This window comes from Xyrauchen texanus, chromosome 31 (genome assembly GCF_025860055.1).
Source record: "Xyrauchen texanus isolate HMW12.3.18 chromosome 31, RBS_HiC_50CHRs, whole genome shotgun sequence".
In the NCBI taxonomy this organism is placed as follows: domain Eukaryota; kingdom Metazoa; phylum Chordata; class Actinopteri; order Cypriniformes; family Catostomidae; genus Xyrauchen; species Xyrauchen texanus.
The window spans coordinates 8,644,454-8,788,632 of record NC_068306.1 but is presented as its reverse complement, the minus strand read 5'-3'; the positions used below and the strand labels follow the sequence as shown (position 1 = coordinate 8,788,632).

Sequence of the window (144,179 nt, the reverse complement as noted above, 5' to 3'; positions counted from 1 at the left end):
ATGTATGTTACATCATTTTAATTGCATTGAATTTATATTAGGGCGGCACGGTGGTGCAGCGGTTAGCACTGTTGCCTCACAGCAAGAAGGTTGTGGGTTCAAACCCTGGTTGCCCCGGCCTTTCTGTGTGGAGTTTGCATGTTCTCCCCGTGTCTGCGTGGGTTCTCTCTGGGTACTCCGGCTTCCTCCCACCATCCAAAAGACATGCAGGCTAGGTTAATTGGTGTCTCCAAAAAAAAAAAATTGCCCTAGGTGTGGAGGTGAGTGTGAGTGTATGTGTGGCCCTGTGATGGACTGGCGACCTGTCCAGGGTGTCCCCCGCCTTTCACCCACTGTTAGCTGGGATAGGCTCCTGCGACCCTGTACACAGGATAAGTGGTTGACGATGGATGGATGGATGGATGAATTTATATTATATTTATTTTATTTTATTTATACACACACACACACACACACACACTTCTGGTAAAAGTGTAGCTATGAGTTATCAAGTTATTTTACAGGAAGTTTAGCAATAAATGGGGAAAAAGTAGGATTTTAGACCTGTTCCATAACCAAGGGAGCTGCCTATAGCTTTCCACAGCCTACGTAGGCAGTTGCCTTTTAAGGCTGCATTCTAGCAGTCATGGAACATCAAAGTGACTGATTTGCGACACTCTATAGGCAGCAACTCACAATTGACATTAGCATGTTGCTAATGCTAATGCTAATGTAGAAATTTCACAGTTGATATTAGCATGTTGCTAAGCTATGGACAAGTAGCACTAGCATACATAAATATTAGGTAATATATGTACTGATAATTAGATTTAGGCCTTAATAAGGCTTTCAGAACAACCTTTGTGTTGTGAGTGCAACTATGTTGCCCTTAAATGGGTGTAATTTGAACGGTATTTTACTGTAATATGTACAGCAAGATACTGTAAAATGTGTATACAGTACATTACTGTAAATAGCAAAGGATTATGGGAAAATATATGGTCATTACTGTAATTTTACAGTAATTCTTCTGTACTGTAAATCCATTTACAGTAGTGAACCTGCCCACAAAAAACTGAACAATGGCAAGAGAGGTTTCTTTTCAAATATTTTTCCCATACTGTTTGGTGAAAGTGAGATAAAGGATAACTGGGAATGAAATTTTACAACGGTGATTCATCGAAAAGGTTAGTATATTGTTTGTATTATTATATTTAATTTTATAAAACAGAGACATTTTCAAATGTATTGATTTGTAATGTTAACAGCATACTAACGTGCGTCACCTGAATAAAGAAAGTTTTATTAACAGTAACTTTTTGTCTTTTGGCGCCCGTTTTTTTGTCTGTTGGCCAGGAGTTGTCGGAGATTGCCGTCATAATGGTGATATTATCAACTGGTGAATATGTTAATATCAATTAAATTAGCTGAAGAAACTCTTAGTTAAACAGAGAAATGCAACATTTGTGTGTTCCTCTGCCGCTTTAACGTTAGATAACCAGGAGGAGTGTTTAACTCAACGTAAATAGCTAATGTGAAATACTAAAGAGTGTGAGGCAACACCGATGTTCAAGCAGAGTTTATTGTTATTATTTTATGAGACAGTGTTTTCAAGTGCATCTTTTTTTTCTTCAAGGTTGAAGTCTGGATCGTGTTCGAGTCCCAGATTGGAGGTGTCTTTTGTCTTTTCTGGTGTTTCCGTCGTAATGGTAAGTTAAGCAGACAAACAAAAGATAAAGAAACTGGCGCTTAAACCAATGTATTTGACTTTAATATTAAAATGTTGCCATTATATCAGCAGCCTCTCATAACATTGTTTCGTGGTTGATATTTATCAAGCAACTAGTTAGTGGTTACTGTAAATATGACCGCGCGATTTGTGTGTAAACAATGTAATTTATCTGTGTAAACGCTTTCCTGGTTTTATCAAAATATGAACCTGACTAATTCTAGATTTGTCAACTTGACCTTGCAGTTTTCATCTATGATTACCACAATGACGTACTTCAGAGAGAGGGAGGATTCACTCTTTCTTCTGGCTGATGTAAGTATTAATGCTAATGAATTTCTTCCTACTTTTGGTTAATTGCTGCACTTAGGTCACTGCAACTCCAGCAGATGTAAAGAGAAGCTTCACTGTTCCCAGCATCCCAAGGTGATTGCACTTGGTAAGGCTATGAAAACAATTTAGTTAATTGATACTATGGCTGAGATTATGATCAGATGGTGGGTCTGTACAACACCAGCTTTAAGATCTTACGCATAGGCTGAACATAGGCTGTAACAATACTAAAAAGCTGCTGTGATGGTGTTTGTTACAGGAGATTCTGTTCTCCAAGCAAAAACATGGATGCTAACTATGGAGGGCAGAGTCATCATCCAGCCGCAGGAGCTAACAGATTGTTCATCAGCATTAGCTGTCCTGTTTGGCTGCTACTATGTATTCAATGTGCAGTACCAGGAAGAAGCGGCCAGTACTATGGAGTTTATTCAGAGGTTTGTACATCATTAAATCATTCAAAAGTAGTATAACACCAATTGTTAAATGACAGCGTGACTACAAATTGTGCATAATTTATATTCCTAATTTGGGTTGGGGTCCATCCGCTTTGATATATATTTTATTGATCAAATATAATATAAATCCTGTGTAAGCATATTGAGAGCAATGAAAAACTGTGGTCAAATTCCTTGTATGTGTACAAATACTTGGCCATTAACGTTGATTCTGATTCTCATTTTGATATTAACCGTCAATGTAGTAGATGAGGGATGTGAAGTGTATTGGTGGGAAAATGGACAGTGATTTTGTTGTAATGCCAACCTGTCTAGGCTGAAAAAGGGCAGCTCAGTGGTAAGAATTGTTGCCTTGAAGTAAGAACATCCTGGGTATGCATTTCTTTGAGTTTCCTCCCATTGCTTTACTTTTTCCCACATGTATGTTAGGCTAATTAGTGAGTCTATAAATCTTTTTATATATTTTTTTTAATTGATTTTTTTTTTTTCCAAATGAGGGTTGCAGCATAAGTATATTTTGTTGTAATGGTGATTTGAACGATTCAGTGATTTGAATGTCATGGATCATCAACTAATTATGCACTTTACCTGTAGGTATTCAGTACATATTGCATTTATTGGCCCCAAAGTGCATACATTACGGAGTTATGACAGTTGGAGAAACACTGGTTTGATAAATAATGTATTTTTTCTTGTGCTTGGAGGTTCATTCTGAGAATCAACCCTGATGGCACCAAATAGCAATCAATCAAAGTCACACGTCAGCCAAAAATCTGGATAGAGGATGCAAAGAAAACGCATCAGTCTGAATCTCCCTGTGGCATCTCTCATCAGAGAGATTGTTGACTTTTATTGGCAAAATTACAAAAAAGTAACAACAAACTGATTTTTTTATTGCATTTTATTTTGGCTTGTATCACTTTGAAAATGTGTAAGTTTTAGCTATGTTAGATTACAGATACATAGGAACTTGTTTTACTAAGTAAATGTTCAACGAAGACAATAAATGTAAAATTATGTGCATGAGTAATTGTGATTTTTTTGGTGGGGGGGGTTGCTACAATTAGATTTTCCTACAGGTGGAAAAAATGAATACAAAAAAAATACAAATTAAATCTTAACTATTACATTTCAATTCAATTAAGTAGAAAAGAAAATACAGTACATGTGCTGTAAATGAAAATACAGTACATATGCTGTAAATGAAAATACAGTACATATACTGTAAATGAAAATATGGTACATATGCTGTAAATGAAAATACAGTACATATGCTGTAAATGACAATACTGTAAATGAAAATACAGTACATATACTGTAAATGAAAATACAGTACATATGCTGTAAATGAAAATACGGTACATATACTGTAAATGAAAATACAGTACATATGCTGTAAATGACAATACGGTACATATACTGTAAATGAAAATACAGTACATATGCTGTAAATGAAAATACAGTACATATGCTGTAAATGACAATACGGTACATATACTGTAAATGAAAATACAGTACATATACTGTAAATGAAAATACGTTACATATACTGTAAATGAAAATACAGTACATATGCTGTAAATGACAATACGGTACATATACTGTAAATGAAAATACAGTACATATACTGTAAATGAAAATACAGTACATATGCTGTAAATGAAAATACGGTACATTTACAGCATATGTACTGTAAATGAAAATACAGTACATATGCTGTAAATGAAAATACGGTACATATACTGTAAATGAAAATACAGTAATATTACTGTAAATGTCAATACAATAATCATCCAGCTGCCAGTAAGTTACAGTAAAAATTACAGCAAACTTTTTACAGCGTAGGCAACTCAGTAGGTTTGGAACAAGAGCTAATATGTATGTGTAGGAAATGTTTTGTGTTGGAAATGGGGGATTATAGGGCTACTCCCTTTCAATGAATCCACTCAGACAATGGTCTGTTCTCTCTTTCTTTCTGTTTAGCTTTAAAGGGAGATTTAATGGAGGCTAGTTTACTAGCCATTGAGCCCCTTTGAGAAAATCATTTCATTTGTGCTTAAATTTGTTATGTTTTTCTTGAAATAATAAGGAGAGATTCTACTTTTTTTCTTCTGGTTTTGTTTCACCCACACTGTGATGATGCGTTGCACCTTATTTAGCAGCATAAATCTAGCATTACAATTTGTAATTATTTATTGTAAATTTATAACATTATTATTTGTGATATATTACCCTGGCATTTATATTAAAAAAATAAAATAAAATTAAAATGAAGAAAACACTAGTCCACACTGCTGCAATGGGGTTTCAAATAGAGCTGCAGAGGCAGTGACAGAAAATTTGGCATCTTTCTCTCTTTCAATACAGTTTGTAAGAGGGCCCAAATGTTTCAGTGTGTACATGTGTGCATGCATGTATGTGAGTGTGTAACGAAAGGAGAAAGGCACATTAAAATCTGTTACTCCATTAAATATTGAAATATTACACAGTCATAAACACTGGCATCTTCTCTCCTCACTCTCTGTCTCTCTTGGAAACACAGTGCCATGTTAGATGAGGATTTCTGCATGTGAGAGATGAAATCGACCACTCACATACTGCTGCAAAACATATAATCGCTAACAGACACTAGTTGCAGTGTCATCTGTGAAGTAATCTGGCCTGTTTTGTGTGTTCATGTGTGTATCAGATGCAGGTTCTCTTGGCGTACAGCATTTCGATGAGCAGGTTGTTGGACGGCACCTCTCCACTCAGGTGTTTGTAGCACAGGTAGTCTTCAGCTTGCACACTCAAAACTCTGAGCTCGGGAAGGCGCAACAGAATGTGGTTGAACCTGTCCTGGAATTGTGGATACACACACAGTGTGTATTCCAACAATGCTTCATTCACCTGCTTATACACACTCTCAATGTGAGGTTGGTTCTCCAACAGTTTTACATCTGCAAAGAGAGAGAGAGAAAATGGATGGTAGACATCTCACAAAACATTTGCACAACTTTAGCATGTGGTATTTCAGCGCAAACCCCTGTGTCTAAAGGCTGCGGTGTACTGACGCGTTCACCACATGCGCACTATGACTGTTTGATGATACTAGTAGCTACAGTCAATGGCAGGAGGATATTGAAGTCCTTTTTTTACTCTAAATCTCCACTTTAACTTTAACTTTCAGATGTGAAAGTGAAACTAAACAGGCACCACATGAGACTTTCAGTTGTAAAAGTGAAAGTGGAGATTTAGTATAAAAAAAAAGACAAAACACGTAGGCATTTTTGCACTTTTCAGTCGCACACAATAAGGCCACTTTTCAGCAGTACACAAAAGGTTTGCTTTTTAGCTTCACTACACATAAACTCTGTTGGCTTTTCAGCTCAACACACAAACAGCTTCATGCATCTCTCTCTCTCTCTCTCTCTCTCTGTCTGCCGCTTATCTTCCCGGCCTCGCTCTGCCCAGACGCCACTCGGCTCCGCCCTGCTCCCCTCAACTATAACTTTAAAATGCAAAATGACATTATGGTAAATGGTCTGCACTTACAGTATATAGCGCCTTTTTAACCTTAACGGTATTCAAAGCGCTTTACACTGTGACTCATTCACCCATTCACACACACATTCATACTCCAATGGCGGCAGAGCTGGTATGTAAGGTGCTAGCCTGCCATTGGGAGCAACTTGGGGTTCAGTGTCTTGCCCAAGGACACTTCGGCATGTGGAGTCATGTGGGCCGGGATTCGAACCACCAACCCTGCGATTAGTGTTATATAGTGTCTTATTCCTGTTATGTAATTAACATTTATTTATTAACATTAATTGTACTAGTTTAAGAGACTACTGAAAAACACATATCCACCGACCACTTATCCGAATAGCCTATTAGAGGAACGCATCCCTCCATGCCGAATCTCAAAAATATGCTGAACCCAAAGAGCAACTAAATGCTCCCAGAAGGCACATAACTGAACAATATCTCGCATTTGATTAATCACAAGTACCTGAGTGTGGCCGCGCAACTAGTTGCATTATAGAAGTAACATAATCGTGACACTGACAACACGTCCACAGCTACCCGCTAAGCTCGAGCACCCGAGATTTGACAATAAGAAAGCAGACATCAGATTCATTGTATATGTCCTTTGTTGCGACACTTGCAAATTAAAATTTGTCATCGCATTTATAATTTTTTATTGCAAGAGCAAGCAAAACTGTCACACCATGCAGCCCAAGATTTTGTGACATTACCAGATTTGTGTAATTCCTTTAGTGAATCAGGTGCAAAAACAATGCAGAGAATGCGTGTAAATAAACCACATATCAGTGGGTGCAATTTATTCTTTCCAAGTTTCCCCTAGAGTCTTATTAAAGACCGCTTGAGTGGAAAATGGATTCTCAAGCACTTCTGAATGTACACATACACACCCACAGAACTGCTGATGCCCTCAGGCACTCTTATTATGAAAAGAAGCTTTTGTTGGCAGCCGCAAGCTCTAAATTGCTTTTACTTAAGGGAATGCAAACAATAAAAGAACATTTTCTCCTTAAGCTGAGAAAGAGAGGGGACACAGCAGCATGGACCAATATAGGGTCAATCTATTAAACTTCTATTGAGGCAGAGTGTTGCTACAGATGGCGTGTGTGTGGGAACGGAGTCCAGCTCCCAGCCTTTGTATACAGGACTGATTCAGAAGGCTTTCATTTTAATTAAGCCCATTACCTAGTTACAACAAAACACAGTGACACTCAGAGCAAAGCAGTGACAAATAACCAATACAACTGCATCATCGTTAGCACGGCTCGAAATCAATGCAATATTAATCTTTTGAGAAGTTAATTAGCCTCGGTCAAATCCCAGCGAGGGAAATATATAGGTACGTTCAATAAGACAGGGTGACTGGCGCCACCACAAAAGCAATGAAAATATATTTTATATTAAACTATTAAAATATCATCAAAAGTGTTGAAGGGAGAGAGACAGAGAGAGAGAGACAGACAGACAGAGGCACATGGACATTTCCACCTCTTCCTCGAAGTCGTTTGGCCTCTGGAATAATGAACTAAAACTTCAAAGAACGTATTAACAGAAACATTATAATTGCAGAGATGGCGAGTAAGGTTGTCATTTCATCCAAAAAAATCATGTGCAATAATGCAGCTAAGGGGTTTGAAATCTGATTATCCACTACAAAAAGAAGTGTAAGCATTACACTTGAAATATGAACAAGCTTTTCAAGATACACTCCAAGGTTATTTTAGTAAACTAAAACGAAAACTATTGATTAAAACATATTTTCATAAACTGAAATATTTTTTTTTCTATCAAAAATAAATGATCGTTTTCATAATGAACGAGCTCTTATCACATGGCGGAAAAATCTGACCCGTGTTTGAGATGTTTATCTTAAAGAAGCAATATATAAAATTGACATCAAGAGTTTATAATGGGTACTGCAGTCCAAACTCAAAATATTGGAGAGAGTTGTGTCTCCCGCCCCCTCCTCCCCAGACTCAAAGCTCACGCGGGTTGCCAGGTTGAGGACACGCAACAGGAATGAGCAAACTGACAGTGGCAAGCGACGAGCCTTACACTGTAAAGCTGCGCTCACACTGCCAGCTACTTTGTCGCTACATGTCGCCAGTGGCTGGCGGTTAGGTCGCTAGTGGTGTGTATGGAGTCTAAACAGCACTGTTTCTCTACAGTTAATATTATTATTAAAATATTAGGATCACGTGAGCTCTACCATCTTCTCTCGTATTGGCAGTTGCTCCAGAATGTCGCTCTTCATTTGTGTAAAGTTAAACATTTCTCAACTTTGTCACGTTACTGGACACGCCCACATCCGGTCGCCAACGGTTGCCATCGCTTGTGTTGCCGGAAGTCGCCAGCTCTCATTGAAAATGAATGGTATGAGGTTGTTTTGTCGCTGCGTGTCGCTGGCAGTGTGAACGCAGCTTAAGTTGATCAGCTAATGTATATGTTTGTAATGTTTTTATTGTTTGCAATTTTGAAACTAGCTCAAGTGGATCTTTTATAACTCTTGTCAATGTTAGCTAGATGTATCGCTGTGTTTGCCCACTAACATGTTTCAAATCTGGCAACCCGGGTTGTCAAAATACTATTGGGAAATGGGCAGTGGGTGGGATCACACAGGCCAAAACACAAACAGAAATTCCATCCCGGAACGGACAATTCAAATAGAATATACTGGCTGTAGCATTGTTGTCGCTGTCATAACGTGGCGGCCCATTTCAGCTTATCGTGGCACAGTTTCACGGCCGGCCCACAAGGACAATTCCCGAACGTCCCATTGGCCAGTCCGCACCTGATTCCATTCATAGAATGAAGCAGAAAGCATAATATTTCTAGAATATGCAGTATTTGCACCCTTTTTTTTTTGTTTTGTTTTTTGGTATTTTGGATCATTACTGCGGCCTCTGGTTTCCTGGTTGAATGGATAATATACTATATTCAGTCCCACCAGGATTTCTATCACAATTGTGTCACAAAATGACTGAATTTTCTTCAAATTGTTTTTTTTGCTGCATTTTTGCAAGCTCACAAATGATCATTATACACATCTGTAATTCTGTTAATTACATTATAAATGCAATTACATGTAATTATTTTAGTGCACAATAACTTAAAATGCTGTTAGCAGCAAAAAGAAGAAGAAAAGAAATACAGAATTACACACACACACACACACACACACATACAAACACACACACTTATATATACATACACGTATGATTATACATTTAGATGAATACTGTGGATACTGGAAGTTAAATATTCTGCCTCAGACAATGCAAGAAATCTTAAGGATAAAATAGACATGCAATATACTTGCTAATTACAAACACAAATGAGGAGACAATAATAATGCATATTGCAACTATTATATTGTCTGATTTATGGCCATACAAAGAAATACAATTAGAGTTCATATATTTGAGAATGTATGTACAAATATAAATTCCACAAGTGTTTCATATATATTACATATATATATATATATATATATATATATATATATATATAAATGCAATTTTTGTTATATTTTTATATTTTATATATTTATATATTTTTGTAAATAAAGTTGTATACATGTATACATGTGATCAGTAAAAAACATTTATGAACATTTATTTTCAACAAAATGTTCAGCATAAATTGACATTTTTAGATTTGTAGCCTACTGTATTAAGCACTTCAAATTCTAATCAAATTTTTCTACACACCTAATGGGGATTTTAACTAGTGAATGTTAGGGATTCTAAGTATAAACCCATTTTTTGTGTCTCATCCGCAGCACTCAGGGCGAAGATTGGTGGAATTTGCAAAATCCAAGAAGGGCTGTATAGTTAATGGACGAGCATGGATTTCAAGATTATACGAGACACATATCATATCGTATGCAGTAAATGTAAGCATAGGCTACACTGGCGGCCAAAATTTTGATTGATTTTGCTGTTTCGGAGTGGAATTGGTACTTTAAAATGTCAACAAAGTGGCATTCAACTGATCACAAAGTATAGTCGGGACATTACTGATGTAAAAAACAGCACCATAACTATTTGAAAAGAGTCAATTTTGATCAAATCTAGACAGGCCCCATTTCCAGCAGCATCACTCCCACACCTTATCCTTGAGTAATCATGCTAAATTGCTAATTTGGTACAAGAAAATCACTTGCTATTATGTCAAACACAGCTGAAAGATATTTGGTTCATTAAATGAAGCTTAACGTTGTCTTTGTGTTTGAGTTGCCTCAGTATGCAATAGACTGGTATGTCTCAAGGTCAATATTAGGTCAAAAATGGCAAAAAGGAAACAGCTTTCTCTAGAAACTCATCATTCAATCATTGTTTTGAGGAATGAAGTCTATACAATGCTCGAAAATGCCCAAAAACTGAAGATTTCATACAAAAGGTGTAACTACAGAAAGACAAAGGACAACTGGCTCTAACAAGGACAGAAAGAGACGTAGAAGGCCAGATGTACAACTAAACAAGAGGATACATGTCATCCGCTGACAGCTTCATTGAATTCTACCCGCTCAACACCAGTTTCATGTACAACAGTAAAGAGAAGACTCAGGAGGTCTTATGGGAAGAATTGCAAATAAATAGCCACTTTTGAAACAGAAAAACAAAAAGAAAAGTTTAGAGTGGGGAAAGAAACAGACATTGGGCAACAGATAATTGGAAAAGAGTGTTACGGATCTGAACCCCATTGAGCTTTTGTGGGATCAGTTAGACTGTAAGGCGCGTGAGAAGTGCCCGACAAGACAGTCACATCTATGACAAGTGCTACAGGAAGTGTGGGGTGAAAGGTCACCGGAGTATCTGGACAAACTGACAGCTGGAATGTCAAGAATCTGCATAATTTCTCACTTAAAATAATCTTGATTTTAGTAGTCCACTCGAATAATGTGAATATCTTAAGCAGGACTGTGTATATGTGTGCTTGTGCTTTCTAACCAGGATTAAAGAGGATGAGGTGTTTGAGACAGGCGGTTTCTCTGCGGTCAAGCTGAAGCTCTTGTAAATGGTTCACCAGCTCCTGACTCCTCTGTATCATCCCACTCAGTCTGAACCCTGCCTGGGCCAGTAGGGATGCAAGCTCAACCTGATACATACACATACTTCATATGAAATGTATTAATTAAGAGCAGTATATGTGCATATACTGTGTGTGCGTGTGTACCTCTTGTCCAGTAATGAGAAGCACACTGTCCTCTTTGCCATGTTGCAACTGTCTGGCGATATAGTCCAGCACAAGGAGTTCACTCCAACAGTTATGCACCAACTTCATCTGATCTCCTACCTATTTGGCAGAGAGAGCGAGAGAGAGAGAGAGATTTTTTTTATTACAATATTTACATATCAAAACCAATAACACAAAATGATCAAACAATAACCATTTTAAAACACAATAAAATCAACTTACCCAAAAGGGGAAACAAAAATCTTTGTAAAGGGATCAATGGAAAGGAGGAGGCGAGAACCGGCTTGACGATATATTTTAGTGAGAAACTTAAAACAAGGACACACACACATGACGGACATGTCCGTAAACGATCTCTCTCTCCCGTACGATCCTCTGCAGTCGCCCTTGATCCCTCTCGGGGGGCTTGATTAGCTAATACGGGACCGGGTGTATAGGATCACGACCCGGCCCCGCCCTCCGCCCTGCCACACTCTTCTTCAACAATTTCACAAATGATCCCATTTAAGCACCAAATTGCCTCAAAAGATAAAATTTTATGCATTAATCTATAATAATGATAATCAATCAAAATTCTAGATTTTACTAATTTTACAAAAACAGCATCGGTATAGCAAACGACATCTCACAAGATAAGTCCATTCGTGAGCCAAAGACTGATGTTCTTGTAGTAACCAAAACAGGGAAGATACATTGCTTTCCCTGCTTGTTTTAAATAAAGACCAGACTTTAAACAAGTTGCGATAAAAGACTGGGGAATCACATTTTATTATTTGAGGATCCAACCAGAATAAAGCTTTATCCAGTCGTAATCCTTCAATACTTCGAAGAATTGCACTGGCAGAACCCATCCAACTTAACTCTTCAGAGCACCTTAAAAGTCTTTGTACATATTGCAGATGAAACGCAGCCGTTCTGCTCTGCAAGTGTATCAAACCAAGTCCCCCTTCAGCTTTAGACAGGTACAAAACACTTTTTGGTATGCAATGCAGTTTGTACCAGAAAAAGTCAATTCAAATCGACTGGATCATCATTAATACTTCAACTGGGGGATCTATGCAGACTAATTGGTGCCAAAATGCAGAGGGTACCAGATTATTAATAATCCAGATGCGTCCTTTATAAGACATTTTAGGAAGTAAAAACCTCCACTTATCCAGTTGCCCTTTACTTTTTCAATAGTACCTTCAAAATAATTTTTCACAACATTTTCATCTCCTAAAAAAACTCCAGAATATTTGAATCCATCTATGGTCCATTTTAACCCATCAGCAAGCCTTGGTTCCGTTTTTAACCATTTTCCAACTAATATGGATTCACTTTTTTCCAGTTCACCTTTGCAGAAGACAGAATTTTTAAATCATCTAAAATCTTCAACATCACACTGACATTAGAATCACTGCTTAAAACAATAACATCTTCAGTGTAAGCTGATTTTTTATAAGTATTATTACAATTTGGCATACACAGTCCACACACATTAGCTTTTGGCTAAGGTATACAACATGCCTGACAGTGCACGGCCTTATCTTACACCCCTATACACCCTAAACAGAGAACGTAAGTCACCATTAATCTTTAATATACTCTCAACACCACAATACATACCATTTTACCATAGAAATAAAATCAGAATTAAATCCAAAGGCTTCTAAAACATTCCATAAATAAATATGTTCTCTTGATCAATTGATATCAATCCAAAATCTAAATCAAAATGTTTTCCATAGTCTAAAATGTCTCAAATAAATGAGACATTATCAAAAATTCTTCTTCCTAGCACACAATATGACTGATCTGGATGAACAATAGATTCAGTAATTTTTTTTAAGGCTTTAGAAATGATTTTATAGTCACTGCATAACAAACTTACTGGCCTCCAATTTTAAACATCATTTAGATCTCCTTTTTTTGGTAATAATAATTGCTCTACAGCAGCTTTGTGGCAGTTGTCCATTTACCAAGTTAGGAGTGTGTGGCAGGGCGCAGGGCGGAGGGCGGGGCCGGGTCGTGATCATACACACCCGGTCCCGTATTAGGCTAATCAAGCCTCTGAGGTTTTAAGGCCGAATGCAGAGTATCGTCTGGGAGAGAGAGATCGTTACTGGACATGTCCGTTGCATGTGTGTGTGTTTGTGTCTTCTTTTAAGTTTATCATTAAACCTATTATTTATATTGAAAAGCCGGTTCTCGCCTCCTCCTTTCCATTGATCCCTTTACAGAGTGGTAGTGGTGTAGTGGTCTAAGCACATAACTGGTAATCTGGTAATCAGAAGAATGCTGGTTCAAGCCCCGCAGCCACCACCATTGTGTCCTTGAGCAAGGCACTTAACTCCAGGTTGCTCCAGGGGGATTGTCCCTGTAATAAGGGCTCTGTAAGTTGCTTTGGATAAAAGCGTCTGCCAAATGCATAAATGTAAAATTCTCTTTAAAAACTGCTACCAATTCTGGACCAAAAAGATTGATAAAATTCTACCATAATGCCTGGTGCTTTTCCACTCTCCATTATTTTAAGAGCATCTTCTAGCTCTCTTAAACTCAGGGTTTTACTTATTTATTCGTTAACATCTTTGGTTACTTGTGGTACATTTTCAAAAACCCAAAATGTTCATCTTTTGCCTCTGAAATTGTATTTCTATACAGGTCTTTGTAGAATTGTATGGCTCTTTTTCTGATTTCTAAAGGATTTGACAACAAGACTACAGTTTCAAACTTCAAAGCATGAATACATTTTTCTGTCCATTCTTCTTTTCTAGGTTAAAAAAGGATTTTGAAGGAGCAACCAATAAATCAGCACTTTGAAACAGGGATCTAACCTTGTGTTGTGAAACCTAATATATCAGCTAATCGATTATTTTTCTTTTTAATGTTTTCTAAAAGTGACATCTTTTATGGAGTCGGCAAGCCCTTGTAACCTCATTAAATCTTCTGCCAACACACTCAATGACTCGTTTATGTCTCTTGTAGCATTGCGAGTATATTGCTGATAAAACTGTTTGATTTGTACTTTCATAAAATCCCACCACTGCTGCAATGTCAAGAAAGAAGATTTCATAGCTTTGGAATTATTCCAGAACTCTTAAAAATGTCTTTAAAAAAGAATCACACAATAATTTATTATTAAAATACCAATAGGCACTTTTTGATTTTATATGATTTTTTGCCACAACACATTTTATCAAACTATGATCAGAGAAACTAACTGGGATTATTGAGCATTCCTTAAACATACTTAGTTGATGCTTAAAACAATAAAATATGTCAAGCCTTGCAATATTCCAAAATACTCTTTATTTTGCAGCTAATTCTGCACAATTGTAAACTTGAATAAACGTGAATCACTAAAATATCTGGAATTATTCTTTAAAAAAAATATCCCCAGAAAAATGTCTGTGGACCGGTGATTGTCTTACCTTTTTCGCCCCTCATGAGTTTGCATCCCTGTAAATTGTTGTGGCATTGCATGAACAAATCTACAAATTAGAAAAGAAGCAAATTTGTTGTTTTTTCATCACCCATTGAGTGCTCTTGCCTCCTGTGACCTCACACAGTGTAGCCAACCAATGTGACTTTTTTTTTTTTTTTTTTTGCATAGCCTGTTTTCAAACATTACAATTAAACACGCTACTAAGACGGACAGAAAACATGAACAATTCTTGAAAAGGACAAATGACTGAGGAATGGGAAGTATAATAATCTGCTGGATTCCAGCCTTGATGAAGCACCCCAGATCATCACTGATCCTCCACCTGGTCATCTAATGGTTAGAAGGATTGGTGATGATCTGGGGGTGCTTCAGCAAGGCTGGAATTGAGCAGATTCATCTTTGTGAAGGATGCATGAATCAAGCCACATACCAGGTTATCCTGGAAGAAAAGTCTCCATATGACATCACAGTGATTCCTGTCTCAAAGAGCTAGTAATGAGTACTCTATTCAGTGCCTGATTAAAAATCTTACAAATTCACTTTATGGTAAATGCCGTTTTACTATGTAAATATGACATTTAATGTCTTTTAGGCATGATATTGTATGTGTGAATTAGATGTGTAACTCAAGTGTTCCTCATTATTTGACATACAAATCACAATAATGGTGACAACCAAAAACAACATATTAAGAATAAGATGAGCTCTGAATAATCACAAAATAACAAATAAATGCAAGTTTACAAAAATACAATAACAGTAGTGTAAATAAAATTGGCAAACAGTAAAGCTATGAGCAGTACATAGTCATTTGCAGGGAGCTAAAGTGCGGCCTGCTGAATAATGCTCACGCCTGATACAAATGCATTAAATCAATTATGAAAAATATTACTTTGTGGCTATTTGAGTCTTTGAGGTTTACTTTGTTTAAAGAACAGCAGAAACAGTGATTGTCAAAGCATTGGGCTTTTCACTTTTTCTCAAGAAGAATCTGGGGAAGGAATTAAAACACTGCAGATATAAAGACACAATAAACTCACATAGAGGGAAAATATGAGCAAATAATATACAAAGATATACACTTTAGGAGGTATGTTTATTTTTTACATCTATTTATATTTGTTTATATTTATATATGTACACCGATCAGCCACAACATTGAAACCACCTGCCTAATATTGTTTAGGTCCTCCTCGTGCCGCCAAAACAGCACCAACCCGCATCTCAGAATTGCATTTTGAGATTATATTTTTCTCACCACAATTGTACAGAGTGGTTATCCGAGTTACCATAGACTTTGTCAGTTCAAACCAGTCTGGCCATTCTCTGTTGACCTCTCTCATCAACAAGGTGTTTCTGTCCACAGAACTGCCGCTCACTGGATGTTTTTTGTTTTTGGCACCATTCAGAGAAAATTCTAGAGACTGAAAATCCCAGGAGATCAACAGTTACAGAAATACTCAAACATGCCCGTCTGGCACCAACAAACATCCATGCGATTGTTTAATCAGCCAATTGTGTGGCAGCAGTGCAGTGCATAAAATCATGCAGATACGGGTCAGAAGCTTCAGTTAATGTTCACATCAACCATCAGAATTGGGAAAAATGTGATCTCAGTGATTTGGACCATGGTATGATTGTTGCAGACAGATGGGCATGTTTGAGTATTTCTGTAACTGCTGATGTCCTGGGACTTTCACACACAACAGTCTCTAGAATTTACTCCGAATGGTTCCAGAAACAAAAAAACAAAAAACAAAAAAACATCCAGTGAGTGGCAGTTCTGCAGATGGAAATGCCTTGTTGATGGCAGGTGGTTTTAATGTTGTGGCTGATTAGTGTACATATTTTGGCCAACTTTTTTATTTGCACAGTTATGTGGGTACTTGAAATGAAATTTTAAGCATTGTCATCAGTGTCTCGCTGTGTGACACTTTCTTAATCTAATTACTATCTAAGAACATTTTATGATCTTGTACAGCTATAAATACATATAAAAAATATATATAATTTTTACACTTGTTGTTTCCACAACCTCATATTAATTAAGACAATAGTTTATTTGCACTTCTAGAAAAAATATTTCACATTTAAGGTTCTGCTCTAGGTCACTAATAAAATGTAAGCAATTTTGTGACATTGACCATGGTAACTTCTTTGAAGAAAAGTCTTTTCTATCATTGAAGCACACAAGAAGCTATTTTGAAATTTCTCAGATAATGTTGGGATAACATGAATCATCAGGTTTAACTTTTACAGTCCATGCCAGCTCAAGTGCATGCTGTCATTAAAGCAAAACATATACAACATACTGTATATATATATACATATATATATATCAGTGTAGTGCTATATGAATACAGTATGTCAGTGTGCCTCATGCACTCATGCACATACGGATGCATATTTTTTAAAAGAAGCCTCACCCACACAAAATTTCCAGTGAGCTTGCCGTTTTTCCCCTGTCAACACAATAGCATTCACTCATAAAATGTAACAGAATGGACTGCACCGATTCATTCAAATGAGCAGAGATGTAGATCGCTGTCCATTCAAAGATCTGCAATAGCAGACAGCTATTGTACTTATTCAGGGTCCAGTTTAGCAGGTTTAATTGGACTGAAAATGGTCAGTAATGTGGATGATATAGTTCTACAGCTTAAATCAGCTCACTGTTGCATATTTCACAGTTGACCCCGCAGTAGCCTAATGGGCTGGTGGCACAATTAACTGCGGGCAAAGCATGCAGATTTTTAAAGCTCATATAATGCTCCATCACTCCCTTTATGACATTCTCCCGTTGCCATGACGAGAGATTGTACAGCACATTCCGCACACAGTGACGGAAGCTGGAATCGGTATGTTGATATGCAGGTACACAATGTGCTATAACACAGACAAAAATGCACTCGCAAAAACACACACAAGATCAAACAAGGAACAGAAAACCAAAGAATTGGAGGTATCTAGCCAAATGTCGTTATTGAATACAGTACCATACTGCTAACATAAACATACCATTTAAATTATAAAGAAAGACGTAATGTTCCTAGAGATATTTACATTTACATTTATGCATTTGGCAGATGCTTTTATCCAAAGCGATTTACAGAGCCCTTATTACAGGGACAATCCCCCCGGAGCAACTTCGAGTTAAGTGCCTTGCTCAAGGACACAATGTTGTTGGCTGTGGGGATCGAACTGACAACCTTCTGATTACCAGTAATGTGCTTTAGACCACTACACCATAAAAGTAATGATTGTCTAGTTCTCGCACAACATACTGTATGTTAGATACTAAATGTTGTTCCTGACATTTACAATTCAACAAATGTAATTTAAAGCTTTGCCATTTGCTATAATGTTCCAAATATAGACATAAAGTTTGTTTACCCATGGAAACTTGGGAAATGCTAATAAATGTTGTGACATTGATGTTTATGTATGCTTTTTCTCTGGCTATGTTTGGAATGGAATGCTAGCGCAATGCATACTGCGCAGAACAAACGTCATACATGGTATATACTAGTAAATGTTTGCTATTCTGAACGAGACTTCTGTCCTCTGAAGTCAGCCCATTTGCGGCCATCTTGGGTTGCTGTTGACCCAACACAGCCTCATGACAACTCGTAATAATTTGTATGGAATAAGGAAATCGTAAGATATCCTACAAATTGGCTTGTATGAAAAGGTATGTCATTTAGTCCAATAAAGACCAACCAATCAACAAACAGAATATCAAATCAATACACTACAAGCATCAACTTTTAGCTAGCCTCCTATCCAATGCTTTATTTTAAGAAATAAAATGTCAGTGAACAAATTCGGTTACTCATTCCATATTTATTCATGCAATACTAATGATTGCTTTGTCATTAACCTGTAATACATCACCGTTGTCCTATTTTCCTTCTTCTATGGTACACAAAAGTTATTTTTCTATTAAAATCATGGTAATGTTTAGGGTTTGGGTAAGGAGTTAGACTTTATAGTAAGGTTTAGTTTTGGGATGTCAGTGTAATTTAGGCAGAAACTGTGATGATGTATGTTTTTGTATGTTTGCCAGTCATGATTTTCACAAGCAAATGAGCTTTGTGGCAAACTCTTCATTCTCGCCAATGGTTTGATGCAGGTTCACCCCTAAATGGAAGCGCAGCGTAGTTCTAGCGGGAAGACTAGCAGCTGTACATCATCACTTCATTAGCTGGGTAATTCCTAGCCAATCGCATGTAATCGCATGCCATTGCTTTATAAGTCTGCTCACAATCTATCACATTGCTGTTTCAGTGTGCTAACACTGCAACCTCCACCACCCCACCACCACCAGTTGAGTCCCGTCCCGCACAGGGGGTAGGCTCCTCGCCCCTGCCTCCTATCTCCGGCAGGATATGACGTTCCTACGCCAAAGAGAGAGACATTACATTTCTGTTTTATATTCATCAAATGAATGGCATCTTAAACTTCACTCAAGCCTGCATGTCTTCCCGATAGAACAGTAAAGAGCTGCAAACATTTGTGGCTAATCACATACACATTTGCATGTGAAAATAATGAGAGGGAATCTTGCAGCAGGTTTTTCAGAGTTTTACATTTTTTGTAAGGGCAGTTCTATCAATAAAAATGACAAAAAGTCAAAACAGATTAAAATTATAAGTATTAGACGCAGGGGCGAAAATGTCATAAAAATGTTGGGGGGGACAATAAACACAACAATTCTCAAAAGCAATTTTTGAAGGGGACACCAAGGTTTTTTTTGTTGTTGCCCCGTTTGCATTTGTATTATTTTATTTCTTAAACAATTATTTTAAGGATATATCATTATATTATATACAATACACATATTTTAATGATATTTTAGGGGGGGACAACCCTCAGATAGGGGGGTCCTGACCCCCCCGACCCCCCCTGCGATTTCCGCCTATGATTAGACGTACAACTTACTACCATTTTTCAGTTTGTCCTCTGCAGTGCCAATCTAAGTGCTGTTTAAAGATGCTTTTGGAGAGTGTCGAACGCCCTCGGCACCCTAGTGTGGCTATTATGTGGGACCGAGAGAGTGCTTTGCTCTGAAAAAATTATGAGTAAAACAAGACCCTTGTCCTTTTCTCAGCAAAAGCTGTTGACTCAGAAATCACACACAGACACATTCAGCTTCTGCACTTGAAAGCAACAAATGACTCCCTGTCAGTGTTTCATGTATTTTGTAACACTTGGTTCATCGGTGATTATACCTGCCTGCTGCCCAAGACTTCCACAACACAGCCTTTATTCTTCAAGCTATCTCGTTCTCTGTAATGTACCTCTTCTTAATATCACTGAGTAGTCCTGAATCTTTTTGTGTTGTAGAAAGAAAATGGCATAAATATCCACTTGTGTGTACAAATATGGACAAACTACTATCACACCATAGAGGGTAGAGGCCATTACCATGTTTGTAAGTTCATACTTAAATAATACTAATACTTTGTTGTGGTATATACAGTAGTAGCCTATGTATACAGTATAGAACAGAACATACTGCATAGAATATTCTGCAATGCATTGCGCTTGAATGAGTAGGAAGTTATGTCATCTCTTTAATGCATTATTTGACTGGATGGCTGAAAGTAAAAACAAAAATATAATAATAATAAAGAGAACTGAATTAAAAATGTAAATAACCATTTTGATTTCCAAGTTGATAACGCCCATGCAACGTGATGAGGTCATGTGAAAACAATGTTCGCAATTTTTTATTGTGGAATAATAGTTACTATTTCACTTACTATTTAGTAGACAATATTGGTGCATTCCAGTAATGTCAGAATGACAGATTTATGAGTTGATTGCACATGAACGCCTCATCAAAGTCGTAATTATGAGGGGGAAACTCTGGATACTCTTTGAGCAACGACTTTCTGATTTGGGGCCGTCTCTATTTAAGAATCATGGTAGAAGCTAATTGTTATTGGTAATAATTCAGTTTTGTCTCTGTAATGGGAGTCAAATGATAGATAGTTGTGCAATGGGTATAAACCTCAAGAGGTGCACTAGCGACTGACGATAGGGGCTGTAGTCTTTAGCCTCCATGTTAGTGCACCCGCCTCCCACACCAGAGACAGTTACCTGGACAGGTGTGCTCACAAGAGTTCGAGCCCAGTATAGCACAGGTAGAACAGGAGTATCACAATGGTTCCGTAACCCAGAGGGGAGTGAGGTTTAGGGGGGTGAGTGTAACGGTTTCCAGCAGGTAGACAGATGTGCAGTATGTAGACCTCACTCCCCTCATCTAAAGTGGCACACTAGTGACTGATGTTAGAGGCTATATCCTTTAGCGTCCTTGTTAGCATGCCCACCTCCCACACCGACGACCCGGTTCGAATCCCGCTCAGAGCTGAGTCTAGCAGGACTGGTTACTGTTTAGTGTTTTTGTACTGTTAATGAAGAATAACAAGCTTGCCAGAAAATAACACTAATTTTAGCTGGTTTATGAAGTGACTGGCTTTTGCAATAAAACTAAATTTCCCATCATCATATGTAGCCACATGGGAATGATAAACTAGATAAAGCATTAATTACACACCTAATGTGTGACTTTTACTTCCTTTTGTTGCATCGGTGTTTAAACAGCTTCCTGTCTTCGCTAGTATGCAAAAAATATGAAATTGCAAATAAAATTTGCATCTAGAAAATAAAAACAGTTCTATCGGGAAGACTTGAGTGAAGTTTGAGATGCCATTTACTTGATAGATGTAAAACGGGAGGTGATGTCTCTCTCTTTGGCGTAGGCCCCGTCCGGCAGTCCGAGGTAGTTGTACCCGGAACCGTCATGTCCTGCCAGAGATAGGAGGCAGGGCGAGGAGCCTACCCCCCTGCGGGACAGGGCTCAACAGGTGGTGGTGGGGAGGTGGAGGTTGCAGTGTTAGCACACTGAAACAGTAATGTGATAGATTGTGAGCGGACTTATAAAGCAATGGCTTACATGCGATTGACTAGGCGTTACCCAGCTAATGATGTGATGATGTGCACCTGCTGGTCGTCCCGCTAGAACTACGCTCCACTTCCATTTATTTTGCATTTTAATTGCATTTTGTCTGAAAATGTCTTCACATATGGCAGTTCAATCAAATATTAAGTCTAGAATGAGATGTTGAAAATCAAACTGTATTTAATATTCCTCAGACTTAAAATGGAAAGTTGAGTGCATTGTGTAATACAATATGATTTTCTGTATAGTGTGCTGTTGGTTGTAGACTTGGATGTTCACACCCCATCCAAAAAACAAACTAAATTGTTTTATCTCGGGCCTAAGAGTCAAATACACACTCTGAATGAGTGTGTGATCAAGTGTGTAGTTTGTCTAAGCACTGAATATATTTGTCTTCAGAGGGTAAATAAACAGTTCACTTCCGGAATATGTGTGGGTGTAGTGTGTGTGAGTTTGTGTGAGCACACCTGTCCCGGTAACAGTGTGAATTGGAAACTATCCATCAGCACAGACAGAGGAAGTGATGATTGAATTTGTACACTCTGTAGCATCCCAACTTAGTAGCCTATCTTCCGTTGCTAGTTCAAAAGATGTGCACAACCCTCTGTTATTAAATAAAAAGCAACAATTCAGAACCAGTAATGATGATGAAGCTTGGGCTGTTTCCAACAAGTCATTGGAGATACAAGGATGTGTAGTATGTGTGTGTTTGAGAGAGAGAGAGAGAGACTGAGCTTGAGCGACTTCCTACGTCAGTCGTGACTCCCAATCAATAGTTTAGTGTTAGTCAGCTTGCTGAAGATAATGGGAATTTTGAGCAAATACATCCCTATTTTCTCTGTGTAAAAATAGCCGTCCGAGCAGGGATCCCCCCGAGAATTTTGTGGCAGCCGGTGTGCAAAAGTCATTCAGTATAGAAACCGTTCTCTCCTCCTTGATTACATCTCACAAAGCAGAAACTCCGGTATCAAGTGCCCTGAGTATGTGTGATTTCTCCATCGGATGTGTCTCTCAGCTGTGATAAACCTTAATGCTGAAGCTGTTTCCAGGTGTAGTGTAGTAGTAATCTGAGCAATCATGGAGTGAGAGACAATGACAATGTTGATGATAAAGAAACCGCTCGCTGACTGATGTGCGCTGACTCAATGCACTTCAAACTTTACTGGCTCATAACACATACAAATTGTCTTTAGTCACCACCTTCTGGCTTAAATCTTTAATGTCACCGGAAAAATTGAAAAGACACACATCTAGTTCTTTTACACATCTGCGCCGCTCTTACACTTTAGTTTAGAACACATCGCACACAAGCGGAGTGAAAAAACAGTGAAGTGTCAGAGTGCTGATGGTGCGAGACATCAGTACTCATGGATTGTCTCTCTTCCAATCAGATTTGAGAACCAGAACTAACTGTTGTATAATACGTTTTAAATTAGAAGCCTCATTTCTGTGCTTTCCAATTCAGTCAGTTGACCTTACGTTTAATGTAGTCTGCCGTAATAGCTTTGGGTGACCACAAGCGGGTGATATAACATATCTAAGTTATCGTCTAGAGGTATCGTCACCTCTGTCACCCCTACATTTGTGCAGCTTGTGTTTGGCATGGTGCTTCATTGTGGGTGATATTATGGGGAAAGGGCAAAAGAAGCGAAGTTCAGAATCATTTCGTATTTTGGGTTGATGGATCTGGCCAATAACTGGATAAATAAAAAAAAGTGTGTAAAAAGTGCAAGGCAGAATTGCCATACTCCGTGAGCACAACCACTCATTTCCCACATAAGCAAATATCATGGCGAATGGCAGGGTTGTGCAGTGAAAGGCAGTAAACGGTACCTACAATTGCAGAAGCTTTCAACCCTAGGAAAAGATTATCATTTGATTTGGCACAGGCCAAGATGCTAACAAATTGTCGGAGAGATGCAGCCGCTTAACATGGTGGTGAGTCCCTTTTTGAAACATGTTAGAGGAAATGAAACCGGAATTGAAGTTACCCTGCCGCTTACGCTTTACTAACATATGTATGAAGAGACAAAGACTGGGCATCACTCTTACAACAGACTCCTGGCCCTCACAAGCTACCGACGAATACCGGTAAGGCTTTGCAGTAGATATGTTAATGATTCGATGTGTTAATGAGTAACCCTATTTATATCTGCAAATATACAGATATAGATTGATAATCATCTGGAAAATTGACTGATTGCATGAAAAGGCTTTGATCCACAGCATGCCTGCTTGGCACTGTATAGTAACACAACATTACTTGTTGTAAGGGATATAAATCTTAAAGGGACATTCCTTTACTAGTGAAGCAGTATTTTTGAGAATTGAGAACGGCCTAATATCAAGTCTAATAGATGGGATATTTTGTCATTGCAGTTTTTTGTCCACCCATTGCAGTACATAGTTAGTAAATAACAAAAGAAACAAGTGCTATGAAATTAAAATTCTGTACAAGCATTTTAGGCAGCTGATCCAAACTGTTATTCATTAGGAAACTCTGAAATAGCTCAAATATCTCCAAACATGGGTGGCGGACTAAATCAAACTGATAACTCACTACAGAGGAGGAAAATGTATTGTTAAGTGCAATCAAAATTAATTAATTAATCAGAACAAACCAGTATTGCTACATTGCTGATCTGCTTTGCTTTAATTAAAAGAGGGGGGATCAGTCATATCAGAATTAACTACACTCTTAAAATAAAGCTTTTTCAATGATTCTTTACCAAGTCTTAGGTTCTGCACTTATCAACAAGCATTTTTGGCTTCAGGGCTTTAGTGTTGAGGCTTTATGGTTCTTAAAAAAAAGAAAAAGGTGAATGAACGCTGTAGAGGCGCTACAGCAACAGTTACTTTTATGCCCTTTGTCACGAACCCCGCTCCCTCGCTCCGCCCCCTCGAGCTTCCACGCTCGTTCCGCCCCCTCGAGCTCGCACGCTCTTTTTGCTCGCTCGAGCCCTCACGCCCACTTTGCTCCTACTCGCTCACATGCTCGTAGGCAATCTCCCTTCCTCGAGTTTCTCACACGTTTCCAATCCCCCAGAACATTATGACCACCTGCACTCGCGTCATCTGCACTCCTGCACATTAGTTTCACCTGCACTCGTCTCATCACCTGTCATGGTTTACACCTGCACTCGCCCCTATATATATCACTACCCTTTCGTCTCACGGTTGTTGGTTATTGTATTTAGTTTCCCGTGTCTTTGCCCCCGCTAGTCTCGTCTAGTTTTGATCCCCTCTTGAACTCCTCTTGATTACCCCCTTAGCTTGCCAGCTCCTCGTTCCCCTAGTACCCCTGTCTACTCCCTTTGTTAGTTTACCCGCCTCTCTTTGTTTACCCCGGCTTTGACCCTCGCTCCCCTCGACTACTCTCCCGGATTTGCCCCCTTTACTCTCTTTGATTCCCCGGCTTTTGACCCTACGCTTCCCTCGACAACTCTTCACTGGATTTGCCCGTTTGTACTTTTGCCTGCTTTTATTGTTGTCAATAAAAGCAGTTTTTGACTTACATTGTGACTGTCTCATCTTGTGTGTGTGTGTCCGGGTTACACCCTTTCATACATATCACAAGTAAAATGACAGATTATCAGTTAATAAACATATACTTTTCACAAAATGCAATCTGATGACATCAAAACACTTTTACTTGTGTCGTGGATTATTGAAGTCAAGAAAACTCTCGAAGTCAGGAGTTCCAGAGGTCAAAGGTTAGGCTATATTGAGCAAAACAACAAAACCTGAGATAACAGCTGTCCATCTGACTCTCTCATTCCAAACTCTAAATTTTATACCTTTCTGTTATCGTTTATGACCTCATAAGCACACCTCTCTTGTTATCTTAGCCAATGGGCATGCATTTCAACCTTTATCTGTCTGCCACCATTATTTATCAGATCCATCTAACTTCTTTCTAATGGTGGAATCCTGGCCATCAGTCTATATTTGTTAAAAACAACCTTTTAAATACATTTATTATGAAAGTACTGTATATATTTTATTTAAACAGAATAGAGTATTATAAACATAATAAAGTAGCTTGACTATTTGCTGTGTCATCCAGTGCTTGAGGAATGCCTTCTCCACTTTGTACCATTGTGTTTGTTACAGCTGAGCGCATCGTGTGTTTCTCACAGCATGGTCACGTAGGGCTTGAGAACGAGTCCTGAAGTGAGTCGACACGAGAGCCGAAAGTGTAGCATCACAAAATGATGTGGCGACTTCAGCTACTTCATAAGGCTATTGGTTAGTTTAAGGGTTTGGGGTTTTTGGGAGAAAATTGAACTGGCTTTCAGCAGCACATCATGGACATTTCATGATTGATGATACATAGGTTTTCTGTATATTGAGATCAGTATATTAGTTTAGAGAGTTTATAAAGCATCAACACATAGATGGTATTTTTAAAGAATAAAAAGCTCTTTGTGGAACTTAAAAAGGTCCTCCTATCAGGTTGTATAAGCTTTATTGATTGGAAACCAAACAGAGCAAATGTACACTGCAGAACACACATTCTCCCCTTATATGTACTGGAATGCTGTCGCTAACATGTGTGTATGTGTCTGCGTACGTGCGTGTGTGTGTGTGTGTGTGTGATGTGACTGTGTATCATTGTCAATTTGTCTATGTATATGTATGCTAGAATAATAGTCAACTTTATACTGTATCGTGTGTGTGTGTGTGTGTGTGTGTGTGTGTGTGTGTGTGTGTGTGTGTGGGCTTGTTTATGTGGTTTATGAGAACATTTTTTTAGGTTACAAATTAGTAATTACAAGGGTATTATGCTATAAATGTGGTTTATGAGGACATTTCTATTGTCCCCATAATTCAAATCGCTTAAAAATCATACTAAACAATGTTTTATTGAAAATGTAAAAATGCAGAAAGTTTTCTGTGAGGGTTAGGTTTAGGGGTAGGGTTAGGGTTAGGGTATAGAATCTATAGTTTGTACAGAATAAAAATCATTATGTCTATGGAGAGTCCTCATAAGGATAGCTGCACCAACATGTGTGTGTGTGTGTGTGTGTGGCATGCTGTAATGGTTGTGTGTATGCTGCATTGTCGGCAAGGTTTGGAAACACTACAGAGAGAAACAGGAACTTAGAATGGACAAAAGAAATGAGTGTATCCTCTGTTTACGTTAAGACAACAGACACTCAAGCGTTTATTTAAAGACCACTCCAGTACCACCAAGAACGCTTACTTACATACACCTGAACCTGCATGATGTTGACATTCCTCAACTCCTCAAATGCCTAATAGATTTTTTCATTTGCAGATAAGGAATGCAGCTGTCTTTATCTCACACGATCAGCTTTGAAAACCCATATTGTTGTGATGTCTAGGCGCTGCTGAGAAACAAAAGTATCCAGAATGCATCCTCAACAATAGAGATTTGAAATATTCACACATTTAATGAAATTATGAGAACATGTTAAAGGGATGGTTCATAGGGATGCACCGATATGAACATTGTTGCCCAATGATTTTACTCAGAGGTTACCCCATGTGCAACTTTGCTTCAGGAATTATGCTTTAAGATGTTCAACAGGAATAAAAACTATTTTATTGTTCTAACAATAAATGATTTCCATTGAACACTGATAAATCATATTTGACATATTCTAATAGAACATTATACAAATGCATATTATGCATTCACCATACTTTATTTTTTCATGCTTATGACTGATATGCTGATGGTTTTAATGTAGCCAATAACTGACTGGTAATATTAAGTGGCAGATATATCGGTGCATCCCTAAATGTTTATTAAAAGACATTATTTACCCACCCTGATGTTGTTCCAAATCAGTATCACACAGACTGTTAGTTAGTCTCAGGTACCTTTCACTTTCATTGCATCTTTTTTTTCCATACAATGAAAGTGAATGGTGACTGAGGCTGTTCTTCTTCCTCCAGCTCCTTTTGTTTTCCATAGAATACAGAAATGCATACAGGTTTGGAACAACAAAAGGTTGAGTAAATGATGACCCCTTTTTTTTTTTTTTTTTTTTTTGGGTGGCAAACTACCTCTTTAACCAACACAACCTCACTACCACATTGCATCAAATATGTATGCAACCAGACATTACCATGCATGCATAAATATGTATGCAACCAGACATTACCATGCATGCATTCACAAAACACCCAAAAAAATAAAAAATCACCAACTCGCATCATCAAACCATCATTAGAATCTAATTCTTCCAGTTATCTGACCCCTTTAGTTTAATGTGTAACCATATATGGACCCATAACAAGCAGAACAAGAATACTTTGAGAGAATACACCTGTTGATTACAACAGGCTGCGACTGTTTATCTGGAAGCACACACACATTCACAAGCTGCTCATATTCCTGTCTCATCCCTGTTCTTCCATGTCAGGATCATTTCATCATGCAAACATTGCTTTTGTGTGTGTGTGTGTGTGTGTGTGTGTGTGTTCACTGTAGAGGATTGCATGAGACATGGTGTGGATTCACTCCAGTTTCAGTGCTGACATTCACTTCCCTTTTGCATCTCAAAACAGATCTCTTTGTTCTCACTTATAAGTTAAAATACAATTTCAGTTCAAATTAGGAATTAAAAGGAATTCACTTCACTTCTGTTCACACTCACCTTGAGCTCCTTAAAGAAGATGCAGCTACGTGCCCACTCCACGATGGAGAAGAGCGTCTGATCAGCCATGTGGCACATCAGGCCGAAGGTGGAGAGCCGTTCTGGATTGGATGTGTGTCGCATGTTCTGATCCTGATTGTCTGGGGTACTCCGAGAGTTCTGCTCCAGGTGGGCCAGGTGGGCACTTATCTTGCGTTGCACCAGCAGCTCATCTTGCTCACAGCGAACAAACTCCAGAACCAGTGCTGGCACCATCAGGCCCGGTAGGGCCACGGGGGTGCTCGTTGACCCTCGTGACTGGTTAACATATGTATACCCTGGCACATATTCTGGCCAGCTGGCACTGGTGTACTGCTCTAAGCTTGTGTAGTGGTCTGGGTCCTCGGATTTGATGGCGCGGACAGGTAAGTGTGGGTATAAGTACTGTGTTGGCACTGGAGTATGGTCAGGAATGGGCACAGAAAAGCTCAGAGAGCTGGATGTGTACAGGCTGCGTTCATAATCGGAAGGAGCCACAGAGGTGCCGATGATTGGGTGTGGGTTTTTAGGAGCTGGGACAGAAAGTGCCATGTTGAAACTGTCAGTCTGGGGAGATGATTGCAAAGGGGGCGTGGCTTCCATGAAGCCACTAGCCCAGATGAGGGCTTTCTTCTTCTGCTTTAATTCCCGGTCTTGTTTGTACATTGGGCCAAATTTATTCCGCCCTCCTCGCATCCTATCTGCACGCACCGCTGTGAGCAAAAACCATGGAAATAAAATACAAAAATTACCATAAACTATTGAATATCACATTACACTTTATAATTAAAATGAATTAATACTATTATATTATTAATATTACAATTAATCTCACTAAATAAAAAGTTACATTTTATATAACTATTAATATAATAATTATTACAATCACTAAATCGTGCATGGTAATACACTCAAGATTTTTAGATATATATTTTTAATCCATTAAATTGAATTAAGTTATTTTAAATCAAATAAAATGAAATAAATTAAATATTTTAAGCTTTATTAATTACAATTTTGTTAAACAATACACATTTCAATTGGATGGAATTTTGTTATGAAATGTTGATAGGTTCATCATAAAAATTGTATATAATAATATTTTTTAGTTTATTATTATTATTATTAATAATAATAATAATAACGTATTATTATGATATCATATTTCAAATGAAAATAAATGATGCCCTTCAGGTTCTATATCATGTTCTATAAACAAAAATGTGCCATTTCTCTAAAATTCGTCCTTCTATTAACTCACGAACTAGTCAAAAATACCTCTATAGCCTGACTGATTTAAAGTAGAGCCTTCCTTAATGAATCTTTAACCTTGATCCGAAAAATAAAGCGCAGTAACGCATAGCTGCCTGCTGATAATAGCGACCTTGCAAGAAGCACAGCATTTTTTTTTCTTCACTTTTGATTGATTTCTTCTCGTCTTTTATATGCTTCTCTCTGAAACTATTCAAACAGCTGCTATGAAAATGTCATTCACTTTCTCTCTTATGATAAACCACGATAGCTCTTTATATAGCCTAATGCGCTAAGCGGCTTTCTTACAAAATAGGATTTTATAGGCAATTTTATAATCATAATTTTATTTTTCGATTAAAAGTTTGTCAATCCTGTCACAAGACTGTCTGCATATATTGCCTTTAATTACATTAATTCATATAGGCCTAATAATTTTTTTTTTTTTTTTTAAATAAAAGTAAGTTCTGTAAAATAATAAAATGAACCGGCTAATGCCTCTATAATTATTTAGAGGAACCTTATAAAAATGTAACATTTAAAATTAAACATTTAAACAATTTAATAATGAATCATTTAGTCTATACTCCTCTCATTTATGATTTTCATTACGTCAGCGATCATGGAATTCTCGGGATACCGGATAGAATTTTGCGTAAATGAGACTGAATATGTTCCACTCACCCTCCAGTCGCATCCCGACGTTGAGACATTTCTGGAAACGGCAGAACTGACACCGTTTCCGCTGGGTTTTATCAATCATACAGTCCTGACTCTCCGCACACGTGTACCGTTTATTATTCTGTACGGTCCTTTTAAAGAAGCCCTTTAAAATAATAATAATAATAATAATAATATTTGTAATAATAATAATACAAATACAGTTGGGCTATGGTTTGTTCCTATTTGTTCAAGTCTAAGAAAAATAAATAAAAAAAATACAAAAATAAAAATAGGCTTCATATATTTTTTCCCCCGCTATATTCCTGAGAGAACAATCTAGACTATATGTTTCAAATAGCCTATGAAACAAATACATAACAAATGTGTTCACAGTGACTGAAACAACAAAATACATAAAATAATTGAATACTTAAAATCTGAAAATATTACAAATTTAATTGTGCAGTTATTCCCCTTAAAAAAGTTAATTTAGATGTTGCTTAATGGCTGCATATTTTTATATAAGTTGATATAATACCTTGCAGCTCTCGCAGGTTAATAAACCATAATGATATCCAGAAACTTTATCCCCACACACCGGACACATCTCTTCCAAGTCCGTATCATAACTGTAGTCCATCCCGCCGTACGCCTGCTAAACACACACACACACACACACACACACACACACACACACACACACACACACACACACACACACACACACACACACACACACACACACACTTACATTAGTGTTCATATTTCAGGGAAATTACAAAAATATAGAGTAGGCCTAATACTAATGAGATATATACAATTAATGCTTAATTATTTGATTTAAAATACACTTTGCAGTATTCACATGAAACATATAACATGGGCACTGTAAGTTAACATTTCTACAGTCTTACCAAAAACACATGTTGCATAATAAGGCCTTGAAAATGACCACATTCAACATTCATAATAGCTAATCATTTTATTTCTATTTCCTTTATCGACAAGTTTTTATGGAAAAGGTGCTATAGCCTCCGACACACAGATCATATTAATGTATAAACGAATAAGTATGATCAGTAATAATAACAATAATCACTATGCAATCATTGTTGCATTTAAATGATTTCATTTTAAATAGGCTAGCTGTTGTCTTGCTCATTATTATATGATTTCATATATAAATATACAAGCTATGAATAAATTCTAATGACTAATTCAATGCAAATAAATGCATAAATAAATTATTTGAAATAAAATGCATGTGAAGGGAGATTTAATGGTTGATGTGAATTGAAATTGTTACCTGTAGGTAACTCTCTGCTCCTCTGTAGTGGTACAGTGGTGCTGATCTGTGCGGAAGGTAGGCCTATTTGTTCCCTGAAAAAGGGCCTCAAAACTCCCCTTTTATACCGCAACACCTTCGCGATCGTGACGGTTCAGTCTTGGCAAGAGTGGTGTGCGGAGATAGCGCGAGGACAGCGTCTCTAGTGTTTTGGACTCGCGTGCTCACACTGATGACATGCCCTCATATTCAAACGCACGCTCACAAAAGAGTCAGTGAGCGACAGGTAATGAAGATAGAGAGGAGGCATGGGAAAAATCTCCAATCTCTTTCCAGAAATAAACTGCATTTTCCTCATTAAGTCATGAGTGAATGAATTCATCCTCATTAGCCTGCATTTGTCACATAAGTGTATGGCACACTATTGCACCTCAGTGTAATATTTAACTCGTTCTTTAGGCAATATTGAAATGCCCTATTATTATTATTTTTAACATTGCAAACATAACAAACATGCAGGTTGCTGCTAAGACATGATTATGCTGATATAATGATGCTGCATGAGTAGTAAAGAGTTACAAGCTCAATATGGGGAGTGGGGGTGGCGTAGTGGGCTAAAGCACATAACTGGTAATCAGAGGGTTGCTGGTTCGATCCTCACAGCCACCACCATTGTGTCCTTGAGCAAGACACTTAACTCCAGGTTGCTCCGGGGGGATTGTCCCTGTAATAAGAGCTCTGTAAGTCGCTTTGGATAAAAGCATCTGCCAAATGCATAAATGTAAATGCAATATGGGTAGGAAGGTTCGTTAATGAGTGCAGGCCACTCTCTGTGGTTTGATAGCTGTGGGTTTTCACATTTCATTTAATATTTCATCTCTAATTCAAAAGTTGTCCTTTGTTAACTCTAAGAGGTGGTGCGGTTGCTCACCTCAATCGGGGTGGCAAAGGACAAGTCTCAGTTGCCACCGCTTCTGAGACAGTCAATCCACACATTTTATCACGTGGCTCGCTGTGCGGGACACCACGGAGACTCACAGCACGTGGAGGCTCATGCTACTCTCAGGGATCCACACAGGCCCCATTGAGAGGGATAACCAACAAGGAGGTTTCCCCATGTGACTCTAACTTCCCTAGCAACCAGGCCAATTTGGTTGCTTAGAAGACTTGGCTGGAGTCACTAAGCACACCCTGGATTCGAACTCGTGACTCCAAGGGCATGACTAACGATTTTGATTCGGTCATCATCTCATTATCTGAAATAAAGAAATGTCCCTCATTCCAAAAATTTACAAACATGGTCTCCAACAATAACACTAGAAAAGAAGGACAAAAAAATAGCATTTTCAAATAAGAAATAGTACTGTTAAACTGTGAAACACTGACTTAGGCTGATACAATCACCTTAACCAACATCGCTCGTTATTTTATGATAGCGTAATGCCTGTTTCCTAAACCAGTATGTAAATTGCTCATTATGAAGTAAAACTGAAGTGCTAAGTTACGGGAGCTGTCCGGTCCAAAGGTGCTGATCACTTTGGCCAGTGTGTCCAGGCGTTTGTCTTCTTAAAATGAAGATAATGTGGAAATACTGACAAACACGTAAGATGTTTGTAACCTTGAGGTGCTGAAATGTTTTACCTAACTATTGCAAAATGTAATGAAAGTAATAATGATAGCTTTAGTAAGACAGAGTTTCAGATGTGTTGATGCTCAAGAGATGAATGAAAGTGACACAATAAATGCATGTAACATGAACGTACGTGGTGTGAATCAAAAGGGGCTCTCATGTAGTCTAAAGTTTTGTTCCTTTGGCTGGAAACTGAACAAAATGCACACAGAACAGAATTAAAATTACTGCATCAGTATTGAACTTAGATCTGTCTAAATATTAATAAATCATCTGGTTAGAGTGCGAGGCACTGTGTACTTGTAGCCTTACTGCCATTATGCATTATGCAATTTGCTGCTGCCTTGTTAAAAGACTATAGGCGAGCCGATTTGAACCAGCCATTGGAGGAAGAACGAAGAGGAGGAGGATGAAGATAGAGAGAGAGAGAGCGAGAGAGAGACTGCCTCAATGTACTTCAGTCACAGTACTTTTACTCTCTTATGTTTATAATGTCATGTTAAATGCATATTTTATTTTATATTGTATAGTGTATATTGTTATTATAGTTTTTATTTTATTTGATTCATTACCCGGCACCTTATTTTAATTCTATCTTATCATTATTATTTGTCTTGTCATTATCTGTTTTGTGTATTAATGCTTTGGCAATATTGTATGTAAACACAATCATGCCAATAAAGTACATTGAAATTGAAAATTGAGAGAGAGAGAGAGAGAGCGAGAGAGAGAGAGAGAGAGAGAGAGAGAGAGAGAGAGAGAGAGAGAGAGAGAGAGAGAGAATCTCTCATTGCAGACCAAGGACATTGCCAGGAAAATAAATTTGGGGATGGGCCAATTTTTTTATTTTTACCAAATTTTCCTTAACAACAGAGAAGTGGTGCATTCAAACAGATCTTTTTAAAACAATTTTATAAATATTTATTAACCTCTCACACTCTCATAATTTCCTTTGTTAACCATACTTGAATTATTTATTAGGAATACTGTGTATAAGTTTTAAAATGCATGGTCACGTTACTCACGTAGGCCTATGTCTTCATAAATAATCTGTTTAATAAGAACATGTCGTCTTTATATTGTGATTTGTATGACGTGTCTTGTAATTAAGACCATGACGCATGCGCAGACTGCGGAGACTACCCTTTGATTTCATAGCGATTTTTTTCAACACACCTTTTTATCCTCTGAAATACTTTACAATGGCTTTCTAATGATACAATATATATTAATACAATTGATTAAATGTCCCATTATCTTTGGTAAACTATGAAGGATCCTTGTAGGTTGTTCTTAATGGACTTAAGAGCGGTTCAAAGCTCCCGTTAATTTACAAACCTTTTTACGAACCACTAGATAAAGATGCTTTTGGGAAACGCCGCTTAGAGATTAAGTCCTACTTAATTGCTACTAACGTCCTACTTTGTGATTCAGGAAACCCAGCATTAGATTCGACGAATATAGCTTTTTATTTCTCTGAAATATTATTATTATTATTATTATTATTATTATTATTATTATTATTATTATTATTATTATTATTATTAATATTATTATTATTATTATTTTTTGCCAGCAAGTCAGACTCGAGTACGGTGGAATTTTATCAGCATATTCCAGTCAATGGACGCACAGTTTTCTCTTGGCAACTACATTGAAGGCTTCACAATCTAAGAAAATGGCAATTGAATTAATCAGAATGATCTCTTTGTTGTGATTGTGCATCAAATTCAGAGCGGAATTATTATTATTATTATTATTATTAGGCTATTATTTGTTTTACAGCGAAATTGCACCTTTTCACACTGCATGAAATCGGTCTGTGCGACTGGCATTTTGTTTAATGTTTTTGCTCAATATCTTTTATTTTGGTTTTTAATCCAGACGCTCCAAAAAATAAATAAATAAATACAATCTTTCTTTAGAATCTGTCATTCTGCGACTCCGGCACTTGAGTGTGTCCATATGGCGCATTTCCCATTATTTATTGTGCGATCAAATCAATGAAGCTCTTTAAAGACAACGTGCTGAAGTGCTGAAGATCTCTCTCTCTCTCTCTCTCTCTCTCTCTCTCTCTCCCCCTCTCTCCTCTCTCTCGCTCTCTCTCTCTCAATTCAATTCAATTCAAATGAGCTTTATTGGCATGACTTGTACAGTATTGCCAAAACAGCATCCGAAATCAAACATAGGTCATGTCACCTTTTACTGGAAATAATCCCATTGAACTGGACGCAGGACTAAAATTGTTTCATTTAGGTTTACACATGTTACACTTTGTTTCCTGTTCTTCATTTCCTTCTTTCAAATTCGTGACCCCCAGTCTGCCTAAACGAAAATATATTAAACCCAACATAACGATTAATAAAGACAACAATGTGCGGTTAGGTAGGCTATAATTGTCACGATCCCCTGTTGTCTGCCCTGTGTTTCTCACTTGTCACCCGTCCTAAACTACACTTCCCATAATCCCCTGCCCTCATCACTGCCTTTATTCATTATCCTTGTGTATTTAAAGCCTGTTGTTTCACCATTCGTAGTCGGTTGTTAAGTGTAAATGTAATGAATGTTATGGTGGTCCTAGATATTTCTCCTGCCCGTGATCTCCGTGGATGTTTTTCATGTTTGTGTTTCATAACAATTATTTCCTAGAATACATAAATAAATAAAAATAACAAATAGATAAACTAATAATTTTTGAAATAATACTTAAAATTATAAAAATTAAAAAAATGTCTAGATTTATGATATGAATTATATTATCATGACCATATTAAAATATTACAATCATTATAGGCTAATCATATACAATTTATCATATCAATAATAGTCATTAATATTAGTTGTTATATAGGTTACACTGATTTGCCATTAGAGGGGCTACATGAGTGGCCATTAGAAATTAATAGTAAAATAACAAAATAGACCAAAAATTAAGCGTTCAGGAGGATGTCCGTCCATGCTTGCCAAGCAGGCACACACACACACACACACACACACACACACACACACACACACACACACACACACACACACACACACACACACACACACACATGTTGTGTTTCCATGTTTTATGGGGACTTTCCATAGACATAATGGTTTTTATACTGTACAAACTTTATATTCTATCCCCTAAACCTAACCCTACCCCTAAACCTAACCCTCACAGAAAACATTCTGCATTTTTACATTTTCAAAAAACATAATTTAGTATGATTTATAAGCTGTTTTCCTCATGGGGACCGACAAAATGTCCCCACAAGGTCAAAAATTTCGGGTTTTACTATCCTTATGGGGACATGTGGTCCCCACAAAGTGATAAATACACGCTCACACACACACACACACACACACACACACACAAAATGTATGTTGAGCACCCTCTTGGGCATCATCTTTCCATGACACGCTGAGAAATATTTCAATATCTACACATCGTTTTATGTTGTGTTTGGGCTCGTTTGAATCAGGATCATCTGCTTTAAGTCATGGTATGTCACTTTCCATGTCATATGCATGTTTCAGGAAGTAATAAGCACAACATGTGATGAAAACTATATCTATGTGTGTCTGTGGGGATTGCATATACTAATACACACTGTACTGCAATCTCAACAAATTAAGACCTTTACAACAATATATAACACACAGCTATCACATCTATGTGGCATTGTTACTAAATGTAAATATGATTTTTTGTGATCACAACTTTTCATATTATGATAACGGAACTGATCTAACAGGTCAGCAAATTAAAAATCAGTAGTGAAGAATTGATGAGCTATAATCATTGTTTAAAAAAAAGAAGAAAAAAAAGATTCAACTTTATTGTGCAGAGTACAGTACAGAGCCAATGAAATGCAGTTTTTCACATATCCCAACTAAGCTGGGGTCAGAGCGAAGGGTCAGCCATGAAACAGCGCCCCTGGAGCAGGTGGGGTAAAGGGCCTTGCCCAAGGGCCCAACAGTGGGATCTTGGCAGTGTTGGGGCTTGAACCCCTGACCTTGACCACCAAGCTACCACTGCCCCTTAGTAAGTCCAGATTCTAAGCTTTTTTCTAAACACTGGTTTTGTGAAGCTCAAGCAAGTGGTTATTAATTTATGACATATTTATTATTACTGTTGTTGTTATTTAATTACTTTTATAACAACAATAATAATATGGCCAGGTATAAGCTCAATTCAAAGAGGCCTACTATTAATAAAAAGTTATTTTGGAAAAAATTGTTCCAAAAAGAACTTCAAACCTTATAATTAATAGAAATAAAGTTGACAAAAACATCTGATGTAATATTCAGTGATAATATATGCATAATGAGAAACGTATAAACAATTTTAGTGAGTCGGTCATTTTTGACCGGGAAAACAAAATTAGGCAGATCGCCACACGAGGGTTAAACATGGACATTCTCAAAGATATAGACAATAACAACAGATAGCTACGTTTTTTCTGTTCTTTTATGTCTGCGCTTGCATGCTCATTCCACGTTCGATGGCTGTCCATCAAAATTAGCAAATGTTCCATTTGGCTTCTATTATTCAGAAGAAATTAAACAATGCTTTGCACATCAAAGAAACATTTTGTGCACCTTGACAAAGAGAGACAAGCTGGGTCTCTGGCATGGTCGCAATACCGAACGTCTGCGTGTCTGTTCCACTTTCACCTTTTCAACTCCCTCAATGGGGTTGTCATCTCTAACTCACATAAAGCTTGATCATTGCACCTGTTTTTGTTGTTGTTGTTTTGTGTGTGTGTGTGTGTGTGTGTGTGTCTCACATCTCAAGTGCACCCTGTTTTATATCTTGTCATTTAAAAATGATTCCTAACTTTGTATATAGGTTATAGGTCCCAACACTCTTGCTATAGTGTGTTTGTGTTTCTATGTGTGAATATATCTGAACATGGTACCCCCTCATCTTATCTGTCCTTCACACACACACACACACACACACACACTTTCTCAATGCCACACTTTGGCAGATTGTTTCTCAAAAGGTACACACACTCATACAGTACATGTCAAGTGTTTTAGGTACAAATGTCTAGAACTGCAGGATCTTGTCACCATCATTCCACCTTTTTCTTTTTATTCACTACTAAGGTAACCCATTTTGGTGAAGTATTGAACACTGTAAACCAAAAGGTGCGGTACATTAAAGGGACACTTCACCCAAAAATGAAAAATCTCTCATCCTTTACTAAAGCATATTTCAGCTCTGTAGGTCCATACAATGCAAGTGAATGGGTGCCAAACTTTTGACGCTCCATGAAGGCACATACAGGCATCATAAAATGTAATCCATATAATTCCAGTGTTTTAATCCATATTTTCAGAAGTGATTTGACAGGTGTGGGTGAGAAATAGCTCAATATTTAAGTACTTTTATGCTAGAAATTATTCTCCCTGCCCAGTAGGGGGCCATATGCATGAAGAATGTGAATCACCAAAAAAACATGAAGAAGAATGTGGAATGAAAGTTAAAGTGGAGATTGACTGAGCAGGCAGGGAGAATATTAGCATAAACGGACTTAAACATTGATCTGTTCCTCACGCACACCTGTCATATCACTTCTGAAGGCATGGATTTAACCACTGGAGTCAAATGGATTACCTTTATGGTGACTTCTGTGATTTTTGTAGCTTCAAAACTTTGGCACCTCATTCACTTGCATTGTATGGACCTACAGAGCTGAGATATTCTTCAAAAATCTTTGTTTGCGTTCTGCAAAAAAGAAATTCATACATATCTGGGCTGGCATGAGGGTGAGTAAATGATGAGAGAATTAAATTTTCGTTGTTGGGTTAATTATTCCTTTAAACCTGTTCATTTAGATCCAGATGGTAATTCCAACATTAGGATGTCAAAAAGCCGATCAGCCACAACATTAAAACAATCTACCTAATATCATGTAGGTCCCCCTCGTGGCACCAAAACAGCTCTGACCTATCGTGGCATGGACTCCACAAGACCTCTGAAGGTGTCCTGTTGTATCTGGCACCAAGAATTTAGCAGCAAATCCTTTAAGTCCTGTAAGTTGCGATGTGGGGCCTTCATGGATCGGACTTGTTGGTCCAGCACATCCCATAGATGCTCAATCGGATTGAGATCTGGAGATCAAGTCAACAACACAGGGCATATTATCCTGCTGAAGGGGCTACTCCATCAGGGATTACCGTTGCCATGAAGGGGTGTACATGGTCTGCAACGATCTTTAGGTAGGTGATACGTGTCAAAGTAACATCCACAAGAATGCCAGGACCAAAGGTTTCCCAGCAGAACATTTCCCAGAGCATCACACTGCCTCTGCCTGCCTGCCTTCTTGCCATAGTGCATCCTGCTGCCAGCTCATTTATCCCTGGTAAAGGACCACACACACACACCTGGCCCTCCACATGATCTAAAACAAAAGTGATTCATCAGACCAGGCCACCTTCTTCCATTGCTCCATGGTCCAGTTCTGACGCTCACATTTCCATTGTAGGCACTTTTAGCGGTGGACAGGGGTCAGCATGGGATCTGACCAGATGGGCTAGCCTTCGCTCCCCACGTGCATCAATGAGCCGTGGATGCCCATGACCCTGTCGCTGGTTCACTGGTTGTCCTTCCTTGGACCACTTTTAGTAGGTACTAACCACTGCATACAGGAACACCCCACAAGACCTGCCGTTTTGAAGATGCCCTGACCCAGTCGTCTAGCCATCACAATTTGGCCCTTGTCAAAGTCACTCAGATCCGTACGCTTGCCCATTTTTCCTGCTTCCAACATATGAAATTCAAGAACTGTCTGTTCACTTGCTGCCTAATACATCCCACCCCTTGACAGATGCCATTGTAAAGAGATAATAAATGTTATTCACTTCACCTGTCAGTGGTTTTAATGTTGTGGCTGATCAGTGTAAGTGTGGCATTGAGCATTACCTTGGTCACGAGCTCAGTGCTAAAATGACATAAGCAAGTGTCACCCAAAGAACCTCACATCCTTGAGCCCGTTACACAGAATATTTCAAAAGCTATAATTTTCATACAAACAACACAAAAGCGCATAACTCCGATCAGGCCTTATTAAAGCAGTGTTTAGTGTGAAGGTCTCCTTGTGTTTTGGGTTCTTCTCTTGGTCATCAAGAGGATTTTGAATGTTCAGCTCATATAAGATTACTCATCTCAGCGTGAACCAGTGTGTGTTTTTAACACAGATGGCAGTGAGCTTGAGTAAAAAAGAGAATTTAATATTTAGAGAATTATGAAAGAATATCAAAAGCCAATTAAATAGTAACGTTTGACCTTCCTGAAGTCCTGTTCCAGTTACCTCATTTCGCTTATAATAAACAAAGAAATAGATATCCTGTGCTAGTAAGCTTATATATTTTACTACTGTCCCTACTATATGGGACACTGTAGTTGAGGAGAGGTGAAAAAATCATGCTTGTTTGCATGTGTTGAATGTGAATGTGGGGAATCAGGTATCAACCAAAAAACTCACGAGAGGATGAAATAAGCTCTTTTTTTTTTAAGAATGAGTGACGAGTGACAGTCCTAAGTGCCTTAAAATGTGAATTAATTGTTTACAGCCACCTGATGCTCCTTTCCTTCTCTTAGGAAGCATAACGACTAACTTTGAAGGTCCAAAAAGCACATAAATGCAGCATAAAAGTTATCCATAAGGATATTATTAGTGAACAGAGTTACAAGAGACAAGTCTAGTGACAAAAGCACTGTGAAGGATGACCAACAAATGTTGAGCTAGCAAAGTTTTACTGACTTGACATAAACTAAGGCTGAGGTTCCTTCCTGCATCCGGTCATACAGCACCACTATATTTTGCGTTTTAATGCAGGCAGCATAAAACTAATCATAAGACTCCAGTGGTTAACTATATGTCTTCAGAATCTTTTTTAAGTCTCTTCTGAATATATAGATTTAACCACTGAAGTTTAATGGATTGCTTTTATGCTGCCTTTGCATGCTTTTTGGACCTTCAAAGTTCTGGCCTCCATTCACTTGCATTGAATGGACCAACAGAGCTGAGATATTCCTATAAAAATCTTAAATCGTGTTCTACAGAGGAAAGAAAGTCATCTACATCTGGCAAGTAAATGATGAGAGAACTTTCACTTTTGGGTGAACCATTACACTACGTTGTCAGATTTAAGAAGCCATTTTGCTCTTTGTCAAATAGTAATGTTTACTGTATTTTATTCATTAGCCATCACTCATTTTTGATGGCTAATGGCTCCAGGCAGTTGTAGGGCATGTTAGTCTAGATCTGCAAGGCCACAGAACCTGCAAAACGCAATACAGAATGTAGAGAAGAAGACCAAACAAAGATAAAGGCAGTAAATGAAACACACAGACACGTTTATCAGGCCTTTCTTTATGAGATGAAAAAAATAGTACAATGTTATTTTACAGCTGGGTGATACAGTCAGAGGTGTAGAATCCATGGGGGATGGATAATCATAACAAGCAAGTGCAACCCCCCTCCACACCCCATATTTATACCATGATCAATGGAAGCATGTAAATGCTTCACGCTGCAACCCCCCCTCCCCTCCCTTCCCCTCCCTCCCAATGTTCAAGCCAAATCTACGTCCTTGGATAGTCCGTTTGTGGGCCCGTTTTCAACTACAGAGGCACTTCAAGGCCTCAGACCTTAATAAAATTGATAGAAAAAGCAAGTACAAAGAAAATGCTCACAAACCCCTCTCGCTATCTGAGTGCACGACCCTCACAGGCTTTCCGCGAGCATGCCTATACTCTGCTCTCTCATTGTCTGTTGCTGCGGCGAAACAGAAATATAATCTTTCAAAGCCTGTGAAGGAATGGAAGGTTATGGTCACAAAACATTCTTCCAATGTTTAGTCATTTTTGGAATGTTCCTCGGTACAATTCGACGGCAAAATTGTATTAAACCCAACCCTCATTAGGTCAAACGACCTTCCTGAGACATGGTTCTTCTGTTCCAGAAAGTTAAAAGAATAGTTCACCCAAAAAAACTATTCTCTCATCATTTACTTACCCTCATGCGATCCCAGATGTGTGACTTACTTTCTTCTGCTGAACACAAAGAATATCTCAGCTCTGTTGGTCTATGCAATACAACTGCATAGAGCCCAGAACTTTGAAGCTCAAAAAAGCACATAAATGTATATCATAAAAGTAATCCATAAGACTCCAGTGGTTAAATCCATGTCTTCAGAAGTGATATGATAGGTGTGGGTGAGAAACAGATCAATATTTAAGTCTTTTTATACTTTAAATCTCCACCTGACCAGTAGGTGGCGATATGAAGACATTGATTTAACCAATGGAGTCTTATGGATTATTTTAATGCTGCCTTTATATGCTTTAGGAGTTTAAAATGTTCTGGACACCATTCATGCATTGAACGGACCTACAATGCTGAGATGTTCTTCTAAAAATCTTTATTTTTGTTCAACAAAACAAAGAAAGTCATACACATCTGGGATGGCGTGAGGGTGAGTAAATTATGAGACAATTTTCATTTTTGGCTGAACGGTTCCTTTAAAACACATATGAACATTTATCAAAATAATTATAAAACAAATTATGTCTCAAATTCGTGAAAGAAAATTATAAAACAAAAAAAAATACACACTGAACTGAGAAGTAACATAAAACCACAGCTACGCCAAAATACATACACATAGGACCCTGTTCAAGCTTCACATCTCCTTAAAAACATGTGTGAAATGATTTTTTGAGAGAAATCACACATGTAACACAAACACACCTGGGCTAAAGAGTGTGCTTATTGCATTTCTTGTTACCCTGGTGACTGACTCATTACCAAAGTCCCCATCCATAAGAAAGAGTCCTCAAAAGTAAACAAATCAAACGCAAACTAGTCTAAAACAGGTTAATTGAGGCATGCTCAACTTTTGAGTATGTGCTGAAATTTGAGCCGCACCACCACTGGCTTCTTCATTATTTCAACATCAACAAGCATATTTGATCGACGACTTCCCATTATACAAGGATATTTGATATCATTATAGTAGTTGCATACTTAAAATATTCAACAACAAGTAGATTACAGTAAATACATTTTTAGGAAACATTTTATATCATGAAACGTGTCTGTTGCTTTCACTTCGGCAATGGCTTTCCTTTAATAGTTCCTCCTGAGGTAGTTGGAAATTTAGTTTTCTTTTCCGGTATCTTGAAATGTCATTTGGTAGATTGCTACATTTGCTACAGCCATACCTGTCAAGAGCTTTACATTCAACCTTGTCATGAAATAAATAAATTGGGAAACGTTGTAAACGAAAATTTAAATTGTTATTCAAATGATTGGCATGTCCTGGAGACGGACCTGTTGGCTGGCCAGGGGTTTTGATTGGTTTTGCAGGAGTATAGTACCGCCTTTAACAGCAGTGGAAGCTGCTCTAGAGGAATGGACATCATCTTCCCTGGAAACAACAAGCAATAATTGCATAATTAATACCCTTCACAACAGATGCTAACTGCATTAATAGGGGGTGTTCACACAGGAACAGCAAGATGTGACGCAACAGCAAAAGTCCTGCGTCTGAGTCAGGTGCACATAAACCAGCAATTAAAAAAATAGCACAGATGGGAAAATCTTCCACCAAAAACATTTCTACTTACACCAAGTTCAACTGTTCGGCATGAAACACATTCACAACATGTTTTTAAAATGAAACACCGCTTCGGAGTCTGAAATATTGTTTTGCATTGACTCTTTGATTAAACACTAAACTGGCCGTATCTGGCTAGATTGATTTTTTAAAATTGCTCAGATGTTGAATTATTCATCCAGCTTTCTGAACTTTTTTCAAAGAATAATGAAATTCAGTATCGGCCTTGGTTTTGGTACTAATAATTGTTTGCAAATATTTTTTCATTTTGTATCATTTTGTTATTTCAGACTGTGAGGACACTTTAACTCTAAATTAGGGTTGGGTACAGAATTTGATTACGATTCATGTGGGTATATTTTATTCATAATTTCCAATTTGCTTAAATATGAAAGAATCTCTCAATTACTGCTGTTAATTATACGGGGGTGGCTGTTCGAACTTGGTAGATTAATAAAATATGACTTTTAAAAATTTAATTCGTTTTCATAATTTTGGTCACATTTTAGGTTTTTAAAAACACACACACACACACACACACACACACACACACACACACACACACACACACACACACACACACACACACACACAGTTGTGTTTCCATGTTTTATGGGGACTTTCCATAGACATAATGGTTTTTATACTGTACAAACTTTATATTCTATCCCCTAAACCTAACCCTACCCCTAAACCTAACCCTCACAGAAAACTTTCTGCATTTTTACATTTTCAAAAAACATAATTTAGTATGATTTATAAGCTGTTTTCCTCATGGGGACCGACAAAATGTCCCCACAAGGTCAAAAATTTCGGGTTTTACTATCCTTATGGGGACATTTGGTCCCCACAAAGTGATAAATACACGCTCACACACACACACACACACACACACATATATAGTTTACATTCATAATTTGTACTATTTACCAGTATTCACATTTATTTGTAGAGCACATGCTGAAATGGTACTGTTTCTTTAAGAATACAGGCGTTTTGTTTTGGTTGACGCTTCTTTAACGCATCCATGCTATGTGTGATTAGAATTAAATGTTTCTACATGTTTCTTTGTTGTTGTTTTTGATCAATAACTGACTGTAAAGAACAGAAATTATTAAAAGAGACATTACAAATTGACAAATGGATTGCGTGGATCTCTTTTTGGACACACATTACACGGAATAAGTCAAACCAAACTTTTACTCTCAGATTGCAGTAAAAGGAGCTTGCTGCAGAGTATTTAACCACTTTACTACACAATCACTGGTGATGCAAGTACTTAAAGGTGCAATCAGTAATGTTTTGAATATGTCATCTTGGTCTTATACTGACACCTAGTGGCTTGGATGCAGCATTATTCAACCACAATAGTTTTCAGTTCTCAATGCCATTGTAGAAGTTCACTATTCATAGTCAGACATGATTAATTTAATTCAAGAGGAAAAGTGTTAGAAGACAAGGTGTTTACTATGATTTAGCGAGTAGCATTCGACTGGTCATGTGATTCTAACATGGCAGCCCCCATGAGGAGACCCTCTCCATGTAGAATGGCCATTTTGTTTTTTTCACATAAACACTCAATTACACAGCTTCTCTTTCTCTTTGCAACCCTTCCTCCCCAACAAACACACACATTGATTTACAAACCTGAGGTGTGGCGTATCTCAGAGAGGCACGTGATGATGTCAGAGAAGCGTTTGGGCCGGTGAGGGTGAAGTCTCCCTGTTAGGTCCCGACATACGCACCAGTAACGTTCACTCAACTGTTCCAGCATGGGCGTGTTACATAATCCTACTGCATCTACAACACACACACACACACACACACACACACACGTTCTCAACGGGGGTGTTCAAAGGATACTTTGATATTTGCTGAGAGCAAATTATTAGAGAGGGGGCATTAGGTTACAAATGGGTGGCGTTTATCAGTCATAATAAATCAAATCTATCGTCAAGTTCCTTTAACTCTTAGTGAGAATCCTTGTGAAGCAACGCGTGAGAAGCGGATACCATTTGAATTCGGCACAGAATTGGGTGGGGCACGCGTGGGGGTAATAATAATAATAATAATAATAATAATAATAATAATTTATTGCCATGTCAACAAGTTGATAGGAATTTGTCTTGGTACAACTCTCAGACATAAATGACCTAAAAGACAGACATCAAAAGTACACCAACAATGTACACCAACAGTCCCCAACAACAATAAGACATTAGACCAGAACCCTGCAGACGTTCAAAAGATAAAAAACCCCACGGCCCAGACAGTGCACAGTGCCTGCACTTAGTAAGGTGCTGCTAGCAGTCAGTGCAAATTCAGATGTCTAATAGCCAGAGGGAAGGTGCTGTCTCTGAAGCGTGATGTGGAAGTCTTAATGCTCCTATATCTTCTTCCTGATGGGAGGAGATTAAAGAGATGGTGAGCAGGGTGAAAGTGGTCCGCTATGATGTTCTTAGCCTTTCTGATTATTCTAGTGGAGAAGAGTGAAGAAAGTGAAGGGAGGCTACAGCCTATGATTTTTGAAGCCCTGCGTACTACTCTTTCCATCCTAGTTTTGTCCTGAGTGGTTGTATGACCGAACCAGACAAGCATGGAAAAAGTGAGGACGCTTTCAATAGTTGACCTATAAAAGTGGGTCATGGCAACTCGGCTGACACCAAACTTTTTGAGCTGCCGCAAGAAGTGGAGTCGCTGATGTGCTTTACTGATCTTAATATTAGTGTTGAGCTCCCATGATAGGGATTCCTGGATTGTAGTCCCAAGGAACTGGAAGGAAGTGACCCTCTCAAGCTCCACCCCATTTATGGAGAGCGTAGGGAGGAGACTAGAGGTCTTTCTAAAATCCACTACCAGTTCCTTTGTTTTTAAGATGTTAAGTGACAAGTTAAAACTTTCGCACCATTTCACCAGCCCCTCCACTTCTCGGCGGTAGTCAGGGTACATGTGTGTGTTTCAATGTGTATATTACCTTGATTGAGCAAGGTGATGGTCTTCAAGCAGCTGTACTCCTCATGGCTGAGGTTTACATGATGAAACTTATGAAAAAGAAAACTTAAACTCTCCATGACCTCCATAGCATCTTCACCGAACCTGCATACATGCCCACGCCCACATATATGTTCTTATAAACCATATACGTATTCAGCAATATTTATAACAAGGCAAAAGCAAATTTGTCTGTTCACAATGAAAGCAGTTTGCTCACCCCTGTAGTGTCAGACTTGAAGGTGTGTAATGTTGCGTGATATTAGCCAGTTCTTCCAGTATCTGTTTACTGTGCACAGTAAGTGAGGAGAGGAGGATGAGCTGATGCCATGAAGCCCCCAGTAAACGAGTGCAGTCTTTGATGGACAGATCATTGTAGAATGGTAAGCGCTTGATCCAGACAATCTGTCTGAATAACAGCTCATCAGCAATACGGCACAGCAGAGCTAACAGCTCCGACTGAGTCACAATATACCTGAGAGTAACAGATAGAGACACTTAGAATAAAAAGTCAGATTTTTGCTACTGTACCTTTAATAATTCTATCGTGATGATTAGTTAACCACGTTGATATACAGGAAAGCTGGTCGGTCATATGTTAATGTGCTTATGATTGCAACATAATTTCTTAAAGGGATAGTGTACCCAAAAATAAAATGTATGTCATCATTTACTTACCCTAATGTTGTTCCAAACCCCTATACCCTTCTTTCTTCTGTGTAACGCAAAAGACGACATAAGGCTAAATGTATTTTTGAGTCCCAAATGACACCCTATGGCGTAGCCTCGTGTCGCTAAATTCTGGTATTATAACCTTCTAGTTATTTACACTGCTGTCAACACCAGAGGAACTTTGCCACATTCGCCAGCTATGCAGCCGCTGCTTATATATTAAGGTGGACAACCATCACATTTTCACTTTATTTACTAGTTTAACATTTTGACGAGGTGTTGTCAAGCCAACATCAAAGTTTTTCTGGACAAACTCTACCCATCTAGTTGTATTTAAGATGCAATAAATGTGAAGGGTCATACAGGTTTGGAACAATATGGGGACGTGATGACATCATTTTTACATTTTTGGGTGAACCATCCCTTTAACAAATTTCTTAACTGATCTGCTTTTGCTAAAAAGTGACACGCAAGTATGATTACACACTGACAGTACATCTAATTTTTTTATTTCAAAAGAACAATAAAAATCCTGTTTTCTGGTATATGTTCCCTATAAAAACTAAATCAAACAGTTACACTTGCATGTAAGGATAAGTTTGTAAGCAATGAATGTGTATGAGACTTACCCCTCATCTATGACCATGGGTGTACTAAGATGTGTCAGGTCATCATCGGCTGCGACAAGCTGGAGTGATAATGTGTTTGATTGTGTCTTAATGCTGCCACCAGTAGGGGGCGATAAAGGATATTTGCACAAAAGGAAAGAATGAGTTAGTTGTGGACTGCTGCTCAGATCTCTACAGGACATAGTGTATGTGTTCATTTTCATTGCATGGCTGCATAGAGAGGGAGAGAATGAGAAAGGAATAATTACATCATACATCTCACTTTATATCAAAGTAATTCTGTATATAATGTCAACATGAAACAGCATTCGCAACCAATTTTACTTCCATAATGTGATGTTTTTCAGAGTGAAACAAAAGTGGGCCGGGATTTTATTCACTAGTACTCATTGAACTTTAGAAAAAGCTTACTGAATTAGTATAAGTGCCGTTTCAGAGGCAGAGCAAGTTTAAAAATTTTGATTGAAGATTATGAATACAAATATTTCTTATATCCGTTCACTGGTATAACACATGAATCATGCATGAAAAGACCATGTATATGTTTATTAGGAGACAGCAGCAATTTTAATTTAATGTTGACATGAACATTTTAACTCAATTTCGAACAATTCGACTGTGTGGCAGGGCGGGGCCGGGTCGTGATTCTACACACCCGGTCCCTTATCAGGCTAATCAAGCCTCCGAGAGGGATAAAGGCCGACTGTGGAAGATGGTGCAGGAGAGAGAGATCGTTTACGGACATGTCCGTCGTGTGTGTTTGTCTTTTGTTAAAGTTATTCATTAAAATATTATTTATATTGACAAGCCGGTTCTCGCCTCCTCCTTTCCATTGAACTATGTTACACTGGTGCCGAAACACGGGAAGGAGGAGGGATGCCTGTCACGGAGTCCTCGACACTGCTGACCACCCGGGGGAGCGCCGCTGCCATCCGCCGGGGGAGGGAGTAGCCCGACCGCCCGGATGCGGTGAACGGCCGCCGTCCGCGAGGCGAGTAGGGACTGGACTCCCCGACCGCCTGGAGCGATGGAGCCGCTGCCAGGGACGGAGGAGTGCCCTGCCATCCCCCAGAAACGCGGAGGGGTCGACAGAAGACCGCCGTCTGCGAGGGGAGGAGGGAAGTGACTCCCTGACCACCTGGAGCGGTAGGGCCGCTGCCAGGGGCGGAGGAGTGTCCCCAGGAGTCGCCGTGAACGCGGAGGGGTGTTCTTTCCACCGGGGGTCGTGGGTCTGACGTGGGAGGAGTGGCTTTCGTCCGCCTGAGAGGGTGGAGGAGTGATCGAGGACCATGCGACGGTGTATCGGAGAACCGGCGAGTAGGTTTTTTTCTTCATCTCTCTCTCCTCTCTCTCTTTCACTGCCGCTCCGCACTGGCCTTTTTCCTATTGTTTAAATTTTACAGTGTTTTTGGGGGGGTACTACACTGTTACAGGAAGTGCCCCCCCTATTTAATTATTTATGTTTCCCTCCCCTTGTCCCCTCCCTCGTCCAGGTAGACGGGGATGACCTGCTGCCAGAAGGCACGCCCCTCCCCAGGGAAAGAGGAGGGATGTACGTCATGCCGGGGGCTCCCCAGCCTGAGAGAACGAGGGAGGAATGTGGCAAGGCAGAGGGCGGGGCCGGGTCGTGATCCTACACACCCGGTCCCTTATCAGGCTAATCAAGCCTCCGAGAGGGATAAAGGCCGACTGCGGAGGATGGTGCAGGAGAGAGAGATCGTTTACGGGCATGTCCGTCATGTGTTTGTTGTTCTCGCCTCCTCCTTTCCATTGAACTACGTTACAGACTTGTATTTGTTTTAATTCGTGGTTCATTCTAGAACACAAACATTTAATAATTGTATTGAACAAAGCCATGTCCCTGCACATAAAGACAGGTTCAGAACAACGTTTCTGTGCATTCAGCACCTCGTTCTCATTGGGGGTCACACCTGGTGGATATCGTGGAGAAAGATAAGGTATGGCTGCCCTCGGAGATACTGTTGCCAGGTGAATTGTGGTTACTGTAGCCGTGGCTCCACGCATCCGACAGTTCCATTTTTTCCTTAAACTCCTGGCCAGACATAATTCGTTCAATCTCCTCCAGCGAGATCTATGTAGAGGGAGAAAGAAAAATCAAGCGGGTAAGTCATGAATGTGGCCTGTTCAATGCCATCGATTGTGCTCAATCTACAGGCAAGAATACTTGCGCGGAATAAGGAATTGGAAAACGGTTAATACGCAATGAATTCCGAGCCTTAAACTGTTAACGAAAGGCCATCTTGTTCGTGGTTTTCTCTTCCCTACAGATTTTTTTCCATCCGTCAATAACAAACCGACTTAATAACAATGGGGGTGCTTGCATTGTCAGCCGCGTAGGCACTCCGGTGCGGACAGCCCAGAGTGAACTCTAGTTTGTCTTGAGTCCTCCGATGATTGTCCTCTGCTCCGTGGCCTGAAAGCGAGGAATCCAACACATTGTGTTTTCCTTAGAGCGAGAAAGAGTCAGGGGCCACATGACCTCACTCTAACAAACACAAACACGCAGATAGCAGGACACCAAGACACAAACACACACTGTGCACATCTATTTCTCGTGCTATATACATTTTTACACTGTAAGTGTTTCTGTTTGTATCAAAGAAGAATTAATTTACTCTACATGGCCTTCAGAATGTCTACCATCCTGTTCTCCCCCTTCATTTGCTTCATTCTTACACTTACTGACCTTATCTGTGCAAAGTTATTTCCAATATTACAACTTTATTGCCATGACGACACAATGCTGCTAAACACTGTAAGCGATTTCATGATACTAAAAATCATGTTAACATGAATGTTGTTTACGTTGCATCACTGTAACCATGATTTTTTAAAAAAGGAAGACAAAATGATTTGTGTCATAATCAACATTATGCTACAATTGCTGTTGATTGAGCTTAACTTGTATTGAACCTGACTGGAATATTCCACTAAGTCTCCAGCAGAGTTCACTTACCCGTACGGGTCCGATTGTTTTATTCCTCCCTCCTGGCATCCCGTCCTCTCTGATAGCTGATAGAGACAATAAGAGACAACAACTTACAACATTTCAGTAGTACACCCAAATGACAATAACATATCATACTTGTAAGCGCCATTTATTAGTAGCAAGTTTGTTTATGTTATAACATTTGTTACTCTTTCATTCTTGTGTTTATGTTGGTATATTGGTGCAACTTCTGTATTGAAACTCTTATTTTGAAGTTGTACTGGAACTCTTATTTGAAGTTTAAAGGAAGCTGTAAAAAATAATAAATGAGTGTGGACGGCGGAGCAACACGGTTGTTTTACCGTCGTTGGTTCTCTCCAAGCCAACTCAACGCGTAAAACTGTCTTATGTCGTTCATACAATGTGGTTATAATAAGAGAAGTAAGTTTAGTTGAAGTTTATAATTACGAACAATTAAATACTGTTCATAAGTTAAACTTGCTATAGTTTACTTCCATGTTGCTTCTTCATAAAATAGCCATGTAAAATGTAAATCAAGTCAATCACTGAAACAACAGTGCCACCTTGAGTTACCAATAGCATGTTTGTGCCTGTGATTATACACACTATAGTATTTAAGTGTATGAATATAGTCCTTATTTCTCTTGTAATAAACAAAGAAATAGATATCATGTGACCGTAAATAGATATGCAATTAAATAAGAGATGGAAGAGCACACACACACACACACACACACACACACACACACACACACACACACACACACACACACACACACACATGTTGTGTTTCCATGTTTTATGGGGACTTTCCATAGACATAATGGTTTTTATACTGTACAAACTTTATATTCTATCCCCTAAACCTAACCCTACCCCTAAACCTAACCCTCACAGAAAACTTTCTGCATTTTTACATTTTCAAAAAACATAATTTAGTATGATTTATAAGCTGTTTTCCTCATGGGGACCGACAAAATGTCCCCACAAGGTCAAAAATTTCGGGTTTTACTATCCTTATGGGGACATTTGGTCCCCACAAAGTGATAAATACACGCTCACACACACACACACACACACACACGTTGAAGCCAGAAGTTTACATACACTTAGGCTAAAGTCATTAAAAAAATTTTTTAACCACTCTGCAGATTTGATATTAGCAAACTATAGTTTTAGCAAGTAGTTTAAGACATCTACTTTGTGCATGACATGAGTAATTGTTCCAACAATTGTTTACAGACATATTGTTTCACATTTAATTGACTATATCACAATTCCAGTGTATCAGAAGTTTACATATACTAAGTTAACTGTGCCTTTAAACAGCTTGGAAAATTCCAGAAAATGATGTCAAGCCTTTAGGCAATTAGCAAATTTGCTTCTGATAGGATAATTGGAGTAAATTGGAGGTGTTCCTGTGGATGTATTTTAAGGCCTACCTTCAAACACAGTGCCTCTATGCTTGACATCATGGGAAAATAAAAAAACAATCAGCCAAGACCTCACAAAAAAAATATTGTTGACCTCCACAAGTCTGGTTCATCCTTGGGAGCAATTTCCAAATGACTGAAGGTACAATGTTCATCTGTACAAACAATATTACGCAAGTATAAGCACCATGGGACCACGCAGCCATCATATCACTCAGAAAGGAGATGCATTCTGTCTCCTGGAGACACAAGTTTGGCGTGAAATGTGCAAATCAATACTTCACTTCCAACAGCAAAGGATCTTTGTAAGTGAAGTATCTATATCCACAGTAAAACAAGTCCTATATCGACATAACCTAAAAGGCTGCTCAGCAAGAAAGAAGTCACTGCTCCAAAACTGCCATAAAAACCAGACTACAGTTTGCAAGTGCACATGGGGACAAATGTATTACTTTTTGGAGAAATGTCATCTAGTCTGATGAAACAAAATGTAACCGTTTGGCCATGATGACCATCATTATGTTCGGAGAAAAAAGGGTGAGGCTTACAAGCTGAAGAACAACATCCCAAACGTGAAGCAAGTGGGTGGCAGCATCATGTTGTGGGGGTGCTTTGCTGCAGGAGGGACTGGTGCACTTCACAAAATAGATGGCATCATGAGGATGGAAATGATGTGGGTGTATTGAAGCAACATCTCATGACATCAGCCAGGAAGTTTAAGCTCGGTCACAAATGGGTCTTCCAAATGGACAATGACCCCAAGCATACCTCCAAAGTTGTGGCAAAAATGGAAAAAGGTCAAAGGTATTGGAGTGGCCAGAAAATGTGTGGGCAGAAGTGAAAATGTGTGCGAGCAAGAAGGCAAAAAAAAAAACTCAGTTATACCAGTTCTGTCTGGAGGAATGGGACAAAATTCCAGCAACTTATTAGGAGAAGCTTGTTGAAGGCTACCCAAAATATTTGACCCAAGTTAAACAATTTGAAGGCAATGCTACTAAATACTATAAAAGTATGTGTAAACTTCTGACCCACTGGGAGAGAAATCATTCTCTCTACTAATATTCTGTCATTTCACATTCTTAAAATAAATTAATGATCCTAACTGACCTAAGACAGGGAATGTTTTCAACGATTAAATGTCAGGAATTGTGAAAAACTGAGTTTAAATGTATTTGGCTAAGATGTATGTAAACTCCTGACTTCAACTGTGTGTGTGTGTGTGTGTGTGTGTGTGTGTGTGTATATGTGTATATATATATATATATATATATATATATATATATATATATATATATATATATATATATATATACAGTGAGGAAAATAAGTATTTGAACACCCTGCTATTTTGCAAGTTAACCCACTTGGAAATCATGGAGGGGTCTGAAATTGTCATCGTATGTGCATGTCCACTGTGAGAGACATAATCTAAAAAAAAAATCCAGAAATCACAATGTATGATTTTTTAACTATTTATTTGTATGATACAGCTGCAAATAAGTATTTGAACACCTGTCTATCAGCTAGAATTCTGACCCTCAAAGACCTGTTAGTCTGCCTTTAAAATGTCCACCTCCACTCCATTTATTATCCTAAATTACATGCACCTGTTTGAGGTCGTTAGCTGCATAAAGACACCTGTCCACCCCATACAATCAGTAAGAATCCAACTACTAACATGGCCAAGACCAAAGAGCTGTCCAAAGACACTAGAGACAAAATTGTACACCTCCACAAGGCTGGAAAGGGCTACGGGAAATTGCCAAGCAGCTTGGTGAAAAAAGGTCCACTGTTGGAGCAATCATTAGAAAATGGAAGAAGCTAAACATGACTGTCAATCTCCCTCGGACTGGGGCTCCATGCAAGATCTCACCTCGTGGGGTCTCAATGATCCTAAGAAAGGTGAGAAATCAGCCCAGAACTACACGGGAGGAGCTGGTCAATGACCTGAAAAGAGCTGGGACCACCGTTTCCAAGGTTACTGTTGGTAATACACTAAGACGTCATGGTTTGAAATCACGCATGGCACGGAAGGTTCCCCTGCTTAAACCAGCACATGTCAAGGCCCGTCTTAAGTTTGCCAATGACCATTTGGATGATCCAGAGGAGTCATGGGAGAAAGTCATGTGGTCAGATGAGACCAAAATATAACTTTTTGGTCATAATTCCACTAACCGTGTTTGGAGGAAGAAGAATGATGAGTACCATCCAAGAACACCATCCCTACTGTGAAGCATGGGGGTGGTAGCATCATGCTTTGGGGGTGTTTTTCTGCACATGGTACAGGGCGACTGCACTGTATTAAGGAGAGGATGACCGGGGCCATGTATTGCGAGATTTTGGGGAACAACCTCCTTCCCTCAGTTAGAGCATTGAAGATGGGTCGAGGCTGGGTCTTCCAACATGACAATAACCCGAAGCACACAGCCAGGATAACCAAGGAGTGGCTCTGTATGAAGCATATCAAGGTTCTGGCATGGCCTAGCCAGTCTCCAGACCTAAACCCAATAGAGAATCTTTGGAGGGAGCTCAAACTCAGTGTTTCTCAGCGACAGCCCAGAAACCTGACTGATCTAGAGAAGATCTGTGTGGAGGAGTGGGCCAAAATCCCTCCTGCAGTGTGTGCAAACCTGGTGAAAAACTACAGGAAACATTTGACATCTGTAATTGCAAACAAAGGCTACTGTACCAAATATTAACATTGATTTTCTCAGATGTTCAAATACTTATTTGCAGCTGTATCATACAAATAAATAGTTAAAAAATCATACATTGTGATTTCTGGATTTTTTTTTTTAGATTATGTCTCTCACAGTGGACATGCACCTACGATGACAATTTCAGACCCCTCCATGATTTCTAAGTGGGAGAACTTGCAAAATAGCAGGGTGTTCAAATACTTATTTTCCTCACTGTATATATATAAAATGTAGGATTTTTTTGTGTATTACACTGTTTATAAGGTGAAGGTAGAGGAATACTGAAAAGGTGTGGGTACACAAGGGGTGGAATGAGGTCACAGGTCACTAAAGACCTGATGTATGCATTTAAAGGTTTAACTGTATAAAGCAGGGTCAGAAATGAATTGGGTCTTGGGGCACAAATGCCACTGAAATTGCCAAAAATACCCCTATAATTCAAAACGAGGGGGCAAAAACTGACCTTGAAATAAATTCTTCTGTTTTGTTTGCTATCATCTAAAATTTTACTCTAGTTTTAATTAAATATATGACTAAGTTGATCTTGATTTAATTGTATCAGTAACATTATAAAGGCAAAAAACTGTTTTACTTGAAATGATGACAGGCAGTGTGTTCCCCTTCTGTCGCTCTCTCCACGTTGTGTCGGAGAAGCGACACTAGGGGTCTCTCTTGAGCGCCGATATTCACCTCTGATCTATGAAAAAAGGCCAATGAGAGTTGGCAGCCAGTATTTGCATGTCCCGCCCCCGGACATACGGGTATTTAAGCGGCGCAAATACGGGAGTTCATTCAGAAAATTTCTTCGGAGCCGATGGTCTGTCTGCAGTTTGCTGCGAGTTACACACCACTATAAACGTTCCTGTTTCCTCTGACGATCTGCATGCTGTTGGATCTTGACGGCGCACAACAGCGGCTTTCTCCTTCTCAGTGCACGGCGTGCACTGTTGCCCCTGAGCGCTTCGACAGCGCAGACACATACACACACACACACTGTGTATTAAAAGAGTTTTTTACTAAAAGAGTAATTTTCTCTAAAAGAGCAAACACAGCGGCGTTGAACGTCCTTTTAAGGACGCGTCTTTTTCAAGATGCCTTTCCGCCCCTGTGTCGTTCCTGGATGCGGTAGAGTGCTCTCTGCTTCAGACGGCCACAGGCGCTGTCTCGTGTGTTTGGGCCGCGATCACACCGAGGCGGCGTTTGTGGATGGTTCATGTTCTCACTGCGAGAACATGACCATGACCACGTTGCGGTCGCGGCTCGCTTTCAACAGAAAGCAAGCCACCCCAGCTGCACCCCGCATTGCTCCTTCTTCCAACGGGATTAAGGACGGTGCGGTTGGCGCTGGGGGCGATTTGGGGGCGGCAGCGGGTGCAGTTTCGCCGGGTAGCCCCCCGCGAACCTCCCGTTCCCCGACACGCTCGCTGGTCTCCGTCCACGCTCGCGGCGATAGCGGCTCGCCTCACGGCCCGGCTGTCTATCCTCCCGAGTCCGAAGCAGATGAGCTCGCCGCTGCATCGGAGAGTGCGGTGTCTGATGCTGAGGACTCCCCTGGACTGCCGCCTTCGGGCCAGCAGGCCCAGGCGGAGGCCGACGCTCAGATGTCCGACATGCTTGCCCGGGCCGCCTTGAGCATGGGGTTGGACTGGAACCCTCCATCCTCCCCACAGCCTTCTCGGTTGGATGATTGGTTCCTGGGGGCAGCGCGCCGTTCGCGGCCTCGCATCCCCCCGGTCCCTTTCTTCCCGGAGGTGCATGATGAGCTGACGTCTACGTGGAGAGCCCCGCTCTCCGCTCGTCTAGGTGCCACCCGCTCCACTCTCTCCACCCTCGACGGCGGAGAGCGCCATGGGTACGACGCGATTCCACAGGTTGATAGGGCAGTTGCGCACCATCTATGCCCCGGTAGCCCTACCTCCTGGCGGGGTCGCCCCGTACTCCCGTCCAAGCCCAGTAGGACAACATCCTCGCTTAACGCGAAGGCCTACACTACGGCTGGACGCGCTGCCTCCGCCCTGCATGCGATGGCCCTCCTGCAAGTCCACCAGGCCAAAGCTCTCAGAAACATGCACGGGGGTGGACCTGATCCTGATGTGCTGCAGGAACTGAGCTCAGCGACCGACCTCGCCCTGAGAGCGACGAAGGCCACAGCGCAGGCACTCGGACAGACGATGGCCACCCTAGTGGTCCAGGAACGCCATCTTTGGCTCAACCTGGTCGAGATGCGTGAGGCTGACAAGAACCGCTTCCTGGACGCACCTGTCTCCCAGATTGGCCTTTTCGGTGACACCGTCGAGGACTTCGCCCAACAGTTCTCCGCGGTGAAGAAGCAGACGGAGGCCATTTCGCACATCATGCCCCACCGCAGACCTGCCGCTACGGGCCCTGCCCCGTCTGCCCGCCGAGGGCGTCCCCCTGCGAGGAAACCAGCTCCTGCTCCGCCTCAACCCGGGCCCAGCTCTCAGCCCCAGCGTCGAGCACTCCGCAGGCGGCGCACGCCCCCTGTCTCACGAACCCCCTCCAGGACCCGGAAGGCTCCCAAGCGTTCCTGAGACAGCCGACCCAGAGCCGAAGACGTTAGCTCCGGAGGTGGTAAGACCGCTCCGTCCCCGGTGGAGGGCCGGGAGGAGAATCCTTTGTTTTTTCATTTGACACACCCCCTGACGGGGGCTGTGGTACCCACATTCTCAATAAAAGAGCTATTTCCTTTGCCTCTGGGTCACCTGGCCCGCAAATGCCGTTCTCACGGCAATGTGCTTTCAGATCACAACAGTCCCGGTACACCGGACGCGGCAATCCCGCCTTCCGCCTGCCCACGACTGTCCCCCGGCTGGCCGGTTCAGACGAGTTCAGAGGACGCCAACATCAGACCTCCTCCTCAGTCAAGAACCCGCCCCCTGCCGGGCGCGCGGAGCAAGGTAAGTGCTTTGAGTCTATTCTCAGCACCTCAGCCTCAGGCCGCAACGAAGCCGCCCGACGCTGCCCCGCTGCGAGGCCCCGCCGGGTACGTCCAAAATACTCGTCCCTTTGGTGCCCCTAGCGCAGAGCTGGGAAGCGTGGCTTTCGCTTCCCAACGCATCACGCTGGCTGCACCGGACCATTTGACTCGGTTACGCAATTCAGTTTGCCCGGCTCCCGCCCCCTTCAGGGGCGTCCGCTTCTCCGCAGTACACGGCGAGCACGCCAGTTCCCTGTGCGCAGAAATCGCGACCCTCTTAGCCAAGGGCGCGGTAGAGCCCGTCCCTCCAACCGAAATGAGGAAGGGTTTCTACAGCCCTTACTTCATTGTACCCAAGAAAGGCGGCGGCTTACGACCAATCCTGGACTTGCGAGTTTTCAATCGGGCCTTGTTAAAACTCCCGTTCAAAATGCTTACGCAGAAAAATATTCTGGCTGGCGTTCAGCATCTAGATTGGTTCGCAGCGGTGGACCTGAAGGACGCGTACTTCCACGTCTCAATTCTGCCACGACACCGACCTTTCCTACGGTTCGCGTTCGACGGCCAGGCGTTTCAGTACAAAGTCCTCCCCTTCGGCCTGTCTCTGTCCCCTCGCGTCTTCACGAAAGTCGCAGAGGCGGCCCTTGCCCCGCTACGAGTAGCCGGCATCCGCATTCTCAACTACCTCGACGACTGGCTCATCCTAGCACACTCTCGAGAGTTACTATGCACACACAGAGACCAGGTGCTCCGGCACCTCAGCCGCTTGGGGCTTCAGGTCAACTGGGAAAAGAGCAAGCTCACTCCGGTTCAGAGCATCTCTTTTCTCGGGTTGGAGTTAGACTCAGTCTCAATGACAGCACGTCTCACGAGCGAGCGTGCTCAGTCGGTGCTGGACTGCCTCGCTTCCTTCAAGCCAGGCACAGTGGTCCCTCTAAAACTTTTCCAGAGGCTCCTGGGGCATATGGCGTCCTCCGCGGCGGTCGCGCCGCTGGGGTTGATGCATATGAGACCACTCCAGCACTGGCTCCAGACTCGAGTCCCGAGACACGCATGGCACCGCGGCACGCATCGGGTAAGGATCACCCCCGCCTGCCTCAAAACACTCCGACCCTGGACAGACCTCTGCTTTTTACGGGCAGGAGTGCCCCTGCAGCAGGTGTCCCGACGCGTCCTGGTCACAACCGACGCCTCCGGTCCGGGTGGGGTGCCGTGTGCAGCGGGCACGCAGCAGCGGGCCGTTGGAAAGGGGCCCCGCTGCGTTGGCACATCAATTGCCTGGAGTTGCTGACCGTCCTTCTTGCTCTCAGGAAGTTCCTCCCGTTAGTTCGGAACAAACATGTCCTCGTGAGATCGGACAGCACCACGGTGGTGGCGTACATAAATCGCCAAGGCGGCGTACGCTCCCGCCACATGTCACAACTCGCCCGCCGTCTCCTCCTATGGAGCCAGCAGCGACTCAAGTCGCTGCGTGCCACTCACATCCCCGGCAAGCTCAACATCGTAGCGGACGCGCTATCACGACAACGCCTGCCCGGCGGGGAGTGGAGGCTTCACCCCCAGTCGGTCCAGCTGATTTGGGAACGGTTTGGCAAGGCCCAGGTAGACCTGTTCGCCGCCCAGGAAACCTCCCACTGCCCGCTCTGGTACGCCCTAACAGAGGCTCCCCTCGGGACAGACGCGCTGGCACACAGCTGGCCCTCGGGGCTGCGCAAGTACGCATTTCCCCCAGTGAGCCTTCTTGCACCGGTGCTGTGCAAGGTCAGGGAGGACGAGGAGCAAGTCACGTTGGTGGCCCCCTACTGGCCCACTCGGACTTGGTTCTCGGAACTCAGGCTCCTCGCGACAGCTCCTCCCTGGTGAATTCCCCTGAGAAAGGACCTCCTCTCTCAGGGAAGGGGCACGCTTTGGCACCCGCGCCCAGACCTCTGGAACCTCCACGTCTGGTCCCTGGACGGGACGCGGAAGAGCTAGCCGGCTTACCGGCGACCGTTGTGAATACCATCAACCAAGCCAGAGCTCCCTCTACCAGGCACCTTTACGCCCTAAAGTGGCGCTTGTTCGCAGATTGGTGTTCTTCCCGGGCCGAAGACCCGCAGAGATGCGCGATTAGGTCAGTGCTTCTATTCCTACAGGAGAGGCTGGACAGGAGGCTGTCCCCGTCCACCCTCAAGGTGTATGTTGCCGCTATCGCCGCCCACCACGATCCTGTAGACGGCAAGTCTTTGGGTAAGCACGACTTGATCCTCAGGTTCCTGAGAGGCGCCCGGAAGTTGAATCCCTCCCGGCCAGGCCTAGTTCCCTCCTGGGATCTCTCGGTAGTCTTGGCAGGACTCCAGAGACCTCCCTTCGAGCCGCTTGAATCAGTTGGACTCAGGGCCCTCTCTCTTAAGACGGCCCTGCTGATCGCGCTCGCCTCCATTAAGAGGGTCGGGGACCTGCAAGCGTTCTCTGTCAGCGACACTTGCCTGGAGTTCGGTCCGGCAGATACGTCTGTGATCCTAAGACCGCGACCGGGCTATGTGCCCAAGGTTCCTACCACACCATTCCGAGATCAGGTAGTGAACCTGCAAGCGCTGCCCCGGGAGGAGGCAGACCCAGCCCTTTCGTTGCTGTGTCCAGTGCGCGCCCTGCGCATTTACCTGGACCGCACACAGAGCACCAGACGCTCTGAGCAGCTCTTTGTCTGCTTTGGGGGACGGCAGAAAGGGAATGCCGTCTCCAAACAGAGGCTCGCCCACTGGGTTGTCGATGCCATCACACTGGCTTATCACACCCAGGCCGTGCCCCTACCCTTACGGGTCCGAGCTCACTCAACAAGGGGTGTTGCGTCCTCGTGGGCACTGGCCAAGGGCACCTCCCTAGCAGACATCTGTAGAGCCGCGGGTTGGGCAACACCCAACACCTTCGCGAGGTTTTACAACCTCCGCGTTGAGTCAGTGGCGTCTCGTGTTTTCTCAGGTCCGAGCCCGTAGAACTCGGTAACACGTAGACCGACCGGCCGGGTGGATCGCTTGCGCCCAGCGCCCTTTTCCTGACATCAAGGTAAAGTAGTGCGCCTTCTTCCCAGGGCGCCCCACTTCGGGTCGGGCCCCTGGTCGATTCCTCCCCAGCCCTCCGGGTCCGCGGTTCAGCGGAGGAACTCGCCGACCCAAGCCACTGCGGGTACCCTGATGGCTACCCTGTACTGGCATAGGTGCTCCACAGGTAAAGTAGAAGGCCTCCTGTGCGGACGCCCCCTGTGTGTATTTCCACGGTTCTGTCCCCTTACGAGCGGACCCCCGTGTCTCCCTTAGGCAGTTACAGCTGCACCGGTCGCCATGCTGTAGCAACTCCCCCCTTCGAGGCTGGGATCTACCACCGCACCATACTTTCCATACGAGCCCTGAGAACGGCCGTGTGACGTGTCTACCACTTTTCCTCCCCAAGAAAAAGGGCAGGTTTGGTCTCCGCAGGGTCTGGTAAGACCCCCTTCCCTATATGCGTGTAAGGGCCCCGGCCGTGATTGCTCTATGCGAGAAACATAGAGAGAAAAGAGGCCCAGCCAGGCTGGCCCGTTCCCATGTTGGCAAACATCGCCTTGTTCCCCTCCCAGGGTAACTAGAAGGATCCTGATGTTCGTATGGGGCATTGGGGAAGGGTACGATGCGTGGCACTGGATGAATCCCTGCCCGCCTCTGTATCGGCAGTTCACGTACACGGTTCAGCACATGGCAAGATTGGAATGGGTCCCCTAGTGTCGCTTCTCCGACACAACGTGGAGAGAGCGACAGAAGGGGAACGTTTGGTTACGTATGTAACCTCCGTTCCCCGAGGGAGGGAACGACACGTTGTGTCTTTCCTCCGCCATGTCACTGAACCGAGCCACTGTTGTGGCCGGACCATTTCCGGCTCCTCAGAAAAATTCTGAATGAACTCCCGTATTTGCGCCGCTTAAATACCCGTATGTCCGGGGGCGGGACATGCAAATACTGGCTGCCAACTCTCATTGGCCTTTTTTCATAGATCAGAGGTGAATATCGGCGCTCAAGAGAGACCCCTAGTGTCGCTTCTCCGACACAACGTGTCGTTCCCTCCCTCGGGGAACGGAGGTTACATACGTAACCAAACGTTTTTATATGGTTAGAAAAAACACACAAAAATTATTTTTCACATATTTTTAAGATTTATGCATTTCATTTTATAGCAAAGTTCAATCAAATTGAAAAATGTTTAGCAAATAAATGTATAAAACTTTAAATAATCATAAATAATACACAAAGATTACTCAATTGGCTTTGATGGAAATTTGTTGTTTTGTTATGAAATTGAAATGCGTAAATGTTATCCTATGTGAAGTCTATGTCCTCAAAGGTTCAAATGTCCACGAAAATGAATTCCAGGGGACAAATAATGCTCCTTAATAAAAATGATAATGTATCACGCTGGTATGAAGTATACAGTACATTATATGGAGTATGCAGTAAGCTATACACTAGCATGCCATTATGAATATAGCCAAAGTGAACAATAAAGAACAATGGCTTCCTCTGGTGCATACACAATGTAAGTACAACATCCAATTCTTTTCAGAGCCTCCACTATAAAGAGATCTAATTGTATATGCTTTGTTTTGTGTTTGTGAGCCTTTGAGTCTCGCCTTAAGAAACCGAAAAAAAGACGGCATGCTCTGGATCAAGCATTTTGTTATCTGCGCCAGGTGAGCATCTTTCACGATTATATATGCAGCGTCGTAACCCAGATCTACAATCTGTTATCTGTGCGTTTTCTCTTCAGGCATTCCCAATCGAACACTGATATATATAACTACATTTACATAGTAGAAAGATCAGATATCTGCCTCTAATGAACCAACATCAAAGACTAGACTATGATGTTATGGTTTAAGTAAATAAATGGTACATTTTTAAGAAGCAGACTTCTGTTTATAGAAAAGATACATTGTGCTGCATAATTGGAGTGAAATTGTAATTATTAATGGGTACATAAAAAATACAAGAGAGAAAGAAAAAACAGGAAAGGTGAAGATACAAGGACAATGAAAAAGATAAAGGATGTAGGACATGTAGGTAAGTGTTAGTTCTTCAAAAATGTTAAGACAAGTTTACGTCATCACGTTTCTTAAGCAAGTGTCTTTATGCAGTGGTGCCCATGTGTGTTAAGTGTGTTTGATTTAATCAGGGCAAAATCTGCTACTTTAAATCACTGTCACCCCCTACTCATACTGATATTTGATATCAGAGGCTACACTAACCAGAAATTTGTGTCATCAATGATGGATGATTAAAAAAATTAAATGCATCCTGAATTTTGGAACACTTTAAAATGAGGTCTGTTAATAATTGTTTTTTAATTAAGTGTATTAAGTGGGGTTAGGGGAATATGTACGCTTGGGGGATTTGAAAGCGTGCGCGCGCGCGCGCGTGTGTGTGTGTTTTCCTCACCCTTGCGGTTCATTCCCATCTGAAGGCATTTGCGCAGTCTGCAGTACTGACAGCGGTTGCGTTGTTTGCGGGACATCTGGCAGTTCTTGTCCCTGTTGCAGCAGTAGATGCGCTTGTTGCAGATGCTGCGTTTAAAGAAGCCCTTACACCCCTCACAGGAGATGATGCCATAGTGTAGTCCGGACGCACGGTCGCCACAGATCAAACACCAGCGCTGCTCGCTCACATCCTCTATAGAAAGAGAGATGTAATATAAATGTGTGAATGAATGTAAATTAAATTAAAGAGACTTGTAAATTACTGTCCCCTGTATTTTTCCTTCTTGTGAGGATGGAGGGTTGGGGTTGGGGGCATTATCCTAACTTGGCAATTTCCTAACTGAACCTAAAAATGCCCAAAATGTGTCTGAAAGCAGTAGGGTTAGGGTTGGTCTATAATAATTAAGGCAATACGTTACAAAAAGGTTCTACTGGTTAATATTAGTTAGTGCATTAGGTATAATTTACTAACAATGAATTTACAGCATATATTAATCTTGGTTAATGCTAATTTTTCAAAATATGATGTTTATTCATGTTAGTTCATATTGCATTAACTAATGGTTATGTATACATTTTAAAATGTTAAATATGTATTAGTACAGGTTAGGGATGCACCAATACCACTTTTTCTCTTCCGATCCGATATTGGAAATCTCAGTATCGGCCGATACTGATCCGATTCCAGTGTTGTTGTTGTTGTTGCTGTTTTTTTTTTTTTTTTGCATAATCAGTTTAGAATATCTTTACATTATTGTGTGGAACTAATTGGGTGTGCTCTTTAATATTTAATGAAATACAAACCTCTAACTACACATTATTTCAATATAAATGTATAGCTTATTAAGAAACACTTTATTATTAACTTGTATACTGGATAGTGTAGCAGCTAAATTAACAGTAACTCCAGTATAAGTCATCAGTAGAAAAGAAGCCGTTTTATTTTTTATTTTTTTGTAAAAATTGTTCAACTTGTACCTGGACTTTAAAGGGTTCAGATCTCCTTTTTGTTCAATTTAGTTGTAAAATATCAGCACACTTTTCATTCCCACAGTTATTTTTTGGAACCAATACAACTTAAATATTATTATAATTTGTAATTTTTTTTTTTAATATGAATAATAATTAGGGCCGTCGATTTAAAAAAAAATGTATGCAATTAATCGCATGCCCCAGTAGAAGGAAAATTCCTGAGAAATGCAAGCTTGTAGTACCACCCGTTTACTCCAGAGGGCAGTAAGTGAAACTTCAGCTGTGTGAAAATGTGCGGTTCAACAACCTTCAGCAGCAACAACACAAACATGGGTTACGTTCTTGCATTCAAAACACTTGGAGTGCAATTTTATATATATATATATATATATATATATATATATATATATATATATATATATATATATATATATAAAATTGTTAAATATTTAAAAGATAACTATGTATAATTTTTTCATCATTATATATCGAATTATTGTTCTATGAGGGGCTCTCTCACCAAATAATTGTATATGCGATTAATTAATCGGGACGCCATGTAATTAATTTGATTAAAACTTTTAATCGATTGACAGCCCCAATAATAATAATATATTGTAATAGTAATATATAGTAATGTATTTCAATCATGCACCTTTCACTTTTAAACCCTCACGCTTTTATTTTGACATTCTGAACTCTCCAGGAAGTCCTGTAAGTGTCTGTTTGTAGGCCAGTCCACAGTAGTTCATATTCAAACTCTGGTAAAATGCACCTCTGGTGCAGTTCTAAATGCATATTATAAGTGAACCGAACTATTGAGCATCTACATTTGAGATGCTGTTTATGAGTAGCGCTAAAATATTGTGCACCGCGAGTGTGCGCGTGCTTGGCACTTACACTTACAGTTTGGCACTTACAATGGAAGTGAATGGAGGGTTTAAAGGCAGAAATGTGAACCTAATAATTTTATAAAAGCTCTTACATTAATTCTTCTGTTAAACTTGTGTGTTATTTGAGCTGAAAATCATTGTTTTTGCAGTGCTATGCTGTCATGGCAAAGAGATGTTTTTAGATTGGATAAAACGTTACATTAAAAAAAAGGTTAGCAAGCGATTTTGTCACACTACATTTTTTTTTGGATTGTGTCTAAAATTTTGAAACCGCAAGTACTTAAATAATCACAGATTGGCTCCATTCACTTCCATTGTAAGTGCCGTACTATAAATTTCATATTCTGTATATTATATAATTATGACATGAAGTTTACATTAAGAGTGAGGTCCCAGTAGACATAAGGAAAACATACACGCACCCAGGTGTCTCTCTGATGTCTGTTAGTAGGTTAATCTGAGTTTATAGACATTGAAGGAGTGCCGAATTCAATGTGAACTTACTCTTATAAAGTTGCAGAAGTTCTTATTTAAATCTCAGTACAGAAGAGATCAGGATTACCCTAATCTGATCTAACACACACGCACACGCGCACACATGCATCCCAGGTACTTTCTGCAGTCTCTTCCAGATCTCAGGGTGGGTTTCATGATCTAGCTTTGAAATGACTTACAGCATCATGCAGCGTGACCCAGATTTTACAACAAACTACAGAGACAGGAGAGCTAGTGGGAGGGAACACAGAAAGAGAGATAGAGAATCTCTGGCTCATCTCCCTCCAGCTCTATTTTCTCCTATACGGAGAACACATCATGGTTTACCTCAGTCAAGATTTCCATTAGGTTCAACTGATATCACAAGACTCACTCAGAGTATTTTAGGTAAGAAAGGCCTTAGGTAAGAAAGGCCTGAGGTTGAGTGTCTCGGTTGAGTGTCTTATCTGAAATCTTCAAGTTTAGTTTAGAAATATTTCTGCCACTCCTCAGGCCCTCTTCCCCAAGAACGAGTGATTTATTTTTTTTTTTTTAGAGGTGAGGCGTTCTTATATTCTATATTAAAATTCAACATTTGAACAAGACCCAACACGATTAACAGAACAAGTTCTTTTCCGTGATTTTTAATGATGCTATTAATCCATAATTAATCCAACTAGGGCTGTTTACACGCTGTTTTGTCTGGTTACCTACTGTAGAAAAAAGTACTTCATGTGATGGGGGGGAGGGGGGATTGAAGGACATTTAAACATTTTTTACCAGCAATAAGTCCCATTTGTGATCGGTTTGTCAAAAGAACAACAGTGCTGCCCTCCAATAAGGTCAACCTAGTCTCAGAATGAATGTTCCTATAACAAACATTTTTGAAAACTGACTTTTACGTGCTGCGTTCTTCGTTTCGACACTAGAGGCGCTACAATAGAACAACTTCTTGCGTCTTATTCACTTTCACATAAATCACAAATAAAACAGCTGGTTATGACTTTATAGACACGTATTTTTCGCACCATCACTCACACAATGCAATGTTCTGGTATCGAAACACTTTTACCATAACGTGTCATTTGAAAAACACATTTTAACGCTTGTATTACAGACTCACCTACATTTACACACTTTTTCCAATGTGATTCGTTTTCACAGTTCGAGCCCAGTCAAGCACGCAGGCTGACAATTGAGACGACAGCAGGTCTGGAATGGTAATGTTGCATACCGGGCATTTTCCCGGTGGGCTGACTCACTTTGAGTGAGTCACTTTGGGGCCGATCAGGGGCGGACTGGCCATCGGGAGAACCGAGTGGGCCGGCCGCAAAACATGCTGATTGGGCCACGAGAAGCTAAAATGAGCCGCCGTTTTATGCAGAATGGACCACAAAACGGCGCAGCGGTATGAAGGACAGCAACCCCCGACGACAGTGTCATAGATGCGACACATATGTGCTTTTCATTTTGCATTTTGGTTTTGGCCAAACGTGTAATGAGGTATGTACGTTAATTTTGCTAAAATGTTGCCATGGTTATGTAATGTTCATGCGATGAGTCTTAAGGGTTGAATTTTTGGAGGAGTAAAACTAGTTGACAACGTTATGGAATCAAAAACAATGCAACTTTTGATGCAATATATTTCAGGGCTCTACGCTAACTTTTGTCCCAAGGAGTACATGCGCTCCTAAATGAAAAAATTTAGGAGCACAGTGAAAATTAAATACAGAGTTTATTAACAAACAATTTATTACATACATATTTATACTGCCTGTATGAGTGTGTGTGCGTGTACTAAGGAACACACATCTGTGGAACAGCACATACCTCCCAAATCACACATCAGTTGTCGGGTATCTGTTGTCCAGCTGCTTTTGTATGTTGACCGTCTGGCATATTTAGAGGTCAGCCAGCGATCTCTCATTATGTCAGCAATTTGACCAATCATCTCTGCACATTGTCGTATGTGGGATTAATGTAAACTCAGTTTTTGTGGTGGAGTCTGATAAGCGGCCCAAATTTAACGAAAGGTTCTTCTTTGCACTTGCCTCCTCAAGGCTGCTGACACCGAGCTTGATGGTTTCTCTGGTCTCATCCAGAGCACTGGATATGCCGCCATGAGATGTTTCGCTACACTATCTCTTTTCAGATTAGCGATGGGTATTCCGGCTCTTTTCATAATTGGTGTTAAAACAATTCAAATTAAATTATTAAATGTTATTACACTCTACCTTAACCACACTTTATTTAAAAATGATACTATTAAACATTTGCATTTAAAGTATAACTTATTGTATATAAACCAAGTGCATATAAAATGTAACAATTCAAATACAATCTGAACAACATAAGTTGGCTCCGCCCTCCCTCGCGCATCTTTGGTTCATTGGTTGACACTGCGTGTGTGATTGACAGGAACAACAGGTGATGCTTTTAGTCTGCGCAGACAGTCAGAACTAATGTGTGCGCTTGAGCATTGAGGCCTATATTATTTTATTTGTTTTTTTCGTTATTTTTAAATCTTTTGATTATTCATATCTTAATTTTTTTAAATATATTTGTATAAATAGATTCTGATATGCGAGCCGGCTCCCAACGTTCACCTACAAGAGCCGACTCATTCGCAAATGACCATCACTATTTCAGATGCGGGTTTCCTGACACGAAGGACGAGACGCCCACCTGTTTCTGCCTTCTACAATATTTGCAGAACATGATGTTGTTTTCGAACTCTAGCCATAGGAACATTTTGAGACAGTTTGCATTGAATCATTTAAAAAAAAATTGGACTTCCCGAGGCTACACTGGGTGGATATTATCATTTATCCAACCTGGTCTCATAGAATGAATGTTACTCTAGCATTAGACATTGGACTCGTCGACTGCAGTTCAACTTCAGCCAAAGTCGCACGAAAATCAATGTGCCATAGAAGCATCGCGATATTATGTAGTTGCTTCACAAAATGTGCTTTTCATTTCGAATTGGCATCGAATTGGCATCTTAAAACACTATACTGAGTGGTGGCTCAGTGGTTGAGGCTCAGGGTTACTGACCAGAAGGTCAGGGGTTCAAGCCCCAGCACCACCAAGATGCCACTGTTGGGCCCTTGAGCAAGGCACTTAACTCCAGGTTGCTCTGGGGGGATTGTCCCTGTAATAAGTGCACTGTAAGTCGCTTTGGATAAAGCGTCTGCCAAATGCATAAATGTAAATGTAAATGTTGGTTAAGGGTAAGGATGTCGGTTTTGATAAACTCTCATTTCTCTTTCAGGACACTATCAGATAGGTTTAGGGTAAAGTTTTAGGTTAGGGGGGAACATTTTACTCATTAAAACCTCCATCTAAAAATCACCTTAAAAACCTTGTCTGATTAATAAACCTCATTTCGCTAGTTTTTGGCGCCCCCTCTGGACATTTCACTGGGAAACTGCAGCCAAACATGTAATGAAGCACACAATTTAAGTTTAACAAAAATGTTACAACGCTCACGGAAATTTCATGAGATCAGGCTGCATTTTTCCAAAGTTCTGGTGAACTATAGAGGGAGAAAGTGAGCATCAGGGTCAAGAAGATGTCCTCCACAGCATGGCCATTGTAAAAGGTACGGTGTGCGCTCAACCTAACCCTGAACTCTAGATCCATTTTACAACCCTCAAGAAGGCTCTGGGTAATGAGGGCAGAGTATTGTTGAGGAGCAGGTCAAACACGGGTCAATCTTTATAGCAAACAGGAACGGTGGAACACACATTGAACACCCACAAAATTGACCAGGCTGACGCACATGAACACACACGCACACATGCGCGCACACGTCTGCCCAATGTGTATCAGTGTACTTATTAAACAGCCACAAAAGAGCCAATCACGTTATTGGCACAGGCATCGCCTGGTCTTTACAACAGTCCTTACTCTACAAAAAAATATAGTTTATTAGCCTAATTTGAGAAAACAGGCAAAATTAATAACATTTTTGTCAGAATACATTAGTAATGTGATATAGGTTTCTAAAACACATGCCTGGAAAACAGTTTTGGAGATATTGGTTGTAGAAAATACTTTGGTTAACTCTTTCATACGTACCGTCACACATATGTGATGGTTAATAACTGAGCCCCGCAGAGTAGCATCACACATATCTGCAACAGCTACAGTTACGTTACAAGCTGCCAGATTCAAATCGGCTTTCGAGCTGACACAGGCTGAGCTTGTCAAGTGTCTGTAATTTATATTCATTCAAACAGTTACTCATACGGTCTTTTAAACCACAGAATAAGTTTATTTTAAATACATAAATCCAACTCATCACCAAAGTACCACGATTAAAAGTTTGCAGATCTTATTCACAAAGTCAAAACATCAAACATGATCTTCCTCCGATGCGTGCAACCATTTGTTTACATTAGCGGCGGTTGTCATTTGTAAAACAAACTGCTACTCAAAGAGTCTTTTCAAGCACATGATATGTATATTTTATGTAGCACACAGCCTAATTGTCACCAAAGTAACACGATAACTGTTCACAGCTTGTATATGCACAGCCATCATATCAAAACGTGTTCTTCCCATGCACTCAGCCACGTCTGCTTAGTAGGTGCATATGCGTTTTTTTTTTAAAGTTAATGCACATGATATCCAAGTTGACAAAGGTGTCAGTGAAGAGCATGCTTGAGGTGAAATATGAGACAAGTGATGTTTGAAGAAAACAGGTAAAAATCACAATATTTTATATTGAATATTTTTATTGGGTGTCATTTTCAATCAAGCAGTATTTTAGCCAAATTATGCATGAAAATATGACTTTGTTGTTTGTGAATTTATGATACAACAAAAAGGTTAGCTATGAAGTTTCCATCCACTTTTCTTGCTGTTTTGTTATCGACAAAGTGAAAATGTGTCAAACAATGTTTGCGAAATTAGCCGTCTTCTGCCGGTTTCCATTCAATAGCCGTTTATCGATAAAAATGGTGTGCTTGATGACATCACACTTTAAAAAAACACTGTTTATCACAAAAGCAATCTGCCCTCAAGCCGTTTCCTTAGAGAAATGTGTGTATATCGCTAATTGTGTACCTTTCACCTCCCAGATGTCCCTATTTCCCCCAATGCATTAAAGCTAGCCAGCTTACTATCATTTTAATTTCACAAATAAATGCCATCAGAAGAGGAGGAATTGCAATCAAAAGGGAGCAGCTGTCCTTCTGTTAGGACTGTAATATTGGTCCTGATGTTGCGCCTATCACAGGTTCCAACCCGAAAGCAAATCATCATGGCCCTGTTCAAGCTGGCAACCTGCACCAAGTAGTGGGGGAAACTTTCGGTCTTAGTATAAGGACTGTTCATCGACGTGTATATGCTGCGTGCACAGCTATTAAAGAAAAATGTCTGCTGTGTAATATCATGGTTTACATATGATACATTCCTGATATTCAATAGGCTATTTATTTATTTTTCTATCCTTTTTTCTCCCCAATTTGGCATGCCCAATTCGCACTACTTATTACTCGCCTCAATCCGGGTGGCGGAGGACAAGTCTCAGTTGCCTCCGCTTCTGAGACAGTCAATCCATGCATCTTATCACATGGCCCATTGTGGATGACACCACAGAGACTCATAGCATGTGGAGGTGTTTGCTGTCCTTTTATGCATATCACGGCGCCGTTTTACGGTCCGTTCTGCATTACGCAGTGGCTCATTTTAACTTATCGCGGCCCATTCCGCGGCCGAGCCACCAGCCTGCTCGGTTCTCCCGATGGCCAGTTCGTCCCTGATTGGCCCCAAAGTGCGTCGTCCCACCGGGAAAATGCCCGGTATGCCAGATTACCAGTCCAGCCCTGACACTAGAGTTAAACGGAAAAATATTATGTTGACACTTGTGAAATTTAATGATGATTTGCGTTTACATCAGCTATATCGGTAAACGTTTTGGTCTAAAAAACAAAACAAAAAAACAACAAAAAAAAACAACCTGGGATGGAATCGTAGTTATAGACAAATCCACAGTGCTAAAAATGCCAGAATTTGAATAAACATCCATTTGACATTAGTGTTGCATAATACCTTTCACTTACTAATTAAAAATGTAGTATCCGTATACACAGCACAGATTTAAGTAGAAGGCTAGTAGGCTTCCGTTCTGAACATAACCTTTGACTTTGCTGATCAGAATAAATAGCGGTTTTGCAGTCAGTGCAGCCTATATAGTTCACTTCACAGCCTCATCTTCATCAGTAGCAGAACTAGAGGAAAAACCTTAACATTCCTGCTTACCACCTTCCTTCATTTCCCAACACCCCTCTGTCAGTCTTACTCTGCATCTCTTTATGCCCTGTTAATGCTGTTCTAGATCTGTCAGAGTGTATTACCACCTCCTGCATTTAGATGCAATGAAAATCACAGGCACTCTGCATCTCTCGCCATCCGTCTTGCTCTTTAGCTTGTTTTCTTGTTTATCTGACAAGCCACTGAATATAAGGACAAACACACATAGTTCTAAATTAGAGCGATCAAGGTAGTGCTGCTGAACTGGCTAATCAAGGGGAAGCATCTGTACAGATCTAATGGCTATAGAGGAAATGATTAAAGGAAGTGGAAAGCTCTTCCTCAAGAAACTGCCAAATGCTACGAAAGCTAAACGAATGTTGGGATCCAAGTTTTTGGTTTCCAAATTATAACAAATTCAGGAAACCTCTGATTTTCACGACTTTCGATTACGTTAACAGCTCCTAAACATCGGATCACCATACTGAAATACGACCAGAGTAGTCTGATTCCCTAACAAATGACTCTTATAAGCTGATTCTTTTGAATCTGCAACGTGAAACATACAGCATGGCTAGTTCAATCCTGAATCTTATGAGCCTATTTTTTTGTTGTTGCACGAAACAGTGTGACCAGTGTAGTCCGATTCCAGAATTAATGACTCTATGAGCTGGGTTTTTTTTTTAAGTGAATCAAAAAAACTTCAGTTGGAGTGGTTACTGTTTTAAACATACTTGCTTACTGGTGGTTGGTTACTGGCCCAAGTCAAAAGAGCCCATAACAGTCTCTAGAATGTTGCTCGGGTCCCTCAATCAATGTGAGTCTATGTGATTTTTTTATAGTCTGATCTCTTAGAAAAAGGGGTTTCAATCAGTCGAGGAACAGAATGTGACCAGCAGCATCATCAATATAGCATATCTCTGTGAGCCCCAGCTCCACTTTTGGGTGTTTTTCAGTATTAAGAATGCCCGATAAGTGCATATGTTCCCATGTATGCGTGTTGACCTAGTTAACACATGTTGTGCGAGAGAGAATCACCATAGGCAAGGAGGATTGTGGGAACTGCTCCCCCAGTGTCCAGAGTGATTAGGGGCAACAATGTCACAGCACTATAACATAACGACATACAAGCTCAAATGATTAAGAGGCCAAACCCCCTTACACACAAATAAAACAAGAACTGTCCTTTACATTTAGGTTTGTTTGTATAGGACTGTTAGATCGGTTTTCACTTAGTGCTTTTTAGTTTTAATGCGCTGATATAATTGAAATATGTTTAGCACAGTTACATTTCTCAGGGCCGTTTAGTGTTATTCTATTTGTGACATGCTTTTTGAAGGCTGGCTGTAAAGGTTTTAATATATTTGATATCATCCTGTGTATTAAAATTGGTTTTATTTTAGTTAATTGTAGAGTCATACAAATTATGTTAGCTTAGTTTCAGGTCTTCCAATTATGCTTGTTTTTATTTTTAGTTCTTGTAACACAGTTAAAGGATGGGCAAGGAGGCGGCGAGAACCGGCTTGTCAACATAAATCATAATTTTAATGAAAACTTAAACCAAAAGCACAAAAACATAAACACACACACACACACACACACACACACACACACACACACACACACGACGGACATGCCCGTAATTCTCTCTCTCTCGAACCATCGTCACCGGCCGCCTTTATCCCTCGCGCACCCCATCAGGCCGATTGGGGACCGGGCGCGCAACATTCCGACCCGGCCCCGCCCCCCTCCGCTCCACAGTTCTATTTCAGTTATCACGACAAAAAAATAAAATACAAATCCCACACTCTACCATAGCTTGCAAAACACAATCAAGTATTTATTTGTGACATTTCGGCCACACAACCTTCAACGGGCATTTATAAAAGCTCTTGATTGTGTTTTGCAAGCTATGGTAGTGTGTGGGATATTTTGTCTTTTTGTCTTGATAAATATCTTTTTTCTTATGCACCAATACCTATAACGTTTCAAGTGTGCGAGGGGCTTTGATTTGTAGTTCAGTTTCAATTTTTCATTTAGCTTTCATATTCGTTTTCGCAGTGGTGGATTTAGGAATGGGCGACATGGGTCACCCAGGGCAGCATCTTGCGGGTGGGGCGGTGGCGGCACCCCCACAGGTCAACAACTTTGGGGGCATGTTGAAGCTAGAACCGATACTGCGTTACGATAATACATTTTATACACATTGACATTTAATAATGTGCAGGATATGAATAATAGGTATCTACAATAAAACGTTCACTAGTTTAAATGCTAATGCTTGATATCAGCAATTCAAAATAGTTCTAGTGAAAATGCTCAATTTTAAATCAGTAATTAGGTTTGCACTAATAAATACATTAATACTTGATATCAAAAATGACATTATTACTAATTGGGAATACACATTTGATATATAAAAAATCTGAATGTCAACTAGTAAAAAAATACTTAGATATATTAGGGCTGTCAATCGATTACAATTTTTAATCTAACTAATTACATGGTGTCCCGATTAATTAATCGCATATACAAATATATGCTGAGAAAGCCCCTCATATAACAATAATTCAATATATAATGTTGAAATAATTATACATAGTTAACTTTAAATATTTGAAAATGAGTCATAAACATAAATGTTTTAGGTCACTGTTTCAAGTTCAATATAGTTTAATACTTAAAACACATCTTGAGATCTCTTCAAGTGTTTTGAACGCAAGAACGTAACGCATGTTTGTGTTGCTGCTGCTGAAGGTTGTTTTGTTCACTGTATAAACTGCACGTTACCCACACAGCTGAAGTTTCACTTACTGCCCTCTGGAGTAAACAGGTGGTACTACAACCTTGCATTTGTCGGGAATCTTCCTCATTACGGTCCGGGGGCATTGCGATTAATTGCATTCATTTTTTTAATGCGTTATTTGTTAGAAAATTAATCGCACTGAATTAACACGTTAAATCGACAGCCCTAATATATATAACTGCCTAGTAGAATTTCACAATTATCGGTCATTCACTTCTGTTCAAAACGCAATTAGAGATATCTATAATTAATTTATATAGATATCAGCTATGTACTTCTTACTAGTAAAACTTATATTTTTTTTCTATCAATATTACATCGCTACTGATACAAATATATATTCCTGATATTAACAATTTAATTACAATTAGTGAAAAAAAAAAATGGCATTTTAGTGTATATCTGGTAATGGACATCAGATATCAATAGATCGAAGGGTAATTAAAGATATCTCTATGGCGGGCCAAATTATTCAAAGTTAAAAATTTTAATAAATATTTTTTATTTTTATTTTAATAATGAAAATGAATGAAACCACATAAAAAAATGAAATGAAATCATTATAAACCATTACATTTATTTAATTATTGTTGAGTGACATGCTGATAGCTGTAACACTGAAAATGAAAAAATAAAATAAAAGACATGAAGCTTGTGTGAAAATTAGGACTGTCAAATCGATTAAACTTTTAATATAATTTAATTAAGACCTGCTGCTAATTAATAGAATTAATCGTAATTAATTACACACATCATTAACTGCTGAGAAAGCTAATTAGTATAAATAATGCATACTAATTCAAATATTTATAAATATATTATGCAGGGCCAATGATAAATATACTGTTAAAATACGGATTGAAATTCAGTTTGAAATAAATTGCATTATTGTGGTAAACGAATAAAGCAATGATTATACAATACAAAAAGAACTCAATATATTGTTTGTTTTATTGTCATATAATTGAACAAGCCAGTTGACAGCAATATGTCATCATTGAGTTAGTCAACATGTCCACTTCTCACAGTCCGTGTTCTTTCCTGCTTACTAGGTTTGTTGAGGCGCACTGCCACCTACTGGCACGGATGCACTTCGCAGCTTGAATCGCTCGTATGGAAGGACAATCTGTACTTTTATTATTGCATTTACGTATGCGTCAGCGGGGCGTAAGTCATAGCGTCAATTTGTTTAATGCATAACTTTTTATAGAATTTATTGCAATAAATTAACACGTTAAATCGACAGTCGTAGTTCAAATAAAAAAAAAATCAACCAAAAAATTATGCTAAATTGACCTATCTTTCCATTTACAAAAAACATTATAGATATCTGATATTAACATTGCCACCAGTGAAAACTAAACTGCTGATTTGCATATTTTCGAGTTGAAACTTGACAATGTAATTAATGATTTCAGAAATTATAATTTTTACTAATAAGTGGTACATTGCTGATATTGCAATTTAACTAATTTGCATAAGTTATCTGTAATCGCATTTAAAACAGGAGTGAATGAATTTCTACTACTGAAAATCCAGTTACAGATAAAGAACTGTTTATACTTCGTTTGAAATCCCATTTTTGACATCATGAATTAATGTTTTTACTACTGCAAACCTAATTACTGATAACAAAATGTAGCACTGTCACTAATAATTCCATTGCTAACATCAAGAATTAGCATTTAAACTAATGAAAACTGAATTGTAGATATCTATAAGGGCTTGCGCTACTGCTACACACACAAAGAGTTGGTGGAACGTTAGAAAGGTGTATAGGTATGCGTTTTCTCCCAGCCGCAGGAAATGCATGCAAAAGCATGAGATTTAACTGCCCAACGGCAAAATGTATCCATCTACAGGATCTCTCTCGCTTTCATCATCACATCTCTTTCATCATTTATTCCATGGTGTCTTTTTTCTCAACATCTCTCCTTTAGTCCTTTAGTCTTTCCGTTTGTCTGCATCTTCTTGTCCATCTCTCCATCTCTTGACTACGCAAAGAACTCCGCTTCATCCAATCGGAGAGCTTTAATCCGGATCATTGGATATCCCAGCCAATCAGGATTCATCACTCAATCCACATGGCTGATTCATCACAGCACATCACTTGGGTCATACGTATATAGTTCATCTCAAATACGGCAAACTCACAAATAGCTCAGTAGTGTGATACACGCAGCAATGAGTGTGTGTGTGTGTGTGTGTGTGTGTGTGTTGGGAGAGAGAGAAAAAGCACTCATTCCTGTTATTTTCCTCCTCTTTTATAGGTGACTGTCTGCTTGTCCTCTATTTTCCCAGTCTTGTTTATCTGATGTGTCAACATGGCAGAAGACAGTGTCGTAACATGAGGTAAGTACAATTGTCTTGCTTTCTTTTTCGATCAGTCTGTTTGTATGACTCTATTTTTAGCTCTCTACTGATAAGTCAGTTGATTTAAGAGTCTAGATACATCCAATTATTTAAATTATATACTCATAAATACATAAAAAGATATACTTTACAATGTATTCATTAATAACAGTTAGCGAATTACTGAAAGTATCATGAACGTACAATTTTTACAGCATTTTTAAATCTTGCCATGTTCATTTTGTTTGTGTAAATAATGAATGCATTCACTCATTTTAACATATACAACTTTTAATGTAAATAATGTGTAGAAATGAACATTAACCAAGTAATAAATGTTATAAAACTATTACTCATTGTTAGTTTCTGTTAACTGATGTCAATGCATGAAACCTTTTTGTAAAGTGTTTCCATAATTCATATTTTGAGTACAGATCCACATAAGCCATCTATTACATCATGTGTTACCAACATATACAGAGCAAATGCTGTTAAAAAGTGCATTCAAAAGCGAGATGTGCCCGAGTTTCAGGCATCAAAAGACAGACACGTTTCGTCTGGTGCATTCTGGGAACATTCAACGCTGTCGGTGAGTTTGGTTGTGTATAAGAAACCATCGACCGTTGGCTGTGCCCTGAAATTACCACATTCTACACACGGGCACATGGAAACACACGAAAACACACTATCCTAGCAAAATGACTGGAGGGTTCCTAGCGATTACGGCTGCGATAAACATTCATTGTTGTCGTTGGGTTTTACAATGAGAGCGACTCACTGACCAATGAGTGCAAACTGCAGTAGGAACACTGGAACAACTTCTGGTAAGCTTGGAGATGTTTCAGACACTGCTTTTGTTACTTTCGGACCTAACAAACTACCAAACGTCAGATCTGTAAAATTAGCATGAAGAACACAGCACAAACCTCTCAGCTTCATTGACAAACACAGAACTGTGTAAAACACAAGGTAAGCAATGCGGTTTTGCATGCACAATTACTGGTCTTATCGGTTAACCATTTAAAAAAATATATATTTTCCACAATGGTATTCTATGCAATTCATGCATCAAATTCTTTGGACGAGTATTCAACCGCATTACACACAACTGCAATAATATATCATATTCTTCTACATCTTTTGCATTCAGGGACAGATTGTAATATTCTAAACACACAAATCAACACAATTTACTGAAACAGTCCAAAATTCCTGGTTTACATATTATTAATGAACTCTGATATCATTTTGACTCCACTGCAACAGGGAGTGAAGGTGATGTCATCAGTGTGTGTGTGTGTGTGTCTTTTCCCACTTTACAGCTTAATTGGTTTCTCACATAAATCAGCTGCTTTTTCTAACAACGTACAACCCTGACATGTACAGCTTTACAATTGTGTGTGTGTGTGTGTGTGTGTGTGTGTGTGTATCACAGCATGACTAGCTGGCAACATAAGATCTGAAGCAACCGAACTAATTTTGACCCCTAAAACTCGCACTTTCACCAGAGCTTTGGAAAACGAGACAAAAAAATAGAGAGGGGTCTCTGTGACATCCTCTGCTGGTGAAGCCAAGTACTGCAACAGAGTTCAGATTACCGCTACTGGGAATATGAAGGACTATTACAGTTCAATTAATAGAATTTGTGGCATTGTGTTGATTAACATAAAAAAAATAAAAAATAATATTTGGAATCGTCCCTCGTCCATTTAAAAAAATAAAATAAATCACTTTCAATGAAAGTGAATGGGGCCAGTCTGTAAACGTTAAAATACACACCGTTTCAAAAGAATAGCCAGAAAACGTAAACATTATACATGTTAACATGATTTTAGTGTGATAAAATCAGGGATTTACAGCGTAAAGTATTTTACCAGATTACCAGAGTCACATCGTCATAATATTAACCAGGGCTGGACTGGGAAGAGAAATCGGCCCGGGATTTTACATGGCAACTGGCCCGAAACTTGTTGATTGAAAACCACCGTTTTGTGGTCCGTTCTGTATAACGCGGCGGCTCATTTTTGCTCGTCGCGGCCCATTCGTTTCCCCGCATGTTTCGGTTCTCCCGATGGCCGCCCCGCCCCAAAGTGCTTCGGCCCACCGGGAAAATGCCCGGTAATAAGATTAGTAAGTGACTTTATCACCTTAGAATCAAATTATCATGTTAAATGTTTACATCTTGTGGCCATACTTTTCAAACAGTGTGAATTTCAGCATTTATGGACTGGCTCCATTCACTTCCATTGAAAGTAAATTGGGCCAATCTATCTGAGATGAATGGCAAAAATGTGGCCCAATTTACAAACTACGTGCTGTGAAAATTTTCACTTGCCTAAAAGACGCTTTCCTAAAAACTAATACAACATAAAATCCAACATGAATTTTTCTTTGATTCTGTCCCTTTGTCTGTCCCACATCCTAAAATGTCTAAAAATCGACACCTTAATCTGAAAGAATGCAAGACACCGAATATGGATAGCACAGGAATAAGAAGGCTATGTTACTGTCTATAGCCAATATATGGTAAAGTGGAGTCACCTGAATCATCCTGCAGAGAGTTCTCTTAAAAAATTATAATTTGCAGATGAGGGAAAGAATGAGAGAATGAAAAAAAGAGAGACAGTGAGGGAGAGAGAAAGAGAAGACATTAGAAAGCTGTCCAGAACAGTCTGTAAAAATGTGCGATAACACATTCATTGACATATTTTGCTTGACACACCTCTACGCTAACTGCTTTCATAGCTATTAACATATTTTTGACTTTGTGGATTTAGAACTTGGTTAACTAAAATAATACCATTACATTTTTACATAAATTAAGCTCTTTTTTTGTTACCTTCAATTCAGTAAAAAGCTAATTTTAATATTTATAGAAAAGCTGCTATGTGTCATGCATTAGGAGTGTCTGCTGCCATCTGCTGGAGAAAAAAAAACATGACAACAATTTGACAATTTCATGGTAATGTCAAGTATAGCCTATAGGTGGCCTCAGTTTCCCCCTTATTGTTAAATGTCAATAAATGGTGTCTGTATCCCAATGCTGTAACTTAATTTATAGATATAATCACAACTTATACAATTGGATATATAGGTGTTATAAATGACAATTATTACAATATATAGGCATAGTGGCTATATATTGTACTGAAATGGTAATCAGAAGGTTGCTGGTTTGATCCCCACAGCCACCAACATTGTGTCCTTGAGTAAGGCACTTAACTCCAGGTTGCTCCGGGGGGATTGTCCCTGTAATAAGTGCACTGTAAGTTGCTTTGGATAAAAGCGTCTGCCAAATGCGTAATCCTGTTATACTTGACTCTTAAACGTGTTATTTGCGCTGCAATTTTTGCACATTTCAACATATACCTGTCTGAACATTGTACTATATTAAAAAAATATATATATTTCATTTGCACTGTAATAATTACCATGCCATTTCTACCTCATTCATTGTTAAGCACCTCCTGTATATTTTATTTACTCATTGAATTTATTTTAATATATATTATATACACATATCTATTTTGCTATTTGCAATGCTGGTTGGATGCCTCTATATTTCATTGGCTCTGTACCTGTATTTGGCACATCTTTGACAATAAAGATGAATCTAATCAAACCGGTCTAGTGCTCAAATGTACAGTCAAACCTGACCATTACGTTACAAAGAGAAGACTTTTAATATCATTTATTTTGCAAACACCATTCAATAAAAAAAGGGTTTTGTTATCAACCATGGAACACTTCCACATTCAGGACAAAGGTGGATATCTAAAGTCCATAGTTAAAATTGTCTATTCAAGATTTTACCTTTAAAATCAGTAATTTTAGATGATAGAATCTTAAGGGATTCACCCAAAGTGACATTACTGTTACTTTCACCCGTGGAACACAAAAGGAGATATTCTGAAGAATGCTCAAGCTGCTCTATTCCATACAATGACAGCATCCAGTGGTCAGGGGCTTTCAAGCTCCAAAGAGCACCATGGAAATAAGCAGCTTAAACATTCTGCCTTAACATGTCCTTGTGTGTTCGCCAATGGACGGAAAGTTATTCTGGTTTGGAACATGAGTAAATAATGACAAACTTAACATTTTTGGGTCAGCTATCCCTTTACATTTCTTTAGTAAAAGGGTGCTCAAGCGTTTCAGCCATTATTTTCATTTTTCCCGCACTGTAATGAATGTTTGACTCTTCAAACTGCCGGTGCTTTTCAAAGCAGTTCATTCTACCATTCAGACCATCAAGAGAGTTTTACCACAAAGCCTCTTCTCTTTCTTAAAACAACACTTTCTTTCTCATACACACACACACACACACACACACACACACACACCCATCTGCCCAGTCATCTCATTTCTATCTCTCAGGACCCGACCTCTGTGACCTCTTCAGAAGCCGCCACGTGTGTGTGTGTGTATGAATGTGATCTCTTCGGATTGCTAACAGCTGCCGATTTTTGATCTGCCACACGCATGGCACCCCAACACACTCCAGCAATCCATGGCATATGGTTGAACGGAACACACACACACACACACACACACACACACACACACACACACACACACACACACACACACACACACTCCGCCAACCACAGCCTCCTCAATGATAATCTAATATATTTGGAGGTGGACCGTTGGTATTGAACTACAGTAGCAACTCACCGTCTGGCTTCTGTGCCACACACACACACACACACACACACACACACACACACACACACACACACACACACACACACACACACACTCTCACTCTCACTCTCACTCTCACTCTCACTGTAGCTCTCCTCCAACCAATTTACTTCATTGAAAAAGTTAATCCCATTACTAATTAATATAATTTCAATTACCGTATGTTTATATTTCTCCCTTGTTCATTGTCGCACACAGGACATTCACTCAGCACCACAAGTTTCTCTCTTAAAATGACTCGTTGGGTGCTGCACACCATTCAGTCATCACAAAAAGCCAACAGACATACTGTACATATGACTGTAATTCAGGTTTTAAATATATTCTTTATAAATAACTTCATTTAAAACTGTCGAGCCAAAGTTATGAATATAAAAGTAATCAAACGTACATTTAGAAACTTCAATCAGACATCAAGACTTATAAATGTAATTCATTACACTACTTAAACTGACTTAAAAAAATGTAAGTTGATTAGAGTAACTAATTACTTTGTATTCAGATTACATCTAAAGCTGCTGGGAACCTTATACTTGGTACATTATGAAAATATTCCTTAAAAAAAAAAATGTGAATGCTTGTTGAGTATCGTGTAAGCGCAAACAGAGAGAAAGTTTCAAGTAAGTTTGTTGCACGCAGATCTACTGAACATAAGATTCGATATGCGAATGGCATTGTACCGCACGTGATGCAATGCGATAATCACTCCTGTTTATGATCAACAAAGCAAGTTGCTGTAAACATACTGTACGAGCACGCTACGTCAGAGCTATATAGTTTTTCCGCCGTTTATGTCACCGCATTTTCATATCGCTCCCACATATTACAGCACCTTTGACAAGAAAGGCAGAAACAGCAAGAATACTTCATGTAAATTGCTTCGAGAACTACTCTGGGTTAAGAGAACCTACTGCAGGGAGAAGAGAAACATTTAAACACCTGTTACATCAGTCAGCTCCATCTCTCTGAAGAGCCATCTGAACTGTATAGATTTCTCTGACATATGAATCAGTCAGTTTGGTAAATATTAATACGTTAAATATTTTAAGTATGTAAAAATATGTATAAATAATATAGTAATTTAAATACTATAATATTAAGAATATACATACATAAAAATAGTGTTTTTTATCTTTAACGTATATAATATATATATGTATATATATTATAGTCGCTTATAGTCATATATATTATAAGCAACTTCGCTCTCAGAATTTCATCTGTTAACATTTTTCACTTTGTCAACATTAAAAGGCCATTTCATGTAACTGGTGAGTATTGACTTAGGTGATGGTTCATGGTAAAACCTTTAGGACGTTCTTTCTTCCATGGAACACAAAAGGGGATGTTAGGGAGAATATAAGTTTCAGTCACCATTCACTTTCATTGTACAGAAAATGAATCAATATACAATGACAGTGAACGGTGACTGGAACTAACATTCTACCTAAAATGATCTTTTGTGTTCCACAGAAGACAGTATACAGGCTTGAGGTTAATGACAGAAATGTCATTTTTCAGCACATGCAAAGAATTTAAGCAATATCACACGAGCAAGAGTGTTCAATGAACATGTAAATTAAACAGAAATAAGGAAAAACTGTGTTCGGTCATAAAAACGCATTTGTGCATGGAACTACATTCTTACGTGACGGATCAGAATCTGACGTTGCTGGTTCAAAATAAATGATGCATCCAAGCCTCCGTTAGTAATTCAAAAATGCAACTTCAGAAATAGTATCACGGCTTGAGCTGTTTCTAACAAGTCATTGGATAAACAAGGATGGATGGATGGATGGATGTGTGAGAGAGAGAGAGAGAGAGAGAGAGAGAGAGAGAGAGAGAGTGATGTGTGTGTGCCATCTCCTGTTGCCACTCCCAAGCAGAGATGCTGTCAGCTTTCTGAAGATCAGCTTTCTAAGTGTAAACATAGCCGTCCAAGTGGGGGTATTTCTCCCTATTTCGCAGTAGCCGGTGCGCAAGAGTCATTCATTATAGAAACCGCGATCTCCTCCGCCATTTTAAACAGTTTGTCCTCTCTAATGTGGAAAGTCTTGAGTTTGTGTAATTAATCAGTCTGTTGTGTCTCTCAGCTGTGATGAGCCTTAATCCTGAAGTTGTTAATTTAAAGCTGTTTAAAGCTATTTCCTAGCTTTAGTAGTGTTGTAGTAATACGAACGATAATGTAGTGCTGTTGTATGTAAACACTGAGTGACGCTGACTTCACGTCACCTAACTGGCTCATATTCCACACAAAAATGATCTTTTGCCACCACCTGCTGGCTAACATATGTAATGTAAACAAATGACATGTAAAGAGACACATATACAGTAGCTCTTAACACATCTGCACTGCTCTTACATTTTAGTTTAGAACAGCATGAACACAAGCGGAGTGATACACACACAGTGAAGCGTCCGAGTGATGATGGTGTGAGAACATCAGTGCTCATGGAACATCTCTCGTCCAATCAGATTCGAGGAACGGAACTAACTGTGGTATATATATAATTACATCACAGCATTTGCACTTTAATGATCACACTGGGGCATGTCGCTAACTGTTCAACCAGAGATGCCAAACTTCCGGCAAAAACACGCGTCAAAATAAAAGCTCACATCAAAATAAAAGCTAGATGCCTCAAATTGAGCAACAGAAATATACACTGTATAGTATTCAATGTAATAATAATAATAATATATACAGTATAATAATAATGGTGAAAAAATTATAAGAAATAATTATTTATATTATTAAGCAATATATCACAAGCGAGAGTGCTGTTGTACTGAATAAAAGATTGCTACAAAAAATGCAATGGTATGTTGAAAGGTAATTGTTCCATTTTCACTTGTTAAAAGTTTTAAGAATACATTTCATTCGATACCATTTTGATGATGAAATTAAACCAAAATTTAAAACATAATTCTGAAAAAAAGAAAGGAAAACAGATTTTGGGAACATATAAAAAGATGTCGGTATGGCCCTACTTAAAAACACTTTTATACATACATTTTAGAAATACATACTTCATTGAGAAACACTTGAAGGAAACATGCATTTCTTTTAACTTAATATTTACATTGAAATTTAACTTCAAAACTCCATGTCATAAATGAGTTCATGAAATGTCTGTGTGTGAAGTTGTAAGTTAAGATTGACATGCTGCACTGCACCATCTTTGTGCTTCTAAGACCACTACACAGAAACACAAAAGCTTGTACCAAGAAACATTTCCAAGCATGCTTATAGGTACGTATAGAGACATATACACGCACACATTTCAACTCCAGCATCCCACCCCTCACCCTTCGAGAAAGTAAGGCTGCCCAGATGTCTTGTGTTCCACTTGGCTGATAGAAGTAGAGAAGGTCTTGGGGGTGTACAGATGTAGTAGTGATATGTAACCTGAAAATCCATTTATTTTCCATTTTGCAGGGCATCATCATTCAGATCCAAGGACATCAGATCCTAGGCAACCCCCCTGCATCTCTACTCATCTCTTCTCATATGCGTGTATGTGTGTGTGTGTGTGTGTGTGTGGTAGTAGTCGTGTTGTACACAACAAGGCTTTTTAGATCACGATCATGGTTATGTTTACGGTCTTGGTAAGGTGCTAAGACATTTTTTTTTGGGTTTCATTTTGCATCAAAATATATATTGTGCACCACGAAAGAAAGGAAACATCAGGGTTTACAACGAGTCTAAAGGTCGTACGATTTTGCCATCTTGTACCATTCGTGCGACTTTTCATGAGATTGGGTTCAACAAATCCATCTTGATTTACTGCATGAGTAGCTCCTAAAATTAAAGTTTAATGTGCAGTTTAGGATGCTGCTCAAGCTTGCTGAGGTATGAGAATGCTTAAAGGGATAGTTCACCCAACAATTATAATTCTCTCATGGTTTACGCACCTTCATGTCACCCCAGATCTGTATGACTTTCTTTCTTCTGCAGAACACAAATTAAGATTTTTAGAAGAGTATTTCAGCTCTGTAGATCTTCACAATGCAAGTGAATGGGTGCCAACATTTTGAAGCTCCCAAATCCACATAAAGGGAGCATAAAAGTAATCCATAAGGCTCAAGTGGTTAAATCCATATCTTCAGACACTATATGATGTGAGAAACAGATAAATATTTAAATATTTTTTTCTCATAAATTCTCCTCCCTGCTCTGTAGGGTGTGATATGCCCGACAAATGTGAATAACCAAAAACAGAAGAAGGAGAATGTGAAAGTGAAGCAATTCAATATGTCTTTAAACAATTTATAATACAAAAGGACTTATATATTGATGTTTCTCACACACCTATCATTATCACTTCAGAAGATATGGATTTAACCACCACATTTGTCTGGAGTACTTATTTGTTGCCCTTATGTGGATTTTGGAGCTTCAAAATGTTGGCACCCATTCACTTGCATTGTATGGACCTTCAGAGCTGAAATATTCTTCTAAAAATCTTAATTTGTGTTCAGGAGAAGAAATAAAGTCATACACATCTGGACTGGCATGAGGGTGAGTAAATGATGAGAGAAACTAAAATTGAAAGAAAATTAGGAATTTATTCATTACAAAAAAAAATGTAATATTTGAGCCTATTTTTAAGATTTAAGCATTTAAATTTCATAGCAAAATTCCATCAAATTCACTTGAATAATCTTTAACGAAATTAAATTAAACTAAAAAGTTCTGAGTGTAAGTGAATTAAAGAATGGGTATTTTTTTGACCCCTTTATTACTCTGCTTAGAAGAAGAATATAAAATAATTATTTGTGAAAGCATTGTGTCACAGCTATTATGGAATTCGATCTAAGGATATATCTTGCAAAAGTAATTATAAAGTATCTATATAATATTTCTACATTATAAAACATTCTAGAAAACCATCCAAGTCATTTATGAGGTATCTACCTGTTTGACATGTCTGTCAAGGTTTCTATGGCAACAACAGGGTCAAAACAAGGGGTCATGGAATGGCCAGGGGCAGGGGAAGGTTTATGATCCCTGTGTGTGTGTGTGTGTGGGGGGGTTAGGGGGTATAGGAAGTTTCTCATCACTGTGTTTATGGCCTGTGCGTTTGTTTATTAGTGGGGGATGGGGTAATTAACATGAAATACTATATATCAAATAAAACACACACACACACACACCTGATCGTGCAATTAGTGTGGAGTAATTTGAGAGTGTGCGTTTGTTTATTAGTGGGGGATGGGGTAATTAACATGAAATACTATATATCAAATAAAACACACACACACACACACACACACACCTGATCGTGCAATTAGTGTGGAGTAATTTGAGAGTGTGCGTTTGTTTATTAGTGGGGGATGGGGTAATTAACATGAAATACTATATATCAAATAAACACACACACACACACACACACACACCTGATCGTGCAATTAGTGTGGAGTAATTTGAGAGTGTGCGTTTGTTTATTAGTGGGGGATGGGGTAATTAACATGAAATACTATATATCAAATAAAACACACACACACACACACACACACACACCTGATCGTGCAATTAGTGTGGAGTAATTTGAGAGTGTGCGTTTGTTTATTAGTGGGGATGGGGTAATTAACATGAAATACTATATATCAAATAAAACACACACACACACACACACACACACACACCTGATCGGTGCAATTAGTGTGGAGTAATTTGAGAGTGTGCGTTTGTTTATTAGTGGGGGATGGGGTAATTAACATGAAATACTATATATCAAATAAAACACACACACACACACACACACACACACACCTGATCGTGCAATTAGTGTGGAGTAATTTGAGAGTGTGCGTTTGTTTATTAGTGGGGGATGGGGTAATTAACATGAAATACTATATATCAAATAAAACACACACACACACACACACACACACACCTGATCGTGCAATTAGTGTGGAGTAATTTGAGAGTGTGCGTTTGTTTATTAGTGGGGGATGGGGTAATTAACATGAAATACTATATATCAAATAAAACACACACACACACACACACACACACACCTGATCGTGCAATTAGTGTGGAGTAATTTGAGAGTGTGCGTTTGTTTATTAGTGGGGGATGGGGTAATTAACATGAAATACTATATATCAAATAAAACACACACACACACACACACACACACACACACACACACCTGATCGTGCAATTAGTGTGGAGTAATTTGAGAGTGTGCGTTTGTTTATTAGTGCGGGATGGGGTAATTAACATTAAATACTATACATCAAATAAAACACACACACACACACACCTGATCGTGCAATTAGTGTGGAGTAATTTGAGAGTGTGCGTTTGTTTATTAGTGCGGGATGGGGTAATTAACATTAAATACTATACATCAAATAAAACACACACACACACACACCTGATCGTGCAATTAGTGTGGAGTAATTTGAGAGTGTGCGTTTGTTTATTAGTGCGGGATGGGGTAATTAACATTAAATACTATACATCAAATAAAACACACACACACACACACCTGATCGTGCAATTAGTGTGGAGTAATTTGAGAGTGTGTGTATGAGTGTGCCCCTGTGGACGATTTTGCTGGTTTTTCGCTTGAAGTTTAAAACTTAATTAAAGTCTTTCTTAATCACTAAAATGTACTTCTCAAGTAAGAATATTAACAGTTAACTGCCCCTGGGTATTAAACGGACCTACAACCCCAATTCCAAAACATTTGGGACAGTATGTAAAATGCTAATAATAGCAAAAATGAGTGATTTGAAAATTATAATCACCCTTTGCTATATTGAAAGCTCTACAACTACACTTTTTATGATAATTTAACCTGTGAATTTCATTTTTTTAATTTATTTTTGTTTTATTTATACCGCAATTTCAAATCAGATGATGGCAACACGCTCCAAAAAAAGTTGGGACAATTGAGTGTTTAACACTGTGAAACATCACCATTTCTTCTAATAACTCTTATTATGCATTTGGGCACTGAAGACACAAGTTTGTTAAGTTTAGAAAGTGGAATTGTCCCCCATTCATCCATTATGTAGGTCTTTAGCTGTACAATTGTACAGAGTCTTCATAGCCATATGATGTGCTTAATAATGCCCCACACATTCTCAATTGGAGACAGGTCCGCACTGCAGGCAGGCCAATCTAGCACCTGCACTCTCTGCTTCACAGCCATGATCTTGTAATCAGGGCAGTATGTGGTTTGAAGTTGTCCTGCTGGAAAATGCAGGGATGTCCCTGGAAATGACAGTGCTGGATGGCAGTATATGTTGCTTCAAAACTTTTACATATGTGTCTGCATTCATGGTGTCCTCACAGATGGGTGAGTTACCCATACCATGGGCACTGACACACCCCTGACCCATACAGACACTGGCTTTTGGACCTGATGCTGACAACAGCTTGGATGGTCCTTTTCCTCTTTGGCCCGGTTAACACGACAGCTGTGTTGAAAATTTGAAATGTGACTCTTCAGACCAAAAAAACACAGTTCCACTGTTCTACTTCCCATCTAAGATGAGACCGAGCCCAGAGAAGTCAGCAGCGCTTCTGAACAGTGTTGATGTACGGCTTCTGCTTTGCATTGTAAAATGGTGAATATAATTTACAAATCACTCATTTTTGTTTTTATTAGCGTTTCTCATAATGTACCAACTTTTTGGGAATTGGGGTCATAAACACACATTGACATCTTTCTATCTCTCTCTAAAACACTTTTTCCACTCAGTGAGGTCAGTGAGAGGAGAGAGGTCATACAGAAGTGAAAGGTCAAGGCTGTCTACAGTTGTTTTCTGGTATGTGAAGTGATCAAGCAGAGTTGCCATAGCAATGCAGATCAGTTAGACTTAATATAACTGATGAACTGATGAGCTAATCAGCTAATCGAAAGTTCATATGTCACATACAGCATTTGCATTGTGCTGTATTTGTAGTTTATACTACAATGTATTACAATATTGGCCCTGGCTTAAATCCATCCATCCATCCATCTTCAACCGCTTATCTGAAGTCGGGTCGCGGGGGCAGCTGCTCCACCAGGGGGACCCAAACTTCCCTATCCCGAGCCACTTTAACCAGCTCTGACTGGGGGACCCCGAGGCGTTCCCAGGTCAGTGTGGTGATGTAATCTCTCCACCTAATCCTGGGTCTTCCCCGAGGCCTCCTCCCAGCTGGACGTGCCTGAAACACCTTCCTAGGGAGGCGCCCAGGGGGCATCCTTACCAGATGCCCAAACCACCTCAACTGACTCCTTTCGACGCAAAGGAGCAGCGGCTCTACTCCGAGCTCCTCACGGATGACTGAGCTCCTCACCCTATCTCTAAGGGAGAAGCCCGCCACCCTTCTGAGGAAGCCCATTTCGGCCGCTTGTACTCGTGACCTAGTTCTTTCGGTCATGACCCAGCCTTCATGACCATAGGTGAGGGTAGGAATGAAAATTGACCGGTAGATCAAGAGCTTTGCCTTCCGGCTCAGCTCTCTTTTCATGACAACAAATACTGTAAATAAATAATAATAAGCCTTTACAACTTTCCAATCCAATCTTCAAAATTACCAAATATGTTTGTTATTTTCTGTAAATAATTGTTTTTATACTTATGTAAACCAACAGCAATCATTCATTTCGATAACACGCAAAATGATAAACGAATCTCTGATGACCAGTACATCTGATCCACTCAGCGGGTCAGAACATGAGCTTGATCTACTACACCACTCACCAGTGATCAATTACACCGGTCTCAATCTCTCTCTATAATGTCACATTGTGAAATATAAATATTAAATATAAATATAAAGCAACATCCTTCCATGGCCCTCAGCATTTAACAGCACATCCCCTCAAATCCTTAAATATGCTTTATTTCAATGCAAACACAATATTCAGAGCATTTTTGTCTTTAGAAATTATTTGAGTTTTACAACTGGATGGAAAAGAAGCATTTTACATTTCCCAGATTCAATAAGAATTTGACCACTAATTTCACAACTTTTTTAAGGGGGAGAAATGGTTGTGGCCTCCATTGATTTGTTTTACAAAAACACAGTGGATTAAAAACATTACAGCTCGTTGTTTGTTGTCCATTGACGTTTTGTTCAAAGTTCAAAAGTTCATCTTTTACGATTCCTGGAGGACATGCATATCAAACATTCCTCACCAGTGCTTTAAAAACCTCACTGTCCCCTGTCCAGCTCTAGAGCACCATTCATCACCATGCAAGAGATCAACAGTCATACAAATACTACATTAAAGATCGCATTTTACAAGTTGCTTTAACAAGACTTACAAAAAGGATTCTTGGAAAAATGCCAAACATTTTTTGCGTAAACAATCTTTGACTGAATTATCACCTCATGCATGTAAAAACAATATGCAGTATTTAATGAAAGCACCTTATAATTTATCTGTGCCTGAGCAACAAAAACTCACCGCTGGTCATTAACTTGCCCCGTCTGGAGAAGTCAAATCCCTTGGGTTGGTTCTCCACCTCCATCCTTCAGCAGATGAGTACAGAGCGTCTCTCCGGTCCGGCAGCAACTTCGCACTGACCTCAGAGCTCCGCGTGAAAACACTTTTGGTTGTGGTCACGTGACGTCACGCCCCAATTTGACATTTGGGACTTGAAGTCCAACCAGTTAAGATAGATAGATAGATATATAGATAGATAGATAGAGAGATAGATATTCTCCTTCAAGGCCTTCTGCTGCCCCCTTGCGGTTAAGTACTGCAATACATTTGATTAGGATTGTCATCGTGCCTTTGTAGTATTGTGGCCTTTGGAGAAATCAGTGTGCCAAATAATAAAATAACAAAAATATATAATACATTTATGTCAATATGTCTTTAAATAAATAAATAAACCATTAAATGTGCCAATAAATATGTAAATAACATGTCACATCTTTTTTTGGACTGATGAATTTATTGACGGATTTGATGATTCATATATTTATTGAGACTATATATATTTATCGACACATTTCATAGTTTATTTATTTATTAAAAATGTAATGACATATTTACTGATGCGTTTATTTAAACATTTATTTATAAAATGGTTATTACAGGTTTAATGCATGTTTACGTAAAATCTAAATGTGAAAACTTAATTATAAATATTTTTTTTATAACATTTTTGTTTCAACCAAAAGTTTGAGGACCTTTTTAAAAATAGGTCCTCAAACTTATGAGGATATTTAATTGTATATTAGCTACTGTATGTGACATAAAGTGGCATACAGCCGTGCTATTAATTTATGCGAAAAATATTTTCAGCTTACCAGGAATTGGTTTGCGAGTCCAGTAGGTGGAGACGTTGATAGAGATAGAGAGAGACGAGAGAGAGAGAGAGAGAGAGAGAGAGAGAGAGAGAGAGAGAGAGAGAGAGAGAGAGATTTCACACATTCACACACAGAGGAACTTCACAAACCGGCGAGATGTGGAGGATAGTGGCGTGTTTACTTTTGATGTCCAGTCATGTATCATCTCATAACAAGGTAAGAAATAGTAAAAGTTGGTGAATGTCTTGCACATTTTAATTAATACCTTTTTTTGATATTCACATAAGTTGGCTGAATCGGTCCTTCTCTATTTATTATATTTATTTATGCCACATATCACTGTTACCTGTTATTGCGTCGGTACTGACTGCATCGACCAATGCATGAAAGGGTAAAAGATAGCCTAATTGATTTATTGTTAGTTGGTAAAAAACTACCATATTTATTTATTTATTTATTTATTTATTTTTAATAGCGTTGCCCGGGAGATAAAAGCGGATATTTGTTATTATTTTCAAATAGGATGTGTTTTTTTTTTATTTATTTTTTATTAATAGCGTTGACCGGGAGATAAAAGCGGATATTTGTTATTATTTACAATAGGATGTGTGTTTTTATTTTTTTTAAGTAGTTAAAATGGTTATTTGCACGGGTGGGCGCTTTGAAAGCGCCGGGATTAAACTCGTCAATAAAGTACACACTGCGCATGGACCGGAGCGCGCAGCGAGCAACACACCACTGACACGAGTTCAAAAGACATCCGTTTTGAAATGAATGAAAAAATATGATGAATAACACAGCCTGAAATCACAGGGCTCAATCCTGTGTCTAGATGTCTTCCATTGTGTATTTGTTCCAGCTTCTCTAACACACCTGCTCAGTGAGTGACACCTGTTTTTCTTGCATAGAGGTTGCTTTTATATATAATTCAAGAGACTTAATAAATGGGATGCACCAATACAGAAATATTGGTCGATGCCAATATTTTTATGTTGTGTCCGACGGGGCGTAGCAGTTGTGAGGTACGTTGGGGGGCACTTTTCCCAAGCTAAATCCATACCGAGTACAAATGGTGGATTTGTATACAGTATTTTTTGCATTTTGTTACTTTGGGCTGATTAAGCAACCATCCAGCCAATCACAGGTGAGTTTCATGAGCCAAAATAACCGTTATGTAATAGGCCATCAGTCAGACAATCTAATCAACACAGCTTCTTTCATTTCTACAGGTGCTTTGAACAATGCTCATTTAAACATTATTATTTATTTATTTTATCGGCACTGATCTATATGAATAAAATAGAGATGAGGAACACTCAAATGAGAGTTATTTATCAGCATATCTTCTTGATTGGCAGCATTACTTCAAATGCATCCCCAGGACAATAAGGCTATACACGTCCATGCCAACCGACAAACAAGAGAGAGGATGTGTAGCAAGGCCAAACAAAGCGATGCCACGCATTCTCACACTAAACGAAACCTGAGCGTACATCGCGAGGCAAACGCCACGCGATGCAAGCAACAGGCGACAAAAACAAGAAAGCCGCGACCCGAGCGTGCAGCACAACGCGAGCTGAACCCATGTTCGTGAGAGACAGACATAAACGATTGACGTGAGTGCATGCTGTCAATAACAGACAGACATGGAGCAGGAGTGTCCGGATCCCAACACAGACCGAAACCAAACCAGACAGGAAGTCAGGATCCAGACACCATGCTCCAGACATGAAACAAGACAGACCAATGAGCACACGGCAGGGAATACAACCGTAGCCGTGCACTCACACAAAGACAGACAATGAAACACAAGACTGACATGGGACGATGATGTCATGGTCCAGTCAGACCAAAACCCAGACTGACAGGACCATGACATAATGCTTAAAACCTCTCCTTAAGTCTCTTTGTAGGTATGTAGACGTACACATTTGAAAGGATTCACATTTTCTTTTGATCGTTGATTCAGTGACTAACTAATTTCACACAAGACGCTCATTTGTCACCACCTTCTGGCATCACCCGAAATAGTCTCTGAATCATTTCGGTGAACGTAGTCATAACAGTCGAGCCCCTTAGATACTGTATATTTAAATCCCACAATGCACAAGCACATAGTAAAAAATTTAAATGTGCACATGCACCACTGACATTATTTTAATAGTTTAAATAATTTATTCAGTACCAGTTTGTGGTCAGTTTTTATTGTGATGTGTGAAACAGAAGCAAGTGCTCCACAAGATGCCCTTAATTTTTGTAGCTAATTTAGCAATTATTGCTAAATGTCTGCTATGCCCCCTGGTGTCGGATAAGTGATAATAAGCTTTAATCTCAACTGGACTAAATCAGGTTGGCTATCAAGTCACTAATAGCCCTACAGCCTATAATAGAAAAGGTGGATAACTGTAGCCAGGGTTGAACGAGAAATCGGCCCTGAATTTTACATGTCATCTCTCCCAAATTGGGGGGTTTGGTTCGCTGTCCTTTTCTGCATATCGCGGCACCGTTTTGTGGTCCATTCTGCATAACGCGGTGGTTCATTTTTGCTTATTTTACGGCCCATTCGGCACGTTTCGAGGTCGCTCGGTTCTCCCGCTGGCCAGTCCGCCTCTGATCGGCCCCAAAGTGCGTCGGCCGCAAAGTGCGCCGGCCCACCGGGAAAATGCCCGGTATGCCAGATTACCAGTCCAGCCCTGACTGTAGACCATAGCAACAGTTTACAGTTTGAAATGGAATTAATATTGATGAATATATAATTGATGTTTGCCAGGAATTAAACAATACACATTCTTTTAAATTAAAACAAATTTAATTACAATTTCATAACAAAATGTCATTCAATTCAATTGTGTAATATTTAGCCATTTTTTATTTTTTATTTGCTTAATTCAATTTGATGGAATTTTGTTAGTGAATTGAAATTCATAAATCTTAAAATTATTTTGAGTGTAGCAGTACCTGACACTCCGAACTATATTACCACAACATATTTGGTGGGTCTCTTCAGGAAGACATCTCAGCATCCTAAAGGCAGTTGCGCACTGGACGAAAAGCGGTTCAGGTGGCAGACAGTACACACAAAAGTTACCAAGGTTTGTCCCTTCTTCGTGAATGAACAACGCTAGAGTAAATAATCTATATCCTTTGTTATCTTATATACTTTCACTGCACACCTCATGCAAAGTGTTTATCACTTTATACTTCACTTTGAGCCCTCCAGCTGTGTTGGGAAGATAAAAGCCTGTTAGGCTGATGCGTGCAAAGTGAAAGTCACTTCAGCTAAAACGGTTGATTTGCCATGAATAAAGCCACACATGAGAAAACGACACGGCGACGTCACGACGCATCAGGACCTGCACTTATCACAGGTCATGGCTCACCGGAATTTACCCTTATAGAATTGGAAAGGGCCCCAGTACTTTTCTTTGTTGATTCCACTGAACTGTCACCTATACTGAGCATAACATTTAACCATCCACCGGGCTAAAATCAAGATTACTCAGACAAGTTAAACACCTCATGATTTGAGATATCATTCATGTTTATAAAACAACAAATGGTGCAGGACGATTTTACATTCCAAAATGTAATCATTAGGGTTAGGGGTTTGTCCAAATCCAAGGGTCAGTCCAATTAAGAAGGTCTTAAGGAGAAAGAGAAGATTTTATGAAAGAGCAATGGATGCAAAGAGATAACAAGATAAATTGGTGGTCTTGAGAGAGATATGTTCAGATGCTCCTGGTTTCTAACAATTTCTCAGCTGTGATTTAAATCTTGTCATTGATATGTAGCTAATAACAAACTGTCTGGGTTGAATGTGGGACAGAAAGCTGTTCAGTTCCTCACAAGGTATTAGCCTAAAGAGGATTTGATCGTATCTCTTCTCTTTCCTTGGAGTCTCCAGGAGTGTTGGTTATTCATGTTTTTGAGACGTTACAGATGTTACATCTGATTTTCTGTAAAGCTGCATTGGAACAATGTGTTTTAGGAAAAGCACAAATAAAAATAGTTTGACTCCATTTGACTTCAATGCTTTTTTCTCCTTTGGCAACCAAATCTCAACGTTCTCTCTTTGCACAGTCAAACAAACAAGTGATAGCCAGTGCTGAATCATCTCATATGAGCATAATTATTTCTGATTCAACGTAATGACCAGCGCAGTCACTGCCGACCGAGTTAAAATAAAATTTAGCATCATAAATTCAGAATCTATGTACTGAATACCATTGTCCTATGTCTGCCAACCACGTTGAGCGGTCCAAACATCATCTGCAGCCTGAAACTGAACTTTTGACCAGACGTTTGGAGTGAATACACTTAGCTATAGGATGCTCACTTGTTCCCTATTTAGTGAATGACTTAACCTCCAGTGTGCTGTCATTCTACATTGGCCTAAGAAAAGTTTGAACCTAATTTTCATCCTAACTCTGTATACAGCCTCTGAAAGCAACACTAAGTGTGATAATGCACAGTAAATATAGGATTTACTATAATAGGGAAAAATAGTCCTATAGTCCTCGTCTGCGGTCATTGTGTTTAACAGTGTGTTTCTGGTGAAATTGGAAACAGTAGGTTGAATTTACTTAGCTAAGTTAATTAGCTAAAATCAGTCTGTCCTTACTGAAATTCGAAACACTTTGAAACCAGTGGCCAGAGCTCCATTTTCCATGTTCAATGTCCACTGAGGGGCGTCTAAAGCGAGTTGTAAAGCAAATTGTTTTCAGCTGTACAGACTGTAATACAGTGAAGAGGAGCGCACATTTTATTAACTAAACCAAAGTGAACATAGGAATGCAAGAGATTGAAAGATGCTAAACACACTAATCCATAGGAAAGACATTTTTTTTCTCCAAGACAGCAGAGTGTTGTCCTGAGAAAATCCCCCAGTAAGTCTCTAAAAATCAAACATTCTTCTGGGAATTCTGAGGGTTTAGCATTACATTCTCTATTTTCCAGAATGACATGCTATTAGATCATTTTGTCTCAGGTATCAGGTCATGATATAATTTCCATCACTTTTCAGATCTTTGGGGAGGAACAAGTCCGAATGACATCAGAGGGCTCCGACTGCCGCTGCAAGTGTATCATGCGACCTCTGACTCGGGATGCATGCGCTCGCTTGCGAACAGGAAGTGTGCGCGTGGAGGATTTTTACACAGTGGAGACGGTGAGTTCCGGAGCCGACTGTAAATGTTCCTGCACGGCTCCACCCTCCTCGCTCAACCCCTGCGAGAATGAATGGAAGATGGAGAAACTTAAGAAACAGGCACCAGAACTGCTCAAGGTAAATCACATTCACGGTTTACCTTTACAGTACCATTGATCCCTTTTTAAAATGTTCCATATGTCTTTTACCTGTGGTATTTGTTGTCAGGCCTTGGATAAAATCATGCTTAGATCAATGCAATCTGATCTGACCAAAAAATATTTTGACAAACTGTATTTTTTAATAAAAAAAAAGAGCCTATACGCATTTATAAACTATATATACAACTGACGCAATTCTAATATGATTGTTAAAAATGAATATGATTTTGTATGAACCTACTTGTATATACATATACACTCACCTAAAGGATTATTAGGAACACCTGTTCAATTTCTCATTAATGCAATTATCTAATCAACCAATCACATGGCAGTTGCTTCAATGCATTAGGGGGTGTGGTCCTGGTCAAGACAATCTCCTGAACTCCAAACTGAATGTCAGAATGGGAAAGAAAGGTGATTTAAGCAATTTTGAGCGTGGCATGGTTGTTGGTGCCAGACGGGCCGGTCTGAGTATTTCACAGTCTGCTCAGTTACTGAGATTTTCACAACCATTTCTAGGGTTTACAAAGAATGGTGTGAAAAGGGAAAAACATCCAGTATGCGGCAGTCATGTGGGCGAAAATGCCTTGTTGATGCTAGAGGTCAGAGGAGAATGGGCCAACTGATTCAAGCTGATAGAAGAGCAACTTTGCCTGAAATAACCACTCGTTACAACCGAGGTATGCAGCAAAGCATTTGTGAAGCCACAACACGCACAACCTTGAGGCGGATGGGCTACAACAGCAGAAGACCCCACCGGGTACCACTCATCTCCACTACAAATAGGAAAAAGAGGCTACAATTTGCAAGAGCTCACCAAAATTGGACAGTTGAAGACTGGAAAAATGTTGAGTCTGATGAGTCTTGATTTCTGTTGAGACATTCAGATGGTAGAGTCAGAATTTGGCGTAAACAGAATGAGAACATGGATCCATCATGCCTTGTTACCACTGTGCAGGCTGGTGGTGGTGGTGTAATGGTGTGGGGGATGTTTTCTTGGCACACTTTAGGCCCCTTAGTGCCAATTGGGCATCGTTTAAATGCCACGGCCTACCTGATCATTGTTTCTGACCATGTCCATCCCTTTATGGCCACCATGTACCCATCCTCTGATGGCTACTTCCAGCAGGATAATGCACCATGTCACAAAGCTCGAATCATTTCAAATTGGTTTCTTGAACATGACAATGAGTTCACTGTACTAAAATGGCCCCCACAGTCACCAGATCTCAACCCAATAGAGCATCTTTGGGATGTGGTGGAACAGGAGCTTCGTGCCCTGGATGTGCATCCCACAAATATCCATCAACTGCAAGATGCTATCCTATCAATATGGGCCAACATTTCTAAAGAATGCTTTCAGCACCTTGTTGAATCAATGCCACGTAGAATTAAGGCAGTTCTGAAGGCGAAAGGGGGTCAAACACAGTATTAGTATGGTGTTCCTAATAATCCTTTAGGTGAGTGTATATATATATATATATATATATAAACACATCTAGTTAGTGTTATACTAAAATCATGGTATATTTTCATAGGGGGAGGCCAAAAATATCAGACTTAATGCACTTAATCACTCTTAACCCTTTTCAAATTATAAATGGATAGTTGACCCAAAAATAATGTGATAAAATGCTAACCTCAGTCACTATTCACTTGCATAGTAAAAAAGATTCAATGAAAGTGAATGGTGACGGAAAGTAACACTTTGCCTAACATCTTATTTTGTGTTCCACCAAAAAAAGAAAGTCATATGTGTTTGGAAGGACATGAGTGTCAATTATTACAACATTTTATTCATGTTAACTATCCCTTTAATATCAGTAAGCAGCCTTTTGTCAGTAGTTTAATAGGATAGTATGTTTTAATACTTACAGTACAATACTTCTAAACATTTGCATGTGTCATGTGTCCCTGTTTTGAACTCACTGCAGTTTCATTTATATCTGTTGATGCCATACAAGGCCTTAAATCAAGATGCAGTCAAGCTGCTTCTCGACTGAACTATCTACGGCACGTATAAACAATATGCAAATGAGGAATTCATTCTCATGTAGAAAAAAACCACACTAGGTGGATCGGCGCTTTGTCTTTTTAATACTGAAATGAACTTGAGCCGGGTGAATTTCCAGGGTAGTTTATGCTGAATAAATAACAGTAAATGACTTGGGGTTATACTGACATACAGTATTGATGTTTACATACAGGTTGCAGGTGGTTTCTTTACAGCCACTAAGGACAATTATGGTTTGCACATTTATTTCTTGTTCAAGTCCAACGATTGGTACCATCTCAACAAACTGCCACATCAACTTTTAAGCAACAAACATTTTCACTAATCGCTAAATAGATAAAAGTTCTCCATTGGTACTTTGCAGCTCCTTAGGTTCAGAAAAGAACCCTATTCTTATCCAGAACCATTTTGGATTTGTAGGGTTATTAAATTGGCAATTTGGTTGTTTGGAGATTTCTTGATATTTGACTTTATAGGTTCTTCACTATACCGTCTTGGTTCTAATATCACATGTAACTGTGCAAAAGTGAATCATTGTAACGTAGCCGAAGAGACGATGATGTGTGATGAACCCAGCTGCACGTTTTATTTACAAACGTGATATCCAAAAAAAACATAACTCCAAACGTGAGCAAAACATTAACATGATCGTGACTTAACATGACTTGACTATGAACTTGGCATAAACAATAACACAAACAATACCTGACAATGGACAATGGCAAACATGAGGCAAGGGAGAAACGTGACAATGGTAAACAATGAAAAGACAGAACTGATAACAAGATAACTAGACAATAAACCAATGAAAACAAGACACATGACCAGGGGACCGCATGTCAAGATCACATGACAAGAAAACAGGAACAAACATGGCATGGAACAAAACACATACAACCCTGACAATCATCTAGTTACTGGTGGTTCCAAAACCCTTAAAATAGCCATTTTGAAACACGCCGTTCCGACAAGAGACGTTGAAAAAACATTGAGACATGGCACAACCGTCAAAGATGTCCATTCAGGCCATGTTTACATAGAAAAACAATGGAAAAACAGTGCAGACAGATGCAGACATATATATGTGACGTTCTTGTTCTACCCGCTCCGTGCGGGACTTGAACCTAGGTCTCCGTCGTGGGAGGCGGGTGCTCTAACAAGGAGGCTAAAGGCTACAGCCTCTAGCGTCAGTCGCTAGTGCACCTCTTGAGGTGAGGAGAGTGAGGTTTACACACTGCACATCTATCTACCAGCTGGCTCCCATTACACTCACCCTTCTAAACCTCACTCCCACCCGGGTCACGGCACCAATGTAACGCTCTTGTTCTACCCGCACTGTACGGGACTCGAACCTAGGTCTCCGGCGTGGGAGGCGGGTGCTCTAACAAGGAGGCTAAAGGCTAAAGGCTACTTTTACACACTGCACAGCTATCTACCAGCTGGCTATATATATGTAACGGGAGTATATTTGTATATACAGTATATTTATTTGTGTTCATTGTTTAAGAGTGAACTGACTCTATTTTCGTATGTGTGTGTAGCTGCAGTCTATGGTGGATCTTCTGGAGGGAACACTCTTTAGTATGGACCTGCTTAAAGTTCACACGTACATCAACAAGGTGGTGTCACAAATGAACAACCTGGAAGAGGTGACTGTGTGTTTGAGAAAGAGATTGTTGGTTTGATTATAGTGTGTTGCAGAATATGGGATTTGGGCATGCATACTGTATGTGAGCATTAACGAGCCGTGGCTGGATTTAACCGGACTTGGGACATTCTGTGGTTACCCTCAATGCTCCATTTATTATACATTATTCTGAACTGCTCAGGTTTGGCTTGAGTGATGGGAAAATAATATGTTTGTGGAAGTGTCCAAAGAAAGTAAACCACAGACATGTTATTGTCACACTTATCCACTCTTTTTTAATTTCCAATTAAATTTACTTTCATTTTATTATCAAATGAGCCCCGCAAAAGATTTGCTGCTTGTATGCTGAAGCTCATTATCAAATACCGTAGTTGTACTTATATAAGTATATGTTATTTGTCTGGCTAAATTACATAAACACAGAAGCACATATAGTATGTACATGTGTTGAAATGAAGGTTGTATTTTTTTAAAGCGGTGTATCCCTCATTTAGATGATTAAGATGAATCTCTCTCGGGAAAATGACTTTGTGAAAGACAGTGTGGCGACTTTGACCAGTCAGCTTCGCCAATACGAGAACCATTCTGACATCATGTTGAGCATAAAGAAGGAGCTGTCCAATCTAGGCTTTCAGTTGCTGAAAAAAGACTCCACAAGCTCAGGCCCAAACAGCAAAGCACAGGTAAATGTTTCCATCCAATTCTGATCCTTACGTTACAACTTCAATGCAAGTGAATGGGAACCAGAACAGGGAAGCTCCAAAAAGCACATAAAGTTAGCATAAATGTAATTTTGTTATTGGTTATACGCACTCTTCATGTATATCGCCACCTACTGGGCAAGGAGAAGTATTTATAGTAAAAAAGGACTTAAATATTGATCTGTTTCTCACCCACACCTATTATGGATTTATATCCATTTGACAGAGACACAGTGATTTGGCCAAGTGTACTTAGAATGTGCTCATTCAATCAGATATCAGTCTGATCAGTTTGACGCACAAAGTGACCAAGTGTAAATAGTCATGACAACCTAAACTCAAGTTTTGAGTTCTGTAATGACACTGTGTATTAGATGTGTTGGGTGTTTAGAATAATCCCTAAAGTTTTTGTTGAATTACATTTGGGTTTTGTATGTAGGACACAATGGGGACAAATATCAAAGATGCTTCAAAGTTTCCAACAAAGAAACCAGAGAAAGTAAAACCTCCACCTAAACCAGTGAAGGACAAGCCAGCAAAACCAAAGAAAGAGACCACTAAACCCAGTAATCCAGATCAAACAGAACTGCCCAGTAAAACCAAACCATCACAGAACCAGCCAGGAGTCATCCGGGGCATCACATACTACAAAGCAACCAAAACTGATGAGACGAGCAACCAAAATGGCAAAGGTGAGACATCCAGTCAACACATTTTCCTTGCAATCTAAATGCAAGTCCTAAGCTGTGTCCCAAATTACACTGCACACTATGAATTACAGCTGACGGAAGTGACGTTTCAAACACATGCAACATGTTGCTGCTAGCTTTAGCGCATTTGCCATCCTCAGTTCAATACTTGTATCTCAAATAGCATCTATATTCACACAGTTCGTGGTGATGGTAAAGCATTCAACTCACATTGCTCCCAATGGCAGGCTAGCGCCTTGTATGGTAGCTCTGCTGTCATTGGTGTATGAATGTGTGTGTGTGTGAATGGGTGATTGGGACACCGTGTAAAGTGCTTTGGTAACCTCTAAGGTTAAAAAAAGCTCTATATAAGTGCAGACCATTTACCATTACCACATTTGTAAGGTGCTGCCTTCACTAAAGTTTGGCTAGTTGCAACATTCTACATTATTTACTATTGTTTTGTCAGACCAGCAACGCAGCCGGCCAGTTAACTCACATAATATACACAAACACATGCACAGTCATAACCTTAAATACCCCTAGGATAAGATGGTGCCCCCGTAGGGAGTATGTGCACTACGCAGACTGCGTAATATGTACATAGTGTGCAGACGTACCGGTCAGTAATTCTACATTAAAGGTGAATTATACAAAGAAATTGACCATGTGTTCAGATGGTCCCTTACTACATCCTTCACATTTTTAGCATTAAATGCTTTTTGAGGTATTATTAATAAAAAGTGTTTATCCTTTCTTATATGCTGAGAACTTTCCTGACCCATGACTTATTAAAAATATTATTTTTCAGTTATTTATCCTCTTTACCTTATTTATGTATACATCTGTGTTGGTTATATGTATTTTTATTCAAAGATATTTTAATTATTTATTTATTTCCTTCACCTCTTGCCTTTATGACTCAGGTTGTGATTGTATTCATACATTGTTGGTTGTGTGGTGGTGGCGTAGTGGACTAAAGCACATGACTGTTAATCAGAAGGTCGCTGGTTCAATCCCCACAGCCACCACCATTGTGTCCTTGAGCAAGGCACTTAACTCCAGGTTGCTCCGGGGGATTGTCTCTGTAATAAGTGCACTATAAGTCGCTTTGGATAAAAGCATCTGATAAATGTAAATACTGTTTTTCAACAATCTGGAACAATTTCGCCATTTCATATTTTGATCATTTCAGATTTAAATATGGGATGATCCAGCATGAGCAAAGTGTGGATGTGGAAAATTGTGAGTTTATCGGGAGAAATTGTAAAGCGAGGGAGTAAAGTGAAGGGAGGCAGGGGCGGACTGGCCATTGGGAGAACCGGACTTTTCCCAGTGGGCCAGCTGTGAAACGGGGCCAAACGGCTATAGGACTGGATTCATTTGAATGGTTAAAGATAATGTACAGCAGATCTGTGATTCTAATTCTATATGATTTGTCCTGACAAGAATACAAAGCTAAAACAAAAGCCATTGGACCATGCATAGATCTCAAAAGAAAATATGTTCCCATAAACATAAATTACATTACTAGTAATTGGGGGTTATTTTCATCACAGATGTCTGACTCAAGGGTCCCACCCTGTGATCTAATGTAACATAATCTAATCCATTCTCTCATTAAATATAGTTTTCCTGCAATCCTTACCAACTCAACAGGTGCACTGCCACATTAAGAGTGACAACGGGTGGTGATATGAGCAATGTCATAGTTCTGCCTACCATGAAAATGGTGGTTGCAAGACAGGAGGATCACAATTTTGGAGTGCAATCTACCTAATTAAACACAAAATAAGTACATTAAAAATAACATTCATTTGATTGATTTTTTGTATTATTATTATTGCTTTATGGAAGGTTGAAGTAGTGTAGAAGTGTGTTGAATGGTTGAAAAAGTTGTATTGGCGTTATGGTAAAAGGATTACAACATTTACAGAGACCTTATGTGCTCACATAGAACACGTGTAGGTAATAAATGCCTATACTTGGCTAGAATTAGTCTATTATATATTTCAGTAATCAGAATCTCATTTTATATTAAATATTTATGAAATATATTTTTAATCTCTCCCTCTCTGTCAGGGAAAGAAAAGCCTGATGAAACCGACACATTACAGGACGTAGAGGAAAGTACCACACCCCCCGTCACCATAGCAGCAGAGACCAACGCAGCAACCGTACCCAAAACAACAACATCCCAAAGCACAACAAGCAGAACAATATATAGAGAGGAGAGACCAGCCCCAACTATTGCACTAGTGCTGGATAATACAAACAATAACACAGACATTGCAGGTAGAATATACAAAAACACAATACTAAAGCAGTAGCACAAAAACACACGTTATAGATTTGATGTTGTACATCCAAAGTTATAATGATTTTATCATGGTTAAGTTTTATTTGACATGACGGAAAACATAATCAAGTCACGTTGGCATACATTCAGGAAAGGCTGAACTATACAGTATTATGACGACAGAGTTTTACTGAATAGTTCAGATGTGTTCTTAGGAGAAAGTGTTTTTTCATGAAAGTCAGGTTGGGGCATGTTGTCACATTATTATCGGGGCAGGTTGTCCCATGTGTTTTAAATGCCGTAAATGTATACAATTTAGCAATTACAAAATTTGCTGGCCAAAACAATGCTTTAATATATTTGCCCCACTATTTTATCTATTGCCCCGCTATTGGGGCAAGTTGTCACGGGAGCTCAACGTGTGTTTCTTTGGGCAATAATGGGGAAAGTATTCAAGAGCTTTTTTTATAACCAAGACTTTAAGGTATTTAAAAAGTAAACCTTTTCTTGAATATTTACTAGCCCAGGTGTTCCCTATATAGACGTGTCACATTCAAATAGAACTCATTTAATTTGCTGTGGCATGCTGTGAATATATTTAGCTGTTTTTCTACTTTACAATGGCCTTGAAGATGGCTCATCCAATCTGATTTCAGAGTCTGAACTATCTGTTCTATAATTAGGGCTAAACTTGTATGATTGGTAATAATCTGGATTTGATTATCTATTGGCAGTGAAAGAGCAGAGCTGTGAAAGGACACTTGCTTCAGTAGATCTGCCGGTCAGACAGCACAGTTACGGCAGGAACGAGGGGGCGTGGATGAAGGACCCTGTCGCCAAGGATTCCAAGATTTATGTCACCAACTATTACTATGGCAACAACCTTGTGGAGTTCCGTAACTTGGACAACTTCAAACAGGGTGGGTATGATAGTTCTGCTCTTTAGAGGCATACACATATACAGGTTGTGCCCATGAGCTCAGAAGACTTGCAGCTCTATGAGCAAATTAATGTTGTACTTATATATTGACCCCAGCTGTCACATTGAAACGCAATAATGAAACAAGGGGATAGGTAGTACGACTGATCTATTTATCAACAGACAGACAGACGGATGGACGGACAGATAGATTTTCATTGGAAAAGATTGGATTTCTAAAAAAAAGCAACTCTGAACTGTGACCCTATGTGTTTGGGAACACGTTGATTTGTTTGTATATCTTGGTATGTATGTGTGTATCCCTGTTCTTGTGAGTGAATGTTATTACCCCTCAGAGTGTGATTGTCCCTGGGAACCAGAGAGAGTTTTGGAATATGTTACGGTTGTCATTTTAAAGTGATAGTTCACCCAAATATTTTGCCGTCGTTTACTCACCTTCATGCCATCCCTAGTGTGTATGAATTTCTTTCTTCAGCAAAACACATTTGATAAATAAATAGAAAAATATCTCAGCTCAGAGATAGTGGATGGTGATTCGACTTTTGAAGCTCCAAAAGTCACAGATAGTCAACATGAACGTCATCCATAAGACTCCAGTGGTTAAATTAATGTCTTCCATAGGGATACAGTCTTTTTTGTTTTTTTGGGTGAGTAAATGGGTTAACTATCCCTTTAATTGTGTGTGTGTGTGCGTGTCTATGTGTGTGTGTGTGTGTGTGTGTGTGTGTGTGTATGTTTAGACTGGTATTTATAGACTTTCAAGGACATTTCCTGTAAGAAAGAGCTGAGAACCTGTGGCATTACTCCAAAAAAGAGAAACGCTTTTCTGGAGTGGAGAAGTATAGCAATGTTTTACTTCATTATCTCACTGTTTTCCTGCAGGTCGCTGGAGTAATTTATACAAGCTCCCCTACAATTGGATAGGAACGGGTCATGTTTTGTACAGAGGAGGGTTTTACTATAACCGTGCATTTACTAAGAACATTATTAAATATGATCTCAAGCAACGATACGTAGCAGCCTGGTCTCAACTGCACGATGTGGTCTACGAAGACACCACACCTTGGAAATGGAAAGGCCACTCTGATATCGACTTCGCTGTAGACGAGAGCAGTCTTTGGGTCATTTACCCATCTGTTGACTATGATTTCGGACAGACTGAGATCATTGTAGTCAGTAAACTAGATCCTAACGATCTGTCGGTCAAAAAGGAGACCACATGGAGGACGAGACTCAGACGAAATTCGTTTGGGAACTGCTTCATTGTATGTGGCGTCTTATACGCAGTGGATGTTTATAATAAGAAGGAAGGGGAAGTTTCGTATGCATATGACACACTCACGGGGGCCGAGGCATCTCCAAGGTTATCTTTTATTAATGAATACGGGTTCACCACGCAGGTTGATTACAACCCTAAGGAGAAAGTTCTGTACGCTTGGGACAATGGGCACCAACTTACCTACAACATCAACTTCATAGAGCAAGAAGAGAAATAAACTCATTAAGATGACTGGTGGACTTTAATGGCTTTCAATCCAATTTGAGTCTATACTCCAATGAAGCAAAAGCCATTCGCAAGCCATTTGGTCAAGACTGCATCTTTGGTTCCTCTGACAAAGACCATGATCTAACAGCTCATCATGTCCTCGTGAGCTTTCGAAGATATTTGTTTGAGATTATATAAAGACAAAGGCCTCACATAACATTCGTAGTTGAGAGTTGCTCTAAAGTTCTAGAATTCAATGAAATGGAATTTAAATGCCACGTTAATGTCACGTTTCCCAATGCGTTAAACTCAAGCTGTTACCGCATTACCCCTGGTGCCGTATTGCATGCAGGTTATCTGTTGCAATGTAACTCTCAAAGTTGAAAAATGTCAACTTTGCTCATGTTTGTCACTGACTTTTCAAAGTGCAGCCGATGAATACCAGACAATTTGATTGCCGAATAATTATGTGAATCTCAAAGTTCAAACTAGCGCAACTTTTACCCAATTTGCCGCTGACCTTTTTGTACAAAAGCCAATGATTCTTGGACAAATCGCATGACATGATGTCAAAGGTCTACACTTATTTGCTTTTCAAAAGGACTGCATGACACTTGTGTTGAGAGGTGCATTGAAGCCTTGATGCATTTTGTTTGAAAGGGGCTTAAAGACCTCTTGAAATTGGTTGACGGGCCAACATAGTCCCATGACAGTTCGTAATAATTCATACAAGATGGTAAAATTGCAAGATGTCACACGACTTGGCTCACACAAAAAGGTATGACTAAATTTTTCCCCAATAAGGGAAACCGAATTTCAAAGCCTCCTATTTAATTTAAGAAAAGTCAGTGAACAAATTTGGTTACACATTCCATACAAATATATTTATATGCAATACAAATGACTGATGCATGTCTAAATAACCTGTAACACGTTTCCAATGTTTTCTCTCTTCATGGAAACTGCATCCCTGATTTGCCTGAGCAATTTAAGAGTTTTTGTGGCTGCTACTTCGGATGCACTTGCTCCCTCTGGCATCTCTGGAAACTAATAAAAGCTTGTTTTGACCACAAATGCATAATAAGCCATAGCAATATACTGTATAATATAACAAGTTCCAATGCTTCATGTACCTGATATAAACATAACAAGTGTTGAAGACACACCTGCTGGAAAATTTTCTGTTTTTGCATAAAAAATGTTCCAGAACATTGTTGTCAGCTCATATAGCCTCAGTGGGCTGGTAAGTCATGACATCTTAAAGGAGAAAGAATTCTTTGTCTGCTAATGAGAGAGCATGATTATGATTGGGAAGCCTGTCTAATGATTGGACAGGGTTATGTATAGAAAGTTTATAACAAACAGGCTGTGTCATGCATGGAAAGCCTCAGTAATGCATGGGTAGTGGTATGTACGTAATGTACAAACAGTTCAACTGTTTAGAATGTTGTTGTTTTTCTTATTGTTTTAAAATGTGTTCTTGTCCTTGTGCTTAATGTAAATAGCGGAATATTTTAATTTTGTTTGGAGGATTGGGTTTTAGAAGCAAGTGGAAGAGATTTTTCCTAATCTGTTAATATGCAGCATGTCTGATTTTAATAAACTTTAATCTGATATTATTACATGTTTAATGTGCATTTGGCATTGTGGAAAAGACAGTGGGCTCTAAATGTCTAATACCACATTTTCTAATTTAAAACAGCATGCACAATTTGAATAATTGTGTACAGGGTTTCCACTCTTTTCAAGGCACAATTGTTCAGGGCATTTCCAAGACATTTTATGTGCCCAACAAGTTAAATATTTAAGCAAAAATAAAAAAGACACGCGTCCATTTAAATCAAGCTTTTATTTTGCCGTTTCGTGTGTTTTTGCCAGTTGTTTCTCAACCCCGAAGAAGCAGTTCCCTATGTAATAAAAGATGTGAAGATGTGATTTAATTAAATAAATTCATAGTCTGTATGTGCTGCACACTTCAGAGTGCAGCACATACTTTTGCTGTTTAATTATCACACTAGGACATATCGCAATTGTTATTTGATTAATTGTGCATTCAATTGTGCAAAACAAATCTTATTTTGTACTATATCATTACTTAAACTATTTTATCAGAGCAAAGCAGGGATGACATCAGATGAGCAGAGAATGTATGTGACCGATTCGTTCACTGAAATATTGTTCAGGACAAATAATTCATTTCCAAGACATTTAGGAATTTTTCACATTTTCCTTGAGTTTTCCATGACTGGAAAACTGCATAGCAAAATTCTAGGTTCTCCAGGATGTGTGGGGACCCTGATGTAAAGTTATCATTTAATTGAAAGTAATTAGGATTTGAGACTGTTCCAAAGAGCATCCTGGGTGCGTCAATGGAAGCAAGAAAATGTTAATCTTTTGGACAGAATGTATATAAAAAATAAATAAAATTTAAAATAAAACTTTATTTACCAGTTTAAATGAAAAATCCCCAATTTCCAATATGGTCTGAGTCTGATCTTACTGTACTTCTAGACAGAAATTAAAAAGATGTTTGAGATGGAAGTGGGAATAGATTATGAGAGTATGTTACAGTATGTGTGCGTGTTTGTTTTTTTCTAAACATTTTGCATGGTTGCATACTGAAACCGTCTTGCATAATGAAACATTCAACGTTCTGTGACTGAATTCAAAGGATGTTTGTGTGTGTGTGTGCATGTATTTATCACTTTGTGGGGACCAAATGTCCCCATAAGTATAGTAAAACCTGATATTTTTGACATTGTGGGGACAATTTTTCTGTCCCCATGAGGAAAACAGCTTATAAATCATACTAAATTATGTTTTTTGAAAAGGTAAAAATGCAGAAAGTTTTCAGTGAGGGTTAGGTTTGGGGGTAGGGTTAGGGTATAGAATATAAAGTTTGTACAGTATAAAAACCATTATGTCTATGGAAAGTCCCCATAAAACATGGAAATCCAATATGTATGTGTGTGTGTGTGTTGTGGGTCCTTTTTGCTTCAATAGTCAGTGTTCTTTTCTGTGAATGATTGATCAGATAATGTGCTCTTGTTTTGCTGTTGTTGTTTTTAATTGGGTTTTACTGCCCTATTGGTGATTCTGTCCAGTAGTTTTGTGTTTTTGGCAGTAGTCACGCATAAATTATTCAGAATAACTCTGCATAATGCAATAAGAGTTTGGTTTCAATAACAGTGAAGTGATGTTAAGGGGAATGAGACCATAACATCTGTAACGGTTTTGGCTACTGCAAGCAGAATGTTTTTTTTAGGAGAAAAGAGGCCAATTTATCATGTTCCTCAGAGAATCAGGGAGCAGTCTGTTGTGAGCAAAGTGAGGAAGTTTGGGCTTTGCCAAAGTTCAGAGCTAATAACTAAATGTAAATTCACACATTACAGGTTGTTTTCTGCCTAATCTTGGCCATTGTGTGTGACCATGTGTAAAACTCATGTCATACCAGGTTATGGTTGTCAAGCTGTTTTCTGTTGGTCAAGTGTGGTCTACCAGACCTAACTAGTTTGCCCAAGATGGTTTAAAGTCATCCCACCAGCTGCTAGTCCAGCTCATCAACCTTCTAAATCAGTTTGGATCAGATAGGAACCAAGTTAATACAAGCTACCGGAAGCGCAAATCTACTTAATTTCACACAGTCAAAAGTACGATTTGCAAATGAATCACTCATATTAGCCTTTTTTTTTAATGAATTGGTCAAATTGGTTAGGAAAATGGTGGAATATTAACCTACACCAGTGGTTCCCAACCTTGTTCTTGGAGGCCCCCAACAGTTCACGTTTTTTGATAGTTCCCTAATCAAACACACCTAACTTACCAGCTCATAAGTAGAGACTCAAAGACCTGAACTGAATGAGTCAGATAAGGGAGATATACAAACTTAGCAGTGTTGGGGGGCCTCCAACAACAGTGTTGGGAACCACTGATCTACACCATCGAAACAAACCTGCAAATGCCAAACAGACAAGATGAAAGTGTTCATGAAGTTCAACACCTGTGTGTGCAGCTTGTGATCGACTCTGTACAGCAAAAGACATTTTCCGATTATAACAGTACCAAAACACTAGCAGTACATGAAAGCACTTAAAAGAAAGCACATCAAAAAGTGGTATTGTCTCTAATTTAATTGATGCCTTTCAATTCAAAAAGTGATAAAGTGTTGTGGTCAAGGGAATGCTATTGATAAAAGAGTTTTGTAAAGCTGCAATGATTGTTTAAAGCTTAAAAAGTAGCAGTGAGGTCAGAAGCCATATTTTGACAGTATTGCCTCAATGTTTTAATGTGCGCAATCCAAGCAAAACACGAGGAAATGAGCTGATTTTGCTTTCAAGCTGATCTCAGTCACTGTTTCTTCAAAGATTCCCTTAAATGGGAGAATCATTAAAATGAGTAAACAATTCACATTTCCAGGACTTTTCTTTGCTCTTATGGGAATTTGAAAGTGACTCTCTCTTACGTTCTCTCTCTTTCTCTTCTCTTTTCTTAATTTCTCTCTTTGTCTCTTGAGCAGATTATAAATATCAGCTGCATTAACACACTGACAGACACAAAAACATACAGCATAAACCCTGATAATGATAAAAACCCTTTGTACTCCTTCAGGAATCTTTTTGGAACATTCGCAACAGTTTATAAATTATACACAATTCCCCCCCCCCCCCACACACACCCCACACCCCCACCCTCAATATTGAGCTTGATGAAAAACAGATTGATACTGTACGTCTGTCTCTATCTTTGTGTACAGTACTGTTCTAATTCCATGGTGTCAACAGCACATTGGTTTATATTTCTTTAACCTTTCTACATTGCTGGAATGGATCTGAAGAAATCTTGAGCTTGTAGCTCACACCCCTATGGAACCTGAAAGCATAAAGGCTTAAAAAGAATCACATTTAATGGATTTCCACAGATTGATCATGGGCAAATTTCAACAACAAAAGAGTAGTTTAAGTGAATGTGTGTGTGTGTGTGTGTGTGTGTGTGTGCATACATATTTATACTACATTGTGGGGAGCAAATGTCCCCACAAGGATAGAAAACATGAGATCAACTTGTGGGGCCCAGCCAGTGTTCCCCACGAGGGAAATGGCGTATTAAACTTATAACAATGTTTTTTTGAAAATGTCAAAATGTAAAAAGGTTCCAGTAAGGGTTAGGTTTAGGGGTAGGGTAAGGGTTAGTGGATATAAATTATCATTAGATCTATATAGAATCCGTTAAATGCATGGAAGTCTATGGAGAGTCCCCACAATTATTTAAAAACAAGTTTGTGAGTGTGTTTGTGTGTGTGTGTGTGTGTGTGTGTGTGGATGAAAGATCTTCAGTCAGTTTTCATCATTAGTAATGCACAGCAGAGCTTGGCTTAAAGACTTGTTTTTCTTCTTATCCAATTATTTTCCAAGTTTGAGTGCAACAGTGATTAATTGCTTAGTTAAGTGACCTATTCTGCTCTACCTTAGTGTTGTTTAATCAAATGCAATAAAATGAATACATTTATTCGTGTTGCAAATGTGTACAAATACTTTTTGAGGCCACTGTATTTCGTGCATGTAGTGTATGAGTTTGTGCAATTCCACTCATGTACAGAACCCAAGTGGAAGGAACAAGTCTTAGCCCCACCCCTCCAGGCATTGACATACAGTACAGTAGCACCCACCTTGACAGGCCTCTACAAAAACTGGCATCCATTTAATGTATTAATCTCCCACTCTGTAAGGAGCCATATAATAAAAAGGCTCAATAAAGCTGTCACATTTACATACCAATCAGTACAGTTCTGTAGATGCACTATCCTACTGACTCATTCAGACACTGGTCACCGGCTCCACCCTGGGTATCTATTAGCTGATGAAAGACTGACACAAGTGTATGGTGGTTTAAGGGCGAAGGAGTGAGGTTGTCTGTCAAACTGGTCTTATAAAATCACATTACTATACCTACATTTTTGCAAAACGATTTTACATGGCTCGCTGTATGTATTGTGGCAGTTTTCTGGTGAAATGAACACTAGAGGCACTACAACAACAATTGCTTTTATTCACTTTGTAGATTATCAGTTCATAAACATACCTCATACAATGCTATCTTATGACATCTAAACACTTTTAGATTTTGGGTTCGCTGTCCTTATCTGCATATCACGGCACTGTTTTGTGGTCCGTTCTGCATAACGCGGCGGCTCATTTTAGATTTTCACGGCCCATTCAGCCCGCTTCCACCAGACCCCTCGGTTCTCCCGATTGCCAGTCCTCCCCTGATCAGACCCTAATTGGGGCAGCCCACCTTGGAAAATGCCCAGTATGCCAGATTACCAGTCTAGCCCTGCTCATCAGTTTGGGAGAAAATGAAACTCGCTTTTAGCGCCACACAGTGGCGGAACTGCCACGATACCTGTAAGGAACTACATAATAACATAATGGCATAACCTGAAGTGTGATCAAAAATCACCACATATTTTGGTGTCTTGTGTGAGGCCCAGTTCATTTCAGGTGTTGCCAGTTTGATTGTCACTAAACAGGTGAATGGAACATTGACATTATTTCCCACTTTCTGCTTTCCAAAAAATATTGTATAAATTTAAAGTATTTTCTTGTGGTAAAATTGCCTAAATGTTGGTCGGGACATTTACAGTTTTCTAAAAGTTGGTAGGGACATGTTCCTATCACCCTTACCTACATCTACTTCTATGCCTCGGTTCATAGTTTCATGTCATCCAACCACACCTATTTTTACGATGATGTGAATGTAAACGTACGCTTTAATGCAAATGCAAATTTTATGGCGATTCATACGAACACATTTTGCAAAGTAATGAAATTCATATGTCTACCCAACAACGTTTGCACAGTCGTTCAGTGGAATTTTTCAAGCTACTAACCAGACAAAATCGCCATTGACATTTCAACATATCCAAATCCTGACAGACTTTGCCTTGAGGTCATAATGAAGACAATCACTTATGCCGGCTAATGCCAGGGAACACAAATTCAGGTCTCATTGAGAGTGAGAGAGTGAGCTTTTCATCTTAACAGTACATGTTTATGTCTTGTTAAAGTGTTTATTGTCTATTTATTAAATGTTTCATCAATTAATGTATGAACATTACATTTATATACCTCTTTTCTGACACAACACTCAAAGCGCTTTATAGAGTGAGCAGGGGACTCTCCTCAACAACCACCAGTGTGCAGCATCCACCTGGACGATGCGATGGCAGCCGTAGTGCACCAGTACACTCACCACACACCAGCTATTGGTGGAGAGGAGAGAGTGGAGAGATAGAGCCAATTCATTGGATTTGGATTATTAGGAAGCCATGATTGATAAGAGCCAATGGGGTGAATTTGGCAAGGACACTGGGCTTACACCCCTACTCATTCCGAGAAGTATCCTGGGATTTTTAATGACCACAGAGAGTCAGGACCTTGTTTTAACATCCCATCCGAAGGACAGTGTCCCCGTCACTGTGCTGGGGCATTAGGATCTACACAGTTTGCAGGGTGAGCCCCCTCTGCTGGACTCCCTAATACCTCCCTAATGTTTACTGGGTGCCCTAGGCAACTGTCACTTATTTGCACTGTTGTATCTGTTTTCTTTTTGTATCCCTTTTTCCCTTATTCACTCTTTCCTCTTTATCTCTCACATATCACATTCCGAAGTCCTTACTTTTTTCCTGCAGTCACTTAATATCTCACTAAATCCATCTTGTTCAGGCCATGGCTTGTTAAAAGCTGTTTGATTAATTAGCTTGTGTCATTCTCTGCTCTTTGTTACTTGGAACAAAGAGCTCTTCATGGCGTAGATCAATGCATACCCTCTTTCAGTCTCAACCCATGCATAAATGTAATCTCTGTCTCTCTTTCAGACAGAACATATGCTTGGCAAGCTCTTGCAATATACATACACTAGCAAATTTAGAGTTTTACAAGCATATCGTTAAAGATCATCGGTTTGATGAAACTCTACTGACACTAAAACAAATCACAATGTGATTTGTGATAACTCTCAAACAATGCCACTTTATATCATAAACAGATCCACAAATTTGCTTAGCAAGAGAGAATGTGCGTGTGTGTGTGTGTGTGTGTGTGTGTGTGTGTGTGTGTGTGTGTGAGAGTAGATGCTGGCCAAATTTCCTTCTGTAAGCCAGCTGTTGTCCCCACATACAGATGTTGTGCCCTTTAAACAAAAAGAAACACTGTTCAGCCTGCAGTCCTGTTTCACGAGTTCACTGGTAAATAAAGTGCTGGAGTTTATTAAGGTAACCATATTTGGCGAGCTGTCCATAGCGGAGGGGCTTCAACTCTGATGTTAATCAATCGTGTATGCTTCTTTTGAAACCATCAGTCGGCGTTATTTCATCTTAATTTTTAAGAAAATTGTGCTTAATAATGTAATTTCTGGTGAAGAACTACACTACCCATGATCCTGAAGGGAAACAATCCACCACTCAAAGAATCGCTTCCCACAAAGCACGCCAAAAGAGCTCTGCGGTGACTGCCATGATGCCGTGTGATTGATGCAATCGAGTGCAATCTGACAATCTCAGTTAGCATATATCTAAATTAAGCTATCCTGTATATACTGTATACTTAAAATCAACAACTTTAAATCAATAGTTTTATATTTTCCATCGTTTTTGCTTTGATTACGTCATTTGCAGTGCTTCATAGGATTGTAGTTCATTCCCTCGAAGTAAAGTAAACAGTTTTGTACTTTTGTCTGATCTTCAAAAAACAAATTTTGCCTCAAAGTGTGTAATGACGTAATTCACCTCTGAGCAGGTTGGTTTGGTACATGGTTTAGAACTCTTTTATGAAGGGTTTTTATGAAATTACCATTGAAAAAATGTATGCAAAAATATCCTTCCAGAATCATGAGCAAAACAAAATTGAAAAAGGAGGCACTATTGCGCTCTATAACCACCATCTGATTCCCTTAACAGACCCTGTTCTGTAAAGGTCCAAAGATGTTGTTTCCTGATTGGAGTCTTTGTTTTCTAGATTGGGATTCCAAATCATGATTCCCAGAGGCAATTGATTTTTATATTGGAATACAAAATCACGATTGGGAAGCCATCCATAAATGGATCCATTTATGCAATTTTTCAATTGGGATCCAACTTTGTTTCCTAACTGGTGAGCTTGATTGCTACACCATTTAATTTTCTTTGTCAGTGAATTAATTATCAGATAATCAAACCAAACTGTCAAACAGAGAGGGTGCCGGGGAAAAGCAAAAGTGAAGCTTTGAGAATGAGAAAAAGAAGTTATTTCTATTGCAGGTATATTATAACCCTAACTCTTTGCACAGAGAATAATACATTTCTCTCTCTTCCAGTTTCACAAGAAATTAACATACTTGATTAATTGATTAAGTATTTTGAATACGTTACTTACCTTGAGTAATCTAACGGAATACGTTACAAATTAAATTTTACAGCATGTATCCTGTAATCTGTAGTGGAATACATTTCAAAAGTAACCCTCTCAACCCTGCTTGTATGCTCCTTAGATCGTTATTTCCTTGTGTATTCCTATTTAATACTTTGTATTGCTCCATGTTGTTTGTATTCACCTTCTTCATCATCTCCATTAAAAGCATGTGTTTAGATCCATCATCTCTCATCTCATCTCTGTGTTTCATCAGGAAGTGCATAGAGGATGTTGTTCCGACCAAAACAATACGGATATACCCCAACCAGAAACCATGGGTTAACGGCGATGTTCGCGCGGCACTCAATGCGCGGACCTCAGCTTTTAATTCTTCTAACACGGAGGAGAGTAACACCATCACTGCAGCCAAACGCCAGTACAGGCACAAGCTTGAAGGTCAGTTCAACACCACTGACTCTAGAAGTATGTGGCAGGGAATTAACACCATCACGGACTACAAACGGAATAAAGACTCCGCCATGAACATCGCTGCATCTCTCCTGGACGAACTTAATACATTTTATGCTCGTTTTGAGGACAATAACACCGCCCTCGCGGAGAGAGTATTCGCGGCTGACGCTACAGAGGTTGGTTCACTCTCCGTCTCTGTTGTGGATGTAACCCGATCCTTCCGACGGGTGAACATCCGTAAAGCCGCGGGCCCAGACGGCATTCCGGGCCGCGTCATCAGAGCGTGCGCGAATCAACTGGCTGGTGTTTTTACGGACATTTTCAATCTGTCCCTCTCCCTGTCTGTAGTACCCACATGCTTCAAAACATCAACCATTGTGCCTGTACAGAAGCAAGCCACAATCACTTGCTTAAATGACTGGCGTCCTGTTGCTCTGACCCCCATCATCAGCAAATGCTTTGAGAGGTTAATCAGAGATTACATCTGCTCTGTTCTGCCCCCCTCTTTGGACCCATTGCAGTTTGCCTACCGTAACAACCGCTCCACTGATGATGCCATTGCATCTACACTACACACTGCTCTCTCCCATCTGGAAAAAAGGAACACATATGTGAGAATGCTGTTTGTAGACTACAGCTCAGCATTCAAAACCATAGTGCCCTCCAAGCTTGATGAGAAGCTTCCCTCCCTCCAGGACATATACACAAGGCGGTGTGTGAAAAAAGCTCGGAGGATCATCAGAGACTCCAGCCACCCGAGTCATGGTCTGTTCTCACTGCTACCATCAGGCAGGCGGTATCGCAGCATCAGGACCCGCACCAGCCGACTACATGATAGCTTCTTCCCCCAAGCAGTCAGACTGTTGAACACTTGATCTATCAGGATCAATAATTAGCACTGCACTTTATTAATCTATAATCTCACACTGGACTGTCAACATATTCTCCTCAATTCAACTACTTATATATATTTCATATACTCCCACTTATTGTATATTGTGTATTCTATATTGTGTGTATTGTCTACTGTACATTGTATATAATTATTGTGTTTTGTAAGTATGTGTACATTTGATATGTAAATTGTGTTGTGTAAGTATGTTGTTTACTGTAATTGTTATATGTCTCGTCACTGTCATGACTGCTATGTTGCTCAGAACTGCACACAAGAATTTCACCTACTGTTGCAATTGTGTACATGGTAGTGTGACAATAAAGTGATTTGATTTGATTTGATCTCTGCTGAACGTTACAGAAGGACTGACCTCACAAATGGATCTAGCGGCTGTCAGAATTCTCCTCCTCACTCATGGGGACCAGCCATTGGAAGATCATGAGTTCCTGGAGCTGTCAAATGTGGTACATTATGATGACCGCGCTCTGATATTCTACTTCAGAGCTGGTCTGAATGGAACGTTAAAGACACAGATGCCTCAGGCAGATCCTCACTGGACATTGTGTGAGTACATGGATTGATTCAAACCCACAGAGAATGCCCCACGGCCTTCCACGGCCCCTTGCTCCCGGCCTGCCATGGCCAACAAGCCAACGCCCATGCCTGCCATGACCAACGAGCCAGCGTTGCAAGCCTCGTCCGTCCCAGAGCCAGCTCTCGCTGAGCTATTAGACCTGGAGTTGGTTCCCACACTTGTACCCACCCCGAGTACCCTTCTTCCTTGGCTGGTTCCATCCAGCCCTCTACTCTGCTGGTTCCATCCAGTATCATGGACTCCCTGGTTCCGTCCAGTACCCTAACCCTTCCTCCTCTGCTAGTTCCGTCCAGTACCCTAGCCCTTCCTCCTCTGCTGGTTCCATCCAGTACCCTAGCCCTTCCTCCTTTGCTGGTCCCGTCCAGCATGATGGCCCTTCCTCCTCCGCTGGTTCCACCCAGGACATTAGTGTCCTCGTCCTGATCAGCCGGTTCTTCCTAAGTCACCAGCTCCACCATTGCCCCCTGTGACATCACAGAAGAAGGGGACTTTTGACCCTCCGACTCTATCTAGGTCCTCTGAGCCATGGATTCTGCCTTGGCCTCCGATCCCTCGGCTCCACCATTGTCCTCCAGCCTATCGCCTTCACCTGGGTTCCTCGTTCCTCCCGCTCTGCCTCAGCTCGCCATCCCACCGGCTCCGCCTCAGGCCTCCATCCCACCGGCTCCACCCTGGTCCTTTGAGACTTCGGCTTCACTCCGGTCTCAAAGTTCTTCAGTTCTGCCCCTCGAGCTTCTCATGGCTCCATCTTCCATAGCTCCACCCCTCGAACTTCACGGCTCCACCTTCCATGGCTCCGCCCCTCGAGTCTACCTTGGCTCCTCTAGCCTTCGTCGAGCCTCCCTCGGCTCCGCTTGCCTTCGTCGAGCCTCCCTCGGCTCTCCTGGATGAGAGACTCCATCCTCTCCTGAAACTCCACCTCCTGCAACCAAATCACTTCCTAAGCCTCCTAACCCTATCCTTGCTCTGTGGCCACCTCCAAGGCCTATTGTCCCTGCCCTGAGGCCACCTCCCAGGCCCCCTGATCCAATCCCTGCCTTGAAGACTCCTCCCTGGCCACTTGATTGTCCGCCAATTCCTCCTTGGCCACATAATCGACCCCTGGATCCTTCCTCATCATCTGGGGGGTTCTGTCACAGTTTGTCACCTTTCTGTTCATAAGGACACTTATTTTGACATGGTGATTGTCTCCAGTTGTTATTTTGCCCCATACTACAATTCCCATGTTGCACTGCCCTCATCACAGCCATCTGTTCCACATCTTCCTCACCTGTTCCCTGTTCCCTTACCAATCATCTATTTGTGTGTGTGTGTGTACCCTCTAGTTTCACTCACTTATGGTCAGTTCTTACATTTCCTTGTATGTTCCTTAGATATTTTTTTCATTGTGTATTCCTATTTTGTTCTTTGTATTTGTATTCACCTTCTTCATCATCTCCATTAAAAAGCCTGTTTAGGTCCATCGTTTCATACATAATCAGAATATGACCAAATTCATGTGCATGCAAATGTAATCACTTTACTCTCTCTTTACGCTCTCTCTCTCTCTCTCTCTCTTCCTTCTTCCCTCCCTTCCTTTCTTAAACCAATATCAGCAAAGCATTGTTTGAATGCACTGAGCTGTGTCTTAATATCCCTAATATATTTGTCATTAAACAATGAAAATCACTTGACACTGTTTACACTCCAGTCATGAAACCATATCCTGATGCACACTCCAGATTCCTGGCCCTGTCATGGCTTTTTGTTCCAGACATCAGTGTGTAATTGCTTGTCAGCATTAGGTATGAGTTTTTGTATGTTTGATTGTGCACACATTCCAAACAATTGGCAGGTCAAAATAGTTTTAGATTAATCTATCAATGTATCGTGACACTCTGAATGGACTGTGTCATTTTCCAACACTCTAAATCAATTGTATGTGCATGTTCTGGCACAATAAAGACGCTTTAAGTAGGAAATGTAAGATACATCATAGTTCAATGGCAGCATAGGAGAATTTCCAAAGCAGACAATTGCAAAAGTGCATAGGCGTGTGTGTGTGTGGAGATGGGGGATTTCCTTAAATGTATTTGTTGCCAGACATTGTGTGTCCAAGTGCACTGGACAGCACATTCATTTTTACGGCAAAAGTTATGTCATCCATTAAAGATACAGTGCTATGAAAAAGAATTTGCCCCATCCTGATTTTGTATGTTTTTTGTGTAATTTTCATTCTAAATAGTTTTTGATATTCAAATGAGATATAACATAAAACAAAGGCAAGCTGAGTAAACACAATATACAGTTTACAGAATTTTGGACACGCTTCTTTGCCGAACTGCTTTAGTTAAGCCACATTGGAGGGTTTTCGAACATCAACTACCTTGTTTAATTTCCTACCACACATCTCAATCGGATTCATGTCAGGACTTTGACTAGACCACTCCAAAACTTTCATTTAGCTTCTTTTGAGCCATTCAGATGTGGACTTACTCCTATGCTTTGGACCATTGTCTTGCTGCATAATCCAACTGCTTCAACTCACGGACTGTTGACCAGACGTTCTCCTTCAGGATTTTCTGGTTGAGATCAGAATTCATGTTTCCCTCAATTATTGCAAGTCGCACTCTTCCTGAAGCAGTAAAGCATACCCATCACGCTACCATGCTTGACCGTTCTTATTGTGGAATCTGTGCTTGAAATATATACCAGATGTAATGGGACCCCTGTCTTCCACTTTCAACTCATCAGTCCACAGAACACTATCCCAAAAGGTCTGTGGATCATCAAGGTGTGTTTTGGAGCCTTAATTTTCTTCTGGGTTAGCAGTGATTTTCGCCTTGCCACTCTTCCATGGATGGCATTTTTGACCAGTGTCTTTCTGATAGTGGAGTCATGAACAGTGTCCTTTATTGATGTGAGAGAGGCCTGCAGTTCCTTGGATGTTGCTTTTTTTTGTTACTTCCTGGATGAGTCATAACTGTGCTCTTGGAGGAATTTTGGAAGGTCGGCCACTTCTGGGACAGTTTACTACTGTGCCAAGTATCTCACTGTGGTTCTTTGGAGTCCCAGAACCTTTGAAATAGCTTTTTAACCTTTCCCAGACTGATGTATTTCAATCACCTTTTTCCTCATTATTTCTGGAATTTCTTTTGACCTTGGCATAGTGTGCTACTGGGTGAGACCTTTTGGCCAACTTCATGCTGCTGAAAATGTTCTATTAATGTGTTGATTTGATTGAACAGGGCTGACAGTAATCCGGCGTGGGTGTGTCTAGTCCAGCTGAATCCCATTATGAATTCAGTTTCATAGATTTGGGGATTTAGTAACTATGGGGGAAAATACTTTTTCAGACAGGTCCAGCTGTTATTGGATAACGTTTTATGCTTCATTAATAAATAACATTATCATTTAAAACTGTTTAACTATTTTATGTTTACTCAGATTGCCCTTGTTTTATGATAGATTTTGTTTGAATTTTTTAAACAATTTAATATGAGATATACACAAAAATAGAAGAAATCTGGATGGGGGTAAATACATTTCCACAGCACTGTACACACATTGTAAAATGTATAGCCTACTGTTAGAATAGTGACTAAAAGAAGAACATATGCGTTCACCGAAAAATAAAAATTCTGTAATCATTTACTCATCCTCATGCTGTTCCAAACCGGTATTACTTACTCTCTTCTGTGTAACGCAAAATAAGATGTTTGGCCAAATGGCTAAGAAAAAAAAATATTTTCCCTTTGAATTACATGTATTTTTCTCATTCACTAAAAATAAATAAGTACATAAATAATTAGTTTTAAGATACACACATTTCAATTTCATATAAAAATTCTATAAAATTGAATTATTAATCAAACTGAAAAAAAACCCCGGAATTATTAATTAAAGAATTATTCAAACTTAAAACATTCATTCATTCATTTTTTTAAAGAATTAATTAATTGAATGGAATTCCGTTTTGAAATTAAAATGCATAAATATTTCTTGTTTTTAACACAAACGTCCCAAATTTGTATAAATCATCAAAAAAAAAGGTTTCAAAACTTTTCTTGTCATCATCGTAATATCTTATATGAACAAGTACATGATGTTTATATATATATATGTGCAATATACAGCAGTATCAAAATGCCTACTAACAACCAGGAGCATGCTGAAATGGCAATGTTTTGTCTAAAATGCCTTGAGTTCACCTTTATTTTTCTGTTGCAAGGTGGCACTACTCCTCTATAAGTAGTTAAGAGGTTGTGTTGTCAATTACGTCAATGAAACATACTCGGCGGTTCTCTGATATGCCGTAGCCTGGTCCTGAGTCACTCCTCCACCCTCTTGCGGATGACAGCCGTTCCTCCCCAGGTGGATCGGAGGCAGTCCTCCGGCCCCTGGCAGACAGAACACCCCGCCACGTTTTGGTGGATGGTAGGGGTCTCCTCCAACCCTGGCAGCAGTTCTTGGCAGCCCCTCCCCACTTGCAGACGGCGGTCTTATCTTTGACCCCACCAGTAGGGGTCTACTCTGCCCCTGGCAGCGGCCCGACCGCTGCAGGCAGTCGATAGGGAGCCCCTCCTCCCCTCGCAGTTGTCCCTTCGCTTTCAGGTGGCCGGGATCCTCAGTCCCCTGGCGGATGGCTGCGGCTGCTCCTTTGGGGTGGATGGTAGTGGTGAAGACTCTACTACAGAGAGAGAGAGAGGGGGGGAGAGAGAGAGACTGAGAAAAGGAGAAGACTTTTAATAGAACAGACAAATCTTATCAGAATAGGAGCGTGTTGACAGGCGGTCAGCTCATAATACATTAGTCATGTTTATAAAGTGAATTTTTGATCCCTCTCTGAAACTGTGTATAAACTGGTTCATGGGACGCGACTGACATTCCGCCCCCATAATGTTTCTCTCCCACTCATTCTTCCAGTGCATTCTCTTTGAAATGTACAGTCTTCAAAATAATAGAAAGGTCAGATATTCCCCAAAAAACCATTAACCTATGGACTTGACTCTTAACCCCTGAATTACTGTGGAATGTTGTTGTATCCATACAGACAGTGTGCTGCGGAGTTATGGGATTATAGCACATGCAATTGAATGAAGTATTTTTAATGGTTTGTTTAGCAGTCTGAGCTGTGGAAAGAATTCTTTGAGGGAAACAATCACTCGTAAGTGTGATGGAATATAAACAAATCATAGAACGGTTGCCATGCCTATCAACTGTAAACACTTGAATGTTCAGGCTCTGCTGGCAAACTGTCATCAGTTACACCCACTAGGATGTACTCTGGTTGAGAGACGCTTTATTTACCACAGGTTTTTGGATGGCAGGCTATGTTTCCTGCAGGTGTAAGATTTATTTCCATGTAGTAATACATGAAGTTTGAGGGATTTAAGTTAATACAAGAAAAGCAAACATTTGGATTAGCTGGTTGTGAATGTGTAGAATCCAGAATTCAGATCTGTTGAACCATGAGAGCTGTGCTTAACCTACACTCTAAAAATGGGAGAAAAATCTAAATAAATGTACCCTTTTCATAGACTGTGAACAGTTTTCCACCTCAATCCAGTTTTTGAATTATTAGTGGAACTTTGTAACATTCTTTGTGTTGCATTACCCTGGCATTACTTTAAAAACAATAGTAGAGCACTGCTGTGGGGAGGTTTCTAATACAGCTGCTGAGGGATTGACAATAAATGTCCCATCTTCTCTCTTCTGACTGCTGTAATCCATCTCTTTCTCTCTCTCTCTCTCTCTAGTTCTTCATCTTTTGGGAAGTCATGGAAATGTTATTTTTCTTCTGCCATTGTAGCAACTTAGAATGCAAAAATAACATGCGCTATTGTCTCCCATATACCTCTCTAGATGTTTAAAGGAATATTCCCGGTTCAATTCAAGATAAGACAATCAACAGCATTTGTGGCATTATGTTGATTACCACAAAAATTTATTTTGACTTTCCCCTCCTTTAAAAAAAAAAAAGAATTATAACTCTGGGTTACAGTGAGGCACTTACAATGGAAGTGAATGGGGCCAATCTGTACATGTTAAAATACTCACTATTTCAATAGTCACAAGATGTAAACAATATGTATGTTAACATGATTTTAGTGTGATAAAATCGATTGCATTTCTCTTTAAATCCATAATTTAAACCCATTAACACCATAAATCCTTTAATCCTGAAAAAATTTTAATTTATACAATTTTACTGCTCAAATAATATACAAGTTTTAACAGAAGAATGAATATGTGGTTATTCATATTAATAATAATAAGTGGATTTATAAAATTATAAGCATCATATTTCTGCTTTTAAACCCTCATTTTGACCCTGATTTTTGCCGCTTTTTATTTTTAGAAAAGGAAGGGCCAAGGTAATCAGCATTTATGTAATCACAAATGCTGTTGACTGAGCTAAACTTTTACTGAACCCAGAATATTCCTGTAACCTTTTATAGTTCCACGCTCCAAACCACGAAATGTGAAATGGATTCAATCTATAATGGTTCTTTGGATCAATAATTGTTCTTGGAGCAATTTTTAAGACCCAAACATACTCTATGCATGTACGTGAACGCAGACACACCTTGCTACGCAAACTCGATGTCACGCGTTGTTGCACTGTGAAATGTGTCAGCGCTTAATTAATAAAACACAGCAAGTACATGCTGTATTCTCAGCATTGCCACAAGGGGCGCTAGAGTAGATTTTCTTCTTTCAAACAACAACTGCCATGGCGGACTCGGGCACCAATTTGAGTTAAATCTTTTCAAAAAATATATGCAAAAATATATATTTTTCATCCTTCCTCTGTATATAGCCTCCGAAGGCAGTAATGTCCTGGTTTCAGTCTCAGCACTGGTTTCGTGGTCACACCTAAAAAATCTATTGCCCTCTTGTGGTCTGAGGTTTGTAACTGCCAGAGCAATGCAAGAGCCGCACGTAATGTATGTACAACGGGACCAAGCATTGGCCAAGCACTCGCGTCTGCATTTGCGTACGTGCGTGAAGTGTGTTTCATCAGCAAACTCAATCGAGAAACCATATATTTAAGATTGGGGATAATAGTCTAAGAATTGGCCATCCTGGGGCCTGGGTAGCTCAGCGAGTATTGACGCAGACTATCACCCCTGGAGCCACGAGTTCGAATCCAGGGTGTGCTGAGTGACTCCAGCCCGGTCTCCTAAGCAACCAAATTGGCCCGGTTGCTAGGGAGGGTAGAGTTACATGGGGTAACCTCCTCGTGGTCGTGATTAGCGGTTCTCGCTCTCAGTGGGGTGTATGGTAAATTGTGCATTGATTGCAGAGAATAGCATGAGCCTCCACATGCTGTGAGTCTCAGCGGTTTCATGCACAGCGAACCACGTGATAAGATGCGCTGATTGACTATCTCAGAAGTGGAGAACTTGTCCTCCCCCACCCGGATTGAGGTGAGTAACGGCGCCACCACAAGGACCTAGTAAGTAGTATTTGGAATTGGGCATGCCAAATTGGGGAGAAATGAAAAAAAGAATTGGCCGTCCTCCTATGGTGATTCGCCAATCTATAGTGGTTACTGCCCTGGTACTTTGGGACTCATATAGGAAAATATGATTTCAGCAGAGAGTGTAACTTTATAAATGAAATTATTAAAAAAAAAAAATGGTTTGTTTTTTGGCACAAATGATTTTCTGTTTTCAGGGTGTGTGTTTTTGTATGTTGGACATTAAAAGAGTTAGGAAACACAGGAAAAGCTCATTATGATGTCATGAAGAGTGCTTCATATGAACACAGAGATTCACCCTAAATGGCTCCCTGAGCTCTAGTCATTTTGTGCTGCAGTTTGGTAAGTTAATTGGAAGCAATGGCTGGTTTTAGCACTCTGACCTCGACAGCTAATTATTCCGAACATCTGAAAATGTTCTGCCTGTAGGGCATGCACTAAATGCCATGCAGGCGATATTCTGGTTTGATAGTATTACAGCAAATGAAACAGGAAGCAATTTAGCAAAGATAATGTTTTAAGATTGCGAGATTACATCTAATTATGGTAAACATAAAGAGATAACCAGCAGAAGACACAACAAGTTTAGATTTGTAAGTCGTAACGTTTTGTTTATTATGCAGAAAAAAAGGTTTATGTGCTTTCTATGGGATATCAATTCAAAGCCAGAAAATAGTTGCAGGAAATGTCACATTTGTACAGACTACAAACCGGTTCCATGAACACCAATTACACTCATGATGATGCCATTAAAGTTAATAAATTAAGCCACAAATTAAGGTTCTCATTAATGTTAATAATCAAACACACACACAAGCACATTTGTTTTTCTGTGAGGACATTCGGTTGACTTATATTGTGTTTCTACTGAGCCTAATGATAATTTCTGGATGCAGCATCATTCAAAATCAGCAGTTTTCAGTTACAGACACCATTTTAGCCATTGTGCTCACTATTCACAATCGGCTATGATTAATTTAATCCAAAAGTGAAAGTGTCCAATAACAAGACAGTGACTGAGATTAAGTGAGTAGTATTCAGCTGGTCATGTGATTCTAAAATGGCAGCCCCCATGAGGCCACCCCTGCCCCATGTAGAATAAAATAGCTTTTATAAGATTACTGATATGACTCGAGTCCTCATCTTATTTGAGTGCTCGTGATTTTACATGTTTCAAAATTACAGTTAATTTCTTTAGGAGTAAAACTTTTTTAATTCTAAGTTTATATACACTCACCTAAAGGATTATTAGGAACACCTGTTCAATTTCTCATTAATGCAATTATCTAATCAACCAATCACATGGCAGTTGCTTCAATGCATTTAGGGGTGTGGTCCTGGTCAAGACAATCTCCTGAACTCCAAACTGAATGTCAGAATGGGAAAGAAAGGTGATTTAAGCAATTTTGAGCGTGGCATGGTTGTTGGTGCCAGACGGGCCGGTCTGAGTATTTCACAATCTGCTCAATTACTGGGATTTTCACGCACAACCATTTCTAGGGTTTACAAAGAATGGTGTGAAAAGGGAAAACATCCAGTATGCGGCAGTCCTGTGGGCGAAAATGCCTTGTTGATGCTAGAGGTCAGAGGAGAATGGGCCGACTGATTCAAGCTGATAGAAGAGCAACTTTGCCTGAAATAACCACTCGTTACAACCGAGGTATGCAGCAAAGCATTTGTGAAGCCACAACACCCACAACCTTGAGGCAGATGGGCTACAACAGCAGAAGACCCCACCGGGTACCACTCATCTCCACTACAAATAGGAAAAAGAGGCTACAATTTGCAAGAGCTCACCAAAATTGGACAGTTGAAGACTGGAAAAATGTTGCCTGGTCTGTTGATTCTCGAGACATTCAGACGGTAGAGTCAGAATTTGGCGTAAACAGAATGAGAACATGGATCCATCATGCCTTGTTACCACTGTGCAGGCTGGTGGTGGTGGTGTAATGGTGTGGGGGATGTTTTCTTGGCACACTTTAGGCCCCTTAGTGCCAATTGGACATCATTTAAATGCCACGGCATACCTGAGCATTGTTTCTGACCATGTCCATCCCTTTATGGCCACCATGTACCCATCCTCTGATGGCTACTTCCAGCAGGATAATGCACCATGTCACAAAGCTCGAATCATTTCAAATTGGTTTCTTGAACATGACAATGAGTTCACTGTACTAAAATTGCCCCCACAGTTACCAGATCTCAACCCAATAGAGCATCTTTGGGATGTGGTGGAACGGGAGCTTCGTGCCCTGGATGTGCATCCCACAAATCTCCATCAACTGCAAGATGCTATCCTATCAATATGGGCCAACATTTCTAAAGAATGCTTTCAGCACCTTGTTGAATCAATGCCACGTAGAATTAAGGCAGTTCTGAAGGCGAAAGGGGGTCAAACACAGTATTAGTATGGTGTTCCTAATAATCCTTTAGGTGAGTGTATATATATATAAAACAAGTATCCTTGTTTATTTAATGCTTGATGAACACAGAAGCTCTGCTTTTGAAAATGTTTTCCTGGTTCAGTCAGTGTCACTGTCTCCAAGCTCAAACCAGTTCTGCTTCCAACCAAATCCATATTAGTAAAAAAGTGATAAACATAAAAGCTGTCTATATATAAAATAGTCTAACTTCTCACCATACTAAAAAAAAGTAAAGTCTCTCTAAAGGAACACTAAACGGTTAAGTTCGGGGTTTAACTTTCGTACCATCTGTAACACATATGTAGGACACAGAGGGGCAAGTTGTCACATGGGGAAGTTCTCTAAACAGTACCCCTGTAAAAAAAAAGTGTTCAGAGACAAAAGTACATATTTTGTGAATTTTATCCCCTAAATCAATAAATTCAAAATCATCCTAATTTTGTAACAGCTCATATGTAAACAATAGAACAAAATAAAACACTAAGATTAAACTATTTCAACTATATTAATTCAATTAATTCATTACAAGTGCAAACATACTGCAATGCTTACACTTCTGTATTTCTCTCATGTTGCACTTTGTTTCAATACACATGCACATCTAGTGAAACACAACAATTTACAAATATTCAGGAATTTATCAAATGGCATAAACAAGTACAATAGCCAATGTTAGGTACAGTAAATGTCTCTTTTTCTTCTTCTGTAATGGCGACATTCTGATCTAGCTGAATCTCAAAGGGTTCAGTTTTGGGATACACTGCCCTCTTGTGAATATCTGGAGCATTATGGCAAAAATGCCTTATATGTGTGTATGTGCAAATCTCCATATTTGGTCTTTAAAAGTGATCTTAACAGTGAGGTAATTCATTTGAATTAGGATGCATGTTTTTGTGTCTTTAGGTTATACATACAGTGTGCTTTATTTACAGATAGTTGTCATTCTTAATTCTGTTCAGATTCAGAATAATGATGAAACTGCTTGTTTTGCATCATCAATGTGCCATCAGTTCATCTTATCTCAGACACGGTATGTCAAAACTTTATATACGGTATAAACAGTAAATAATGATAGAAAACAGATGGCAGTCTTACACAAACCTCACAAGTGGCGGTAAATATATTTCATATGCTCGATAGTAGTCTTGAACTTTTGCGCCTACAGAAACATTATGGCTCTGATTGAAATGAATAGCAATACATTTCTTATTTAAAAAAATCTACTGTATTATGTATATCATATGTATTTAGTCTGTACAATGTCATTATAAGAAACAATTTATCATACATATTTTATTCCCATTAATATTATTAATGTATTTTATTCCCATTATACTAATAATGTTCATAAGTTTCTTTGAGGGTTACAGGACCTATGTGTGTGACATTCCGTTCTAAATAACCCTGTGAATGGAATGTGACTGAATTTTATCTCCAAATAAGACTAGTACAGTATTGCTCTGAACAGACAGTAGGTGATTAAATGTGTGTGTCCATTAAAGCTCAAGGCTGTGAGAAAAAAGCACATGAATCGAGACAAAATGTTCCTTCTACGAGTAGACAGAGGTATTCTGAGGGAGAACAAAATGTACAGGGTCCACAATAAAAATGAATGGAGTATTATTTAAGGCATTTATTTGACCCAAACTGGCAAAATTGCAGGTCACTAAAAGTGTCTGATTTGAGGATCTCAAAGATCTCCCTGAACAATGTTCTGACAATTGGTCTGTGAGATAGGATGGCGCCAGACCATTGAGTGTTTAAAAGACCATTAACAGAACTTTAAATTCAATTCTATTGCGTACCAGCAGTCAATGGAAGCGCAGTGTAGTTCTAGCGGGAAGACTAGCAGCTGTACATCATCACATCATTAGCTGGGTACCTCCTAGCCAATCACATGTAAGCCGTTGCTTTATAAGTCTGCTCACAATCTATCACATTGCTGTTTCAGTGTGCTAGCCGGCAACCTCCACCACCCCACCACCACCAGTTGAGCCCCGTCCAGCATGGGGGTAGGCTCCTCGCCCCTGCCTCCTATCTCCAGCAGGATATGATGGTTCCGAGTACAACTCCCTCGGACTGCCAGATGGGGCCTACATCAAAGAGAGACATTACTTTTCTGTTTTACATTCATCAAATAAATGGCATCTTAAACCTCACTTAAGCCTGCGTGTCTTCCCGATAGAAGTGTAGTGATATTAACGTAGGTGTGATATGTTCGTATTTCCTAACTCCAGTTAGGAGTCTGGCTGCTGCATTTTGCACCATTTGGAGCCTAGAAAGGGAAGCTTGACTAATACCTGTATAAAGTGAGTTACAATAATCGAGCCGAGATGTGATAAAAGCACAGATAGCCCTCTCAAAGTTCTTAAAAGACAGGAAGGTCTTCACCTTTGCCAGTGATTTTAGATGGAAAAAGCTGGATTTGACCACAGAACAGACTTGTTTGTCAATTTCAGGGCACTATACATATCCACGGTTTTACATATTGAGATAGAGGCCCAAAATCAATGTTAGATGTTTTTTGGGGTCTCAGAGGGGCCAAATACTATCACCTCAGTCTTACTTTCATTTAAGTTTAGAAAGTTTAAGGACAGCCAGGCCTTTAGATCAGATAGACCAGCTAGGAAAGTGTCTAAGCAGTTTGTGTTTTGTTTTAGCGGAAGATAGATTTGAGTATCGTCCACAGAACAGTGGAGCGAAATGTCATATTTCTTAAAAACCGTGCCTAATGGGAGCATGTAAAGTGAAAATAAAATCGGGGCCAGGATGGAGCCCTGTGGAATTCCACAAGTAAGTGGGGCTACACTAGATGAGAATTCACCAATATTCACTGGGAATCTTCTGTTTTTAAAATAGGACTGGAACCACTTCAAATCATTCCCTTGGATGCCTACACAATATTCTAAATGAGAGAGCAGAACGATGTGATCAATTGTGTCAAAGGCAGCAAAAGTTGTTCAGCAAGCTGGTTTTAGGAATATGGTCACTAGTTTGTTTGTGGTCCAAGCCAAGGTGGTCTACCAGGCCAATTTGAGCCCCACTTGACCAGTTTGGACCAGCTAGAAACCATGTAATATCACCTTCCGATACAAGCTGGTTTTAGTGCAAACCAGTTTAGTTAATTGCATACCAAAAATAAACAAAACAAAACTAAAAAGTTCATCTCAGTTATCTCTTTCACAGCATTTAGAACTAGTCAAATGAGCGAAATTAAAGACTCTTGTAAGTCCACATTTAGAGATGAAGCTCACATAGTTCCATAGATCTAAAGATATTTACAGAATAACAAATTTGCTCATTTACTGAAAGTCTGCGGCAATATCAACACAATCGAAGAGATAACAGACGAGTTTGGCAATCTCTGTTTCCTATGTTCACAACCCTTCACAAAAATGTGCCTGTCCAGCATGTGGTTTCCTGTAGAAACGGGAAACAGCTCCGTGTGTGTGTGTGTGTGTGTGTGTGTGTGTGTGTGTTTTATCTTAATCAGTGAACAGTCAGAGCTTCACAGAGACATGGACAAGCGCCACAAATGTACATTTACATTTATGCATTTGGCAGACGCTTTTATCCAAAGCGACTTACAGGGACAATCCCCCTGGAGCAACTTGGAGTTAAGTGCCTTACTCAAGGACACAATGGTGGTGGCTGTGTGAATTTAACCAACAACCTTCTGCTTAACAGTTTAGTGCTTTAGCCCACTACGCCACCACCACTCAAATGTTGTGGATTTCACCCAGCTCATTTGTGGACACAACACCAGCTCTTTGGCAGTTTATTAGAAACAAGGCAGGAAACTCACACCCCCAGATCAGTGGTCTCTCGGCTGACTCTCTTTAGTCACAGGCCATTCTGTAAGAGCAGGACGTGACCGGTCAATTAGGAGTGACATCACATACAGGCTAATCTCAAATTAATGATTACAAACAAAAAACAATTTTTCTGTTTTACATAAGAGAATAAATATAATCGGCACAGAGTAAATAAAAAAATTTATAACTAATGGAATTAATTTTGTCAAACAATTTCTATAATTTCACCAATTCAATGATAAAACACAACTAAAAGTTTGCTGGAATGTTTATATAAAACGCACAACATTACACAAATATGCACTTTTTCTACTTGGAGAAACGGAAAACAGTGCATACAGAAGATAGAGAAGAGGGGTATAACAGACAGGAAATGATGTAATGAACTGATGACAGGCTTTTGAGCACAAGCCTAAACCAACCAACTCCAAAGGTTCTCAAACATAAAGATTAAATATGTTTGGCCGGCTTCTCTTACCAAACTTTATCCAATGTATTATGTTCTATAACCAGGCAATACATACTGTATCTCTGTGCAATAGAGTAATACTTGTGTGTGTGTGTGTGTGTGAAAACATTGAGGTTTTTCCAGTGGCAGATACTTAAACAATTATACCCTGTATCTATCTATCTGTCTGTCTGTCCGTCCATCCGTTCATCTGTATATTTACTGTTTGTCTTTTTATCCAACTTTGTATCTGTACGTGTTTCTATCTATTGATTATCTATTTAGCTCTCTATCTGTCTCTCTATGTTCAATATTTATTAAATATCCCCTTGTGGTTCTTAAGAGATCATCTGAAAAGTCCACACAATGTGCTAAAATGTCACCGGTGTCCAGGTTTTCAATGCAACTGTCTTAAACACTTATTAAAAAAAAATATGTACACATTCTAAAGATTGTAAATTGTATGAATAACTTGCACTTTAATTGAATTAATGAATGAATACTTGGACTCCTCTGATGGTGGAATTTTCAGACGGCCCCTTACAAGCGCTAGTTTATGTAAGCACATGAGCATTTTTAGCATAATTCTCCAGCTACAACAAGCGTTGACCATTTGAGTTCAATGTTTAATGCCTGTATGATATAGTCATATATTCTTTAACCTAGATGTACTAATGATATCATAAAATTGTCAGCTCCAGAGAGTGCGGGTAGGAGAAACCGAATGTCAAACGAATAACGAGCCAATAACATGTGGCGATAATGTAAAAGTTAATTGTTAGTTTTGCATCTTTGGGACTGCCAGCTACCGTTTCAGTTCTACCTAATGTGGATTATACATGCTGGTGTAAATGTAAGTGTAAGTCAAGTTACTTTCATTGCCCAATTTCCCAAGTTATTATCACAAAACCCGATCTGGATCTGATTTTCTAACTTACTGACTGCACCTTAGCCCAACTCGTTAGAGATCGCTCTTATTTGGCAAACATTCATTATACCATTTTTTTTTTTGTATGTGTATTTGTCGGGTTTTCATTTCTGGAACAATATACAATACACACTTATGTTATTTATATTGAGGAATTTTGAGGAACACATGCAAACTTTTTAAACTCATAATTGAGATGCATTTACAAATTCACTTGTTACACTGGATAATTTAAAACGAACTAGTGAATTTAAAAATCTGCTTAAAATATCTTAAAAGAATCTTAAAGGAAATGGTACCTGTACATGCTCGTTATAGCCTACTGATTAAATTCTAACCTAAAATCTTGATGTAGGCTATTATTAATTTTACACAAGAATTTTACTGCATTAGTCATTCTAAAGATCTGCATGGCAACGTGGCATTTGTGAGTAAAATCAGGATGTAAGAGTGTAATGACTAATTGAAACATTTGTCATGAGCCTGTTTGTTTATATATTTTAAAATTATTATTATTTCTTATTTGGTGGATCTATGGGTGTCTTTAAAAAATTGTGCGTCCACAAATATTAAAACAGCATATGATGTTGTATATATGTACAGGGGAGATTTAAGTTAGGCCTATAATACAGTTGCCCCCCTACAAGCACCGGCCCCACCCTGCGCCCCCAGTCAAAATGGTCAACAACTGCCCATGCTGTCTATCTAGTATATCTGTCTGTCTGTTTGTCCCTTAGTATATCTATTTGTTTGTCTTTCCCTCCGTACTGTCTGACTATCTACTGCATCTTTCCCATGGGCAATGCGGGGTAGTCAGACACAGTCTAGCAGCCATATGAGACTCTAAGTATGGCCGTGATGTCACCACATTGCAACGCACATCCTCTCACGAGCGACATCAGCGTGCAGAAGAAACAGTGGCTTCGTCTACCGTGACATTCTGAATTTGGGCGATTTGACGTCGTACTGAAATTCTTTGTTTTCTTAGAGTTGGAAACGCTACTCATGGGGGTTCAAACGATCTTTCTTTCAGTTGTAGTAGCGCATACGTGCACTGGGGTGTTGTTGAACGGTAAGTAAACATAAAATAGAAAATTATGTCATTATTTTCAAGTGCCACGACTTTTATGTGTGTTAATGATGATTTGCATTAACGTAATACGAATTGGCTAAATTAATGTAATATTTTTACAACTCTTGTGTTTGCCGTAAACCGCTTAAATCTAACGTTCTTACCTACTGCTGTAATATATCAAATATTATTACAATGCCTTATGTAGTGTTATATCTGTACAAATGTGCTTCTTGTCTTCACACACTACTTGTGGTAAAACAGGAACAATGTATGCTGGTTTTTGACATTTATTTTGATAGTAGACCGATAAAGGCATGTCTTTAAAAAGTGTGTGTTATTTGTGGAAAACAGGAACAATGTATGCTGGTTTTTACATTTATTTTGTTGGTAGACAGATAAAGGCATGTCTTAAAAATTGCGTTCTGGTCAGCATTTGTGCTGTATAGCTAAAAGCAAAAAGTGTTTAAAAACTGTACTTGGTCTATTACGAGTCAGAACTATTAAAAAACAACACACATTTAAGTATGGGAATAATGTAGTCACCGAAAACTAGTGAAAGTGAAAACTGTATTTTAGATTCTTCAAAGTAGGACCAAAAAAAAAAAAAAGTGTCTTTGTCAGCCCTGCATGCTCTTTTTAAAAGGAATTATGTATAATTTATATTGGTCTATGAAACTAATTTTAAGCATTTAATCATGGATCAGCATTTCGATCAGAAGGTTTTTAAGATCTTGACAAACATACATTCAGTCAAGTGAATTAAGTGTATCCAAACTTTTGACTCTCAGTGTATTCTGGAATGATTCATGGGCTAAAACAGATGAAGATCTTTAAAGAATTCCGGCTGCATACAGTCCGTAGATACTGTAGTCTACACCCAGTATTCTTCCTACAAAGGAAATGTCCCTACAGTATATTTGCTTTGGCTGGGATTATTCAGCTTTATCTTTTTCAAGGCCTCGGATATGTTTGTTTTGCCTTCATTTGTCTGGTAGTTTTGTGAGAGCTTTGATTGATGTTTTTTTGTATGTGTTGTTGTATGATTGGTTACAGACAGTTCTGAACACAGTATAGCCGTTATATTACCTGATGAACCAACTCACAAAACGAATCCTCCAGATCAATACGTGCCTGGACCAGGTATTGTATATTATCCAGAAATCTCCTCTCATTTTGATTCTCTACCATTATTGCACAGATTTAAAATCGATCCTGTGGTAAAAGAGACAAATGTACTTTAAAAAATACCTCGCAGACACAGAAAGCAATTAAGTTCCTAATAGATAAGATGCAGCCATTATTCTCAAAGGAAACAGCCTTGTGTTTGTCTTGGTTAGGACTAGTATATCAAGACCTTTAATTGTTGTGTTGTGTTTCGGTTTGTTTGGTTACAGCTGGACGAGGTTTCAATATTAAACGGGGCTATATAACCCAGACTGATGAGCCAATAGAATACATTGACTCAGATCTGGAGTTGCTCCCCTCTGACATAATTCCCAATAAGACCCGAACAGGTAAAGTATCCAGAACTTTTGTAATGCAGTAAATATTAAGCAATCAGTGTTACCTGAGCACTGCACATGCATGTAACAACACTAACTAGGATGCAGTATAATACAAGATTAAACCAGACATTAGTGTCTTGCTTTATATAACTTTATCTAACTCTTTGCTAATGTGTCTGGAAGCGTTATTACAACTTTCATTGATGATGTTGTGTTTTTCTTTGGTTTGTGTACAGGGCTATATAAGAGATTTAATAAACCAAACGTGTCTGTCTCTGATGATCATCATGTTACACATCTGTGTAATAGCACTGAAATGGGTGCAGCGAAATGCAACCAGACTACATCCTGGGAGATATTAACCATTTCGGATGAGGCTTTGGATTTCCTCAAAGGCCTGCTGGTCAGACGTGTCATGCCCTCATTTTACATTCTCATCTTCCTTATTAGTATACCCTTAAACACATTGGCCTTGGTGACATTCACCTGTAGGATTCGAGTAAAGAAACCAGCTGTGATCTACATGTCTCACCTGGCGTGTGTGGACCTACTCTTCACCCTGCTGCTGCCTCTGAAGATCCACTACCACCTGAATGCTTCAGATTGGGTGTTTGGCGAGGTGGCGTGTCGTGTACTAAGTGCTGCTTACTACGGCTACATGTACTGCTCTATAATGTTGATGATGTGCATGAGTGTGGATAGGTTTGTGGCCGTGGTGATCCCTGTTGCCTCACTATCCTGGCGGAGAGTAAGGAATGCCAAATGCGTATGTGTGCTTGTCTGGCTGCTGGCGCTCAGCGGCACAGTGCCACTTCTCTCCATAAAGCAAACGTTTAAGATAAAAAATGTGGGAGTCACCTGCCACGATGCACTTCTCCATGATGACCCTACAGAGCAGCAGTATGTGTACCTGTTCTCCATCCTCTCTTGCCTCTACTTTTTCTTGCCACTGGTTGCCACCTTGGCGAGCTACTCTACCATCATATATGTGCTCAATGCCAAGTCTGTCCACTTAAAAACATCATCATCCACAGACAACCGCAGGAGAGCTGTGATTATGGCTATCGCCGTGCTGACAGAGTTTGTGGCATGCTTTGCACCAACCAATGGAATCCTGTTGTACCACTGTGTTCGTCTGGCCACCGGAAGCAGTGGGGAAGGGGATTCATCATATGTAGCTTACATGTTGGCTGTGTGTGCGGGGAGCTCAAGTGTTTTCCTGGACCCTCTGCTTTACTACTACGGCTCGTCACAGTGCAGACAGCAGATCAGCTCTGTGTTTTGGAGAAGAACGACAAAAAGAGCAACCACACTATCAAACACACAAACTCAGTCAAAATCAACTTACCTGAACTGTGAGTACAGTCAGGCTCGCATTAAGATGTGATTTGTTTAGAAAAAGAGCTAATCATATAATTTCATAAATGATCAGCAAGCACAAATGTGTGTGGTCTTCAGTTGATTTTGGAAGTGTGTGTGTGTGTGTGTGTGTGTGTGTGTGTGTGTGTGTGTGTGTGTGTGTGTGTGTGTGTGTGTGTGTGTGTGTGTGTGTGTGTGAGAGAGAGAGAGAGAGTGAGTGAGTGAGTACGAGTACACGTGTGAAAAGAGACAGATAGTGACTGTTTTGTAATTCTGAAGGCAAAAAGTTTGACTAAGCTATTATAAATGTAATGCATTATTTGCATGTAGATGAATTATAGTTTGTGTAGTTTTGCTTTAAGCTTTATGAGTTTACTCCACTGTATTTAACTGGCAGTCTTAACCAACAGATGGTATGACGTGTATGTATTCAATGTTTTTCGATATTTTTCATATTTACCAAGATTATATTGTACAAGATGCATATATTTATATATATATAAAATGTGTCATTGAATTTATCTCTTAAAAACAGAGATGTCATGAAAAGGTCTTCTAGTCATGGATTTCTGTTGCAATATTTTGATATACTCTTATTCCATATAAACATCTACAAGTTATTTTTATGTGCTACTAAGCTACTGTATTTCAAACATTGGAAGTTGTGCAGTGTATTATATGTGATGCATGCTATATTAAATTAGTCATATTTTATTGCTTTTGTAGCAGTTTAATGATTTTGCTAAAGGTCACATATTATGTTAGTCAAGGTTTCTTGCTCTCTACTCATTTACTTTTACACAGTAATTTTCCACCCTTCCACAACCAATTACCTGTTTTTGCAGGTCGCTTACGTTTCATAACACTTAAGTGTGGAACGTTATTTAAAAAAAACATTAAAGTAATAGTTCACCCAAAAATTATATTCTCTCATCATTTACTCACTCTCATGCCATCCCAGATGTGTATGACTTTTCTTCTTCTGATGAACACAAATGAAGATTTTAGAAGAATATTTCAGCTCTGTAGGTCCATACAATGCAAGTGAATGGGTACCAACATTTTTAAGCTCCAAAAAGCACATGAAGGCAACATAAAAGCAATCCATATGACTCCAGTGCTTAAATCCATATTTTCAGATGCGATATTATAAGCGTGGGTGAGAAACAGATGAATATTTAACGTCAGGTTCACACATCTGGCGTGAGCGCCACGTTTTCGTTTCGGCACCCATATAAACAGATTACACTGTCCCTGCTGCAAGCGTGAATTGAGGGGTGACGTGTCCCAGAAGCATCCCAAAAGCATCAGTGAATGGAAAGTTTCGGCAGAGAGCCTATTTTTGCCATGTGGCTCATGCTGAGCTCAGCAGATCTGGGTGCAGTACAACTCCATAAACAGGAGAGTATAGAAAAGACACAAAAGCAAGTAAAAATGATTCAAACCGAACCTTTAATACACTACAATTTATATGTCTTAATAACTTAATAAAGGAAATAATTAATAAACTGCTGGATCTTTTGCCATATAGGTGTACAGTATAGACACAACATTAACAAATCACAACCAAGTGTGCTGATAAAGATGAAGTGCATGAGACTGCCTGCTTTTTTCCTTGAAGCAGCAACCTCAACTTATTATGACCTTATTTAAGAATACATTTGGCATATTGGATCATATACCTTTACTTTCTATTCTGCTTTTTCTTGCAGAAGAGACGTAGCCGCCTCGCTGAACCCAGCATAATTATTTTTTTTATAATTAAACTCCCCTTTCTCTTTAACATCTTTTGTTTTTAGCATTTCACATTCTTAGTACATATCGCCACCTACTGGGCAGGGAGGAGAAGTATATATTTATAGTAAAATAACGAGTTGAATAATGATGTGTTTCTCATCCACACCTATCATATCACTTCTGATTATATTGATTCTTCAAAAAATGTATATGACAAACTTTTAAAAGGTGCCATACTGTTAACAATTGATTACGTTAAGAAAATAGACATCTGAATAAAGTACACACAATAAAACATTTTCAATACATTCTCACGACTTTACAACGTACATGTTATATTGATTATTTATCAGCCTTTACACGACACACGTTGAAAAATCAATCCTCTAGATGTCCACATTGTAAAACTACTGTACACTGGCAAACACTGCATCTAATACTGAAAAAATAAGATTTAGGCTGCCAAGGCGTAGGGCTACATAGCCCTTGAAACGAAGTTTGCGGAGGACTACACTTCAAAGAGAGGGGTTACAACGTATGAATTTCTCAGTAGTGCCGGCATCAAACTTTTTTCATGGCTGAACGGCGAACTGAGTCGCACAAATGTAAGTATTTTCAGCAGTTTAATTGATATTCTAATTATGACACTCGTGTTTTATGATACTTTTAATAAAATGTTCAAGCGGTTTTAATTGTAATGTTTTTGTTTTGAATCGCTATTTAACTGCCAGCTAGCAGTTATGCGCTATTTGTTGAGCTGAGCTATCTGATAATCCTTGACATGACACTTCATATTTATGTTTTTTAGTTGAAATCAGTGTGAAGTGATGATGGCATTTTCGTTTGTTTATGTCAGCGCTTGTCGCCTCTGTTGACGTAGCAGCCTGCTAGCGGCAAGGGAAGATGACGCAAACGGTAATCAAGTGGCGTCTCATTTCTTAGAGTACGTTCTTACCCCTACCCCCCTTCACTCGATATTGAGGGCCAAGGGGAAGATGCAGACAAAGGGGGAGGGGTAAGGGGGAGAAATGAGATTGGCCCTTAGTGTTGACACTTTGAAAGTATTTCCTCTTTTCACTGACAGGATTTAAATATTTCGGTTCACACCTAATATACAGTATTTTAGATGTCTTATCTCATATTGTTTTCATAACTCCTTAAAACTTTATATATATATGTGTGTGTGTGTGTGTGTGTGTGTGTGTGTGTAAGTAAAAGTGTCTTACCTCAGAAAACCTCTTCCTCTGGGTCACACTTGCTGCACTATCAATATTTTCTACTTCAACTCCACTTTCTGCAGTGACTAAAGAGGACAAAACTCACCCCACAGATTCTCTTCAGAGGAAACAGTAAATGTACCCTAACAACATGTGTCACTGTATGGACTGGAAATTGCAATATTTCAGACCATATGACATTACAGTGCATTGTGAGAACAGCAGAAATAATCATCTAGATTCTAGTCTCAATTACAGAATCCTTTCTCATGGGCCCTATTGGTTGTATTACTTAATTGAGACTGAAGGGTCTAGTGATGTCACACTCTGACAAGAAGAGAGCACTCACTCAGAAGTAAGTAGCAAATAAGGACACCGTACAGCCGTGTCTATCTATTTAGAGCCTCTAAACTAATTCATTTTCATTACATTTTCACAAATAGATATAAAGCCAGTTGATCTGTGCTTATGGGGGTCAAAACTGTCTTGATTGCAATTATAGTTGCTCATGTGTGCACTGCCACCTTTTACAGTAAGTACATCAATTTATCCATAAGAAGTATGACTTGTATGCCTTTATATGCCTTGCTGATGTGATTTTATTTATAGGGATAGTTCACCCAAAAACGAAAACCGAAGCCTCAGTTACCAAAGGCTTTTTCAGTTTGAACCAGTCTGGCCATTCTCTGTTGACATTTTTCATCAACAAGGCATTTCCTTCCACAGAAATGCAGCTCACTGGATGTTTTTTTGTTTTTGGCACCATTCTGAGTACATTTTAGAAACGGTTGTGTGTGAAAATCCCAAGAGACTCAACCAGCCTATCTGGCATCAACAATCATGCCATGGTCAAAATCAATTAGATTAATAAATTAAAAAAAAATCCCATTCTGATGGTTGATGTCATCATTAACTGAAGCTCCTGACCCATATTTGCATGATTTTATTCACTGCACTGCTGCCACACGATTGGCTGATTAGATAATCGCTTGATAATCGGTTTGAGTATTTCTGTAACTGCTGATCTCCTGGGATTTTCATGCCCAAAAGTCTCTAGTTTACTCTGATTGTGCCAAAAACAAAACAAAAAACATCTAGTGAGGGGTGGTTCTGTAGACATAAATGTGTTGTTGATGAGAGAGGTCAACAGAGAATGGCCTGACTGGTTCGAGCTGATAGAAAAGCTATGGTAACTCAGATAACCCCTCTGTACAATTGTAATGAGACTGCACAACATGTCGAATGTTGAGGTGGATGGGCTACAAAATTAGAAGACCACATCGGGTTCCACATCTGTCAGCCAAAAACAGAAAGCTGAGGCTGCAGTGGGCCTACCATTTGTGTAAATCGAGATCCTTCTGCAGAACAGCTGCTCACTTGATGTTTATTTTTGTTTTTGGCACCATTCAGAGAAATCTCTAGAGACTGTTGTACATGAAATCCATTGGAGACCAGCAGTTACAGAAATACTCAAACGGACAGAATGGGCCGCAACAAGCTAAAACGAGCCACCGTGTGTAAGAGCCATAAGTTATGTGTTTCTTTATATAGATGTGGAACAAATAATTGTGTGCATTAAGCATTGTTAAGTAATTATAAGTAAATAATTTTATATGTGTAATACAATATTTCTAAGCAACAATGACGTCATGTCCGGCAATGACGGTTAGTTTTTTTTGATGCAATATGGGAGCGATAAAGTTTTTTGACCGTGTAACATTTTTCCAGTTAATTTTGTTATTAAACTATATCTAAATGAAGTTACTGGACTATTGAATGTTATTCGAGTTCAAATCATGCTCACACAGAAAGAAGAAGCAACAAGAAGAAAATTTGGACAGATTGCTATCACATAATTAAGTACAAAAACTCGCTCGGTGGAAATGGAAAGTGAAACTGAAGGTGCGGGGACGGCGCGCTTTTGAATCGACGTCAAGGACATCATCGATAAAGGCTCGATCTTCAAACTTCATCACATAGAAGAACGCCGTCACTAATCAAAGTTACATTCTTTGAAAGGGGTAACTGACTTTAAATCAGCTATAAAGTTTACTCAGTGCATGTTTGAAGAAGCTGAAATGCATACGTTTGATACAGAAAGGTATTATTTGTACTTTTAATCGTCTGCAAGCAGTTTGTGCATTTATGGTAAGAAGATGGCTGAAGGAGGGGAGGATGACGTTAGAGTTTTTGAACACAAGAGGGCGTGTAAACCCACTGAAAGGGCATTAGAGGAGCAACTTCACAGACGTATTGGATTGAGAAGAGCGAAATTATCTGCTCTTACCAATAAGATCAAAACCATTGAAAAGTTGATGATTGATGATGACAATCTACAGATGCAACTTGACTTTGCACAACTGGTAACAGAGTTTACTGATTTAAATTTGCAAGTTCAAAATCTTTTGCCTGAAGATGAAATGATTGCTGATTAACAAAATTGGTTTCAGCCTAAAATGGATTTCCTGATACTTTTTGAAAAGAAAACAGAAAATTGGATAGCTGCTGCTAATGATAAAAAAAAGGCCATAATGACAGTGTTGATATGGAGGATGATGTTACTCCTCATGACAGTGCCTCACAGGTATCTGTGAACAAGCGTGATTCGAAACAAAACCGTGATTCACATATTGAAAGTTTCCTCCTCTTATCATCTGCATGTGCACGAGAAGAATCAAAATGTGCAGCTTTGCTTGCAAGAAGCCGCATCTCTAAAGAAAAAACAACAACTTGAATTGAAAAGATGCAGCTCAGTGCAAAAATGAGGAACTCGAAATAGAAACAGCACTTGCGTAAAGCAATGCTAAATTAAAGGTTCTGAAAGAGTATAAACGCTCAAAGGATGGCAGAAGCAGTGTACAATCTAAGCCAAGAAAGGGAATCCACCAGAAGCAATCAGAACTGAAAATAGAGCAAAGAGACTATTCACCTTGCCATTCAAATGTGGTGAAAAGTAAAACAAAGATTATCTCAAATCCAGTGTTACTCGCAGCACCACAATTATGCATACCAAGAGCCATAGACCACAGTACAAATCGTCAAGAGGGCGACAGCATTATTCAAGTTATGCAGAAACAAAATGACTTGACTGAATTGCTTGTGAAACAGCAAAGACAAATTCAGCTTCCTAGTAAAGACATCCAAGTGTTCACTGGTCATCCATTAACCTATAGATCCTTCATCAGGTCCTTTGAGCATACCATTGAATATAAAACAGACAATGAAAAGGACAAATTATATTATATAGAACAATACACTGCTGGAGAGCCACAAGAGATCGTCAGAAGCAGCGAGTACATGCCATCAAGCAGAGGTTTCAAAGAAGCAAAACGACTGCTCCAAAGGCATTATGGAAATAAACTAATCATAGCAAGTGCTTATATTGTTAAAGCTTTAAAATGGCCTCAGATCAAGTCTGATGATGGTAAAGCCTTGAGTGCATATGCTCTGTTCCTGATTAGTTGTCGTAATACAATGGAAGACGGAGAGGCCATAGAGGAAATGGACAATCCT

At 39.5% G+C, this 144,179-nt stretch overlaps 3 protein-coding genes and 1 pseudogene across 4 annotated transcripts; 2 read left to right on the top strand and 2 right to left on the bottom strand.

The window, feature by feature from the left end:
* Positions 1 to 5,181: 5,181 nt before the first annotated feature.
* On the bottom strand, positions 5,182 to 30,815 carry LOC127624831 (nuclear receptor subfamily 5 group A member 2-like). The gene is made up of 7 exons (XM_052099782.1): positions 30,714 to 30,815; positions 30,197 to 30,338; positions 28,418 to 28,974; positions 28,244 to 28,375; positions 11,200 to 11,319; positions 10,974 to 11,121; positions 5,182 to 5,435 (listed from the first exon to the last, which is right to left on the bottom strand). Exons 1-7 carry the CDS (start codon positions 30,813 to 30,815, stop codon positions 5,182 to 5,184), a joined length of 1,455 nt encoding a protein of 484 aa, XP_051955742.1.
* A 10,861-nt stretch (positions 30,816 to 41,676) lies between these two features.
* LOC127624828 (nuclear receptor subfamily 6 group A member 1-B-like) lies at positions 41,677 to 91,546 on the bottom strand. Of its 2 annotated transcripts, none has more exons than XM_052099779.1 (9): positions 91,413 to 91,546; positions 63,491 to 63,721; positions 50,983 to 51,038; positions 49,937 to 50,097; positions 48,006 to 48,215; positions 46,925 to 47,179; positions 46,688 to 46,809; positions 45,361 to 45,513; positions 41,677 to 43,524 (listed from the first exon to the last, which is right to left on the bottom strand). In XM_052099779.1, exons 1-9 carry the CDS (start codon positions 91,474 to 91,476, stop codon positions 43,394 to 43,396), a joined length of 1,383 nt encoding a protein of 460 aa, XP_051955739.1. In that variant the 5' UTR covers positions 91,477 to 91,546; the 3' UTR covers positions 41,677 to 43,393. The 2 variants fall into 2 exon arrangements, with proteins under 2 accessions (XP_051955739.1, XP_051955740.1); XM_052099780.1 differs by having other exon boundaries at positions 48,006 to 48,098.
* An 840-nt stretch (positions 91,547 to 92,386) lies between these two features.
* On the top strand, positions 92,387 to 109,552 carry LOC127624813 (olfactomedin-like protein 2A). Its single transcript, XM_052099750.1, has 8 exons — positions 92,387 to 92,479; positions 97,287 to 97,547; positions 101,129 to 101,236; positions 101,730 to 101,918; positions 102,376 to 102,628; positions 104,708 to 104,920; positions 105,659 to 105,844; positions 106,747 to 109,552. The coding sequence occupies exons 1-8, from the start codon at positions 92,420 to 92,422 to the stop codon at positions 107,358 to 107,360; spliced, it is 1,884 nt and encodes a 627-aa protein (XP_051955710.1). The 5' UTR covers positions 92,387 to 92,419; the 3' UTR covers positions 107,361 to 109,552.
* Positions 109,553 to 134,604: 25,052 nt separating this feature from the next.
* On the top strand, positions 134,605 to 138,622 carry LOC127624827 (proteinase-activated receptor 1-like; annotated as a pseudogene).
* Positions 138,623 to 144,179: the final 5,557 nt, after the last annotated feature.

Excerpts from the sequence above, each read along its gene's own strand:
- LOC127624831 (XM_052099782.1), bottom strand. The coding sequence starts at position 30,815 with ATGGACTACAGTTATGATACGGACTTGGAAGAGATGTGTCCGGTGTGT. Across the intron at positions 11,122-11,199 it reads TTCTCATTACTGGACAAGAG|GTTGAGCTTGCATCCCTACT; the intron begins GTACACACGCAC and ends TGTATGTATCAG. Across the intron at positions 5,436-10,973 it reads CCTCATCCTCTTTAATCCTG|ATGTAAAACTGTTGGAGAAC; the intron begins GTTAGAAAGCAC and ends CTCTCTTTGCAG.
- LOC127624828 (XM_052099779.1), bottom strand. The coding sequence starts at position 91,476 with ATGGAGGTGGAGAACCAACCCAAGGGATTTGACTTCTCCAGACGGGGC. Across the intron at positions 63,722-91,412 it reads GGGCAAGTTAATGACCAGCG|AGGATGTGAGCGAGCAGCGC; the intron begins GTGAGTTTTTGT and ends CTCTTTCTATAG. Across the intron at positions 47,180-48,005 it reads CCCATGGTCATAGATGAGGG|GTATATTGTGACTCAGTCGG; the intron begins GTAAGTCTCATA and ends TGTTACTCTCAG.
- LOC127624813 (XM_052099750.1), top strand. The coding sequence starts at position 92,420 with ATGTGGAGGATAGTGGCGTGTTTACTTTTGATGTCCAGTCATGTATCA. Across the intron at positions 92,480-97,286 it reads ATGTATCATCTCATAACAAG|ATCTTTGGGGAGGAACAAGT; the intron begins GTAAGAAATAGT and ends ATCACTTTTCAG. Across the intron at positions 101,919-102,375 it reads GCCCAAACAGCAAAGCACAG|GACACAATGGGGACAAATAT; the intron begins GTAAATGTTTCC and ends TTTTGTATGTAG.